Source organism: Microchirus variegatus, assembly GCF_963457635.1.
Source record: "Microchirus variegatus genome assembly, chromosome: 13".
NCBI lineage: Eukaryota > Metazoa > Chordata > Actinopteri > Pleuronectiformes > Soleidae > Microchirus > Microchirus variegatus.
Genome location: NC_139814.1, coordinates 20920354 through 21062115, shown reverse-complemented (window position 1 = coordinate 21062115; position 141762 = coordinate 20920354). Strand labels below are relative to the sequence as shown.

At 42.0% G+C, this 141762-nt stretch overlaps 16 protein-coding genes across 16 annotated transcripts in view; 3 read left to right on the top strand and 13 right to left on the bottom strand.

The window, feature by feature from the left end:
• lypla2 (lysophospholipase 2) overlaps window positions 1–4909 on the bottom strand; it is a 15428-nt gene extending 10519 nt beyond the window's left edge. The window contains exon 1 of the mRNA XM_083899321.1: window positions 4895–4909. The gene's annotated coding sequence lies outside the window, so the exon portion shown is untranslated. The remainder of the gene's footprint in view (window positions 1–4894) is intronic.
• A 772-nt stretch (window positions 4910–5681) lies between these two features.
• Window positions 5682–9466, bottom strand: pithd1 (PITH (C-terminal proteasome-interacting domain of thioredoxin-like) domain containing 1). Its single transcript, XM_083899877.1, has 6 exons — window positions 9202–9466; window positions 8149–8192; window positions 7847–7924; window positions 7655–7759; window positions 6916–7024; window positions 5682–6151 (listed from the first exon to the last, which is right to left on the bottom strand). The coding sequence occupies exons 1-6, from the start codon at window positions 9397–9399 to the stop codon at window positions 6050–6052; spliced, it is 636 nt and encodes a 211-aa protein (XP_083756003.1). The 5' UTR covers window positions 9400–9466; the 3' UTR covers window positions 5682–6049.
• Window positions 9467–10098: 632 nt separating this feature from the next.
• Window positions 10099–19669, bottom strand: eloa (elongin A). Its single transcript, XM_083900119.1, has 12 exons — window positions 19570–19669; window positions 17305–17361; window positions 16088–16200; window positions 15275–15900; window positions 14399–14757; window positions 13894–14005; window positions 13557–13709; window positions 13376–13473; window positions 13035–13215; window positions 12758–12890; window positions 12383–12537; window positions 10099–12291 (listed from the first exon to the last, which is right to left on the bottom strand). The coding sequence occupies exons 1-12, from the start codon at window positions 19639–19641 to the stop codon at window positions 12230–12232; spliced, it is 2121 nt and encodes a 706-aa protein (XP_083756245.1). The 5' UTR covers window positions 19642–19669; the 3' UTR covers window positions 10099–12229.
• Window positions 19670–20724: 1055 nt separating this feature from the next.
• klhl43 (kelch-like family member 43) lies at window positions 20725–31213 on the top strand. The gene is made up of 7 exons (XM_083899718.1): window positions 20725–20904; window positions 24760–25244; window positions 25791–25939; window positions 26034–26380; window positions 27301–27600; window positions 27717–27892; window positions 28335–31213. The coding sequence occupies exons 2-7, from the start codon at window positions 24931–24933 to the stop codon at window positions 29155–29157; spliced, it is 2109 nt and encodes a 702-aa protein (XP_083755844.1). The 5' UTR covers window positions 20725–20904; window positions 24760–24930; the 3' UTR covers window positions 29158–31213.
• Window positions 31214–32076: 863 nt separating this feature from the next.
• Window positions 32077–35166, bottom strand: rpl11 (ribosomal protein L11). Its single transcript, XM_083899878.1, has 6 exons — window positions 35102–35166; window positions 34349–34499; window positions 34015–34121; window positions 33401–33532; window positions 32809–32919; window positions 32077–32161 (listed from the first exon to the last, which is right to left on the bottom strand). The coding sequence occupies exons 1-6, from the start codon at window positions 35105–35107 to the stop codon at window positions 32132–32134; spliced, it is 537 nt and encodes a 178-aa protein (XP_083756004.1). The 5' UTR covers window positions 35108–35166; the 3' UTR covers window positions 32077–32131.
• A 761-nt stretch (window positions 35167–35927) lies between these two features.
• LOC310935635 (cyclic GMP-AMP synthase) lies at window positions 35928–39296 on the bottom strand (the record flags this gene model as incomplete). Its single annotated transcript, XM_083899568.1, has 9 exons — window positions 35928–35988; window positions 36260–36526; window positions 36985–37107; window positions 37191–37290; window positions 37657–37810; window positions 37944–38074; window positions 38289–38511; window positions 38585–38817; window positions 39176–39296. The coding sequence occupies 9 exons, from the start codon at window positions 39294–39296 to the stop codon at window positions 35928–35930; spliced, it is 1413 nt and encodes a 470-aa protein (XP_083755694.1).
• Window positions 39297–47220: 7924 nt separating this feature from the next.
• On the top strand, window positions 47221–52097 carry LOC310936103 (elongation factor 1-alpha-like; the record flags this gene model as incomplete). Its single annotated transcript, XM_083900142.1, has 7 exons — window positions 47221–47367; window positions 48016–48195; window positions 48283–48579; window positions 48656–48806; window positions 49646–49902; window positions 51083–51317; window positions 51973–52097. The coding sequence occupies exons 1-7, from the start codon at window positions 47224–47226 to the stop codon at window positions 52095–52097; spliced, it is 1389 nt and encodes a 462-aa protein (XP_083756268.1). The 5' UTR covers window positions 47221–47223.
• Window positions 52098–54491: 2394 nt separating this feature from the next.
• On the bottom strand, window positions 54492–59789 carry LOC310935779 (elongation factor 1-alpha-like). Its single transcript, XM_083899731.1, has 8 exons — window positions 59488–59789; window positions 57668–57823; window positions 56299–56478; window positions 55931–56227; window positions 55701–55851; window positions 55351–55607; window positions 55025–55259; window positions 54492–54918 (listed from the first exon to the last, which is right to left on the bottom strand). Exons 2-8 carry the CDS (start codon window positions 57809–57811, stop codon window positions 54794–54796), a joined length of 1389 nt encoding a protein of 462 aa, XP_083755857.1. The 5' UTR covers window positions 57812–57823; window positions 59488–59789; the 3' UTR covers window positions 54492–54793.
• Window positions 59790–62369: 2580 nt separating this feature from the next.
• Window positions 62370–70055, bottom strand: LOC310935778 (elongation factor 1-alpha). Its single transcript, XM_083899730.1, has 8 exons — window positions 69935–70055; window positions 68546–68706; window positions 65811–65990; window positions 65441–65737; window positions 65193–65343; window positions 64364–64620; window positions 63409–63643; window positions 62370–62735 (listed from the first exon to the last, which is right to left on the bottom strand). The coding sequence occupies exons 2-8, from the start codon at window positions 68687–68689 to the stop codon at window positions 62611–62613; spliced, it is 1389 nt and encodes a 462-aa protein (XP_083755856.1). The 5' UTR covers window positions 68690–68706; window positions 69935–70055; the 3' UTR covers window positions 62370–62610.
• A 190-nt stretch (window positions 70056–70245) lies between these two features.
• Window positions 70246–73900, bottom strand: LOC310935780 (elongation factor 1-alpha). The gene is made up of 8 exons (XM_083899732.1): window positions 73821–73900; window positions 72854–73008; window positions 72118–72297; window positions 71741–72037; window positions 71508–71658; window positions 71169–71425; window positions 70804–71038; window positions 70246–70697 (listed from the first exon to the last, which is right to left on the bottom strand). Exons 2-8 carry the CDS (start codon window positions 72995–72997, stop codon window positions 70576–70578), a joined length of 1386 nt encoding a protein of 461 aa, XP_083755858.1. The 5' UTR covers window positions 72998–73008; window positions 73821–73900; the 3' UTR covers window positions 70246–70575.
• An 8939-nt stretch (window positions 73901–82839) lies between these two features.
• Window positions 82840–87878, bottom strand: LOC310935634 (sialin; the record flags this gene model as incomplete). Its single annotated transcript, XM_083899567.1, has 10 exons — window positions 87768–87878; window positions 87056–87276; window positions 86728–86961; window positions 86465–86639; window positions 85871–85989; window positions 84803–84964; window positions 84240–84366; window positions 83824–83971; window positions 83489–83579; window positions 82840–83013 (listed from the first exon to the last, which is right to left on the bottom strand). The coding sequence occupies exons 1-10, from the start codon at window positions 87841–87843 to the stop codon at window positions 82840–82842; spliced, it is 1527 nt and encodes a 508-aa protein (XP_083755693.1). The 5' UTR covers window positions 87844–87878.
• A 3192-nt stretch (window positions 87879–91070) lies between these two features.
• mycbp (MYC binding protein) lies at window positions 91071–92860 on the top strand. Its single transcript, XM_083900277.1, has 5 exons — window positions 91071–91353; window positions 91626–91698; window positions 92196–92244; window positions 92447–92576; window positions 92663–92860. Exons 1-5 carry the CDS (start codon window positions 91339–91341, stop codon window positions 92693–92695), a joined length of 300 nt encoding a protein of 99 aa, XP_083756403.1. The 5' UTR covers window positions 91071–91338; the 3' UTR covers window positions 92696–92860.
• Window positions 92861–94200: 1340 nt separating this feature from the next.
• Window positions 94201–95721, bottom strand: LOC310935980 (gap junction alpha-9 protein-like; the record flags this gene model as incomplete). The annotated part of the gene is made up of 1 exon (XM_083899995.1): window positions 94201–95721. One exon carries the CDS (start codon window positions 95719–95721, stop codon window positions 94201–94203), a length of 1521 nt encoding a protein of 506 aa, XP_083756121.1.
• A 2181-nt stretch (window positions 95722–97902) lies between these two features.
• Window positions 97903–103212, bottom strand: LOC310935422 (uncharacterized protein; the record flags this gene model as incomplete). Its single annotated transcript, XM_083899319.1, has 6 exons — window positions 97903–99011; window positions 99693–99746; window positions 99845–100016; window positions 100336–100432; window positions 101359–101476; window positions 103148–103212. 6 exons carry the CDS (start codon window positions 103210–103212, stop codon window positions 98783–98785), a joined length of 735 nt encoding a protein of 244 aa, XP_083755445.1. The 3' UTR covers window positions 97903–98782.
• Window positions 103213–103741: 529 nt separating this feature from the next.
• On the bottom strand, window positions 103742–105030 carry LOC310935632 (fatty acid-binding protein, liver-like; the record flags this gene model as incomplete). Its single annotated transcript, XM_083899565.1, has 4 exons — window positions 103742–103792; window positions 103892–103981; window positions 104710–104882; window positions 104964–105030. The coding sequence occupies 4 exons, from the start codon at window positions 105028–105030 to the stop codon at window positions 103742–103744; spliced, it is 381 nt and encodes a 126-aa protein (XP_083755691.1).
• Window positions 105031–107399: 2369 nt separating this feature from the next.
• On the bottom strand, window positions 107400–117144 carry slc9a1b (solute carrier family 9 member A1b; the record flags this gene model as incomplete). Its single annotated transcript, XM_083900293.1, has 12 exons — window positions 117120–117144; window positions 111969–112429; window positions 111208–111458; window positions 110262–110479; window positions 109985–110181; window positions 109816–109905; window positions 109372–109442; window positions 109059–109232; window positions 108848–108959; window positions 108655–108753; window positions 108446–108518; window positions 107400–107680 (listed from the first exon to the last, which is right to left on the bottom strand). The coding sequence occupies exons 1-12, from the start codon at window positions 117127–117129 to the stop codon at window positions 107400–107402; spliced, it is 2037 nt and encodes a 678-aa protein (XP_083756419.1). The 5' UTR covers window positions 117130–117144.
• Window positions 117145–141762: the final 24618 nt, after the last annotated feature.

Here is a 141762-nt window from a genome sequence, read left to right as displayed (position 1 = left end):
TATGGCTTACACAATGTAAAGCAGAAGTGGATGACCCAAACAAGAGCATTGACCACGAAGAGGCTGAGCTTCAGGGACGAAAAGACACCCAACAGCTGACTCAGGTTACGGCTCAGAATGTCGAGCTTGCTACAAAGCTCCAGACAGCGATGGAAAGGGTTGAGTTTCTGACAAAAGAGAAAGTGTCTCTGACTTCCAAGCTGGAGAAGGAGCAGAACTGTAGACTACAGCTGAGGGATCAGCTAGAGAAGCAGAAGCTCGAACATCGCCATGTACTTGAGGCTGTGAAACAGTCCAGTGATGCGACGGAGGCTCTTCGTTTGGAACTGAAGACCCTGAAAGAAGCCAACCAACAGCTCACCACCAAACTCCATCAAGATCAAGAGGATGAAGAGGATCTGAGATGGCCCTCCCAGACCCTATCTGACAGACTCTTAACCAACATTAAGACAGAGATCAAAAAGAATGAGTGTCTGACAAAAGAGAAAGGGTCGCTCACCACCAAGCCTGAGACAGGAAATGAGTCTGATGCACTGCAGAAGTCCACTGCTAAGAAACTGGAGAGCCTACAAAAACTCAATTCTGAGCTCAACCACACCATTCAGGCTAAAAAGGACTTCAATTCAATTCTCAAGGGAGAAGCTTCCAGACTTTCCATCGCTCTGAAAACACAGCTGAAAATGAATGAGAACCTGTCAAAATTGAGACAGAAGGACATAGCTAAACTTCAAAGTGAACACAGCTGTAGACTGGAGCTGCAGAATCAGCTGGAGAGACAGAGACATGTCCATCAGCAGGCACTCGAGGCTGTGAAACAGTTCTCAAAAGATAAAGAGTTTCTGACAGCCGAGCTAAGGAAGGAGCAGACCTGGAGAGTGCAGCTCGGCGATCAGCTAGAGAGTCAGAAGCTCGGCAATCGTCAGGCCCTTGAGACTGTGAAACAGTACTCAAAAGATAAAGAGTTTCTCAGTTCTGAGCTGAAAAAGGAGGAGATGTGGAGGCTGCAGCTAAGTGAACAGCAGTGGAATCAGAAGCTCGCCCATCAGCAGGCACTTGAGGCTGTGAAACAGTCCAATTTAGCAACTCTCCACCAGATATTGGAAGCCCTGATCGCAGCCAAGGAGGAGCTTTCCAGCAAACTCCAGGTTGAGGACGAGCTCAGATGTTACTCCCGGGATCTTGTTGACTGGCTCTCAACTAACCTGGAGACAGAGACCAGAAGTAATGAGTCTCTGGCAAAGGAGAAAGCGTCTCTGACTGCCAAGCTTGAGAGGGAGCAGACCTGGAGACTGCAGCTACGAGATCAGCTGGAGGACCAGAAGCTAACCCATCAACAAGCACTTAAGGCAGTGAAACAGTTCCGTGATGTGAAAGAGGCTCTCTGCTGGGAATTGGAGACCCTAAGAGAAGCCAACCAGCAGCTTACCACTAAACTCCAGATTGAGGAGGAACTGAGATGGCGCTCCCAGTGTCTAACCGACAGACTCTTGACCAACCTGAAGGCAGAGATGAAAAAGAACGAGTCACTGACAAACGAGAAAAAGTCGCTGACCGCCGAGCTTGAGACAGAGCACACCTGGGGACTGCAACTGAGCCAACAGCTGGAGAAAGACAAGGACACTCATCTGAAGGAATCTGAGGCACTACAGAAGTCCACTGCCGAGAAACTGGAGAGCCTGCAAAAGCTCAACTCTGAGCTCAACCACAACATTCGGGCTAAGAAGGACTTCAATACAATCCTCAAGGGAGAAGCTTCCAGACTTTCTGTCGCACTGCAGACACAGATGAAGATGAATGAAAATGTGTCAAAGCTGAGAGACAAAGACATAGCTAAATCACTGAAGCTGCAAAATCAGCTGGAGAGACAGAAACATGTCCATCAGCAGACACTCAAAGTTGTGAAACAGTTCTCAAAAGATAAAGAGTTTCTGACTGTTGAGCTGAGGAAGGAGCAGACCTGGAGACTGCAGCTCAGTGATCAGCTGGAGAGTCAGAAGCTTGACCATCAACAAAAGGCCATTGAGGCTGTGAAACAGGCCAGTGATATGAAAGACGGTCTCTGTCAGGAATTGGTGGCCCTCAAAGAAGCCAACCAGAAGCTTGTCACCAAACTCCAGGTTGAGGAAGAACTCAGATGCAACTCCCAGGCTCTAACTGACAGAGTATTTAGAAGCTTGAAGAAATCAAAAAGAATGAATAGAAAGAGTAAAGCAGCGAAGAAGTCTACCACTGTGACAGACACTGTCAAACTGAAGAGGCTGGAAAAACTCAACTCTGATCTTAACTACAAACTGCAGGTGGAGAGGGACATCAGCACAGCCCTCAGTGAAGATGCTTTCAGACTCTTTATGGCCCTGGATACACATGGCAAAGGAGCAGAAGTGGTGACTGGAGGTCAGATAGGAGTTGATGAGCTTCAAAGTGGACAACTGGAAGCCCCAAGTTGATAGATGTCTTCTTATACAGGCCATAGTGAAAAAGAAGGGAGTCTGGCGTTCTTTGCAACCAAATGCAAATTTCCTTTCATTCTAGCAACACAAACAAAAATTGGCGCTCAAAGTGCTTCCCCTCTACATTATTAATTCAACAACGGTAAACCACCACCACTAGACCCTGACCAAAAGTTTTTGGTTGAACAATCAACCAAAAAATTAATAATCACTGAAACTTCTTTGTCTTACATGGGCTGGGCCATATTCAGCAGCGCAAGTGGAAAACAACCTTTGAGAAAACACTGAGTTAACGCTTGATAAACAGCGACACATTTCATGTATTGTGGTTTTATTGTAAGGTGTGTTTGTAGAAATGTATTAATATTGGTATCAAATCCATTTAACTTGTATTATAGCCAAATTTTAGGAATAACAGTATGCATAGGTGGACTTAATTATATTGTTCCCTAATTCAACCCTCATATTATACTGTAGTGAAATCAAATTCCACTGACCATGGTCATGTGGCTAATCCATCTATAATGAAATATAATTTTCCACTGCAGCTCTAATTCATACTGCCAGATGATTCTTTGAAATGTGATTATTTCTAGATCTTATTAGAATAGACGTTTCAATTTGCTGTTGCAATTCAATGACGCTCTAACTCAACCAAACCAAGTGGCACTCCACTGGATCAGATTACTGGCATGAAAGGCTGAAAAAAATCCAAAAGTGAATAGTCAGAGTTTATTTTAAGAGACACCAACAAAGAAGTAAAGCATTCAACTTAAAGCACATCACGAGTCTCCATCCTGCATGACTCCAATTACATTTAAGTCAAAACCACAGGCAACAGACACAGGGGTCACATCAGTGTAACTCTTATTTGTAGGACACAGCCTTGACTGCCACTCATTTGGAGATCTTAGCCAAAGCCTTATCCCCAGCCTTTACCATAACCAGTTAATGTATAACCCTAATCTGAGGTAGTGGATTATACTTCATGAGGAGCATCCGGTCAGCGCTTGTCTCAGGTTTCTGTAGCATGAAACGACTGCTTCAACTCACCCTGGAGGCAGTGCTACTCCATCGCAGAGTCCCTACACTTCAAATAGAGTAGACCTATATTTTCAGTCTGGATGAATAATTGGGCCATTTGATGCCATTTTTAAATATACTTATTATTATTATTGAACTGATTACACAAGTGTACCCCCACTTTTTTACAACAGAAATGTGATCAAAACACTTTGTATTTTACATCCATACATTTATTTGTTAATATGTTCCTTATGACATTATGAAATTAAAAAAAGCACTGATATTTTGCGTGGCAATATATCAATTGAGACACCAAATATCTATTGTTTTTAGCATATCATTTTAATGTTTTTGTGGATTAGGATAAAAAAAAAAAATCTGACATTTCTGTCCACTAGATGGTGCCAAGTGCACACTCTCACTCGAGCTGTTGCGTATATATCGCAATATCATGATAATATCGTATCGTGGTGTCTCTGGTGATTCCCACCCCTACTATCAGGCAGGTCTTGTACTCAAGAGTGTAATTTGTGTCTCAAAATAAAAGAGAAAACTATATATTTTGAAGCGTGTATTATAACAAGCAGTGATATATCTGCCTTACTGTAGTTTGAATGTCCACAATAAATGTTTTCCATCACAATTAGCATCTTCTCTGAATCGAACCGTAGCCACTGCTACTGCTACACGCTTAGCCACTAAATGCATGTGACTGGGTGGTCAGACATTAGCATAAACAAGCAGTTGAACAGGTGTTCCTAATAAAGTGGCCGGCGAGCGTATGCGGCAGTGAGTGACAAGCGTCCCCCACCCCCACTACACCAAACCCCGCTCTGCGCCTGCTGATGCTCGGCGAGTTGGCTCATCCCGGAGCATCCCGCGGCCGTCGCAAACGGATGCTGCCGGGTGTAAAAGCGAGTGAGCATCGGTGGGGAGCGGGTGTCGAGGAGGGGAGAAGGGAGACGGTGAATGGTTAGCTCTGTTTGGCGACCCTTCATCATCCTCTTCTTCATCCGCGGTAGTGGTGGCATTCAGCGCGACAAAACCTCCACTGACCCTAAACGATATGATTCCTAACCTCCGCAGTCAGGTTTAATCCCGATTTGAATTCACACGCGCGCGCGCACGAACACACACACAAATACAAATAACCGAGGATGATAGTTGTGGCTAAGCCTCTGCTAGCTAATGTCGCTCTCTCACTCACACACACACACAACTGGTATTGTCTGCCGGTGTCTCAGTTCACCTGGCTCCGGCGAATGTTACGATGCGAATGCGGAACTAAACCATGTCACGTTCTTTCGACGACACCATGCGCAACAAACGGCCCCAGTGCGTTTCAGGTCAGAGGCGAAATAAATCGGTGAAAATGAAGAACCACGGCCCCGCTAGCATGAACAAACCCACACACTCACCGCTTGCTGTCCCAGTTCACGACGGAGCGGAACTCCCGCTACTGGCCGCACACCAGCAGGGGGGCGTGGACACGGCGTCATACGTCACCGCAGAGCAGCACGAGAGCAACGCCCCGTTTCGATAGCAACATATTTCAAAATAAAAGTAAATACACGTATGTATTGAGGTGTGTATGTTTACTGTACTTTACTGTTTTATATTTCATGTATATTTGAGAAAAAGAATGGATTGTACAGCAGTGGTCAAAAGTAAATAGATGTAATTATTAAACTGTTTTGTTTACTACAAAACAGTTGAATAATTATAAAGTTAAATGCATTTATAATGGTGAAAAGTAAATTTATCTATTTACATTTTTGCTTTTTACTTAATCTCTACTTAACTAATAGTTAAACTGTTTTTATATAAAATACAAGAACATCTAATCGATGTACAGTAGTGAAAAGCAAATATATGCATAATGTACTTTTAATCAATTTTTGACTTAATTTCCGGTCTCCAGGAAGATGCCTCCGCAGAAATACTGGGGTAAGAGACATTTTTGGGATATGGCAAAATAATTAAGCAGCTTACAGAGGATATCCAGCAGATGTGAGTGGACAGCATGTTGGCATACAAAAGCAATATAGATATTCAAAATGTGTGTATCCAGAGAAGTTACTGATCACGGATGCTTTTTTGTCTGCATCTGAATGGGATCTCTTCCTTTCCTGAAGTTGATTATGAATCCAAAAAGAAATGAAAAGCTAACATGGTTTGGTTTAATTCACAGCCCTCAGTGTTTTATTGAAGAGTAGCCGTTACATTATTGAAGCGATGAATCAGCATAAATGGGTTTCAATGATTACAGGCTCTATCTGAGTGTCAAACATTAGCATGCATTTATTATTAATAAGCTTTTTGCTTCAATCTTTATTGTCACAGAAAACAGAGCAGAACATCTTGGCTCCTCATCTTCCAGTCACATGTGGAACTCTCTGGTCCCTCAGTGTCTTCAGTCTTTCGACGCTCACTCCCTTGTTTACTTGTCACCAACCTGCCAGTGTGCAGCATTGAACTCATCTTTGATGGTTTGACTTGTGTCAATCACAATCAACAGACATTTAAGCCCCTCCTACTCCTCCTCCTCTTCATCCTCCTCCTCAGCAAAGCTTTCAGGAAATGAAGTTGGACTCCGGGATGATGTTGTCTACTTTGTGATCGGCAGGGTTTGCCGCCGCCTCGTAGTTACAGATCGTTACTTCATGTCTATGAGCCTTGGAAGTGCAAAGAAAAGGACAGGGCGACTTGTGTTACATGCTTTGATGTGATGCTACTGCGTGAATACTCTGACTACGACAGTTTGTTTTACTTCTGTATATGATTTAGTGCTTTAAAGTTATGTCATTTTCAGCAAAGGTTAATCAAGTTAAAATATACTGGATTTATATTGATTTTATAGCTGTAGAATTGTCAAAAAATGAGTGAGTGTTTCCGCCTCTTTTTCCAAGATAACTTTCACTTTCGCGATCTGGCAGTTATTCAACCGTTTAGGAATATGGTCCGTGGAAGTCCTGAGGGCTACCGTAATGACAAGTATATGGGCGCAAAGCTATATTTCTCCGTTTTCTGGTATCCATCCATCCGTCTTCTACCACTTTATCCTCGACATAAACGCGGGGTCACAGATCGCCCAGGCCATAGTTTTTGAATTTTCTAAATCTCACAAACGGTCTATGGATTTATGGTTATGAGAATTACGCATGCCAAAACTTGTCTGCGATGACAGGATGGGGTCAAGGGAAATATAACCTACAAAGATGCGTCTGACACACTTCCCAATGCTGCATATGAACAACAGATGTGACCAATTCTTACAGACTGGTCCTTAAGAGGAGGCTACAATAACATCTACTAAAGACACAGCACAGAAATAAGAAGTGAGGTCTTAGCCAGTGACGTCCTGCTTTGTAGAAGAGCATGACAAATAATCATGACTGAAAGAATAGACACCATGTGGAGCGCTGAATGTCACACTAACCTCCGAGAATTCGCCCCTCAGACCGATGTAGTAGATCTTGGTGCTCTCTGCTCCAAAGTTTTTGGAGACGTGGATGGAGAGATGGTGGACGCTGGTAAAACGAGCAATCCTGGAAAAAGGAGTAAAAAAAACCAAAACAAGATGCTCTTTAATGCAACGTTGAGGACATCTGAGAAAAAGCAAAGAGAGTTCATGGGGAACCAGCCTGGAGCAGTGAAGGGAGTAAGAGGAGGAGGTGGTGAAAGCCTGAGAGGAGGAGGTTGACGTGAAACGATGGTAACATGAGTGAACAGAAAGAACGGAACGGAAAGAGAAACAGGTGATCGGCTTCACTTGTTTTGTCAACGCTTCGCTGAAAATGATGATGAGATGACATTTCATTATCATTAGTCATCATTTAGTGACATTCAAATGAATCACGACTAATACTTTTCATATTACACGTTACAAGTTTATCCTTCCCTTCCTGTAGCTCCACTCCGCCCCAGGGGGTTCTGTCCACTCTCCTATCCGAGCCAGGGCTACCCCTGTCTGGACACAAGTGTCCCTTACACCCCTTAGTCTCCCTGGAGTTCCAGGGCTTAAACCCCTGGCTTATGTAAATAGTTATTAGTGGTTACAGTTAAATAAGAATTAACAAAGCAGAACTGATGATGATTTGGGCAGAAAAAAAATCAACCTGGAGAGACTTTGCTGAAATAAAATACAATTTTAAAAGGATTTGTGTTCAGTGCCTTACTTTGTGGGATACTCCAGCTCAGCAGCGGGGTCTCTGTTGAGTCTGAAGGCTTGTTCAGGTTCTCTGCCGGTGTCATCGAATGACATCTGAGGGATGTTCTTGTACCTACAGTAAAAAAAAAACACACAAACATGTCAAAGTTATTATTATAAATGTACACAATTCATTAAATTTGAAACACCTGAAACTCACAGTCGAATCTCGGCTGGATGAGACTCGTCATCTTCTCCAGAGATTATGATGCCCTTCAGCTTCACGTTGCCTGTGAAACTGAAAGAGACGCAACAATACAGTGAATCCTGAGTAAAACAAAAAGCAAAACAGCATCATGTAAAGAGGAGAAACAACAGTGTGAAAACCAAAAATGAGAATAGTCAGCGTGGCATGAAATTACCAAACATAAAATCTGTTAATCTCAGCGTTATTGGAGCAGAGCTTTATTGCCAGCAGATTAAAAAAATACTTGTCAATGTCGGGAAACCTCCGGTACTTACGGGATGTTGAACAGCAACTCTTCATCTGCATCACTTTCAACATACTAGGAGAGGGAAAAAAATAATGTTTTTCTAAGTAATTATAGAGTGACTATAAAAAGATTAACAGGCACAATAATCCCTAAGACATTATCATACTGGTTTGACTTGTTTATGAGAGAAGCTGCTCCATAGACTGCATCGTCACCAGGGAGGAATCTTCCAACAGGAACCAAATTAAGACTATAATCTGAAAATAAGAAACTGAAATGCTCTGATTATTACCTTAACTTGGACAAACATAGTTTCACAATTCTGATTTTAGTCACTAAAACTATTGACAACTCATGTAAACATGATAAACAACATTTTTTCAGACTCTTGTCTTAACCAGGTTATGTTAAGGTTATTGGGGTCCATGTAGAGTATATTTACATGGACGCTAATCATCCTAAATAAACCTGATTAAGACAATGGTCTGAATTTAAAAAAAAAACCCTGCAATTTTGAGGTAATTCTGGGAATGAACAATAACCTGATGAAGACATTCTTATTTTGAAGCTATAAAAACATCACAATCAGAGATGACATCCTATTGAAGTCTTCATAACAGTGGACATAATGTGGACGGTAAAAATCAGAATATGGCCTAATTATTTACTTTTACTAATTTTGTTGTTCATTTTGTTCCAGGCTGCAACAATTATTGCATTTATCGAATATGAATCTATCACTAAATTAATAGTCAACTATTGATTACAGCTTCTTAAATGTGAATTCTGGTTTTGTTTCTCCAAATAACACATGCATTGTTAAAATATTAGTTTTAGATTGATAACATTTCCAGGTTTTACTTTTTACAGACCAAACAACATTCAATTAATCGAGAAAACAATCGACAGATAAATCGATTATGACAATAATCGTTAGTTGCAAACCTAGTTTTGTTTATTTTACTAAACCAAGCTCTTCACCGGGCTCACATCAGAGCAGCACCCGCGACACTTTCTCCATCCATGTTCGACTCAAGCGGGGACACCTGACCGGGGAGGAGAGGCCCTGAACCGCCGTTACCTTGTCCCGCTGCTTCCGCTGATCCCACGGTTTGAACACCAGCTTCCCGTCTCCGTCCCTGCTCTCGTTCAGACACTGCACCTTCTCCGTGTCGATCCTCCGGTACAGTCCGTACTCCACGCCCCTCTCCGCGGGCTCGTGTGTGCCCTCGCACCCGCAGCTGTGACCGTGGCCGTGGCCGTGACCGTGCCCGGACATCGTGGAGCTGAACAGCGACTGAAAACAACCAAACACGCCACTGCTCCAACAACGTGTTTTTATAGCGTGAAATGAGATCAGCAAGTTTCACTTGGTACAGAAAAGCGAACAGAAGTTACATCATTTTCCGGTTAAGCTTTTCAAAATAAAATACATTCTGTCGAAGAAAAACTAGTCTGAATTTAGTAACACTCGATTATTTATGCTATTTCTATTTACTTGTAATTAATACGCAATACATCTTGCAGATGTTCATGTTTCATGACTTAACTTCGGTGTTTATACATTCAACTGTCGATTGTTCAATCTTACACTACTGAGTTTTATACAATTTTAATAGTTATTCTAAACCTTTATTTAACATTATTTGTTAAAACATCAAAGCACATGCTTGATTTATTAAAAAATACTGAGCGTAAATAAAAATATTTTATTTTGAAAGTAAAGGCAGACTCACTGGAGACTTCCTCTGAGGCCTTGTGGTCGACAGCCACTTCACCTGCTTGATGAGCAAAAACACAAAGCACGTGACGAGCACTCTTGATTGGCTCGAATCTCCTACCACCAAATGTCAAAAGTGTCGCAAATGTTCTGGTTGGTTTAAATCCACTTTTTTGATTCCTTTGTTCAGGTGGTCCAAAAGAAGTAGACAGAGACAGTCCAAGGGCAAAATGTTAATTTTAATAAAAACGACCATAGAACATTTTTTAAAATCTAATAAAATTACAATTTTTAATCTACTTCCTTTCAGTCCCATGGTGTTGCAGGGTGTCAGGTCTCAGTGTTGAAAATAAATACATGTCATAGTCATTGTCGCAGACTGAAGCTGAAGACAGACTGCCCTCTTTCCTTATCGTCTTTTTTTACTTCACTTCAGTCCTCGCTCAAGCAAAATGTGTCACAGTGAAGCAGATACAAAGGGGGACGCACACGTTTAACAACAGGAGAACAGGGTCTGAAGCCACATAGGGTCAAAATAAGTCAACAATGCCTTTGTGTGTGTGGCTCACAGATGATATCATCTTATCCCTATTTAGTTTAAAAATGCACCGAAAACATGTTTAAATAATGCATGTGCTCGTTTAAAAAAGCAGTCTTTCAACAGCCCGTTGATATTTGAGCATGGAGCTAACGTTGACGTGCGCAATTCATGCAATTTAAGAGAAAACAAGATCGTGTACAGCGTTGACATTTTCCTATCGTAGTGTTTCATTTGGTCATAGAGAAGAACAGAAAAAAATATCTCTCATCTATAAACTCAAATATTATTCTCCACCCCCTCTCCTGCGAAGGTAAACCTTTCATCATTCATTCATTCTTTCTGTACATTGCTTGTTTCTATATGGATTCCAGTGGAACTGGGGCCAAACCCAGCTGAAATTGATGCAAGGCAAGATATGTCCAGGAGAGGTCGACAGTCCATCACATGGTTTCAATATTAGGGGACAACCATTCACGCTCACATTCACACCTACAGTCAATTTAGAGTCTCCAATTAACCCCCAGATGCCGATCTGTACGAGGACAGAATGGCCCCAGAAAGTTTAAAACCCAGAGACTTTCTCAGACATTGAATGTTTGACTCTGCTTTTTCAACGCCTTGTCGAGATTTAAACGAGAAGGACCACACCATTTTGTCTGTGCGAGAAACATGGAGCCATGTGCAGCATCGACTGAGCTTAATTTAGCACGCAGATTGAAAATATGGAGCAACAAACAGCACTGACTTAGCTTAGCTTAGTACAATGATTGGAAACATGGGGCAATGAGCAGCACTGACTTAGCTTAGCATAGCACGCTGACTGGAAATGTGAAGCAACAAGCAGCAACAATTTAACCTAGCTTAGCTCGTTGATTGGAAAAATAAAGCCACAAGCAGTATCGAGTTAGCTAAGGAAAGCACACATATAAGAAATGGATATAGCGCTGGCACCAATTCGCGCCTGAACACAATTAGCCTTCTTTCCCAAAGGAACCATTTTGGAGAAAAGTGGAAAAGATCAGGTGAAATTAAAAAAACGGACAGTGGCTGAGTTCCATTTAGCTTCACCGGGTTTATGCTGACTCACTGTCCTGACTACATGAAGTGAACAGAACCATTATTGTTAATGTCAGTAAAACCCGGGCAATTCTTCCAGTGTCACATCAAAATGGCCACTGAGAAAAAAAAGGCTAACATTTGATTGAAGAGTTGTGAGTTAATCCTGGTAATATGAATCACCAACTAATGCGGTGTAGCACATCTTTACCGGGAAGAGCTAGGCTAGTTGTTTGCCCCCAATTTTCAGTCCTTATGCTAAGATAAGCTAACTAGAAGCTGATAGTAGCTTAATTTCCAAAGCACAGACAAGAGACTGGTATAAATTCTTTCATCTAAATCTAGGCGAGAAAGTCAAGTGTAATTGCCAGAAATGTCCAACTGCTCTTTTAAAAACAAAACAAACAAAAAAAAGCAACAAACTTTTGTCTTAATGTCCTTTTGCATCCTGTAAAAAAAAGTTAATAATTTCCTTTGCAGACGTCAAAGCTTGAACATCATTCATAATTTAAATACTTATTCAAAGAGCCCCCTCAACAGACGCCAAATGCTTCAAATAATAATAAAAAAAAATAATAATAATTTTCCACCAATACTGTAAAGTTCCTGTGTGTTGTTTGGTGGGAGCAAGTGTGTGTGTGTGTGTGTGTGTGTGTGTGTGTGTGTGTGTGTGTGTGTGTGTGTGTGTGTGTGTGTGTGTGTGTGTAGGGATGAAGGAGTCTCCAGTTAAATGTTTCTAAACTTAAATTAAAAACAGATGGAATTCATAAAATACATTCAGTCTCTGTCTCACTATCGGCGGGAGAATCTGTTCTTGAATGCTTTGATAGTTTTGGCCATCATGGGGGCGATTCCTGAGGGAGGAGACAACAATATTAAATCAATCATTTGTTAGATATTCGTATTAGTAGCTCATGTCCATTAATGACACATTGCTTTCCTTACTTTTGACCTGTGGCTTTTCTCGAGTGACGTGTCCTCCTCCTCCTCCTCCTCCTCCTCCTGGTGCCGAGGAGCGGGACGAGCTGGGAGAAGGCTGATGTTGGGACAAAGACGAGTGACTGGACTCGCCAGAAAAGTCTGTAGTAACTGGTCTTATTCTGAAAGACACAAAGAAGGATACGTGTGGTGAACTTTTACATCCTGAACTAAATCAAGAACAACAGAAGAAATCTGAAGGACTTATATAAAGACCTATATGTCACCTTTACTTCATCTATGGCCATGTATCTTTTGTATATTAAAATTTGTTCTAATTCACGAGTCATTTTTTGAAGTCAAACCAGACCAACATGGTGAGATTGTACAGATTATACTGACTTGATGGGAGCTGCAGCTGCAGTGGAGGCGGCTGTGGACAAACCACTGGAAGTACCAAACTTCTCCTGTCGGCGCCGAACGTCACGAGGCGGCTTAGCATCGGAATTTACATATGCCAGCTTTACCTGCCGCCCTGCCAGAAGAAAGACATGAAACCCACACTAAAACATGGATATACAGAGACTTTAATAAAACATTTAAAAGAAAAAAAAAACACCATCCCATACACAGGTGTGAACCTAAAATGTCAGCGAATATGAGTGAAAACGTCTCCCACCTTTGGGTTTGTTAGCGTGTGCCGAGGAGATGTTCTGCGTCAGCATCTTCAGTCGCTCCTCGCGCTCGTCGTGCAGCCTCAGATACATTTCCCTCCACGACTCAAACTCCTGAGGTGACTCGCGCTTGAAGTCTCGCTGACAGTGACGCATCCAAAGCTCGTCAGAGTCTTCTGTGAAACACTGAATGAGGGGACGGCGGAGACATTTTAAAAAAAGTCAGTAATGGAAATAAAAAAAAGTGATCAACTCAAAGATGAAAAGTCATGGAAACTTGCTTTCTGCAGTCTCACCATTTTATCCATTTTTGTTTCACCTGTGTGTGTGCATGTGTGTGCGTTACCTGGTTGCTCAGCTCGATGCGGTACAGCTGCTCTGGCGTGCATCGCTCCAGAACCGGTTCCAGGATGTCAAACGGTACGCCTCCCACCTCAGCGATGGCTGCGAGAGCACAGAGACACGAAACCCGTCAGTCACCGTCTCTTATGCAGCTTTGCTGGGTGTTAATTTGAGGCTTAACTCACAGTCAATGTTGTTCTGCAGCACGCGGATGCACTGCTCGTACAGAGTCATCATCTTGGGCAGGTAGGCAGTCTTCGACCCGGAGTAGACAACCATTTTGGAGTTGAACCGTTTCCCCGTGAACCCGGCGTCCTCCTCGTCGTTGTGGACAGGAACTGAAGGTAAACGAGGTAGATTATTAATCGGCCTGACATTTGCCCATTTTTTATAATCAACATTGGCCAATTATTACAGATTGTGCATTTGTGTTGTCAGAAATGTGCATTATGTCACTAAAACATTTCAAACATTGCACTCTGTATCAAAACCCTTTAAAAAACACTATCTTGCGGGCGTTACCTTTACGTCTCTGCGGTGACAGCGGTGTGACGTCGATGGAGGGCAGCGGCCTGTAATTGGGTTGAATTGCTGGCAGAGGAATTTCAGGCAGAGAGGGAACAACTTCCACCACCTGCACCGAAACAAAAACACAAACATCAACTAAAAAGGTAACTGCTTTACCAATTAACTCTGACAAGAATAGCAGGCAAACTACATGGTGAGTTCAGCATTCAAGGAACAAACTTCAGTGGAATTATTTTCTTTAAGGAGAGTGAAAACAAATTAGTGTGAAGCAGAATACAAGGTTACTACATGACAGTGAACTACCTTGACTGCAGCATTTCAGCGACAGTTGCTAGGAAACATGATTGTACAAAATAACCAGGGATGAACAGAGCTGAAGGAGAAATGAACAGATTCTAACTTTCCAAAAAGAAACGGACTAATCTTAACTTTCGAGCTGCAATAATTCCCGAGGATGGGAACAAATACAAAATGAACTTTGCACGATCGCTGTTCTCACCCTCTTTCGTTTTTCCGGTGTCGTTGCAGCAGCCGATGAACCAGAGCTTGAATGTTTCCTCTTGTTGCTCTGAGCGCCGTTCGCTTTGCTCGCTTTAGAGGAGGAGGTGGAAGAGGAGGAGGAGGATGGGATCACAGAGGGTGGAGGGCTGCGTGAGTGATGGGAAGACACCGTGGAGGACGACGAGTGAGGCGGCCGACTGTGCGACGACGATGACGACGAAGAAGGCGGCGGTGGCTTCTTCTTCTTCTTCTTGGCAGATACCGGGGCGACGTATGTGAGGAAGGACTCGAAGGACATGGTTGGAGTCTCAAAGTACTCTTCATTCGGCGGAGAGTCCTTTGGTGCTCGTGAACGCACTGGGAAAACAGAGGTAAGAAGGTCAGGATCCTAGTTTGGGTCATCTCATACGTGTGCTCTCTACACTCAAGGCTCACTTTATTAGGTCGTTGCTGCATTCAAGTATGTAGACATGATTAGAACGACCAGCTGAAGTTCAAACTGAGCAACACCATGAGGAAGAAGGGTGATTTAAGCCACTTTGAACTTGATCACATATGACCAACACGGAAACTCAAGGAAAAACTCTGGAACATCCAGACAAGGCTGGGTCGACACCCACTCGCTGTTTATTAAACAAAGCTTTTTTTGCTGTGTTTTGAGATGGACAGATGTAGGAGTAGTGCACGAGTAGGAGAAGTAACAGGAAAATGTCCAAAGCGCCCTCTTGTGGACATTTGCATTCTCACATTTAGCCCCTTTGGACAACTTCAGGGACACATCTGCACATCAGTGCTCGTCTACACCAGTAATGGCAAAAACATTTAGGATGATGTTGAACCAAAATGAAAAACATGACAGCACATAAACACTCACCCTCATCTCCTCCTCTCTTCTTCTCTTCCCTCTTGCTCTCATGTGTGCTGGACTTCTTGCTGTGTTTCCCAGGCTTCTGTACCGGACTCTGCTGTCTCTCTCTCTCTGTACCACGTTTCTTCCCTTCACCACCACCTCCTCCTCCTCCTCGATCACTGCTTGTCTGAGCGTGACGTTGCTGTCGTTCCTCGTCTCTGTCTCTGTTCCGGTCACCATGGTGGTGGTTCTTGCTGGGTTCTCTGTGAGGTTTGGCTTGGCGGATTTCTTTGCGAGGAGGAGGAGGAGGACTCGGTTCAGGCTCAGGCTCAGGCTCAGGCTCAGGTTCAGGTTCAGGTTCAGGTTCAGGTTCAGGCTCAAGCTCAGGCTCAGGCTCAGGCTCAGGTTCAGGGCTCTCATACTCATCTGACACGTAGCCTCCTCGTATTGGAGGACTGTATTGCTCGTGTTGAGGAGGTGAGGGTGAGTAGTTGGTGTGGTAGCCCCTCTCTTCTTCCTCCTCTTCCATGTAGGAGGGCTCATCCTCCGGTGAGGGATCCCGGGTGCGCCTGTGGCCTTCTCCACTGCCCGCTACTGGACCTCGAGGGTGTGAGTGTGACCGAGACGTCTCTTTGTCGTGGCTGTTGGGTCTGAGGGAGAAAATGAGAAAATGCTTCAGTAAAATTATGCTCTTGACAAACTTCTCTCAATCAATACACATTAAAATACAGAGGACGATCTCTTTGGAACATCTAAGTCTGAGGACGTCTCTGATCAACAAAGGCTTTTGAGACGGATTGTTCTATTGTGGTCGTCTTTGTGCCTGTTTTTTCGTACCTGTCTGCAGCCTGGGGGACCAGTTTCTTCCATTTGGCTACAAGGTTTTTTGCCACCTCTCCAGCAACGTCATGTTTCCTGAAAGAGTTCACCGTCTTGCCCACACCCGTTTGCTGCAAGACAGAAAAAAGGTAAGCGACATTGACAGTAGAATCCAGGTGGACGGGTTGATATCACTGGTTGAGCAATATATGTTTTTATATTGGTCCATCTCTTGCATTTCTTATCCAAACAACTTCAAAGTCTGAAGCCTGTCACATGACTGTTGGACAGATATGTGATTAACAGGTGGACAGACAGACGATAAATAGTGTGACGTCATCATCTGTGATGTCACATTGTACATCAAATGATTTAGAACTATAGTTTGATCACACATCAAAGGCAACAGCATCGTCGTATTATCTTTTCAATTTCTCACATCTTGCTTGCTCTTCTATGGGGTTTATGCTGCGTTCCATTTTCCAAAGTCATCTTCAGGAATGCTCCCTGACCTTGGATTTTAAACTAGGAGCAACCTTACTTACTCCAAGTGCAGGATAACAATTTCCAGCCATAGACATGATACTACACGGTTTTGTGCGAACATTACTGCCGCCCTATTCTTTTTATTCAGCAGCCACTTCTCCTATGTTCATTTTGCTAGCCGAGTGTCAAGAGAAACCCTGAATAAAGGGATACTCATTTTCCATGGTTGGTACACAAACGTTCATCCCCAACGCCTTGAAGCACTCACGGAAACATGATTCATCACTCTAATGGATTGGTTTTGTTTGAATATGAACTGTTTGAAGGGCTTTCCATCTTTCCAGTGTATTTTGGCAGGGGGCATATTATACTCTATTGTCGCTTTTTTTTAAGCAACTTTTCTGGACAGATCAAAAGCAAGTGTGTAGAGCACGCGCAGATAAAAGCCAACCGCATGAGTACTCATTAAAGTAATGAGTACACAGACAAACACATGGCAAGATTTTTAGAAACGTTCACAACTGCATTTTCTATGTAAATGCACACAACTCTTATCGTTTCTCTGGCAGCTTCAGGCGAGTAATGTGATTATTAAAACATTTCTGTTCCTCCGTGATCATTTTAAGTCCTAGGAGTTTGCGTTGAATACAGAAAAGCTGTGAATTAAATGCCTTAATCGAGAGCAGCAGGAGCTAGCCCCTTCCTGTTCCTATACAACAAATATATATACAGTATGTACAAATATTTACCACGAGTATATCCACAGTCATGGGAAGCTCCCCAAGTCTTTTGAGCGTCTTGAGTAGCTGCAGGGGAAGACAAAACAAAAACATGTATAAGACTGGCATTAAGACTTTAAAAAAAACATGTAAATAACAATAATGCATAATAATGTTTATCATTAATTCTACTGCATATTTTACATATTTACATGTACAAACGTGATTAAATGAAGGATGAGTCTGGGCGTCTGCAATTAATGATTATTTTCATATGTCCACCAATCAACATTATTTAATTGAGATGATTTCTTTGTTATATGAAGCAAAAAAGAAATGAAAAAATTTGAAATATTCACATTTAAAAAGCTAACAAATGAATAGTTTGTTATAATCATTGAAAAACACAAACCGATTTATCTATTGTCAAAATAGTTGAAGATAAACCGATTAATCGTTGCAAGCCGAGCAAGTGTTAAGCGTTATTATTATTTTTATTGGTGTTAATAATGGTGGCTATAAGAGCAGAGCTGCTTTGTTTTTAAAGGAGCTCGCTGTTGAGGAAGTAAACAAAGGAAAAGATCGGACATCTTTCAAGGCTCTTATTAAAATCGTACTCGCAATTCCTCAACATTTTAACACATCGAGTCACAGTGTTATGGTCAAACCAACGGCTGTGACGCGTCAGTAAACATAAATCAATGTAGCGTTGGCGGCTGACTGTCTCTGGAAGTGCCACTACTTTCCGCACTGTTAGCTAAACGGCTAAAGGGCTACACCGAGCGCCGAGTTCCGCTATAAAATGAATGACGTTGTGTTTATAATGTTGTGATTTCCGGTATTTGCTATATATATATTATTGTTCGGTGTTGTTAATGCTTGACATGTGTTTGTGTTCGCCCACAGTCGGCAGCGTCTTAACAAACGCGTTATAACAAGTTAAAACCCCTTAACGATCATGACGTGCACACATGACGCATTCATGGCCCTCGGAAATGTCAAAAGACCCAAGTCATTCAAACTTATCTGTAAGATTAGCTGTACTTTTTTGTTTGTTTACTTATCATTCAGAGGAGAAAGTCACACATCAGCACAACAGAAACACAACGTACTGTAATATAATATAACATAAACAGTAAGAAACACTATTATCAAGATTGAGAGAGTATGCTTTAAAACTGTGATTGATTTATCAAAATATAGATAAAAAGGAATGGCTAGTTTACCTGCTCAAAACAATAAATGGCAGATAAAATAGTCAATTAATTATATTTTGCTCTTGTCACTATTTATATCGTGAACTAGGTCAGGTTAGTTTGCAGTCTTGAAATACTGGGTCCCCATGTAAAACAGGTTTGGGAAGCACTGATTTAATAATAGTGGTCAACAGATTTATTTTATGCGTGAAGCGGATGTTTAGACATCAATGCCATCGTGTTCTTTTCCCCACCATTTGATAACATATTACAGTTTAATAACAAATTATACACATACAACTATATTGACTTATATATTGACTTGAACACCACTTACAAGTCTGTCTCTCCATTTTGTGCCATACATTTGAGATAAAATAATATAAACACCTAATATTAAAGACCTGAAAAGTCAAGTGGAAAAAACTTTTCAAGTGCAGTAGCATTTACTAATATGAAAAGGCCCACCTCTCTCTACATCTTACAATAACAGTACACAATGTACAGTATAAACAAACCACAATGACAGTGTGTACATTTTCTACTGCAATATTAACCCAAACATAATGTGCTGTGTTACGGGTGAAAACTATATTTTGTGCATTTGCAAACAGCTTTGACACTATATTGAATAGTATTCGGCTGTTTATTTGTTATACGTGGTAGTGTGCTAAAGTAAAATATAACAAAAAAAAATTCTAACACACCAGTTGCAGCCACATTTACTATTTCACAATAAGACGGGGTGTTTTAGCTGTTTTCAGACGTTTTGTTGAGTATAAATTCATTCAATTGTTCTATATAATACTATCACCGTTACTTTATTGTTTAAAACTCCACTTCCGAAATCACGACCACAACATAGGTGAGTGATGCAAGGTGTGTCCGGGGGCAAAAAATAGCAGTTTTAAGTCAAAGATTGTGATAAGTCGGAGAGCAGCTGCAGGCCCGTAAACGCAACATTTAAAAACCGTTTAGACTTCGGGGGAACTGTCGCGGTCGCGGCTTGCCTTCGGCCTCCGCACACCGACTGCCGCGCTGGGAGAGACGGTCAGTGCTAAACACCGAAGCCGCCCGTTTCCACCTGTTCGGCCGTTACCTTCCGAGGCTCCGGGTTCTCGTGGAGCCGAGACTGAAGTCTGTCCACTGTTTCCAGCAGCTCCTCCGCCATGTTTACTGCTGGCACCCTGACGCCCGGAAACTACTTCATCCTGACTGGAACACAGGCAGAGAAGAGGAGGTTCCGCTCACGGACTATCCGGTGGGACACGTATGTTTTACCGCCGCTTAAAAATAAAAATTACACCTGGGGAAAAATTGAACTGATTTTCTCGTCCTCAAAAGGATCACGCGGGGTTGAATTTATAAACATTTAAACAGGATTTAGTTTTTCTCAAAGAGCCTGCTGCGAAAGACGGACGTGGACCTACGTCAGCTGATGACGCACACACGAACACCTGTTCGTCAGGACTGAAAGTGCTGATCCAACTGAAATTGGGCCCTTACGTTACGGTGAAAGTCTGGTGTAATGTAGTTCTATGTTTAGATACAGTTGTGTGTGTTTTAATAACTTTTATTATGATTTTCCCACAAGAACAACAAATTACAATCAAATCAAATCAAAATTGACAATCAAGTGGAAATCGTTTCTTTAAAAAAAATAATAATAAAATAAATTAAATTGTAAATTGAATATCTGTTGGTCAGACAAAAATTATTATGTGAATTATATTTTTATGTGTAATTATAAATAAATGATGTTTAAAACAAAAAAAAACATTTGGGCCATCACTGAAAACGTATGTCAACGGAATTGCAAATAACAAACAAACAAATTGCCCAAAATCGAGTGGAAAAAGCTTTCTTCTTTTAAAAATATAGTATATATGTTTTAATACTTTAACTGTTTGAATAATAATAAAAAAGTTGGCAACCATCCAGGTTGCAGGTGAGAGTTTCCCCTGAGTGAAAATGGGATTTAATGAGATTAACGTTCAAACAAAGAAAGAGCAACACTAGAACCTGAAACCTCAAGGCCCATAAAGACAGGGCGAGGTGGGCCTGGAGGCAGATGGAGCCGACCTCTTTGGGGATATTTTTGGAGGGGAGGGCAACGAGGGGGGTGACTGTATTTGGAAATGGAGGAGGATGCTGGAGGTGGGAAATGAGGACGGGGGAGTGTGACGTGAGTTCAGGGAGGCAGTGTTGGAGGTTTGGTGGGGGAGATACGTCACAGGTTTGGTTGGGACCCTGATTTTCCGTTCATGAATACACACTCGCACACATACACACACTCACACACCCACACACACAGCACTGGGACAGACAGAGGACAGAGGGACGACGCAGACGGGAACCTAAGAGAGAACTACAAAAAAAGGCAAGAACGGAGCTAAGGAAAGAACGACAAGCAGGAATCGGGCGGGAGAAAGAGGTAAATGTGTTAACATTTTATTTCAGAGCATTTTATGGAGGCAAGAAAAGAGATCATGAAAAACACTTTATATTTTAAAATCCACATTTGACATTGACAATAACAGCAGTGCACTGTGAACAGCACACACTGTAATTTAACATGAGCATCATCATTATAACTAACTCTGAGTCATATTTATTTCACTGTAAAACAATGTGAAGCAGTCACCAGCTGCTGTTGGGATATTATTGTACACACACACACACACACGCTTGTTGTGTGGCTCAGCACCTATAAATACCCTCATCAGATAAGCAAAGGAATTCAGTGACAGCCACTAAGTGATAGAAGTGTATTTGGCTTTTCTGTCATAAACACTGACCTTGTCGGGACCAGAAGTCCTCATGGAGACAAAAACCTGGTGCTAATGAGGCAGAACCTCATTTCAGAGGAACTGGTTAAGGTCAAGGCTAGGGATCAAAGGTGGTGGAGACCAAAAACGGAGCAATAAGAGCAAGAACATTGGGCTAACAATCACAAAATGTCTATCCAACACAGCTCAGTTCTGTTGCAAGGCCAAAAAGAGCAGGATAAATCGGAATCATTTGACACTGTGAGAAATACGACGCCTTCAGATGAGATTTTGTTTACCTTGTTTACGAGACTGGTCCAATCTGGACAGGTGGAAAGTGCCTGAAACCTCACAAGTGATGACATTACTTGAATTGAAGTATATATTTTCAGTGGATGCTAAGCTAAGTTTCCCAGGGGACTATTTTTTCCCTCTGTCCATTAACGTTATCCACACGCAAGCTAGCATAACATTGCTGTTGCCGAGGAACAGTGTTCTCACGACATGACAATTCAAACACCAAGCAAGTCGCAATCAAAATATATCGTGTTTACGACACGGTAAATTTGGAACGCGTTGAGGGAGTTGACAAGTAGCATTTGAGGCTACCAATACATTGGTCAGGGGGTTAGCTTATAGCTTAGCTTAGCCTATAGGTATGAATAGACAGTCGTACTAGACAAACATAAGGCAAAAATCAGATGCAGACACAAATTAAGTCCATAAAATACATTAAATTACACATTAAATGTCCATCCTAGGGGATGTAGTAAGGAATTAATAAATGTTTGTATCTGTTCCATTTACAGCATGGAAGCTGTTTCAAAATCATGCAATATTGTGTATAATGTCATTATATAATGTGTTATCTTGTCTCAGTCAACATATTGACTTTCACTGAGATAACAGAGACAATCCGTGCTGAAAGCCATTGTTATTACCATAATAACGTCTTTGAAAGGACAGTTACATAAACACGGTATCGTTGTCGCACATATTTGTGCTTTGCGAAGATCAAAACTTGTCAAAGCGGATTCATTCACACAGAAACAGAGGTCAAGTCTAAAAATAAAGCACCGGGGCCTCCAGTGCTTAGATTACCACTCCTTAACAGTTTGAATAAAGACCCACACACATCAACACACCCTGGCATCCGCAGATTAATCTGCAATACGTCGCGTTAGCTCCACGTTTTCTCTGCACAGACAGTTCCGTATTTTCACCTCGGATGTGAGGTGAAAAACAAACTGGGCTCTGCAGCCGGAGTGCGCGGAGAAGGTAAACACAGTAAACAGCAATCAGTCCAGACAGCCATATGAGTCTGAGGTGAAGGTGATGTGGATCTGCAGCACACACGTTATGATCACCCATCAGGGTCAAAATGCTGGCAGTGATTTAAACTCTAGTGCTATTTCTGTCCTGCTGGACCTTCTGTTTACTGAAGTGGGCTTAAGGGGCCGAGGTGTGTGAGGCCATACATTCAACGAAACCAAAGCAAGCCATTGGCACTAGGCCGAGTTTGCGAGACTCGAATCTTCTTCACATTCAATCTAAGGCGGTTCTGGGGGGGGGGGGGCACTCTCTTGGGTGTTACCTACCTTACAACACCCCTGGATTCCAGAGTAATCTACAACCTGTCAGGAGAATGTTAGACCAGTATACTGCAAAATAATCAGAATTGTCTTTGAGGAGGTGGTGGTGCACAACAATGAAAGGCGGGACCGATGCAACCTTGTTATTTTTAATGCATTTTAACTTGTAAACACACATATATTTTAAATTGAAATCATCTTATTTTCCTCTGCATAGTCTGTAAATATGCACTTAACCGTAACTGAACTAAACTATAATTTATACTGTTATTGTGCCAAAGGCACAAAGTAAATAAACAATGTGTGGTGGCCGGACTGACAATGAATCGTCACTGTTACCATTACACAACAGACGTTTTTCTTTAATTTCTTTTTTCCATCAAAGCTTTTTTTTCTTGCATTTTTAGATAGATGCAAGTATAAAACTGCAGTGACACTTAATATTACTGTAAGTGTTGGTTAAACAGTATAGAGGTGGATCAGCAAGCCTTGAGGCTGGTACGGTTCCTCCTTAAATCCACAGTTGTGAGCCTACACTTTTGTATCCTACATTATGCCAACGATTGACACGTTTTTGTGGATAACGGTCTGCGGTTTTTAGTTGCTCTACACTGACATATCAGCGCGTGTGTTTGTGCCGTTTCCAACTGTTTTGGAGGGGATTACACCATCCAGAGATGTAGCCTATGGCGTCAGTGTGCAATCGCCTCCTCTTCATATGACACCGGCAGCAGCTGCCGCTGTGTCCTGTACGAGCATGTCTCCTGTCTCCTGTCCATGTGTGGAGCTGCTTGGCCTGCGAGCCAATAGGTGCTATTTAAAAAGAGCCAAGTTCAGACGCTGACGACGAGAGGAGAGGAGGGCTGCACTGAGACACGTGTGGTGGAGTGCAGCAGCGAACATTAAATATAAGACATTTTATCATATTTAATGTAATAAGATCAGCAGCATTGTGAGCAGTGCTGAGTGTTAATTCATTCTGAAAAATGTATCTGTATTTCAGATATTAACCTTCAACGTTTGCTGTATACGTTTACATTTTTATCTGCTTGTTCGCCTTCTTTTTTGTCATTTTGTGTACCACTACTACTACTGCTTTAGTACAACATAAACAACGTAAAAAGATGAAACAGGCAAGTAGAAGAATACATTTTAAAAAATCCTCCGTTTGAAATAATTACATTAAAATAAAAATTAAACCAGTGTAAAAAAGGGTGGTATACAGAATTAAACTCTAAATTAATCTCATATAAGTTTGTTTTCAGAATGGACTGAAAGGTCGTCACTGATTCAGTTGACCTGATTTACTCTGGCAGGTCATACCAGAGTACTACTACTACTATTACTACTACTACTTAGGCACATTGGTATGGTCAAAAGAAAGTTGAAAATCACTGTAAATAAACTAAATCAGACAAAAACATATGCCATACACACCATCAATCACACTATTATAACAATAACAAGGTGGAGGACAAAGGAAAAGGTCACTGCAAGGTCATACAATACAGATTATTTTTATTTCCAGCTTTGGGAGTGTTAAATGTCTGCGTAAACTAACCAAAATAGAATGACCTGAATTATTTGCACCGAAAATGTTCTATTTCTTATGGAAAGAGTCAGTTTATAAAGGGAAATATCATTAAAGTGTGCGTTATTTCTAGGTACAGTTTGGTTTTGAGCGCAAATTTATTCTCCATTTGGACTCACATTGTGTGACAAATGAATGAGTCCAATTGAATCCCAGAGTTAACAACTAAAAGACAATGTCATCATTTTCTATCTGTATTGGAAGTTTAACTCATTAATGCCAACTTAAAATGTCTAAAGTTCCACCTTCACGCCAACTGACCTGAAGAAAACAGTTGTCTTATACTGTGTTTTAATCAAATCTGTGCATGCTTCTCTTTTTTTTGCTTCTTTTGGCAGGTGCTGTGTGCTGTGTGTACGTGAAACCACACAAACTTACCAACAAGCACAAAACTACAACACCAGAGACCTTCAACCATCTCTCTGTTAGAAGAAGCACAAGCAAAAGCATCGACTCAGTAAAACAAATTTTACTGCAGAAAAAAAAACATCCACTGAAGTAAAAAAAAGATGGCGCCCAAAAAGAAGATCAACCGCCAAAAGAAGCCTGGCATGGAAACCATCTCCCCGGTCACCATGGAGACCACGCCAACCCAGCTGAAGGTGGAGAGCCGGGGCGATGGCGTGGTGGTGGTGGAGAGCGGCGTGAGGAAGATCGAGCAGATGGCGGCGCTGGACATCGCTCAGCTCAACAGCCTGAACCTGCCGCTGCCGCTGCCCGTCATCAAGCCCGGAGAGAGAGGCCTGGGCCTGGGCAGCGAGCTGACGAGGCCGCTGCACGGCAACGCTCTGCTGGAGGAGCTGAGCAAGATGCGCCAGGAGAAGTGAGTCCAAGGCCAGCCAAAGCCTTTGTGGGGCCCTAAAGTTATGATTTTTTGGCCCTTTATCAGCTCTAATAATAATAATACAGGTGGCAGATTTATTGCCAATAAGATAATCCATCCATCATCTAGCGTTTTAGGGTCACAAATAGAGACAAACAACCATTCACTCACACTCTTACACCTACGGTAAATTTAGAGTGACCAATTCACCAACCAAGGCATGTTTTTGGACTGTGGGAGGAAGCCGGAGAACCCGGAGAAAACCCCCGCACACACAGGGAGAACATGCAAACTCCTTGCAGAAAGGCCCTTGTTCCGAAGTTGTTCCAAACGGGGCTAGAACCCAGGAACCCGGGTCTTCTTGCTGCAAAGGCAAGAAGTGCTAACCACTACACCAACTGTGGGCCCTCAATAAGATCATTTACTCTCTAAATAAGAAGGTCAAATATGGACTAATTTTGATCCAGTTCAATGTGACACAATTATTGTTGGATTTCAAATGATATCTTCTTTTTTTTCACATGGAACCTTTTCCACCTTCCCCAGGTTCCTGACTGACCTGGAGCTGGCCTGTAAGACCAAGGCCTTTGACGTCCACAAGCTGGTCATCTCCTCCATCAGTCAGTACTTCAGAGAGATTCTGGCCAAAGATCCAGGCATGAAGCGCCTGGAGCTGCCGTCCCTGTCACCTCTGGGTAAATCAGCCTTGATCCAACTCTTCAGTTACTCCGTCACGTCCATGTGTGAGAGTCTTAAGAGTCAAACGTGTGCATGTTTTGGCGTCTGCAGGCTTGGCCAACGTCATCACCTTCGCCTATCTGGGTCGCGTCCACATGTCCCTCTACACCATCAGCTGCACCGTCTCCGCTGCCGCCACCCTTCAGATCCCGCAGCTCCTGAAGATGTGCATGGACTTCCTGCTCGCTGAGCTCAACGTCCAGACGTGCGTCTACATCTGGAACATCGCCGCCGCCTACAGCCTGCCGCCCGTGTGCGACGCCGCCCGCCGCTTCGTCCTGGACAACTTTGTGCAGTTTGCCGACACGCCCCTGTTCATGCAGCTGACCCTGGAGCAGATCTCTGCCTTCCTGCAGGACGATATGCTGATGCTGCCTTCAGAGGTCACAGCCTTCCAGGTCAGGAGTTCAGACTTTACAGGTCAAAGGTTAAAAAAATTATCTAGGCTGAAATATGACAAACTTGAAGTTTTCGATTTTCTTATGAAGAAAGGCAACAATAAGAAGGAGGAGAACACTATCTCTGAACACACAACACAACAGAAACATTTGGATGCCACCCCTGACACTTTATCAGTCATCCAAACCGATCATAAATGCCAGTTCCTCGTCAACCCTCTGGACTTTCTTGCTATTTTCATCCAGACCTAAAAACAACCCCCTGAGACCAGCTGCTCAGATCCTAACACAGACCCAGACCCCTGCAGGTCAACTGTGAGGTGAAGGGAAAACTACCAAGTATAACTCGCACTATATGTGAGACGAGGGCTTGTTTATAAATACACAACTCCAACATGGAGAAAGAAACAGCTGAGGGACACGGAATAAGTGGTGACTGGTATTTATAAACTATCCATCAGAGACAGATTGAATTTAACGAGTTAATTTGGTCGCGTCAAGGTTTGTTTTTTTGGCAAAGCAACAGGGAAATACAGTGTACGTCGAGGAAATCTCACGCACACCAAAGTCCATAGAGAAAAACTAAGTTTTTAGCTTGTAGGGACAAAGAAGCGACTGGTCTATTGCTGCTTTGTTGGTACATTTTTATCACTGAGGTAAACATTAAGTAAGGTTTTTAAGCACTAAAGTCACTGTGCTGTGATGTAAAATCACTGATTTTCTCGATGGACTTTGGTGTGGGGAATGAGCGGTTTACGAAGTGGCACAAACTCCAGTTCTCAGTATCTAATGGTGAGATAAAATGGTGATACCATAGTCCTTTAACAGGAATAGAAGTGGATACAATCACCACAAACTCTTCACTAACTAACTGATCATCTGTCCCTTTGAATTATTAAAGTCTTTCTCTCTCTCTCCAGTTGGCCATGAGGTGGCTCGACTTCGACGTCTCTCGTCAGGCCCACGCCGCCGAGCTCCTGAGTCACGTTCGCTTCGAGACCATCCCGGCCAGCGAGCTGGTGAGCCAGATCCAGCCGGTGCCCCGTATGATGCTGGAGCCTCAGTGTCACCGCCTGCTGGTGGACGCCATGAACTACCACCTGCTGCCCTACCAGCAGAACACCCTGCAGTCCAGACGCACACAGGTCCGCGCCGGTCAGCAGACCCTGCTCACCATCGGAGGTCGTCCGGCGCTCACTGAGAGGGCCCTTAGTCGAGAGGTTGGTGCCTATATTTGGTTTGGGTGGAAGGACACATGAGCCTCACGGTTCTTCCTGCTAGAGGTTCCTTTGGGTCAAGAATATCCCTCGATGACCTTTGCCCCCCTGGTATTCAGGTGCTGTGGAGGGACTCTCGCGAGGGAGGAGCATCCTGGCGTCACCTCTCGCAGCTGCCGGCGAAGAGCTTTAACCAATGTGTGGCCGTGATGGACGGCTTCCTCTACGTGGCCGGAGGAGAGGATCAGAACGACGCACGCAACCAGGCCAAACACGCCGTCAGCACGCTCAGCAGGTTTGATACTGAAGGTCCAACACATACGGTTTAAAACAGCTCAGTGTGGAGAGGAACCAACTAAGTCTAACCCCAGGGTCCATCATCGAGACAATCGAGGCCTCAGGAATTTGGGCCTTCAGGTGTTTTGAATGGTGCTGTAGATGTTTGCTCTCACTGAAAACATAATTTTAGCCACTGAACAAAAGGCTCATCAAATAAAATGTACACCTGCTCAATATTATATTTTAAGAACTTGGGGGTGTGCCAATCTCAGCTGACATGTTGGCAGTAGGCCAGTCCATCTCAGGGCCACCATTCACTCCAACACTGAGGGTCAATTGAGTCAATTGCATGTTTTTCTCAACTGCCACAGAGCTTTGTGGAGCTCTTTGGCAGTTGCTTCTGTGGCTTTGAAATCCCTCTAAACTCAACTCTCCACTTTACCCCCCCCCCCCATCAGATACGACCCTCGCTTCAACACCTGGCTCCACCTGGCCAGCATGCGGCAGCGTCGCACCCACTTCTCCCTGGCTGCGAGCGGCGGCCGCTTGTTCGCCATCGGCGGCCGCAACGTGGAGGGCCTGCTGGCCACCACTGAGAGCTACCTGCCCTCGTCCAACACCTGGCAGATGCGTGCGCCCATGGAGGTGCCCCGCTGCTGCCACTCCAGTGCCACCCTGCCCTCCGGAGACATCCTGGTGACCGGTGGCTACATCAACTGCGCCTACTCCCGCTCGGTGGCGTGCTACAACGTAAGCACGGACACCTGGAGCGACAAGGCCTCGCTGGAGACTCCTCGTGGATGGCACTGCTCCGCAACCCTGGGAGAGAAGGTGTATGTGGTGGGAGGAAGCCAGCTGGGCCCTGGTGGAGAGAGGGTGGATGTGATCTCCGTGGAGGTCTTCTCTCCAGAGAGCGGGACGTGGAGCAGAGCTGCTCCTCTCCCGCTCGGCGTAAGCACCGCCGGCCTGTCACCGCTGGCCGACAAGCTCTACCTGCTGGGAGGCTGGAACGAGAGAGAGAAGCGCTACAAGGCGGCCGTGCAGAAGTACGACCCGGCCACCGACAGCTGGTCCGCGGCCGAGGACCTGCCAGAGCCGACGGTGGGAGTGTCCTGCTGCGCCTTGACCCTGCCGCCCCGCCACACACCGCGCCGGCAGCAGCACCGCAACACGCCGAGCCACGAAGAGCAGCAGCAGCAGCAGCAGCAGCAGCAGCAGCGGGCAGTGACGAACCGCAGCAGAGAGAGCAGCGTGACTCCATCACAGACCATCATAGCATAAAGACGCAGGAAACCAGGGAGAGACTAGAGGAGAGAGTGGTTTAACCTCAGGAGAGCTGGATCAGGGCTGCAACTCATGATTATTTCTGTCATGGATTCATCTGTTGAGTCAATTAGTTGGTGAATTGTTTTAAAAGAAATAAAATATCCACAGGGACGTCATAGATGTCTTAGATATTCAATTTAAATCAGTGTTTCCCAAACATTTGACCTCATTTACAATAACCTTAACCCTTGACTATTTCACTGCGATTACTGTAAGACCTGATAATAGTTTAATTAGGTTATCCGGACACTTTACAAGTAAAATGTTTGGTAAATGAATCACAAAGGTGACTTAATGCATGGAAATGCAAAACCTAATGTATTTGGAGATCCATGAAAGCAAAAAGAGTTTCTGTGACTATGAAGTGATGAACGAGTGAATCAAAGACAGGTGCAGATTATTATGGGTTGTTTTCCCGCTCTGATCAGGATCATGTCTGCTCTCTTTTTCTTCTGTTCATCGATACGTAAGAAACAATTATTTAAACCAATCATTCCGATCCGTCGTGCAGATGTGTGACAATAATAAATAAATGTGTAAATGTACAAAGGGGCAAATAAAATTCAGCAAAAGAAGTTTGCATTTTAGGGGCCAAAATAACGTCAGACAATAACGATGGACATTTTTAAGCCTTAAGACGTGAGAGGAAGGTCAAAGTGACGCAGTAAATGTGTTTTATACGGTTGCCAACATCGTGATTTCTAGAAGTATAACAGCAGCACGAAATACTCGTGCACGTACGTGTGAAGCGGTGCAGACAAAAAGAGAGAGCGTTCATGATCCGACATGATCTCAGGAGGTTTTTACAGTGAAGGAGGCGGAGGAAAGGGACGAAGGTGGAGGTGGAGAGGTGATGGATGGATGATAGATGGATAAGAACGACGACAGACGGGCGGATGGATGATGGATAAAAGGGAACTTGAGCGGGTTTGGGTTGAACAAACATGGAGACGACTGTGAATCCACCGGCTGATGGTGTACAAAGATGTAACTAGGCAAAGTGTGCGACTGTGAACTTCAGTGTGAATGTGTGAGACAGTGAATGCGAGTGAGTGAGTGTGTGTGTGTGTGAGCTGATTCTATGGAAGTAAACCTGTCACACCTGATGTTGAATTTTAAAAAGTTAGCTTAGCACCGATTTGTTTGCACTGGAATTCTACATTTGACTTTTTCACATTTATTTTCCAATATTTAAAAAAGATTCAAGGTTTAAAAATTGTACCAAAAAAAGTACCAGGTTTAAAACAAATGTGCCATCGGTGATTACACTTATAAAAACAAAAGCTTTCCACTCAAATTTGTGGCACAACCATTATCACGAGGTGGCAGCAGCAAGCAAGTGATTTACGAGGTTTCTTGAAGGCATCTTGAAGCCGTTCCTCTCAGATCAACACAATGTGGATCCCACAGAAGTAAATCAATTTGGGATTCAAAGGTTCTGGAACAAACCGTTTTAATCCAGAATCTATTGCTTTTCCTTTGTATCTGAATATTTAATCAGATTTTTTTTTTTTTAAATCTCACATGGGATCTGAATTAGACCTGCCATGCCAAAAATAACCTTGAATATTTAACATGGATCATAAAAAAACACAAAAAAGTAAAATTGAGATTCTAAACAATAAGAAACACCTTTCAAACTTCATTATCTGGTGAGACGGAATTACTTCCTTACTTTTCTACCAAACACCACAATAATAAAGTGCCCTCTTCAGACTTTAAATATTCCTCACAAGAGAAGCAGACAAACCTGTTTGTTTTATTTATTAAATGTGTACGTGTCAGACGTAGTTTAGCTCTATTTTGACAAAAATTTATGAAAAATATAAAAAATAAATAGCATTAGTTGTTTCTAAGTGTAATGGAGTGGAGGGAGAGAGGCGAGACAAGGAGGGCAAAGTTTAAACAACACAGGTGAGATTTAAAAGGAAATAACAAGCTCTCAAAATAAAAAAAAAGGCATAAAAATTAACAAAATATAAAAAAAAAATGAAGAAAAATCCAACAAAAACAACAGAAAAACATTAAGTCCCACCTGTGTTTTAAATCATTTGCCTCCACGGATTAATTTGATCAAAACTAAGACAAAAATGCCAAACAAACCAGTGAGACTCCAACAGGTCAAAATGTCAATGTTTTAAAGTAGCTGTCTATCACAGAGTCCTGATCGGCTGAATCCCTCTGTATTTGTGTGTGTGTTTGTGCTGGTGGTTTCTGTGGGGTTTCACTGAATAAAGAAAATCTGACTAAAAAACATGACAAGATTTCACAAATTTTTCATTGATCATTCTAGGACACAGACGGTGCTGCTGGGAAATGTAGTCCGACATTAGAGTACAAGAGAGTAGTAATGAAGATAACGAATCTAGTTTTTTTCCAAAAATACTACACATTTATACACATATCTAGACACTGGATGCGACTCAAATAAAAACATGGAGATAAAATAAAGAGGTTTTTTCTTCAAAGCTACATGGAGCCACGGCAGAAGCGCTGAAGAGCCATATGAGGATCTCAAGCTGCAGATAGCAGACCCCAACTCATAACATTAGTTTTCCCCTGCCAATCACTGGCAGTTTACTGCCATCTTGTGGCCAAACCCTGCTATACCAAACTAAGACTCCGCTACAAAATGTAATGGGCTAAAATGACAACTTTGTTTCAGCTCAGAGCATATACATTAGAGGTAAGGACCTTTGACACCAGCTCCTGAGATCAAAATCCATACCAATTGTGAACAAAAACTGGGGTTATGACAGGTTAAAATTAGGGATTCAGCACTTTAAACTTGATTGTATTTTCAGTGACGCATCTAAAATGTGGAAGTGACTATGCCTATGAAGCATTTGAAGACAGAACAACAGGAGACCAAAGTTATTTTTTTCCTTTTTTTATTACTTTGTTATAAACAAGAGCAAAAGGTGGTCCTTTACTTGCCGGGAAGAATGATGCCATCATACTGTGGAGAGAGGGGGAAACGAGGAGGTAGTTTAAGTGTTGTATTTTGTAAATTAAAAACATGTCAAATTTACAGGCTAAATTTCCAAAGATCCAAAAACCCCACATGAAATCAGAAGTGGATTTCTACAATTTAAAAATCAAACAAGTTTGAAATTACTTGCTTTTATCAGCACAATTAGACAAACCTATTAACTTGCTATAAATAACCAAATGTATAATGTCAATACATTTGTTTTGGGTTACTGACTAACAAACTTGATTACGAGTGACAGGTTTACCTGAGAAAAACGTCTAATGTCGTGTCTAAACATTTGCTTACTCTTCTTGTCATATGTATATTTTGCATATGATGGTACAGCATTTATTATACATTTTCATTAAACGGAGTCCTAGTGCTTTTACTGAAGTGGTTTGGGTCTTGAAAATACTCCCGACTTTGTGAAAGCTGATAGTTTGACTTTCTTCTTGATAAAAACATTGGCCTTATCCACACAGAAACGATGCGGAAAATGAGCATAACGCCTGTGCACTGCATATAAACTCCAAGCAAGAAGAAACGACGACAACTGCCACCCGCCGCCAGCTTTGCCCTTTGAAATTTTTAATTTCTTGCCCAGGAAGTGTTGAAACCAGGAGTGTACTCACTTTCTGCTGGAACCAGCGCATGGCCTCCTCTTTGCGGATGCGGTGTCTGAAACCGATGCGGCCTCTTTTCCGCTTCTTGTCGGCGATGCTGAAGCCGGGTCTGCCCAGAACCTGAACACAAATCAAGGAAGAGAGAAGCGTCAACATAAATGGCTCAGAAGTCATCAGTTAAGTCGGCTGTGTGTTTTTCTATCACCAGTTTCAGTGTAAAAAAAAGAAAAGTAACCCACTAGACATCTAATACTAATGATTGTGGGAAAACTTTGTCCCAACAAATGTAATCCAGGCACGTCACATCGGCTGAACCTAAACACATCCAGCATTAACCGCATTAGAGTAATAACAGACTTATTTTCTGTTAATAACTGAGAGAAGTTGAGAAAATTATGAACAGCAAAATAAATGTTACTCATTCAAGAAATGTCTGTATAAATCACTACTGATTCTGTCAAGTCTCATCATGCAACACCTGATAGTGAGCTTGCTGACAAAAACACCCCAAAAAAGACAAAGACGAAAAAAAACTCATTTATCAATCACTTAATGCCACAAACTCAGCAGCTTCAACCAGCATTTAATCTGATCCACTCACCACGTAAAAGTCCAGTCCGTAGATGCCGATGCTGGGATCGTACTTGATGCCCAGATCGATGTGTTCCTGGATGCCAAAGCCGAAGTTTCCGGTGTCGGAGAAGTTGTTCTTTCTCAATTCATACTCACGCACCTGTGGGCCACACAGCAAGGAACACGGGTCAAATGTGAAACAACGCCTTTCTGTAAAGCATGTCCATTTTATGTTGGCAGGTTTGACTTTCTTTTACCTCAGAAACTGGATGAATGAGTCAATAATTTTTTAAAAAAACAAATGAAATGTCTGAATCATTTACAGGGTAAATGAGACTGTATGTAAATTTGATGAAATAAACATCCTGAAAAATACTGATAGTATTGAGATAACTAATGTAATTGACTAACAGATTAATTGTTACAGCCCCACAGAACAAAAATAGGTTAGATTACATAGTGATGACACCGTTTACAAGTAAACTCTAAGACTGTCTTGTCTGTGAGTATGATTCAATATTAAAACATTTCTACAGAGCCATCAACTGAACCATAATGAATTAAGACTGATGAAACGATCCAGGTCAACTTTACTCTTAAATACATCATCAATTTAGAATACCTATAGCGTGACCTCCTTACCTTGAGTCCCTTCTCCAGGATCTCCTCTGCTTTGGCTCCACGGACGGTGCAATGGACAGCAATCTTTTCATTTCTGCGGATACCGAAGGACCTCACAGTGTAGCGGGCTGAGGACCAAACAAGTAGAGTCATTAACACAGCAGTGAATAAGCACATCAACCTGAGATATGACATACAGTACGGTACATTTACACCATCACATTCGTCCAGAACAGTTCAGCAGAGAAAGCTCGACAACCGTGTCTGTTTTATCATGTTGTCACATTGCTCTCCATACCCAAGCCTTGATGTCATTGGATTGTCAAACCATAAGCACATCATGAGCAGCACTTACCCTTGGAGAAAACGGGAGTCTGCCCTGTGAGCTGCTCCAGCACTTTGGCAGCACGGGTCAGTCTGTCTCCGCTCTCACCGACGCAGATGTTGAGACAGAGCTTGCGGATGCGGAGCTCTCGCATGGGGTTCTCCTTTTTCTCACCCTGGTCCTGGAGACAAAAACGCGACACATTAAAACACAATTGAGAGGGAAAAACACCTGCCTAACAAAGCGTCTTAACATCGGCTGCTAACGTTGACAGTAGCCACAGATAATCGTAAATACAGGTCTCTTTTGATCAAAGACACAGACTCAGATCGGCTCAGCTTGTCACATGCCGGCCGGACATGTCTGTACATACCCCCGTAGCCTCCGCTGTTAGCATTACCACAATCACTGCTAACGTATGTTACCAGGAATTAAGAACTACTTTAAAACGCAAACCTCACAATATTAAGACACACGTATTAACCGAGTGGCTGAAGTGTCACCGCAGCAAAGTAATTACATCGACACGGACTGAATTTAACAGAAAAGTACACGGAGCGGTGTTTACCAGCGGCTAGCTTGTTAGCATCACTCGGTCTTCAGCTTTTACACTTTTATGTAGCACTTGTAGAACCAAATACGCCTCTAATATAATATATCATAATGGTATGTCAACATGTGGCGGTATATCAGCGATTAAAAGGGCCCCGATGCGTCGATGATGGTGGATTTCTTCTGTTACTGAGTGTGTGACGGCCATGGTATGATGTGGAAGCTACTCACCGCCATATTGGATCACTAGAAGAGGACGTGACGTTTCCGGCGGCGAGCGTTTATAGTCGCGTGTTCGCCACAAATGGGGTCGGAGAAACACAGTGATGGAACGCGATGGTTCCAGTTACTGAAAGTGAACTTAAAACTGCAAAAAACAACAACTAACAAATCGTTTTATAGAGATCGTACAGTTGCTGGAACAGCAGCGTGAGTAGAAAAATGACGTGTTTCCCAAATGTCCAAATGTGTTTTCAATATCTTGTTTTGTCCACAAACCAGAAGTTTTCAGTTGTAACACATTTTGTTTATATGGGGCAAATAAGAAACTAAAATGTATACAAAAAACAATTAATCGATTACGATAATAGGCCATTAATTAGGATTAAAAAATGAGTCACGCTGTGTATAATCATAGTTTAAGTGAGTGAGGATGTAACAACAGAACAACTCCAGTTTCAAGTTTTATTGTGGCATATATTTACAATATAGTGAAATTCTTATGACACAGGAGAAAAGGGAGGTGCTAAGGTAGGTGCTAAGGTAGGTCAGTGGGGATACAACTGTCACAATCAGTTTCAAAACCAATTTGTGAAATTTCACTTTTTTTTTTTTTACAATAACAACAAAAAAACACTTTTATTGATTAGGAGAAACTATCACTGTACACTCAAATTCACAGAAACACTATAGTGCAATAGTCTGCAACATTTCAATAAACCCAAACCAAATACAAGAATGACATACATAAAATGAATTGATACACTATCTTTGTTCTACAGTTTGCATGACATTGATGATATTTGATATCATAGGATTATTTAAGGAACAGTTGGTTTTACAGAGGAGGACACAAGGAATGGGGGAAGATGGTGGCAGATGATCTGCTGTGGTGGCTCCTGAAGAGAAAAGCCAAAAGAAGACAAAGAAGAATTTCACCAATAAATTAGTATAAGTATTGTGTCAAGCTCAAAAACTCTTCTCTTTAACAAGGACAACTAATTGATGATGAACGTTATTACCAGGTTCTACATAATTTGTGTGCTTTGTGTCCTCATTTTCACACACAAAAGAAACACAACAACTACCAATGCTACAATAAAAACTAGCAGAAGATTATTCATGACTGGAAGGGGTGAGTTTGTTCGTTGATCCTCAGTCAACTCAGACGAGTCCTCAGAGTGAGAGGTTATAAGTTTCAGAGGTGCGACAGGAGCCGGAGGCTTCAGCAGAGGCAGGCCCTCCCTCCTCTGCTCCACCAGGGCTTTGACGAGGAAAGCCAGCGTCCGGCGTGAGAAGATGCCCGGGGCAAAGAGGTTACAACCGGGGACGAAGAAGTGAGGGAGAGAGCCTCTGTGAGCGTGGTCCTCCAGAGCCCCGAGCAGGTACAGGAAGCAGCCAGGCAGCTGCCCACTAGCCCACATCGAGTCACTGTACCTGACACACGAGAAGCAGGTGGAAGAAAAAAAAAAACTGTGAAGGATCAATAATATCGATCCCTTTTTATGTTGCTATTCAACAAAGAAATAAATAAAATCTGACTATAACTTGCATTTGTACAATTGATTTTTGTTATTTTTTTAAGTTTATCAATTTGGCCACACGGTTGGTGTGGTGGTTAGCGGTTCCAAAAACATAACAAATTGGACATATGTGTGACTATAAGAGTGGATGATTGTTGTCTCTATGTGGCTCCGTGATGGACTGGCGACCTGTCCAGGGTGTACCAACGCTGTGACCCTCATGTGGAGGTTAACGTGGTAGAAGATGGAAGGATGGATGGAAAACTAATCTAATTTTCTCAGAGTTCAAGGCCCAGTGTGAAAGAATTACTGAGAATTAGTGACATCTAATGGCAAGACTGCAGATGGCAACAAACGGAAGATTCACTGTACCTGACAGACAGAGTGTGGAGAAAAGCGGTCTTCCCGTGGTACGAGCAGAGGTCATCGAGCTCTTTGGGAAAACGCTGTTTCAGACCCTCAATTAGAGATTTGAGGAGCATCAAACATGGCTTCCTGCAAGAGAAGAGAAACAAAGAAAGACGATCAAACCGACATAAACAACGAGACGAGATGTAAACATCACGAGCAGTTCTCACCGGCAGCATTTGGTGGCGTGGCTCTCGCAGCAGGTTTTCGTGTTGCCATGATATGTGATCATTTTCTTCTCGATGTGAGAGAAAGAAATCCTCCAGCTTTCTGTTCAAGAAACACAAAACAAACCTAAGTGACATGAAGGCCAGGTGTGTTTAAAGGAACTTTAGGGTCTTGAGCACATGAGGGTGGCGGGGGACGCTGGTTCTAATCTCAGCTGACATAGGGTGAAAGGCAAGGTGCACCCTGGACAGAGTCACCACATAGAGACAAACAACCATTCACAATCACATCTACGGTCAATTTAGAGACTCCAATTTGCCTAATCCCCAATCATGCATGTTTGGACTGTGGAGGAAGCCGAAGAACCCAGAGAAAACACATACACATACGGGGAGAACATGCAAACTCCATACAGAAAGGCGCTTGTTCTGAGCGTGTCACAGGTTTTTTTTAAACCATTTTCCTCACCTTTGGCTTCATCGCTGATGTTTCGTCCTCTCATCCTCTTTGGGACAAAGTAACAGGGCTGACTTTTGAACTCAAGGCGAACTTTCTTCCCCAGCCAGTTGCTCACATCTGGACCATTACGGACCACAGCTGGCCAGCCCTGAGATGGGTGAACCTCCAAACAGGGAACAGAAGAAAAAAAACATATCACATGTCACATGAGGCTAGATGTTCACATAACGGGTTTTACAACACTGAGGATAAAGCAGTAGACAATGGGTGGATGTTTACGGTGCACTCCTCCATACCTCCAGAGCAGGAACCAAGTCCAAGGAGATGAGCTCCTCGTCGCCGCTCTCGCTTCTGAACAGAGACAAAGTCACGGCTGGTGAATTGGGACGCTTCCGGTTCACCACCCAGTGACAGAGTTCATCCGGCACTGGAAACAAAGACAAGTAAACACAGAGGGTTGCCAAAGGTGACTCCATTCTGGTTGCTAAAGAGCATTGGGAGATCCTTTGACAAAAATCAAATCATTGCAACAAAAACAGAATGCCAGTACAAATGATGTTTTAGTATCTTGAGCCCTTATCGATTTGATTTTCAGAGTAAAAGTTAACTAAGAAACCAGTTGACTGCGTTGGATCAGAAACCTTTGTAGGTCTTGAGGAACTGTCGGACCAGGCGATGCATCGCGCTCAGGATCTTGCTCGATGAGAGGGTTCGCTCATTGTCCAGCAGAAAGGCTTGAATGGGGTTGCGAGTTGAATGCAAGAGGTCAATCTGGTAAAAGAGGCCGCCGTCGAGCTCCTTCATGTTGAGGCGTGAAGGAGCCTGAAGCTTCAGCATCATGTCAAACTCATCAGGACTGTGGATCTGATGAAGTCGTACAGAGATCAAATAAAAACATGTAACATTCAGGATGTTAAAGAGGGACTCGTGACCTCACCTTGACTTTCTCAAAGTAGCTGCCAGTGTTGAGGAATTCAGCCGACTGGAAAAAGGGCTCTTTAGTGCAGCTCCTCAGGAATTTCAGCAGGTTTTCTCTGAAGTCGTTGACCACCTCTGCAGCCCAGTGGCGGTCTTTCTTTCGGATTTTGAGGTCTTTGGAGTTGAGTTTGATCCAGTTGGCCAGCTCCGGAGAGACTGGGACCGAATCGTTAACCAACATGGATCCCTCCTCTGCAAGGTGACAGACGTGAGGCTTTCAGCAGTGCTGTTGCTAAATACACTAGACTCCTCTGTTAAATATGAGATTTTAGACATTTTACTTTGCTAAATATTGGAGATTAATGGATGTTTTCAGGATTTTTAAGTCTTTTTAACTGATCTACAGTTCGGCATTGTTCGGCTCGATGTCGCACCCCTGACTCTTCCTGTGACGACGCTCTCTGACCAATCGGTGGCCGGCAGTCTGTCCACGTCACATTTTAGGAGTTTTTGTGCAGGAAAAACACCCATACTTCAAAAGAAACCCTCAACTATAACTTAAAGCAGCAAAAATCCTTCATGATAAAAGCATAAAATGATGTGGTTTCACCTGAGAGTTGTTTCTGAACTGTCTGTCTCTGGCGACAAGGACTCCTCACTTCGGCCGGACTAACTCCTCTGAGGTTCAACTCTCTGTCCACGATGCGCTCGTCCCGTCTCAGCCGGGACATGATTGGGATCCTGGACAGTGGAGACAAAGTCTGCAGCAGAACATAATTACAGACAGTTACAGACGCTAAGGGGTGAAGGGGGATTCGTTGGAGAAGAGATGCAGAACCATTTCTAAAGGTGTAAGTGTCACAGGACTTTAGTCAATTTCTATTTCTGAAAATGTCTGACACACATTTAGTAGGCGAACCAAACAATTTGATTACCCTCGATTAAACAGGTAGACAATGGACAGATGAATCAAAATCAATAATCATCAGTTGATAACCCTGATGCAGAGCAAATGTAGTAAAAGACACATCCTGCTGGCTGTATCTTTAACTGCACTGCAACTCAAATGAGATTTTTGTTTTGTCAAAACCGCCCCCACTAAATTAATTCTGAAGAAACAAATAAAAAGAGAGGACACAGCGACTTTGATGTCACTTCATTATTAGACTATTGTAGAGTAAACATACCTGGTCTGGATGCGCCTGCTGCCGTTTCCTCACCTGCAGTCTCTCTTTCCACTGTTGTTACTATCACTTTCAGTTCATATGAACAAGGAGGACTGTGAACGCCCACAGCCTCCTCTGACGATTCTTTCATTGCGTAAACACTTTAAAGGTTTCAAAATGTCCCTTTTGCATAATACAGTGATGAATAAAGATGGATGTGGTGGAAACTTGTTTCGCCAGTTTAATTGTGTCGGAGCTATTGTACGGTTAGAGGACACACCTGTACATTCTTTCTTACGTCATAGTTGCGTGATGCCGCCATCATCCATTTCTGCACATAACAGACTAGAATTTCTTATTTACATGTTCACTAACTCTTAGTTGATTACCTATTTTTTTACATGCAAATGACAAATTATTTTCCTGCTACACCCCCACCAAAAAAAAACATACTAATTAACAACCAAAAAAACACACAACAAGCCAATAAATCCACTTTTTATCCAATTAAACATACTGATATTTAAAGACCTAGTATCTAACAACGCAATTCATCAATCATACAAACATAAACATTGACACTTGAGCACCAGAGGTAATTTAAAATGAGGAACATTTGATATAATCTCAGGCCGTTTCTCACTATCCATACTTGTCTGTACTTCTCTGTACTTGTGTACGGTTCTCACACCCGGAAGTGTTCTCGCTATCCCAGAATGCATTTCGCCGGCACATATCGGCAGAGAAAACAAACACAAACATGAAATAAATGAGAAAATTTGTCAGTTTAGAATTGGAAACTGTGGTTTGTATTATGACGTACTTTGGAGAGTAAGCACTCCAGTCGTACTTACTTGAGTGTTGAGAAACAGCCTTAACGCGAGTGTGACGATTTGTAAAGAATAAAGCAACTGAACCCAACATAAGTGGAACTCCAGATGGAATTTATTTACAAAAACAAACAGAAGTCAATACAAAGGAAAGACACAACTGAGGGGACAGAAGGTGGCCGGCTTTTACAAAACAAAAACAACACAAAACACTAGAGAAGCTAGCAAGTGGATGCAGATGCAGAAACCAGAGTCTAAATGGCCGATGTAACCGAGGAGATGAGTCGCAGGTGAGTGGCTCAGAAGCTCCGCCCCCAGCACAGCCTCCTGAGGCATAAAGCAAGAACACACAACACAGGAACACAGGAAACCAAGAACTTTAACAAAATAAAAGACAGGAGGAACTGAGCCCATGACAGCGAGCTTCCTCTGGTGGTACTTGGGAGGAAAGTCAGAAATACAGTTCTGCTGTATAAAGCAGGGTGTGTGTGATCGAGAAGCACTGATGTAAGAGGAACATCATTATCATTTCACAAACCAAAGACACAAACAGCTATTAAAACTAATAAAACTTCACAATAATATTTTAAAGACTGCAGTTGACAAAATGGATGTCTGTTTAAAGTCAATAGTCATTCATTCATCTTTTGTTGTGGATATGTTGAGGTCTTAAAGAGCTTTATCTCCAGCCTACAGCCGTTTACTATTTTTAAAAAAAAATAATGCAGAAGCTTATTAATTTTATTTTATTTCTTGCAGTAGATTATTCACTTTCTGGCCACCAGAGGGCAGTAAAACTCGTTTTAAAAACGTTATCCACACCTCAAAACAATGATACAAAGAAGGAAACGTGTTCACACAAAAGACAATAAATGTTTGATATTTTTTTTTAGATTACATTGTAATAAATAAACAAATACAAACATTTGAATGAATTTTTTTTTTTATTACTTGCAGTAGATTATTCCTTTTCTGGCCACCAGAGAGCAGTAAAACTCGTTTTAAAAACGACACATAGCATTATTCACCTCTCAAAAAAATAATACAAAGAAGGAAACGTGTTAACACAAAAGACAAATGTTTGATTTTTATTTAGATTATGTGCAAAGAAATTACATTATAATAAATAAACAAATAAATACATATGAATTAATATTTTATTTTATTACTTGCAGTAGATTATTCCTTTTCTGGCCACCGGAGGGCAGTAAAACTCGTTTTAAAAACGGCACATAACGTTATTCACCTCTCAAATCAATGACACAAAGAAGGGAACATGTTAACACAAAAAAGACAAATGTTTTTTTGTTTTTGTTTTTTTTAGATTCTGTTCAAAGAAATTACATTATAATAAATAAACAAATAAATACATATGAATTAATATTTTCTTTTATTACTTGCAGTAGATTGTTCCTTTTCTAGCCACCGGAGGGCAGTAAAACTCGTTTTAAAAACGGCACAAACGTGTTAACACAAAAGACAAATTATAGATTTTTTTATTATGATTATGTACAAAGAAATTACACCATAATGAGATAAATGCATATATATGAATGAAGAGACAAATAAATGAATGGATGAATAGATAAATAAATAAATAGACAAAAAATATGATATGAATAAATACATAAATGAATTAATGAATTAATGTATGGATAACTATTTTTAATGCCACTGCACTTTAATGCCTTCACCTTCTCATTATCACTCAACAGTTTGAGGTAAAGAATGAAAAGAATGTTACCAAGCCTTTTTCAACATTTAATGTGCAGCTGAACTTCCTCCCTCACTGCAGTGAGTCAGTGAATGTATGTAGCCCTCAGTTAGCAGTTAGCCTTCAGTTAGCATGTAGCCTTCAGTTTGCATGTAGCCTTCAGTTAGCATCAGAACTCAGTTAGAAAGACAGTTAGTTTGTCCATCGTGGGCCACTGTAAACACGTGGTGGTCTATATATAAAGCCTTTAATAAAAATGTAATTTTATAGTAATGAAACAACAACAACAACAATACATAGTATCAGGTGAAAAACAAACAAACAAAGAGGATCACTTAGAATTTGATTTGCTACATTTTACACGACCGAATCTACTGACCAGACCGTCATCTGTGAGGTTTGCTCCAACTTCAAACCCCCATGCAAGTTCAGACAACTGTTGCCCTGTAATTATTCCAAAGTATACGGCGCGAAAAAATGTCAAGACTTCACTTGCCTCACCTGTTCCTCCTCTGTGCGCCTCCCAGATAAGGAACCAGTGTGCAAGTTCCTGCAGGTTCACACACACAGGAACCTTTAGCATTCTTCTGGACCACTGCTGTTGCCCCACGAAACACGAAAGGCCTCAACGCTGTCATCAAACGACGACACGCTGCAGTTTTTACACCTGAAATTCTGAAAGTTAAAAGCGGTTGTTTGAAAAATAAACCAGGTTAGTGACTAACCATATTAGTCAAACAAATGCTTCATAGACTCTGATACGCTGTATAGACAAAAGTATTTGGCTTGTTAAGTATTGTCTCCAGTGAAGGACGATGCTTTGCTTCCAACTCTGTGGCAACACTTTGAGGAAGACTCTTGTCTGTCCCAGTGCACAAAGCAAGGACTTTAAAGAAGACTATAAATACTACATATATATATATGTATATATATATACACACACATATGTAGGCATTGGCTGAGAGAGAGAGAGAAAAACTCCCCCTTTAACAGGAAGAAATCTCTGACAGAACTCGACTCAAAAGTATCTGCCTCTAACGCTTGAGGGTATAAGGAAAAATGGGGGAGAGAAAGGAAAAGATGGAGGTGAGGTAGAGACAGAGGAGACCATGCAGCAGGAGATATATATATATATATATATATATCACTAATTTACTCCTTTCATATGGGGGAACATTTCTGTGCACATGTCAGTAAATGAGTGTGAGGCTAGAACAGTGGCCTCCCACATATTTCACTCAAAACTAAACATCCTGAGGACACAGGCTGGATATTTGTCTGTCAATACCGTCGGCCCGTTACTAACGACACTTTCGCTGCTTCTCCTGGTCCAGGTTTGTGCGAGCGAGCAGGTTCAGGAGCAAGGAACCAGACACGGAACTCCACAAACCCCCCCCGACCAGCTTCCCTATAGGGGACAGTGAGATGTCCCCAGGCCAATAGAGAGAGATATGATCTCTTCAATGTGTCCCAGGACTCGCCCTCCACCACCCCCACTCCAGGGGCCTCCGCCCAGTTTGAAATGCCTGAAAACCACTTCAACTGGCTCCGCTTGCTGCAGAGGAACCAGGCTGACTTTAGTGATTGACAAACAAACAATCTCCAAACACGACAGAGAAGACGAGAGAGAGTGAAGGGGGCGACGTTTTGAGATTCGTAGATAGACGTTGTTTCCCATGGGGGCAAAACCATCGCCAATACAATTTAAAAAAACAACACCTATGTGTGTGTGTGTGTGGACAGGCCCTCAGGCTGAGTGCATGTTGAAACCAAACTAAAACACACTAAAACCTGACTGTAGCATGGAGGGGAATGAAAAGGCTTCAGGAAACCTTCCGGCAGCTAAACCAACCCGTTTGACCACCGTGACAGCCCGAGGAAGAGCAGGACGACAGTGCAGTGACAACAGGGGGCGTACGCTATAGAATTAAGTTGAAATCCTTTGCTGAAAGGATGCTGCCTCCACCACCACCACCACCACCTCTCGCTGTTTGCTCAACACTGCATCTCTAAGTATGACGGCTCATTCAGACGCAGTCTTGTTTTCATTGAGTCATTTCTGAGCCTGAAAAGAGACTCAGTAATGCTTCCAAAGCCTATGTGCTGCTGCTGCTGCTGCGAGGGAAAATACAATATATTAATGATGAAACCAGTAAATCGGCCTTAATTCCAGTTCAACCTGCTGGGTGATTGTGGTGATGGCACAGAAAGTGTTTCCAGTCTCCTACAAAAAAAATTAACAATCTGAATGAAGTCATTGTTGATATTCAATTATTTGAAACCGGTTTGATCCCAATGTGATATTAAAAACGTGTGTTTCTATAAGTGAGGAAAATGGAATGGTCTGTTTTTTTGTCATTTACAGACTCAATACATTTATTAATTGTGAACATTAATGTTCCACATCAAAACATATACTTTTATTTGTGAATTTCTCTGAAATATCAGTATATGGAGTATTGTGACACACACTTAGACCTGACCTGCCTATAGACGCTGAACGGCCCCCAGACAACCTGCAATAGTTTGGTATCCCATCAGCTAAACAGGGGGCTTGTGTTTTTGGGGAGGTACAACCAAATAAATCTTCAGTTCAACGTAAAAACTATACTGCAGGCGTTAAAACTGAGCCACACCCCCCACCCCCCCCGCCTCGTGTCGTTATGACACACTCGTCAAATCTCCACATGACGAGTAGTAAGAGCATGAGCGGACGAACCTGTTTGGACCACGTGGAACTCTGCTATCACACACTTCATCACAAAATGGCTGCCTCCACATGTGCGCGAGCGTGCGAGTCCATGACTTCTGTTCTAAAACCCGTGTTCGTCCACAATGATGGCCATCAAAAATAGAAAAAAAATTAAATATCCTTTAATGGTCACGCGTCGCTGTAATCTTGCAGAAGAAGAAGGAGATTCTTGATCGACACTTAACCCTTTAAGGTGCTTCTCAACCATTTGGTCGACCACACTTTAAGTCACTATATCTCATTGAAAAATACATCAAGCTGAACTCACTAACACTTAATGTGACTTGTGAATGTTGTACTCTAAACTAGGTTTATTATGAACAGACGTCTCAACCGTTTGGTAGAGGCCTGTATCTGAAATACTGTAGGGTCAGTTTTTCAAATGTCAAATGTCGCGACAACGACACGCTACGCGGCCATCGCTTACCAAGTAAAGCCACTGATTTTGACAAAGAAGACTGGAGTTTCTGAGTAAATTATATTCCGGATCTAATTCACCACTAAATAAAGCCAACATCTTATTGGCAAAAGTTACATTTGATATCCAGCGACCGCTTTATTAGGAACATGTGTGTGATCTGTGCAGACCCAGAGACACCACGTCTCCTGGTCTTATGGTCGATCCTGTTTGGAGGCTCCTCCTGAACAATGACGCGACTGTAACGCTCATACATGTGAACTGAAGGTGTGGGCTGTAAATAAAGTTGCTTTGAAAGACAATGACTTTTAACTGCAGTGTGTAAACAAGCCCCCCCCCATCCCCTCCAACTTATAACTCTCATGTGAACTCCTTCTTTGCTGCGTTTTTACATGTTCGTCACCTTTGAAAAGTGTGTGTGTGGAAAAAGTTCTCTAGATTCCTGCTCCCGCTTTGTCGTCAGTTAATATAATTATCCGGACACGCATAGGAGAACACCTTTTCAAGCGCAGGATGTAAAGACATGCTAAGGGACACAAGCATCCAGGGGGAGGGGCTTAGGAGAAGACCTCGCCCTCACATGACAGTGTTCAGAGATAAAAAGCAGTGAAGTGAAGATCCGCGGTGAACAGAGGAGCACACGTGTCCACTACCTCCATTCAACAGGTGAGTTAAGCCACTTTTTAAAAAAAAAAAAATGATTCAGCCACTGATTAGAATGAATGAACACAAATTAGACACTTTAAACTTTGGATGATATTGATTTAAATCAGCTGTCAAAAAAACTACAGGGCTTTAATCCATTAAAGCAGTTTTTTTTTTTGCTGTTGTTTAAAAGGTGAAATTTTAAATATTCTCAATACAGAACATAAATGATATCAATAAATGTATCTGCTGATTCATTGCTGCTGACTAAAACAATTAGATTGGTTTATGGGGGGGGGGGGGGGGGGGGGGGGACGGGGACGTGTCATGTAACCATGTGACAAAGAAGGAAGAAGGTTAAAAAATTTTCAAGTTTTTGTGGATTTTGTCAAATTAACAGTTTAAACAAACACCTTTTATGGTCTACCAGTTAGACCAGTTCTCTTTCTCCCCGTTTTCAGCTTTCTGTGCGTTCCTTTTTGCCAGTGATGCAATATAATGTGTTTTGTGCTATTATAAAACAGCATTCTTTTCGGTTTTTGCCATTTTACTGATGTGCCCATGTACGGCAAGAGTTGAGGACCTTGTTACTTGATTTTGGGGAAATGCTTCCTTTACCGGGCTTCTCTTTGCTGAGCCCATGAATTTTTTTTTTCCTTTTGGGGTGGGGGGTGGGGGCTAAAGGTGTGGCCAAGTGCTGGTTTTTGGTCTCAGGTGCAGCACTGAACACTGACATCTAGTGGCAGTGAATGTTACCTTCAACCTGGAAGAAGGTCCTCGTGTTTCTGACGCACGCACGTGCTTCAAATGAGTTATTACTGTAGTTACTTGGAAGTGTTCAGACTTAACTATTGCACATGCTAGTTCCTCTTTGCAACACAATATATATACATACATATATTATATAGATATTTATTTTTTATTATTTATAAAACATTGAGATAAATGGTCAGTTACCCATAGTTGATTATCAGCGGTCATTGATCTAAATACATGAGTCTCAAACTGTTTTCTCAGATGGCACTTGGTATAAAAAGTTGGAGAACCACTGCTTTAATACACCAGACAGACACCTTGAAGTAATTGAGATTTAAGTCAACATAACTTTTCTCTCCGTGTCGTAGTAAATCAAAATGGGAAAGGAGAAGATCCACATCAACATCGTGGTCATTGGCCATGTCGACTCCGGCAAATCCACCACCACCGGCCACCTCATCTACAAGTGCGGAGGAATCGACAAGAGAACCATCGAGAAGTATGAGAAGGAAGCCGCCGAGGTTCGTTCAGTTGACGTCAATGTCACAGTAGTTTATATAACACTTTATAAAATGGTTGCTCCCACAGTGGTTCGTAAGCATAATCACACGATCGATGATCATTCGAGACCCAGTTGCTTTGCATCGGTGCTGTACAGATCGAGGTAGATGAAATTCCCTGCCGCATCTGTGCCATGGCAACCCAGCTCAGAGTCCAACGAAGGCAGTGGCAATCATTTTCAATCGGGGGAAAAGTTAAATATATCCCACCAAAAAAGAAAAAAAAATGTCAGTAGAGCCCTAAATATAAAATGTGTGAACAAAATAAGTAATAAATGTTTTGTGTTTGGTTGTCACATAGTCAGGAAGGTATAATATATAATGTACAATGATTTTGTCATAATATTGGACTGAATAAGAATTGTGTTCTTTTTGGAGTAAATTGAATTTAGTTTTTATGGAATGGCAAGGAACAAACACTTTTTTCACTTAATTTTGGCGTCAGATCTTGCCAGCAGCAACTGGTGTGGCCCTGTTTGATTGGCAAAAGGACACTATTGTAGTACATGTAGAGCTTTAATAAGAACGTGGGATACCACAGGGAAGGAAAATCATCGCTCACTGATACCTGCGTTGCCTTCTCCATTTGTATTTTCTAAACCACAACAGATGGGCAAGGGCTCCTTCAAGTACGCCTGGGTGATGGACAAACTGAAGGCTGAGCGTGAGCGTGGTATCACCATTGACATCGCTCTGTGGAAGTTTGAGACCGTCAAGTTCAATGTGACCATCATTGATGCTCCTGGACACAGAGATTTCATCAAGAACATGATCACCGGAACATCTCAGGTGAAAACATGCGTTATATTATCCTTTTTAAACCGACTCTAGTTAATGCTCGACGTGCACACAGTTGACCATATTCCGTCCGTTCAGGCTGACTGTGGCGTGCTGATCGTTGCTGCCGGTGTTGGTGAGTTCGAGGCTGGTATCTCCAAGAACGGCCAGACCCGTGAGCACGCCCTGCTGGCCTACACCCTCGGTGTGAAGCAGCTCATTGTTGGAGTCAACAAGATGGACTCCACCGAGCCCCCTTACAGCGAAGCTCGGTTTACGGAGGTTAAAAAAGAAGTGATTAGCTTCCTCAAGAAGACTGGCTACAACCCTGCCGGTATTGCCTTTGTGCCCATCTCTGGGTTCCAAGGAGACAACATGATGGATCCGAGCGACAAGGTGAGGAAATATTCAACTTGTGTTGATCATACGAGTGTGAACATGGACTGATTTCTCTCTTTGAATGTGTCTGTAGATGAAGTGGTACAAGGGATGGGATATTGTGCGCAAGGACGGTAATGCCAGTGGATTCACGTTGTTCCAAGCTCTGGACTCCATCTTGCCACCTGAACGCCCCATCAAAAAGCCCCTACGTTTGCCCCTGCAGGACGTCTACAAAATTGGTGGTGAGCAAAGTTTTTTCCAGGGAGACAAAATCTGTGTTTCTACTGAGTGGAAATATTGGATACGATTCCAATAGTACCAAAATAACTGGGCCCAACTGTTCCATTGTTTGGCACCCTTCCCTTGGGTTAGCAGAGTAAAATGGTACGGTGGGCGACAGAAAAACATTGCTCCCTTGCGATCGGTGTAAATACTGTAAGGAAGACGAGGCAAACTCCCCGCAGTCTTTTCTCATACAAAACTTTGACCGCCATCTGCACAGCCCATAGCCCACCTACCAAGTCATGGTACTGCTCTCAGTTGAAACACCATGGGGCTTGACCCTGGGCTTTACCGCTCCAAACTAGACCGCACTGTATCAAATGGAACGGCACCATGATGAACACAGCGCGTGACAATCAAGGAAAAATCCAGAGTTGCACACTTTCCGAGGTCTATTTTCAGACAATAACGAGTTCATATTTTATAACTTGCACAGGGCAAATCATTGAGTCGAGACAAATCGCCATTTTTAAAACCACTGTAAGGCTCAAAACAACATTTCACTTTTGTGGCAGTGAGGAGAGAGTGTTCCTTCAGACAAACCAAAGTGTCCATTACTCTGCACGTGTACAGACAGATTCAATAGAAGACTGTTTATGTAGCTAGTACTTTACCCAAAGTTGTCTTCCTGTGACGCCATCTTCAACTTCACCTCAGGTTAGGGACCCAGATAGGAGGCTAAGGTTACTGAGGTTAAGGTTTGGATAAATATCAAGGTTATGCTTAGGCACACCTATCATTAATAAATCATAAATAATAGAGTACATACACAAACATTTTGCCTCCTGTTCCCTCTCAGGTATTGGAACGGTTCCTGTTGGTCGCGTTGAGACTGGTGTCCTGAAGCCCGGCACGATCGTCACGTTTGCTCCCCCCAATCTGACCACTGAGGTGAAGTCCGTGGAGATGCACCACGTGTCTCTGGCCGAGGCTCTCCCCGGTGACAACGTCGGCTTTAACGTCAAGAACATTTCCATCAAGGAAATCCGTCGAGGGAACGTGGCCGGCGACAGCAAGAACAACCCACCAATGGCTGCGGAGACCTTCACTGCTCAGGTGCGAGTCAGGAAGAGAAGGGAGGAAGAAATGTGCCAGTTACGGGTTTTGCATTAAAGGGGAAAGAGAAGTAAATAGTAATCGAATTAGAAATTTCCTAAAAGGTTCATTGGTGAAGTTGCAGCTGAATATGCCTCACTTCACCCTTCATTTTCAAATGAGTTGCCTTTAGGTAGCAAAAAACAAAAACCTCAAAAGATATTTAATTTGGCCAGTGTGGGCTATGTAAAACATTGGTGGTCCAAAATGGCTGCCTCTGTAAAGCTGACCCGGCTGGGCATGAAAAAAATTAAATGACAAAAAAATATATATATATTTTCATTTTCTTCCAGATAATTATGATAGAAATAATTTGACCTACATTTTACTCAGTCAGTTACTACTGTAAAGGCCACATTATACTTCTCCACCTTCTTCTACGTAGGTTACGCAGAGCCCTCTGCGTCGATAGCGAGCCTGTCGGAGAGCCCTCTGCGTCGTCTCCGACTGCACGAAATATTTTTTAAGTGTCCGTCAATCCGTCAAAGGACAAAGGAGACTGCAAGAGCTGTGATTGGTCCTCAGGACAGGCCGAGCTAAGCTGCTCTGTGCCGGCTCACAGTGCGCACAGAGCGTCCACAGAGGCGGAGCTCATCACCGCCGACAACGTCGCTGCCAAACTATAAATACGTCACATCTTAATACACACAGCACATGTTTAGACTCTAAATGGCCAATTTCTCGCCTCAACTTATCTTAAAACTGCGTTCCGTGACACAGAAAAGTGAGAAACGGCCACTGTTTCAACAACAACAGTCTTTCTCTGTCGGACGCCATTGCTCACTGTAGCCAAAAGCACAACAACGTTGCGCAGCGACGCCTACTGTTCGGGCGGGAAATTGCAGCACGTATCCGTCACCACGACGCAGAAGTATGAAGGCTCAGGGGTCTCAGAATAATGTGGCCTTTAATTGGGCTTTAGTGGAACTCTGAACCTAATCTGGCTTTGAATACTTTTTTCTTTTTTTTTTGACTTTTTTGCTCAGGTGTGTTTACATAGAAAAAAAAGAAATCTTTTTCATCAGATTATCTAAAGTTTGTGCTGAAACACAATCATGGGGGGAAAAAAAAGCAGCGTAAATGTTCTGTGTGCATTAATGAGGTTAATGTGCATTTCTCACCTTATTTTCTCCCTCCGCAGGTCATCGTGCTCAACCACCCCGGTTCAATCGCCAGTGGTTACAGCCCTGTGGTGGATTGCCACACTGCTCATATTGCCTGCAAATTCTCAGAACTTACGGAGAAGATTGACCGTCGTAGTGGAAAGAAGCTCGAGGACAACCCCAAATCTATCAAGTCTGGAGATGCAGCCATAGTCTTGATGAACCCTTCAAAACCCCTGTGTGTTGAATCGTTTTCAGAGTTCCCCCCACTTGGTAAGTAATAACATTTGCGACACATTTTATTTTTGTGTGTTTGGAGAAGGGCCCAGGCTTCCTGCATGTCCTCCAGAACACCCTCGAGCATAGGGCCTCTCAAATCCTGGTCCTGGGGATGTTTCCCTGCCCCACCACACCTGATAGTCAGATAATCAGCAAGCTCTACAGAAGCCTCATGACGACGTATTCATTTGAATCAGGTGTGTTGGAGCAAGGAAGCATCTAAAACAAGCAAGGCAGGGCTGGGCTCCCCAGGACCAGGATTCAGGAGAAACCCTGCTCTAGCACTGAGTTCTCAAACTTGCCCTCCAATCAAATTCCACTTAATATCGCAATATAATGACATATTTATTTATGTTATATCGGGTTAATTCTGTGAAATATCGTCACAAATACTGTTATTGTGATATCATTTTTGTCACATGACACATGAAGAGACAATGCTCTGGATCTGTTCAAATGACTGCAAACATTGTAGTTTAGCGCCTTCGCATTAACAGCATTTAACTCGTGAAACAAAGCTAGACTTTTATTTTTGAAAGGAAACGTGCCAGAGAGCTAAAGTGAGAACTGTTTTATATGCATGTTTGCATATAAAAATGGGTTCTTAATGAAGATTAAACCTTTTTATTTTGACTCCTCTTCCTCTCAGGTCGCTTTGCTGTGCGCGACATGAAGCAGACGGTGGCTGTCGGTGTCATCAAGGCCGTCAAGAAGAAGGATCCCACGTCTGGAAAAGTCACTAAGTCTGCAGTTAAAGCCGAGAAGAAGAAATGAGTTCTCCTTCCCGGAACATTTCCTTGGATTAACTGCTGTATAGGTTCAAATGAAAACATTCGAAAAAAAACAACAATAAAACATAGTAAAAATAAAGCCGTCTCTTTTCATCTGCAACATCTTTCATGAGCATTTTAGCTCCACTTCAGTGAATGTTTGATTTATGAAATCGCCTTCCTCTTCCTCACATATACTTCACACACTGGTATAGCGACATTAGCACGAGAGATAATTATTATTATTTAAATGTGCATTATGTAATAAATCTAAAGCAACTGGCCATAACATCCTCCTAATATGTCACAGAGACTCAGGAATAATGTTCATATAACAAACTGAACTCACCAACAACAACAGTACAGACAAAATATTTGCATTAAAAAAATATTTTGCAGACTGCAAATCATGTTTATGTTTTGAAATCATGTTTTGGCATGTGGCGCCACCTACCGCCGTCTACCACTCATTGCAGTCAGTAGAGTCTCAGCTGCCGAGCAACCACGGGTTGCCAGTTACGTCAGAAAACGAAACCTAAAAGACCTCGGTATTTTGAATTTGAATGTAGTAACCGTTTTTGACCACATTCTTACATATGGCACCTTTAATTTAATTTATTATTATTTTTTGTTTTCCATGAACTATGGTCAAAATTCCTCAGCTCCACTCCGACCACATACCCTGGTAAATACATTAGAGGAGTATATTTCTGATTTTCCACCAGAGGAAGTTCACGTACCACTGGTGGTACAAGGACCCACAGTTTGAGAACCATGGAAATAGAATTTTTGAATGCGGCCATTCCCAAGGTTAAGAGTGTCGGGGCCTGCTTTGAAATCTGAAAAGCCTCTGAGGTCCACACCAAACCTTGAACCACAAGACTAGGATTCACTAGTTATTTTTTTTTATTATAATAATAATATTAATTAATTCAACATGACTAGATTCACTCTCAAACCTCAATTTAGAAACCAGAGAACCTGGAGAAAACCAACATATGCAAATCTATGCAGAAAGACCGTTGCTTTGGGTCGGAAACTCCCGGGTCTTTTTGCTGCAAAAGCACCAACACTAATTGCTCTGTGCTTCATGCCGTGGCCCCTAGTCACAATCAATGAGTGACAACTATACACAAGATAATGGAAAAACTAAAGACTGATTTCTATGGATTTAAAGAGTGGTTGATGTATTTTGGCTAAAGTGAGTACGCTAGTCAACAACATATATTGTTGCTTTTGAATGTTTTGAAGCAGAAATGTCAGGTATTTGTTTACCTTTAACCATCCATCTATAATTGGCCCTTTGCACCATATACATAATTTCCTCAGACTGACCTGAGCTTAGAAGTTGCTCGCACCCTTGGGTGGGTCATGTTTTTATCAAAGGCTCTCAAGATAGTGCTTCCACATACACTGAGTGGACAAAGGTGGAAGTAGGAAGGCTCTTTTCTATTCCAACATGACTGTGTCCCAGTGCACAAAGCAAGGACTATAAAGACTTGTTTTGACTTTGAGTTTGGTGTGGGAGAACTTGAGGGGCCTGAACAGAGCTCTGACCAATAACCCCATCGAGCACCTTTGGAATGAACAGGAACAGAGATTGTGAGCCAGACCTTCTTGTCCAAGGTCAGTGCCTGACCTCATAAATTGTTGTTTGTGTAATGGTCAGGCGTCCCAATACTTTTGTCCATACAGTGTAGGAACATGGGCGTTAACATGGAGTAAACTCACCCCCAATTTAGTAAACATCCTGCAGGGACAGACGGAGGGGTTTGGCATCCAGAGCGTCCAGCAGGGTGGTTCCACTGGTATTACCATATTTGCGCTCAAGCTTCCATCCTTTGGACCAACTCATCTACAGAGAGATTTAAATAACGCATCAGTCCATGTTCACAATAATCGGATTAACACATACTGATAATGTCCTCACCTTGTCGGTGACCTCCAGCATGTTGTCTCCGTGCCAGCCAGAGATGGGCACAAAGGCAACAGTGGCTGGGTTGTAACCGATCTTCTTCATGTAGGTGCTCACTTCGTTGGTGATTTCCTCAAAACGCTTCTGGCTGTAAGGGGGCTCGGTGGAGTCCATCTTGTTGACTCCGACAACGAGCTGCTTCACACCGAGGGTGAAGGCCAGCAGGGCGTGCTCACGGGTCTGGCCATTTTGGGAGATTCCAGCCTCGAACTCACCAAGATCGGCAGCAGCGATCAGCACGGCGCAGTCGGCCTGAACCGAGAGAACATAGTCAACTGTGTGCCGGACTCAGACAGCATGGTCAAAAACAGCTGCAACACAGGAGAGAGGGGAGCTTGCCTATGACAGCGAAAACCTTCACTTTTAACTGCGGCAGAAAAGGATGAAAACGAGCCAATTTAAATTTTTCAAAGACATTTATTTTTATTAGTTACCAGCAGCTTTCTTTCCAATCGAATGTGGCATTAAGAACAATAGGTTTTAACCATTTCCAACTTGAACTTAACTGAGTACAGGCACCGACATGTGATTCAGGTAAGTGACAATGCCGCATTGTTCTTTTTCCTGCGAAAACTTTTGCGATGGGTTTTAATCAGCATAAGCCAGTCCTTAAGTAAAGAGCTATGCCTCAGAGAGGATGTTCTGGGGTGGGGGGAAGATGGACGAGGAGGAGTGGCCCGTTGGTGCCGGCACACATTTTGTTGCTGGATGTCCTGCACAACGATTCATTTCTTCGTCTGGGCCTTTACCGCAGCCTTGGTTGTCTTTCCAGCAGTATTTGTGCTTTTGCTCACTTCCTTGATGACACCGACAGCCACAGTCTGCCTCATGTCACGCACGGCGAAACGACCTGTAAACAGAAGATTTTTGTGGATGAGCACATTTTGCTTTACTCAGCTGAAATATGAATATGCATTTCTGAATCATGCACTGGATATTTTAGGCGCATAACATACCAAGGGGAGCGTAGTTGGAGAAGGTCTCCACAACCATGGGCTTCTGTGGAATCAGTTTGACAATGGCAGCATCTCCAGACTTGACAAACTTGGGGCTGTCCTCAAGCTTCTTGCCAGAACGACGGTCGATCTTCTCGATGAGCTCATCAAACTTGCAGGCGATGTGAGCAGTGTGGCAATCCAGAACGGGGGCGTAACCCGCGTTGATCTGGCCAGGGTGGTTCAGGATGATGACCTATGGACACAGCAAATATTATTCATCATTAAAAACATCCATTTAAACACCATGCAAATGTCCTTCCTGTATTCTGAGTGCATAGACTCACCTGGGCATTGAAACTGTCAGCAGACTTAGGTGGGTCGTTCTTGCTGTCACCGGCCACGTTCCCACGACGGATTTCCTTGACGGACACGTTCTTGATGTTGAAGCCAACGTTGTCACCAGGGACAGCCTCAGGCAGAGACTCGTGGTGCATCTCCACAGACTTCACCTCAGTGGTCAGGTTGGCGGGAGCGAAGGTGACGATCATGCCGGGCTTCATGATACCGGTCTCAACACGTCCGACGGGCACTGTTCCAATACCTTATAATTAAGAATAATTTTGGGATAATGTATTAATGTATTTTCAACTCCAACATTAACTACTGTGTTACAGAATGAAGTTATGTTCCTTACCGCCGATTTTGTAGACATCCTGCAGGGGCAGACGGAGGGGCTTGTCGGTGGGGCGGGCGGGGGGCAGGATGGCATCCAGAGCTTCCAGCAGGGTTACTCCATTGGCATTGCCCTCTTTGCGCTCAACCTTCCATCCTTTGAACCAACTCATCTACAGAGAGATTTAAATAAGGAATCAGTCCATGTTCACAATAATCGGATTAACACATTGATTATGATAATGTCCTCACATTGATGCTGGCCTCCAGCATGTTGTCTCCGTGCCAGCCAGAGATGGGCACAAAGGCAACAGCGGCTGGGTTGTAACCGATCTTCTTGATGTAAGTGCTCACTTCCTTGTTGATTTCCTCAAAACGCGCCTGGCTGTAAGGGGGCTCGGTGGAGTCCATCTTGTTGACTCCGACAATGAGCTGCTTCACACCGAGGGTGAAGGCCAGCAGGGCGTGCTCACGGGTCTGGCCGTTCTTGGAGATACCAGCCTCGAACTCACCAACACCGGCAGCAACGATCAGCACGGCGCAGTCGGCCTGAACGGACAGAACTTGGTCAAACGTGCCTTCAAATGCTGGTGAAAAGGCTAAATAATGAATGTATTTACCTGAGATGTTCCAGTGATCATGTTCTTGATGAAATCTCTGTGTCCAGGAGCATCAATGATGGTCACATAGTACTGTTTTGTCTCAAACTTCCACAGAGCGATGTCAATGGTGATACCACGCTCACGCTCGGCCTTCAGTTTGTCCAGCACCCAGGCGTACTTGAAGGAGCCCTTGCCCATCTGTTGTGATTTAGACAATACAAATGGAATAGGAAATGTATTATTAGCTTATTTCCTCTGACCTTTGTCCCCTTCCCATTCCCAGAGAAAGCTCTGTTTTTTGTGGTTGTCAAAGACACCAGCATGAGACATGGAGGCTCAAACGCACTGAAAATGGTGTTGCTGGCAGAGACACAAGGATACAACACATTGTTGCTATAGCTGAACACTTATTTTGAAATGGTGTTCAATAGTTTCATGAATACCCTTATTGCAGCGTCACGGCGTCATGATGGAATACGGAGATAATCATTTTAAGCTCACCTCGTCCCCTTTTATTTAACAGTTGATTTTTCCCAAACTGGACATTGATCATTTGAGTTACGAGGCCCCTGCTCTAAGCCCTTTGGTGCAGAAAGTGAGTAATTTACAAATCGACTCAAACAACCAACAGTTTCCTGTTGGAAAAGGTTGTTCAATATCATGAACTCTGGCTCCATCTTAATCTTGTTTCACTATACCAGTGTGTAAAATACATGTGAGGAAGAGGAGGGTGATGAGAGAGTGTTTACACTGCTGTATTTTAAAGGTTCCATATGTAAGAATGTGGCCAAAAACGGTTACTACATTCAAATACACAATACCGAGGTCTCTTAGGTTTCGTTTTCTGACGTAACTGGCAACCCGTGGTTGCTCGGCAGCTGAGACTCTACTGACTGCAATCATTGGTAGACGGCGGTAGGGGGCGCCACATGCCAAAACATGATTTCAAAACATAAACATGATTTACAGTCTGCAAAATATTTTGTCTGTACTGTTGTTGGTGAGTTCAGTTTGTTATACGAACATTATTCCTGAGTCTCTGTGACATATTAGGAGGATTTTATGGCCAGTTGATTTAGATTTATTACATAATGCACCTTTAATGTTGGAGATAATGTTACTTCAAGAGCTTAATATTTTCTCAGGTGGTACTTGGTATGAAAGGTTTGAGAACCACTGATGCAGACATAAGTCAAAATATATTTAATTGAGTGGCGAGAATTTGTTTCTTTGTTGTGACTCCCGTTATCAGCCATGTTTTGCACTTGAAGCGAGGCTAGTTCCTGGCACCAAGGGTGCACAAAGCACAATCACCTCATACAACCACACTGCAGGGAAAAAAGCCGGAACTATCCCTTTCAGCCATTTCATCATCATTTGAACGAACCTCAGCAGCTTCCTTCTCAAACTTCTCGATGGTTCTCTTGTCGATTCCTCCGCACTTGTAGATGAGGTGGCCGGTGGAGGTGGATTTGCCGGAGTCGACATGGCCAATGACCACGATGCTGATGTGGAGCTTTAACTTTCCCATTTTGATTTAGTGCTAACAAACGACATGGAAAGAAAAAAAGAATATGTAAGAAATATTGTCATAATAGTAATAATAAGACATTTGAATGTAGGAACTTTTTATTCTAAGGCAGCGAAAAACAATTTATTCATTTTTTTAAAAAATGTAAACCAATTTTATATGTACAAGCACTTTTTGGGGCAGTATCATATTTGTTGATTGCTGGCCTCTTCTTTTGTCCACTTGGGCTCCTGTAGAAACATGGCTTTGCAAAACGCTGACCTTTGTTAAAGCACGATCCTTGATTTTCTTTTTACCTTTTAAACCATTTCTACACATATACAAGCACTCTTTGGGACAGTAGCATATTCAATTTCTGCCAATAAACCATCTTAAATGTTACATACTGGACCTTTAAAGGGAGTTTAAAGTTCTCCAGGCAAAATTTGTGCAGGCGATGCCACAATGACCTTCATGGCATCAGGCGACAGTCACAAGAATAAATAAGAACATCAGTTGTAAACATTAGCATTTTGAAGTTTGCAAAGTGGAACTAACATAGTCGATAATTAGCAATTAAAGAGTTAATTAACTGTTCATGTATGAAATATTTCAGTTTGAACTCTGCCATGAGCAAACACCCAGATCTGTCCTATGTCCACTAGATGGCACCCTAGCACCAGCATCTGGGACAAACTCACACCTACCTCACTTTCAACAAAGTCAGAGATCATCTCTGACTCAGAGACATTTCAGTGTGGTACGTATAAAATCACAAACTTTTTCCCCTTTTATACCGATTATACACGCACACAAGCATTCTTTGGGGTAGAAGTATGTTAAACCATCTTAAATGTTACATACTGGACCTTTAAAGGGAGTTTAAAGTTCTCCAGGCTAAAATAGTGCAGGCGATCCCACGATGACCTTCATGGCATCAGGCGACAGTCACAAGAATAAATAATAGCTTCAGTTGTAAACATTAGCATTTTGAAGTTTGCAAGGTGGAACTAACATAGTTGATAATTAGCAGTTAAAGAGATAATTAACTGTTCATGTATGAACACTCATCAGCAAACACCCAGATCTGTCGTATGTCCACTAGATGGCGCCCCAGCACCAGCATCTGGGACAAACTCACACCTACCTCACTTTCAACAAAGTCAGAGCTCATCTCTGACTCAGAAACATGGCAGCGTAAAACACTGACCTTAGTTAGGCAAAATACTTTCAGTGTGGTACATATAAAAGGCTTATTCTGTATGAAAATCACAATCTGTTGCCCTTTTATACCAATCCTACACGTACACAAGCATTCTTTTTGGCGTAGAAGTATGTTAAACCATCTTAAATGTTACATACTGGACCTTTAAAGGGAGTTCTCCAAGGCTAAAATTGGGTCTAGGTGAAGTGTGAAAAAGTTAGTGAGTTATTGAAAAGCCAAAGTAATTGCTCATTATTTGTTTTCTTTATCTCTTACTGCAAATGCTCATCATGTGGCACCCTTTCCTTTTGTGTACCCGGACGATTTATGATCAATTCCAACATATTGGTAATGATTATGGACATTTAGGACAGTTGTGGAACTCATGCGATTATGCCGTGGTTTCTTTCTGATACTGGTGAATCTTTGGATTCTCAGTGAGATTTTGTTGCACAGATGCTCACAACAGGAACGTGCTTAGCCGCTAACTGACCTGGTGAGCTTAAACGCAGTAGTGGTCACAGAAGTTCAGAGGCCACAGAGGTGTCCATCCATCCATCCATCCATCATCTACCGCTTTATCCTCCACCAGAGGGTCGCAGGCGATAGGCGGGGTACACCCTGCACAGTTCGCCAGTCCATCGCAGGGCCACATATAGAGACAAACAACCATTCACTCACACTCTCACACCTACGGTCAATTTAGAGTGACCAATTCACCTAATCACATGTTTTTGAACTATGGGAGGAAGCCGAGAACATGCAAACTCCTTGCAGAAAGGCCATTGTTCCGAAGTTGTCCCAAACGGTGCTCGAACCCAGGAACTTCTTGCTGCAAAGCCAAGAGTGCTTATCACTACACCAACAGTGGGCCCTCACAGAGGTGTGTTGGCAACAAAGAGCTTAATACATTTAAAGGTGGAGTTCTGATTATCATAATAGAGCAGGGTTTTCTCAGTAGTCCTGGTCCTGGGGACCCACTGCCCTGCATGTTTGAGATGTTGTTAACATCTCCAACACACCTGAGTCAAATGGAAGCCTGTTAAGGAGCTGTTTATTTGAATCAGGTGTGTCGGAGGAGGGCGACATCTAAAACATGCAATCCAGGATCAGGATTGAGAAACACTGCAAGAGAAAGACTCCCCTAAGGCAGTGTTTACCAACCCTGGTCCTCGGGGGACACTGCCCTGCCATGTTTCAGATGTGTCCCTGCTCCAAAAACACCTGATTCAGATGAAACATTACATTTTTGAAAAAAATTGACAAAAGTTGAAATATACATTTTTTTGGAGAAACCCCCCCCCCCCCCCCCACACACATTTTTTTCTAAAATGTAATGTTTCAAATTTTGTCAAATGTTTTTAAAAAAAATCTTATATTTTGACTTTTGTCAATTTAAAAAAAAAAAAATCTTATATTTTGACTTTTATCTATTTTTTTTTTGATGGAATGTTTCAACATTTGTTTAAATTTAAAAAAAAAAAAAATTAATGTTTCAACTTTTGCAACATTTCATCTGAATCAGGTGTTTTTGGAGCAGGGCAACATCTAAAACATGGCAGGGCAGTGTTCCCTGAGGATCAGGGTTGGGAAACACTGCCCTAAGGGAGGGACTTGGACCCCAGGTTGGGAAACCATGGATTTAGGTTGATTGAAAGTTTTGGTGTCGAAAGTTTTTCTTGTGGAACTTGAGTCTACTTTATTGAAAACAAACAAAAATCCACAGTCAAACAGGGCAAAACAGTCACCAATTAGAATCGGACCTCCTGTTATGAAGCCTACCACTACCTGACATAAAATGAAAGCACTCTTTCCTTAAACCTTAATGTTTATGTTTTGTCATGTGGTAAAAAGAAGTAATATTACGGCAAAGTAAAATGTAATGAGTAACAGATTACTGGCCAACACTGTCCATAACATGGCAAACTCTCAGCAGGGGCGTTTCACGGTCTTTAAGGACCCCCAGGTAATAGGGACCTGGGGGTCCGACATACTTAAGTCCACGAGTCAAAGGTTTCGCTGTGTGTGAGTTCACACCTGTCACAAGAGGCGTGTCTCTCGTTTTCCACGCCTTCTGAAAGACGTCATTGGACAGAAAAAAGAAAAGAAAAAAGAGGCAGAGCTTAAAAACGAGAAGAGGTGCCAACTTTTTGGGACGTCTGCTCATGTTAACACGTTGCCTTGAGCTGTAGCTTAACTTTTGAGCTATTACAATAATGAACTTTTCTCTTTTTTTTCCATGGAGCTCATTTCATTCAAAGGCGTTAAAAAAAAAAAAAAAAAACGTTCAGAAGGATTTTTTTTTTCAAAATTTGTATTACTCCTGAATGTGTTATATTGTATTTAATTGAATAACATCCTTATTTATTATCTTGCTCACTTCAGAATGAGTACTTTTAATTGAAACTTGATGAAACCGGTCCAAGAACATGGGTGGGACTCCACGTGCTCTTACACAAAGACAGAAATGGACTCGCGTTTACGCCATTACTCCAGCACGTGCTCTTCACGAGGAAAATTGTGGTTTTTACCTTCTGTATTAAGGTTTAAAATATTAACTGTATAACCTTTAACTTCAGAAAACATATTTATATTTTGGCTGTTAATTGTAGTCGAACCAGGAACATGATATAATAAAGGTTTAAAGACACACTATTCAATTAATATTACTTCCTATTAGAAAGCAACACATCATGAACAATCCCTGTTGTGTGTCCAATCGCTTTAAGTGATTAATTATTTTAACTGATTGTAGAATCCAGCAGTTTAGTCAAACATCAGTTTTAAAGATATTAAAGTTGGTCACTTACTTGTCAGATGGAGGTGATGGATGCCTGTCCTCTTCTGTTCTCTCTACCTTGACTCATTGCTCTTTTATCTGTACAGGAATCATGTGAGGACAACTCCACCTCCTCCTCCTCCTCCTCCTCCTCCACCTCCTCCTCCTCCTGCCAACTGTCTGTCCCTGCATGATTTCACACACACACACTCCTTCTGTGAGGAAAAAATTAAGTCGACGAGTGGACGTTCAACAACTTTAACTGCACTCTCTGGATGTTATAGAGGTTGTTTGGAGGTCACATCGAGGAGGGAAAAGATGGAAAGATGTTAACAGATAAATAGTTGCGTTGATTCAAAGTGGCAGCTACGTGTCCCGGCAGGCTGAACTGAACGCCTCCCATGTGCTGACTTAACCAGCTGGTTGGTTAAGCATATGTCTTGCCAAGAGGACACACCTATGTGACAGAAATGTGAAACAACTCCAATGCCTCACCTTCTGTATCTGTGTGGACGTGTATTCATATCTTTGTGAGGACCAGTTTTGTTTAACAACCGCTGACGTGACAGAACACATAAGAAACATCTTAGTTTGGCAATGTTTAAGATTTTTATTATTTTGGTTTCAACTTAATCACGATCACAGTTTCCCCTAGAAGGCGCGTTACCTTCCTTTCCTGCGGAAACTTTTACGATGGGTTTTAATCAGCATAAGCCAGTCCTTGAGTAGAGAGCTCTGCCTCAGAGAAGACGACGCTGGGTGGCAAGGAAGACGAAGGGATGGGGTGGCCCGCTGCGGCTGAGACGGGACATTTTCATGGACATCCCGAATGACAATTCATTTCTTCTTATCTGCCTTCTGCGCAGACTTGGTGACCTTTCCGCCGGAAGCGACCTTCTTGTCCACGGATTTGATGACACCGACGGCCACAGTCTGCCTCATGTCACGCACAGCGAAGCGACCTGAGAGGCAAAGGTGGGTAAACGGGCGATAAACAAAATCAGTGTTATCATAAAACAAATGCTCTGAAACACAAAACTAAGGAAGTTTGGTATCTGCTTAATATTTGATTCACATGTTAAGTAAATGTGTCCCTCTGACCTTGGAGTTTTGATTAAACACCATTAAAAATTTACCCTAACTATGTCAACTTAAGTCTACATTGGCTTATGAACATGTTCACTGCCATAGACTAACATGAGACAGTGGGAAACTGATGTTTGTAGTCCACTCACTTTCCCACACCAAAGCCCATAGAGAAAATCAACACTTTTATTTCATAGGGACACAGGAGCTGCACAGGTCCCTGTTGCCTTGTTTGGTCATTTTGTGTCATTACTGTAAATGAGAATGAAGCATTTCACGTGCTGAAATCACAACATGACCTTTTGATCTCAACGATGAAGGCAGCAGTGGGTCGACTGCTCCCATGTGCTGTGGTGTTAAATTTCAGATTTTCTGTATGGACTTCGGTGAACACAAACGCCAGTTTCTAGCTGGAAAATTGGGTTTAACAGTCGCTCATATATTCTCAGGATACTGTGGATTCTGGTTGGCATAGATCTTATTTGGTGCTCCTCCTGGCAGCCCTGTTTCCCAACCCCTCACAATCCCGCTCCAAAGAGTCACACTCACCCAGTGGAGGATACTGGGAGAAGCTCTCAACACACATGGGTTTTCCAGGCACCATGGTGATGATGGCAGCGTCTCCAGACTTCAGAGCCTTGGGGTTGTCCTCTAGCTTCTTGCCGGAACGGCGGTCGATCTTCTCCTTCAGCTCGCTGAACTTGCAAGCGATGTGAGCGGTGTGGCAATCCAGAACGGGGGCGTAGCCCTGTGAGATCTGGCCGGGGTGGTTCAGGATGATGACCTGCGGAGGAGATGAACGTGGACATTGATAAACCGAGAAGTGAGAAGGTCAAACGGAATATGTTCATCTCAGAAAAATGTGTTTTGATCTGTAATTTGAAGGTGGAGAGAGAGTTAATTTCACGTAAGTTCCACTGGGTTGATGTGATCTATGGTGGGGGGCTCTGGTGATGATCTGGGCATCTTTAAACTTATAAAACCACCATTCTTTTCCTTACAATGTGTGCTCGGACAGAAGTGAGGAGAAAACTAATATCTTAAAAATGTGAGTGGGTGATCAAAATGTGTCACACAAACCGGCATCCGGTAAAACAAGATATATATATCACTGTACACGGGACAACCATGGGACAATGTAACTGTGCTAAGCCGCTTGTTTGATAAGGGCGTCTGTATTCAGGTCACTTTCAAAATGGCCACATACCGAGTTACTGAGGCGGATAAAATACTCTCAAATAATCCACTTCTCTGACAGGGAAGAGTTCTCTTTTTTCTTGTCACTGCACAGCTCATTATCACTCATCACATATATGGAGCGGAACATGTTGAACCGGTTTAACTCAGCCCATGTTGACGCTGTTGATGCTGCAGGTTTTTCTTCATCACACTGTATTACTGAACGTGACGTGTACACTGGATGATTCAACACAGAGGCTTCAAACCTGCTCTACATAATCTAGATCTACACCACAAGCACTCTCCTCCTCCTCCTGACTCGCACCTGAGCGCTGAAGTTGTCAGCAGCCATGGGCGGGTCGTTCTTGCTGTCGCCGGCCACGTTCCCACGACGGATCTCCTTGACGGAGACGTTCTTGATGTTGAAGCCGACGTTGTCGCCGGGGAGAGCCTCGGTCAGAGACTCGTGGTGCATCTCCACAGACTTCACCTCAGTGGTCAGGTTGGGGGGAGCGAAGGTGACGACCATGCCGGGCTTCATGATGCCGGTCTCAACACGTCCGACGGGCACTGTTCCGATACCTGAGAGGGAACAGGACAGGACGCCGGTGTGATCTCAGTTTACTTTTTTAACTTTCATGTGCACATGTGAATGAAGAAATATTATACACTGTGTGTGTAGTAGCAAATCAAAGGGACAGACATGCGCTGCATTTCAAATACATTGGAACTGGGAGTGACGTCGCTGCCGAGTTCAAGACTTTGGTAAACGCAAGCCATAAAATACAACAAAAGTGCGGTTAGCGGTAAAAGTAGCAGTGTTTATATGATGGTGGCAGTCCTGGAATCTCATGTCCAGGTTTGAGAGGTTGTTCCCAAGGTGGGGGGTTCAAGTGCAGGCCGCAGGACCAGGTCTTGAGAGTGTAGTGCCTATTATTTCTTCATCACTCTGCATACATCACCCAGATGATTGGTCTGATTGGCTGGAGGTCTATCCAAATGTGCACAGAGGCATTTCGATCTACGTCCGTTGGGACACGCCTCTTGAAAGTAGGAGGTGACTACTGTGGGAGGCGACTACACCCTTTCCAGACTCGTACTCACAGGACATAATGTGATATATATATATATATATATATACTGTATATACTTACCGCCAATCTTGTAGACGTCCTGAAGGGGCAGACGCAGGGGCTTGTCGGTGGGGCGGGAGGGGGGCAGGATGGAGTCCAGAGCCTCCAGCAGGGTGATACCAGTGGCACCGCCCTCTTTACGCTCGATCTTCCAGCTCTTGAACCAGCTCATCTAAAACACAGAATTGAGATTTCAGGTAAAGAGTGCTGGAATATCTTTTGGCTTATTATAATCATTATTTCCATCAGTTTTCCAAAGACGTCCTGACCTTCTCACTGGCCTCCAGCATGTTGTCTCCGTGCCAGCCAGAGATGGGCACAAAGGCAACAGTGGCCGGGTTGTAGCCGATCTTCTTGATGTAAGCGCTCACTTCCTTGGTGATTTCCTCAAAACGCTTCTGGCTGTAAGGGGGCTCGGTGGAGTCCATCTTGTTGACTCCGACAATGAGCTGCTTCACACCGAGGGTGTAGGCCAGCAGGGCGTGCTCACGGGTCTGGCCGTTCTTGGAGATACCAGCCTCGAACTCACCAACACCGGCAGCAACGATCAGCACGGCGCAGTCGGCCTGAACGGACAGAACTTGGTCAAACATGTGCCTTCAAAGGCTGGTGAAAAGGCTAAATAATGAATGTATTTACCTGAGATGTTCCAGTGATCATGTTCTTGATGAAATCTCTGTGTCCAGGAGCATCAATGATGGTCACATAGTACTTGGCGGTCTCAAACTTCCACAGAGCGATGTCAATGGTGATACCACGCTCACGCTCGGCCTTCAGTTTGTCCAGCACCCAGGCGTACTTGAAGGAGCCCTTGCCCATCTGTTGTGTTGTTTGGAAAATTCAATTATAAATGGAAATGTATGTATAATATATGTATGAATGAATGTATAATTCAGAAAGAGAATAAATCAGATATCTGGATCATAAAACATCTAATTGGAAAAAGAAAACAAGCCCCAATATTATTAATAATGATTATAATTATAATATAAATGGTTCATTATGAGGTAATGAAAAACAAAAATTCATACAAGCAGATGATTGTGAAATATTGCATCTTGAATCGAAGCCACATTTTACACACTGGATCTTTAAGATTATACAATCTGATACGATCCACAAACCCTGACAGTATGTGTGAGTGAGGGCGGCACATGTCTGACCAGGCTGCAGTGATTGTGTCAGCCGTGTTGACGCGTGTTAAACTAACAGAGGACAGAAATCAATGCAGTACAATATTGTTGGCGAAAAACTGCAAATCATTCATAAACACAAAAACACTGCTGAGCTATTTATAATCTTTCTTTTCATTTTTGAAAGAGTAATCTCTCAAAAATCGAATTGTGTCTGTAATAAATGCTCCTTTAATCATCCATTTGTATCTGGTTGTGTTGTTTTTGTTGCTCGCTGAATTTGTCCGGTGACCTTGAGTGTCATGAAATGCCACTAAAAATAATAGTATTATGATCATTTTCATTGTTAGGGCCCGAGCAGAGACGTGGCTGGACAGGCCCAGATAGACGCCAGCCCTCACCTTCCGTTTGATTTGTATGCTTGGTTACCACAGCAACCACTGCAGCTGCCAAAAACTATGTTTGCAGGAATGGCAACCGCCCCGCGTCTAATCTTCCTTTTAGTCTTTATTTCATCTTCTTTTTAAGACGATGATGAACCACAAAGCCGGTCTTTGTGCCGCGTGACGGCAACAGGAAGTACGCCTTCAGAAACAAGCATGGCCTCATTTACATGAAGTTTTAAGGGTGTGGTTTACATTCAAGATAATAAGTGCTGCCTTCAGCCCCAGTTATTATAATTATACACTTAAAGGTGAGTGGTTTGACAGTGTACAAATAGCAATATATTTTTATATATATGTTCACATGTTCTTAGGTTAGCTTTATTTATAACTCCAGTACAGTATTTCTTATTTATATTTTGTACCATTTTATCTTTTCTTTTAAAACAGCATTGTTACAAACTTAAATCTGAATCTGATTCTGACAATACAGGAACGTCTCTGACAGAATCTCTGTCAGTGGAGTTTAAATCATTTGTGTAAACTGACATTATACAGTGTAAATAGGGGGCTGCAACTAACAATTATTGTCTTTTGTCTGGACTCGTTTGGTTCATAAAAAGGTGAAAAATGTCGATCAGTGTTTTCCAAACCTGGGAATTATGATGTTCTCAGATGTCTTGATATGTCTACAAACTAATATTTTTTTCAGTTTTAACGATTTATTTGTGAAACGAAGCAATGAAAGCAGAAAATGTTCACATTTTAAAAGCTGAAAAATCATTAAACTTGATACCAAATAATCGAGTATCAAGATAGTTGACGACAGGGCCGGCCCAAGGCATAAGCGAACTAAGCTGCTGCTTAGGGCCCCGTGACCATTAGAGGGCCCCCAAGAGCAATTAACTAAAAAAAAAGAAAAAAAAAAAAAAAAAGTTTGGATTGCTGTAGTTTATTTAGAATTTTTCTCCCCATTTTTACCAAAGCGTTTTCACAGTTTTTACATAGTTGTCAGATGTGATTATTTCACTTTATATTTCATTAATAATCCATTGGTATTACCTTGTTCCGGGTGCCTCTGTTGATTTACATTATTATTTAAGTATTTGTTTGATATTTATTTGTTTATTTTATTTAATGCTGTGTTTTTAACATTTACAAGTCAAACCTTTGTATTACAGGAGTGCATTTTGAATCCCCCCCAAATATTTGTGTGCACATTTTCAGATTTTCATACCTAATATCTCAATATTTTATTTATAAACCGTTTGGTTTTATGTGTTGATTCTCTGTGTAGCCAGTAGTAGTAGGGGAGTTGCTGATTTTGCCAAATATTAATTGAAAGATTTTCAGTAAGTTTGCAAATCTGGTGTCTGCTTCCATGCAACAAAAGGTTCTCACATTTAGTTTTACAAGTGTATTCATATTCGTGACAGAGTAGAATAAGTAGAATACCTTTAGTATAGTAGGTGTGTGAATTATCAATAATTATTATTATTGGCAGTAAAAGAGGGCCCCAAAAAATTTGCTTAGGGCCCCATGGAGGCTGGGGCCGGCCCTGGTTGACGGTATGTGTTTTTATTTGCTGAAAGCTGTTTATTTAAAAAAAACAAAAACATTATTATCCTTTTCTCTGTATGTGTCAATGGATGGGACACGTTTGAACAGTAGGGGGCAGTATTTGACCGGCTGCTCTCAGTCAACAGACACCACCACACCCGTTTGCCCTCAATTATGAATGAATATAGTCCGTGGGAACAGTTGTGTTGTGACATGTCCAACATTGTGATCGTGTGTAATCGTAATAACAATAAGGCATTTTAAAAACGAAATGCGCGTATGTTCCCGGTGAACGAACCTCGGCGGCTTCCTTCTCAAACTTCTCGATGGTTCTCTTGTCGATTCCTCCGCACTTGTAGATGAGGTGGCCGGTGGTGGTGGATTTGCCGGAGTCGACATGGCCAATGACCACGATGTTGATGTGGATCTTCTCCTTTCCCATTTTGATTTAGTGCTTCTCTGCAGGACATGGTTAGAGAGAGAAAACAATCTGTGTTGACTCTAAAGATTAAATATGTGACGGTCAAAACACACAAATGTTTGTCTAATTAATCAGCAGCGTGCTGTGTGGATGGGAATTGACTTAAGGGTTTGTTTCTTTAACGAAACAGTGTTTTATTGGAACTGACGCAAGAGAAAAATGACGTAAATCAACCTTTTTTTTTCTTTCTTTTTTTACGCAGCGAACACAATGCCGCGTTCACGCCAAACAGTCACCGTCGTAATTACAAGCAGCACAATGGGAAACCTTCACTTTAGCTTCATTTCCCCCCCCCCCCCCGTTTTATATCAGATATAAGCACAAATCCGAATAAAAATGTGACTACTACAAGGACAGGTATATAAGCTATTCACATAATGGCTGTAAGGCAAAATAAAACTCACAATATTGACAAAGTCAAAACAGATTATCCTAAAATTTCGCTATAGATTAGAAAATAAGCTGCAGCACATACGACTTTAGCGACTTAACTCGGATATAAAGGCGGTTGTCATTATCATTGTTGTGCTGACATTGAGTAAACGCAGCATTCTAAAGACGTCTCCGTCCGCAGTCTGTTCTGCTGACGGTGCGTGAACGCAGCATTCACTTGTTCAACTCACAGCGTAGTTAAATTTCACCCGTTTTTACCCGATTTACGGGGGACATAATCAGCAAATGAACACGAAACACTCTTAAAAACCTGTCATTTTAAAAAGACTCGTCCACGACGTCTCAGAGCAGCGTGCATGAGTCATGCACCATGTGCTCGATACCGGCGACCCAGCCTCCATGTTGCGCCGTTAGCGCATAGCCGCCATGTTAGCTCTGCTCAGGGCGCGCACCCCGACATTTTACAGCAGGCACTTGGGTGGAATGGTGCGCGTTCACGAGGGTAGAATGGGCTACCATGACTGGCAGAAAAGGGAAAACTGACTTCACCGTTATATTCTTGAAGTGGAGCAGCATAAAAACAAAGCCGAATAGACGATCACATTCCAGACCTCAAAATGGATAACAATTAGACAAGGTAAGGTCGCACGTTTTTTAACCCTTTCAGTGCAAGCAGACTGATTTTAAATAGAGCCAAGCAGTATTGGTAAATACAGTCTAGTCATCTTCTGAAGGTCAAGAATGAATGGCATTTTCCTGAATACCACCTCACTTTAGAACATGCATTTAGCTGCAAATGTCAAAAACACCAACCTGTGTAAAAGCAAGACGTCCCCTGATTTGAAGCGGAGGGAAAAAAGGACAGAACGTGAGCCGTCCTTAGTTTTTATACTGAACTAGACGAGAGGGAGGGCTGTGCATGCCAGTGTTGCTGTCAGACTAAAAATTAAGGGGTGCTATTGGCTGGGGCTGCATAACTCCTATCAAGACGATTGGATGGCAAGTGCATCACCGGACTCCGATAGCATGGTCAAAAACAGCTGCAACACAGGAGAGAGGGGAGCTTGCCTATGACAGCGAAAACCTTCACTTAACTGCAGCAGAAAAGGATGAAAACGAGCCAATTTCAATTTTTTCAAAGACATTTATTTTTATTAGTTACCAGCAGCTTTCTTTCCAATCGAATGTGGCATTAAGAACAATAGGTTTTAACCTTTTTCAACTTAAACTTAACCGAGTACAGGCACCGTCATGTGATTCAGGTAAGTGACAATGCCGCATTGTTCTTTTTTCCTGCGAAAACTTTTGCGATGGGTTTTAATCAGCATAAGCCAGTCCTTAAGTAAAGAGCTATGCCTCAGAGAGGATGTTCTGGGGTGGGGGGAAGATGGACGAGGAGGAGTGGCCCGTTGGTGCCGGCACACATTTTGTTGCTGGATGTCCTGCACAACGATTCATTTCTTCTTCTGGGCCTTCTCCGCAGCCTTGGTTGTCTTTCCGGAAATATCCTTGGGTGTCACTGCCTTGATGACACCGACAGCCACAGTCTGCCTCATGTCACGCACGGCGAAACGACCTGTAAACAGAAGATTTTTGTGGATGAGCACATTTTGCTTTATTCAGCTGAAATATGAATATGCATTTCTGAATCATGCACTAGACATTTTAGGTGCATAACATACCAAGGGGAGCGTAGTTGGAGAAGGGCTCCACAACCATGGGCTTCTGTGGAATCAGTTTGACAATGGCAGCATCTCCAGACTTGACAAACTTGGGGCTGTCCTCAAGCTTCTTGCCAGAACGACGGTCGATCTTCTCGATGAGCTCATGGAACTTGCAGGCAATGTGAGCAGTGTGGCAATCCAGAACGGGGGCGTAACCCGCATTGATCTGGCCAGGGTGGTTCAGGATGATGACCTATGGACACAATAATATTATTCATCATTAATCCCTGTTGGGAAATTGTTTTTGTTCCAGATGCTCTGTGCAAAGTAAAACATCCATTTAAACACCATGTCCCTACTGTATTTTGAGTGCATAGACTCACCTGGGCATTGAAACTCTCAGCAGACTTAGGTGGGTCGTTCTTGCTGTCACCAGCCACATATCCACGACGGATTTCCTTGACGGACACGTTCTTGATGTTGAAGCCAACGTTGTCACCAGGGACAGCCTCAGGCAGAGACTCGTGGTGCATCTCCACAGACTTCACCTCAGTGGTCAGGTTGGGGGGAGCGAAGGTGACGACCATGCCAGGCTTCAGGAGACCGGTCTCAACACGTCCAACGGGCACTGTTCCAATACCTTATAACGAAGAATACTTTTAGTATAATGCATTCTTAACCCCATTAACTTCTGTTTTACAGAAGTTGGTTATGTTCCTTACCGCCGATTTTGTAGACATCCTGCAGGGGCAGGCGCAGGGGCTTGTCGGTGGGGCGGGAAGGAGCCAGGATGGCATCCAGAGCTTCCAGCAGGGTTACTCCATTGGCATTGCCCTCTTTGCGCTCAACCTTCCATCCCTTGTACCAACCCATCTACAGAAAAGTGTATGAGAAAAATAATTAGTTCTTGTTCACCAACAGTTCAACCAGCAAATCTTCAGCAGGACAACCTCACCTTCTCACTGGCCTCCAGCATGTTGTCTCCATGCCATCCAGAGATGGGCACAAAGGCAACAGTGGCTGGGTTGTAACCGATCTTCTTGATGTAAGCGCTCACTTCCTTGGTGATTTCCTCAAAACGCTTCTGGCTGTAAGGGGGCTCGGTGGAGTCCATCTTGTTGACTCCAACAATGAGCTGCTTCACACCGAGGGTGAAGGCCAGCAGGGCGTGCTCACGGGTCTGGCCGTTCTTGGAGATACCAGCCTCGAACTCACCAACACCGGCAGCAACGATCAGCACGGCGCAATCGGCCTGAACGGACAGAACTTGGTCAAACGTGTGCCTTCAAATGTTGGCGTTCAATTGAAAAGGCTAAACATCACTCGTTTTACCTGAGATGTTCCGGTGATCATGTTCTTGATGAAATCTCTGTGTCCAGGAGCATCAATGATGGTCACGCAGTACTTGTTGGTCTCAAACTTCCACAGAGCGATGTCAATGGTGATACCACGCTCACGCTCGGCCTTCAGTTTGTCCAGCACCCAGGCGTACTTGAAGGAGCCCTTGCCCATCTGTAAAGGAATTGACAAGTCAGTTAGACATTTTTATACAACATAAGGCACCATTAAAGCCTGTCATAAAATAAATTAAAATATGTCTGTCAAACATAAATTGAAGAATTCCACTTTTTTTTTTAAAATCTCAAAAATACAAACAAAATGTTCAATACAAGATTTAAAAAACATAAATTAAAAAAATATTTTAATGTCAATTACCATCTGATTGGGTTACCTTTAAGAAAAAAAATCATTGTGAAATTGAACCATTTAATTTTGTATAAATGTCTCCAAATTATTCTAAAACATACTATTTAGCAATCACAGTTTGGGGAAATGACATTAGTGGAAGTCAAATCCACACCCTGAGGCCTGAGATGAATGACGGCCATGACTGTTAAGCTCCACCCAACGTGCGCGTGCACGCTGCCACAACACCCTCGCGGCAGGGGAAGCTCAGCTAAAGAGTGGGCACGCTGATGCCGCCATCTTGGGATATCGTTTAGAACGCCAGTACGGGGGACAAATAAGTCACAGTAACTTCATTTAAAACACCAAATATGAAACTCACCTCGGCGGCTTCCTTCTCGAACTTCTCGATGGTTCTCTTATCGATTCCACCGCACTTGTAGATCAAGTGACCGGTGGAGGTGGACTTTCCGGAGTCGACATGGCCAATGACCACGATGTTGATGTGGAGCTTTTCCTTTCCCATTGTTGTAGTTTCTGTCACAAAAGAGACCCATCCATTAAACTCCACTCATTTAAACAATAAAATGAGAACCGGCGCTTCATATTTAACGGTTTTTATTATAGGGAGCGTGGGGCGTAGACATTAACAAGAACCATGTCGTGCCGGTTGGCCTATAACACAACTTATAACATAGTCGATTTTCAAAGTGTCGAGACGGGCTTCATATTTAAAAACAATTTCGAATTTTGTGTTTCGACATCACTTGTCAAAAGTAACGGTTCACACGAAGCAGCTAACGGGCGGCGTCGGCGGCGCCAGCTAGGCCTCACTCGGCCACAGGCCAGCCGGGACACGTGTTCCTCCGTGGGCCACGTCGTATAAAGTTACAAAGATCGCCAAATATCCAGTGGCTCCGCTGTCCAGACTTCCACCACCTGTCTCTGGAGGCTTCATTGAGGGGGAAATAGGAGAAAGGAATGCCGTCCTCCAGCATCCTCGGCTCTCCTTTCAACAGCCTCCCTTCTTTGTTCCCTTCCCCACTCCGCCAAATAAAACCTTTTTTCGTTCAAATAATGAACCACCACCGCATTAAAACGCTCGAAAACCACTCAAGTTAGCCAACATTTGACCATTTAAACACCCACGCGTGATAACTACTTCGACAAAAAAGGCTTAATCCACAGGTTTGTGTCAAGTTACATAACCGTCGAGACAAAGTTCTCCGCTAATTAACGGACCGTGGAAGGGGAAAAAAGCCCCACACACCGCGTATTCTTGTGGATATAAACCGGTCAAAGTTCGTCCACGCGTCGAGAACTCGCTGATGAATCAAAGCTGAACTTACCGGTGTTTCTGGGTTATTCACCAACGCTGCTGCCCCTAGCCAGGTAACAGAAAGAGGAAGTCTGCGGCTCAACAAGGGGGTTTTATACTGAATGGGAGGCGGCTTCAGGCCCCGTCGCCCTCCCTGATACCAAACCCCGCAAATCACACACATTCCTGCCAAAAAACGTCACCACGTCACCGGATGAACCGCCTGGAGCACGCGTGTTTCATCCGGCACATTATTCTCGTCACGTCTCAGTGACATGAGTGACTTTAGATAACACGACAATCATCATCATCATCGTCATCTTTGAGACAAACAGCGAGCACTAGTTCTACAGTCATTTAATCCCCTTCTTCTGTTGTAGTTTTTATTGATCAGCAGCAGATTGGAACACAATAGACTCTGTTTGAAAAACCTATTAACTCTATTTTTTTTTTTTTTTATAAATTCGAATTTATTGAGGACAAAAGTTCTCTGCACTCTATAAGAGAAACAGGGCCGGCCCAAGCCTTTATGGGGCCCTAAGCAGGATTTGATTTGATTTGATTATTGACTCTTATTGGTGCCAATGTAACTCTATTAATTGCTTTAATTATAGTTGTGTGTTATTTACACAAAAGCACTAAGTGAACTTGAATTAAACAAGTAAAACCAGTTTAATGACGTTGGACTTGCAAATGTGCACCAAATGAGCAAATCCAAAATAAAACTCAGCATTATTTAGATATTTAATTATATCTTAATATATCTAGAAGATCAAATGATTTTGTGGGATTTCTTTTTCTCCACACACTTTTTGGGCCCCCCTGGGGGCTGCTGGTGCCAATCCCAGCTGACATTGCCAACATATAGAGCCGCAACAGTGCTCCAGTTTTCTTTATCTCTATATTAATTCCAGGAATGTCTGTCTGTCTGTCTGTGTGTCTTTGATGTCAGGGCAAAAGGTGTAAGATACAATTCTTTTGATGATGAAAGTAGCATCACATCACCGCTCCATTGAGTCAAAGATGTTTGTCTGTCCGTCCATCTTTTGATCACAAGACTGGTTCAACAGGACACTCGACAGGCTTAGAAACTTGGCAGGCGTCTTACGGAGAGACCACCGGTGTGCGGTGGACGTATCGCTAGACAGTCCTGTGAATGGGACATTGCATAATCCTCTTTAGTGACTGGCTCAGTGATGCGGTTGACCTGAGCGCTTGAAGTCTTCTTCTTCTTCTTCTCCAGGCTGCACACTAAGAGGTGCAATGCTGCCCTCCGCAGTTTGAAGTTCCCAATCACATACTGAAGACCCGAAATTACAGTTTCGACTCAGATCGAAGTCGCCTGCCAAGTTTGAAGCCCGTCAAAGTATGTGGATTACCTGACAGACGGAAGTCTAAAACATCTTGACAAACTCACTTCAAATGTGCTGTTTTCGACACAAAATCCTACTTTAGAGGCACAAACTCACCAGTGAACCGACAACTTCTGTGTCCAAGTGAGATGAAATACGCTGTTTCGTCTACGTCGTCTTCTTTGAGTTCTTCCTCCTCTTGCGGCAGGCTGTACACACTGACAGGTCCAATCCTCCACTTTTTAAGTAATATTCTTCGAGTGACTTTGTTGCTCAAAGTCATCAAAGGACTCTTGCCTTTGATAGGGACGTGTTGCAGACAGACAGAACCCTGAAAAAAGCCATAGATTACTACTTTTAGAGTAACTTTAGAGTTTCTAATACATATTCATATACAGTTCCATGTACTTGTATTGTATTAACTGTGTTGTCCTTCATATTCTGTATTTAGTTTGTGCTATCCATCTAGGAAAACTCACAGCGGGCTAAAGCCTGAATAATACAACTTTCTGACACATTATTACCACGAAATATGCCACTACAGCACAACTGAGTTAACATTTCCATGGCGGCCATGCACAGCTATTTATATGCAGCTGCAAACAGAGTCTACATTGTAATCATGTTAAACGATCGAGGTTTATTTTTAATGCTTGGAGACACAGAGAATGGAACAAATTCTCAAACATAATTTATGTTTGTTTTTGGGACTGCAATTCCAATAAAAAAAATCAATTTTGGGCCCATTTATTGGGGAAATTAGAACTTGGTGTGTTAACAGTGTTAGGGGTTAGAGTTCTTGCCTTTTTTCCCCCCCAATCATTTACTTACAAAAGAAGCAGGAACACATGAGCACAAAGCTCATCACCCACTGAGACCCTGGCTCGTCAGCCTGACAAGATTATTTAAATCTGTCTGAGATTTACATTCAAACAGATGCCTGACCCTGAGAAGATGAACTCAAGCTGTTTTCAAGATTCCTTATCAGCCGGGCATTTACATTCACACCACATACGCCAGCAACCCCTACTCAGCAGGGGGAGGGAGGCTATCGTCTCTCATGCTCTTATTTACTCATTTTAAAAAAGTAGTTTCGGATTTTGCCCAAGCGTAGTTCCAGTGCTGGGTTACTGAAACTGTCCACTGCATCCAAATTGATAAGATATTAATAATTAGGCTGATAAAAATATAAAATAGAGAAATTATACAACTTGAAGGCATAAAACGGGACTTTTTTGTCATTAGGATGCTGCTTGGGAAGGTGAGGAGGTCAAATTCAGCCTCATCCTCCATCACTCTGGCACGTTGCCCAGTTTAGTCAACTGGCATCAGTGATAAACACAAGTTTACGCAGCTGCTCTTCTCAGGACAGTGTTTTAGCACTAGAAAAGGTGTCCTAAAGAGGTGACAAAATCAAGAACACATACACATGCAACAACTCGTCGGGTTTTTCCTTTTTGTGCAGGTAACGGCCGATTCAACTTGGCAGCTGCTGCTTCCACTCAGCACAGTGAAGGTGAAGGAGGGAGGAAGGGAGAGAGAGAGGGAGATATGAGACGTGGTGACAGGAGGGAGGCGATATAGAGGCCGGCAACGTGCCGAGGGGGTTACGACAAGTGAGGGAAATGACTAGAAAAAACGTTTGTGAGGGAAAAAAAACACACACAAAACATTGAGGTCATGACACTGAAAAAGTGCAGCAGCAGCAGCAGCGACTGTCGAGGTGTAAACTGAAGACGTCTCCTGCAGGAAACCTCAGATGTTTAAGTCCACATTCCTTTGTGGGCATAGAAAGTTATTAATAGGTCACAAACCTGTTTTGCTGCTTTTCAATGCCCACGGTCTAATGTACAACAGTTTAAACGTGTGTGAGGGTGATTGTAGAAGTGTACGTGAAGGAAACCACGAGTGTTCATCCGCTTTTAAATACTATCTATCTATCTATCTATCTATCTATCTATCTATCTATCTATCTATCTATCTATCTATCTATCTATCTATCTATCTATCTATCTATCTATCTATCTATCTATCTATCTATCTATCTATCTATGTAGTTCAAAGTTCTCACTGTGGGGTCCTGATCGACGAGAGACGACCTCAGGACACACAACAGCGCTGAACTCTGACAGGTCTGAGTGTTCATAAAGATGTAGCCTCCGGTGATTTCGTGACTAATCAGAGCAAAGTACAACCAGCAGCTGTGTCATTACTTCAGGCTGTAAAAGTGGAGCAGGGCCGGGGAGAGTGGGGAGGGGATGTGGGTGTGTGTGTGTGTGTGTTGAAGGAAACTGAGAATGTGATCCAACAGGCAGACTGGCAGTCAGAGCCTGGCAGCAAGACGTCAGTGATGACTCATCATGTGCGAGTGCGTGTGAGGTGGAGATCAGAACATTTATCTCAGACTGTCTCAGGAGAAGAACCTGCTTAAAACTAAACAGACGTCACATTTATTCAAATCACTGTCAAATGAGTTCACGCTATGTTGCACACACAACTGCAAACGCAAAGACGTGATCACTTTATTTACAGAAGAGGGACCTCGTGTGGTTTTCTGCTGCTGCAGGTCACCTTTTTCAAGGTCCAATGTGACCCCCGTTGGCTGATTCTTTTTGTTAAAATGAGAGATTTTATATAAGAAATCTTGCCGTCCACATCCATGTATTTATCTAAACTCATGGTTCTCAAACTGTGGTACATGTGCTACACTCTTAGAAATAAGTGTTCCAAATGTGTTCTTCTACAAGAGCTGATGTTCTACCTGGAACCATTTGGCTTCTTTGGAAAGGGTTTTTCAAGGGTTCTTGGTGGTGGAACCTTTATAAAAGGTTATACCTGAAAGCAAAAAGGGTTCTCATATGCGGACAAGCTGAAGAACCTTAAATTGTTTTACTTAGCACTTTTAAGAGTGTACCATTGGTACGCGAGCTTCCTCTGGTGGTACTTGGAGGAGAATCAGGAGTGTGTAGAAAATTAAATAAATAATAATTGGAGCATAAGTGAGGAAGAGGAGGATGGTGAGAGAATAAATCTGCCTCCGTAGCTGACTTTGCTCGGCCTAAATTAACACCACTGTATTTTAACGTTAATGTTGTTACTTCAAAGGCTGAATATTTTCTCGTGTGGTTCTTGGTGTAAAACGTTTGAGAACCACTGATGTAAACACTATGAATTTCAGTCGCCATGGGCTGCAGCACCAACCAGCTCCTACTGCCAGTTTTAAATATCACGATTTGGTGTCTGTGTGGGTGCAGGTGAAGGAAAAAAAAAAATCTCAGCAACAACCTGTGACTGAATGTGATCAATGGTAATGATGAGGAAAAAAAGGCCTCAGTCGTTGACATTCATATACATACAGGCACTTTAGCTCAATCTGAATTGCAATGTCAGCACAGTGTATGCAAACACACTCTAAAGCCCAAGGGAACAGTTCATGCAAATAAAGCACATTTACAACACACAGTACCCCCCCTGCCCTCCCACTGATCCACACATGGAAACTAAACTGTCCTCCTTTTGGTTTCCAGGCTAATCCTTCACACTCACTGGGTCGTCAATCACAGGAAAGACTACATCAAGTTTTTCACAGCCTGGAGGAAGAGAAGCTCCATGATTACACGTTTGGCTGCGACTCACCCTCTGCCTTTGTCTGTAGCCTCAGGTCGACCCACCAAGTGAAAGTCTCTTTTCTACAGGTGATGATGGATTTGTCCTTAAGGACTTCTCCTTATATAAACTGTTAAAATACCGTTACAATATACATTTTTCCACTAAAGGTTTGATTATATGTCTGTTAGAGCCAAGGTTTATGATTTCATTAATTTATTTGTTGTTTTATCTAATTACACATGGGGTTGAAATCGATGACTAAATTGAGTGTTGTTTTTTTTGTTTTCTGATTTTTCATTTTCAGTTTTTTGCTCCATATAACAAAGAAAGTACTTATGTGTGGATGTATGCACAAATATTTGTTGGTAGGTAGGTACGTAAACATATACGTGGATTGTCTGTATTTATATATTTATGTTGTAAAATAAAAACCTGGTTTCTTATCAACTACATGTCTTTAAATGTTCTGTATGTGGTCAAACAACATATAAGAGATTACGACAAAGTAAAGGTATTATGTGTAGTAATTTGTTTTTTCCCCACTTGTAATTGAGTATTCTTACACATACATTTATACTTTTACCGAATTAAAACTAAATTAAAAATTAAATACGGTTCAGTGGCATTTTAAAACGACAGGTCAACTTTGTTGATTTACTGCCTTCAAACTAAGTACAACTAAGTACTTTCAACTCATTAAATGTTAATTACGAAACGGCTTCTCCCAATATAATAAATATTACATTTTAACAGTCTTATACACGTTGTTCACGCGGATAAAAGTAATAATTTTCAAGCTAACCAAAAGCTACACGAGGGGGGGAACGGAAAAATGAGTGCAACACGGAGGATAAATGCCGCCGCACCACATCTGCTACGTCATAAAATCATCCGGTTCATTTGAGAATAAAAATCTGACGCAAACTTCAGCCTCGTCTATGAAACAGAGGGACAGGTCCACTCTGTGAGTCATCCAACACGGACCTGGAAAATGTGACACGCGTGCGTGTGCGTGTGTGTGTGTGTGTGGTGTGCGTGAATGACGAGAATCAAGAGGACGAAAAAGCACAAAAAAAGCGATACAACTATTATATATATAAAAAAATAATAATTAAAACAGTGTAAACTCACATTTAAGTCGTCACGTGGGAATAAGTATGTTTCTTAAGGCTTGATTTATAATTGATTCATGTTATATAACGTTATTTTTAAGTTAGTAAAAAAATAAACATACATTAAAAATTATTCAAACCCCAGAGCTCGATGCTCAAATTGGTCTTATTGCCCCACCTGGTGGTTGAAACCAGGAACTATTTCCTAAGCAATTTTCACCTAAGAATAAAGGAAGAATTCATGTATTTCTTTCTCAATACTATATACGAATGCATTTGTTCTTGGACTTAAAATTCCAGAATTCTGGCAGTTGAAAATAAAATAAATGGAACTGCTGTTAAATAAATAAAGGTTTCAGTGTAAACTGTACATGTGACAACATAAGTGCTTGAATTTAAATGTGTAAAACATAACATTCATGAATTAAGTTGTACAAAAACATCCTCCAACTCCAATCTTTGCATATTTATTCACAGTTTAAAAAAACAAATGTCTCATTCACACTTTTATATTTGATGTATTTATCATTTCAATTTACTTATTTGAGTAATATATATACTAATCAGCTGCGAAATAAACTCTGCAGCTGGTTCATGAAAACACTCAAACAGTAAGTGCAGTCAAACAAAACTCAATATTCACCCCCATAAACCTATAGAATATTCAGGATTATTCTGTAATTTGGTAGCAAATAATCCACTGCTGTAAACAATAACCACAATGATCAGAATCACTGATTTAAAAAAAGGAAAAAAGAAAAAATTACTTTAGCGACACATGAAAACACAAAGAGAACTCCTCTTTTAGTATCATCTCTGTAACAATAAGGAGGATCAGTGTATATTCAAACACATTAAACACATTTTTAGGCCAAATTCAATAGCAATGATAACAAAAATGACCCATTTAAATGAAGGAATTACACATTTTCCTTCCAAATTGCACTCAGTTATCAGTTAGGTAGGTATTAGGTACATCGAGCTACTATTTATAACATTACCTTCTTTTTAATTACTAATTACTAAATCAAAAACCTCTTTTGATAATTAGAGTTTAAGAATATTTTGATTTGAGCTTCTTAAATGGACTGTTGTATCAAATCTGAATTGTTAACTTGGCGTACCTAATAATCTGGAATGAGGAGCATGTAATGTTTTTTTTTTTTCCCCACTGAAAGACTATAACCACATACTGTATTTTATGACGTGATGAGATAAAAGTAACAGAATAAGAGCTGCAGAACTCCAGGGAATTCTCAAAATGGAATCGATTGTTTGGAACTTAAATACAGTTGGATTTGATGCAAATACAGTTGAATATCAATGCTATTCCTCAACCACAGACACATTATCACTATATTTATCATATATATAATCAACGATGATACATAAAAATGAAGATTAAGAATAAATGAAGACATTTTATAGAGGCTTTGTCGTGATTTTACTTCTCAAAACGAGCCCGAGTGTTGTATTGTTTTCAAAAATTAAACTAAAACTGTAAATCTGCGTGCGTGTGTGTGACACACTTTCACAGTTAAGTGAAGGTAAATAAATAAATTATGTTTCACACAGAGTCCTTTAAGGAGCTGAACATTGTAGAACAGTGTTGACAGTGAAAAAGTGCGTTGGTCATTTGAATGAGACAAAAAAAAAAAACACTTCTTTGAAACAAAAACATTAGCACCACATCAAATCTAAGGCTTTTAATGTATCTCGTCGTTGTGCCTTGGTCCCATTTCTATAAAACACTATTCCAAGAAAAGCTTGAAAATAGATCACGCTCAACGTTACCTGAACGTTATTTTGTAAAATCAAACATCAGAGTTTAAGGCATAGTTTCCTTTAAAGTTAGCACCTAAAAGGTGGAATGAATCGTTCACCGGTCGTTTGTGGCGGTGAGAGTCGAGCTCGAGATGTCGGTCCTTGAAACTCCTTGAAAGTTTGTGAAAATCTCCCTGAATAAACATGGGTTTGGTTTTTGAAGATGATTTTGTCTCTCGTCATCCTCCTCTTCCTCACATATACTTCACTACACTGGTGCAGTGACATCAGAGTAGACCCTGGTATGTACAGTAGAGCAGAGTTTCTGTTACCACAGTTTGGGAACCCAGGTTCTATCCAACCATTAAAAAGCCTTCTTGTAACAACATCTGCATATTAAAAATAAAACTAGTGTAGACTGTGTAGAAACTTGTTGATGTGCACTTTTTAAAGGGATATCATTTTTCTTTTGTTTTAAAAGGTGTGATTGTACGAGGTAGTGACTCATAATCAGCATTGACTTTTCTGAGACTGTGACGCTCAAGGTCGCAAGAAGATTTCTGCTGCTTTATCTCACTGTTTGACAACCGTTTTCCAATAGAAAATCTGTATTTTTTCATATCTTCACCACGAGACAGCCTTTTTATGGTTTAAAAAACTGCAGTTTGTAAACTGCTCACTCTCCCAACACCAAAGTCCATAAAGAAAATCAGGTGTTTTTTTCAAGCTTTTTTCCAGGGACACAAGAGCTGCTGGTTTTGGGAAGTTTGTGCCACTTTGGGCAAATATAAATGAAGGATTTCACACTCGGATGTGAAAAAATAACACATTTTGAATTTATTGTAGGAGGCAGCAGTGAATCACAGTGACTCCTGTGTGCTGTGACGTAAAATCACAGATTTTCTCTATGGGATTTGGTGAAGGGGAGTCGTAGTGAAACAAACTTTAGTTTCCAGCAGGACACATTGCAGATTAAAGCAGGTATAGATTAGGAATGGGCAAATCTGGTTTTCCATGTTTTGTCATTACCTTACACGTTCATAAATCTTCTCTGTGGAGATAAACCTCTCACATTCTTCAATGAGTATTAAAAATGCATTTAAATGTAACAGAGGTAGAACTACAAGTTTCTGCGTTTATGTTCGGTCTCTTTTAAAAACTCTTTCTGGTCTTTGTAAAATAGAGGTTCGTAGGATGTGTAGGAATTTTACGATCATGTAGAGATGGAGATAGACCTGCTCCTCCTCGACTCGGCCTCTGCTCTCTCCTCCTCGGTCATGGCCCACGGCTGAATCTCCCCGCTGCCAAATATGGTGTAGAAGAACGCTCCGCCCAGGTTGAGCCCGGCCGCCATCCAGAACACCGTCCTCCAGCCCGCCATGGTGTGCTGACAACACCAGGAGGAGAAGGAGAAAATAACTTAATTATTGTTTTATGCTGCATTTAAGCAGATCACATTAACGACTAATCCCTACATTAAAACTAACTGTGGCTAACAGTGCCACCATGAGGAAAAACCATGGTAATACACATGGACATTTTATCAGTATGGATGGAGAGGCAGGAAGTGATGACAATTATGACATAGAAAAACAAACTCAATCAGGACTGCGACGATTAACTGATTATTCATCGGTTACTAAATTAATCCAACCGACTATTTTGATAAAAAATTAAATCGTTGTGGATGTTTTCCAATGATTTTTTCAATGATTTTACAGCTTCTTAAATGTGAATAGTATTTGGTTTCTTTTTTTGTCAAAAAGAAGACGTTTTGATGGTTTTCTGCACACAGTTAATCGTAAAAATGATAATAATTGTTAGTTATTAGCCGATTTCGCTCATCAGGTGAATCCACCTACATCTTCTGTGAAGTATCCCGTCACGATGGGAGCCACGATGCCCGGGATTGTCCCGAATGAGTTGGTGATTCCCAGAAGGAATCCTGCGTACCTGCAGACCACAGACAACAACGTCTTATAATAGTCTATTACATATGTCATATGTACAGCTACAATCAAAATACTCCTGGTGATCAAATAACCTATTAAATGTCTTAGACTTCATTAAAATTAGACGATTTTTTAGTAAGTAAATTTAAAGACATCCCTTTGGGCTAAATGCACATTTTTGTCAACAAATGATTCATCTGAAACATGGTGATGACAAATAACCCAAATCAATGAGGAAATGTCACCGAGGAGCGATATCGAGCTGGTTGATGAAGACTCCGGGGGAGCTGATCCCACCGAGGGCCATGGACAGCGTGAGGAAGGTGACGGCGAGGAAGTGGCTGCAGCCGGCGTAACCCACCGCGGCCAAGAACGCAGACGTGAACAAGAGACCTGCCAGGAAATTAAATATTTGATTTAGTACACGTACATGTTTTGCTACTTCATTCTTTATTTTGGATATTAAAGGTGACTTTGTTTTATATGAAAAGTTTTTTGTGCCTTTTTCAATTTTATTTCATAGACCCCAATACTTTCAGCGACTCCAAACCAACGCCAATTGCTCTTCTTCTTCCCGATGACCGGGACACTCGAGCTCACAGGGGAATCAGACTGACATACAGCGCGATGAGAGAGGATTTTTGAAAGGACTTGCCTACACACGTGAAGAGCTTACGAACGACGGTGACGCTCCACACTCTCCTCTCGATGAGGCGGTCGGCGGCGACGCCCGACAGCAGCGACACCACCAGGCTACCGAGGTACGGCATCGCAGACAGGAAGCTGTTCTGAGGACACAGAAACAGAGAGAGACACAAACACACGTTACCTCAGAGGTTTCATGAATGAAGGCTTATGTCTATGTTCATTATGAATTGGTGTTAGTGTTTCTCGGAATTTTTCAGTTGCTTTGACGTGAATATTTCAGTGCTGTGCAGTAGGTTAACGCATGACACGTTTCCATGGCGACTGACCGGAAAAAGACGCACATGATGTCATGTTTACGTCACGCGTGTCTTTTTCCGGTCAGCCGCCATGGAAATGCGTTGTGCGTAAACATGCGTTAACATGCGTTACCGTCAAGATTTATCTGACATTTTAAATGATCATGAGTTGCAGTCTCATTGACTGTAGAGGATTTTCATTCAGCCATTTACTGATCTATTAAATTATCTACAAATATAAATCAAGTGATTAGTGCTTAAAAATTAGTCCACGTCTCACCGATTTGAGGTCAAAGTGCAGGATGTTGTCCATGTACGTGGGCAGAGAGGTGAGCAGCGTGTAGTAGGACCAGTTTGAACACATCTGGGTGACGATGATCGCCCACAGAGGGACGGACAGCAGCATCTGCAGCAGCGGCATCGACCAGCCGTGACCCGTGCCCTGATCAGATCACACCGCAAATATTTACAGAATAAACAGACAAACTATGATATTATTTACATGGGAAACATTTACTGGATTTTTGGTGAAAAACTGTGTTAAAATGTTGATATTTTAAACTGGGTAACACGGGAGCGCTGCACCCTCGTACTTCGGTCATGCACCCTCTTATCAAAATGCTGATTTAGTGTTCGTTGCCATTATTGCTCCACTTTACACTACCCACATAAACCCCACATAACATTTATGCCAGTAAACAACAGTCCTGTTTGCTAGAAGATGCACACAACGACTCCAACAACACCTACATCGTGATAAAGACGGCTTAAACGGGTTTGAATTCACATAAATGCCGCTTTTTTATTTGCCATTGAAACATACTCTCTCATCTTTAAGGTAAATACATGAAGAAACTATAATTTCCCCCTTAGTGAGCCTTAAAATGCACCCTTTTTGCCTTATATCTTCAAAAGCCCCCCATATTCTGAACCATCCCACTTTTTTAAAAACAGTTTTCTTTCTGGAGTGTGTTTGTAGCTTTGGAAAAAGGTTTCTCCAGCAGTGCAGAACAGCAGAGGGGAAGAGAAAGTTTAAAAAAAACAGTGAGGGAAACGGAAACAGGAAGTTAGAAAGAACCTTTGAACTCTTCTGGACCCGAGTCTCTGACTATAATGGAGTTACACAAACTAGTTCTGTGGTTTTAGCGACTTACTTGTGAATATTTAATGTTTTGTTTTGCTCACTGATGAATATAAACTGAATTTATTTGATGGACTGATGACAAAATAAGATTTTTTTTCAGGAAATGCCAACACTGTGTTCTTAACATATAATACATCTAGAAAATAAACTGGCGAGAGACGCCTGCTGCAGAAAACAAAACATCCGTTAATAATTAATGTGCACCTGATCTCCGATCGAGTTGATGATGTAATCTCGCTCCTCTTTGCTGATTCGAGGGTGGGTTCGAGGGTCATCGGACACCAAAATAAACCAAAACACAGCCCAGAGGCAACCGGCGCTTCCTGACGGGAGAAGAGAGGCACAGAGAGACTTTGCTAAAATACAATTATATGCTGATTATAATATTGTATGAATGAAAGAAATACAGTGAATATTATGCATTAAACATCATATATTGATTTAAAAATACATCTAGGTGTATGTTTGTCCACTTTTGTAACTTAATTGTTTCATTACACACGAAAAAAAACAACTTAATTTCACATTAAAAAGCAGGTGTTATCTTGGATGAAAGGTAGTAATAATAATAATAATAATAATGATAATAATAAATGCATCTTAAGATCATGCAATACAGATTTTACATTTCAAAATAAAACTTTCATTGGTCCAGAGAAACAACCTGTGTGTAGATATAGACTTAAAATATCCAGATATCACCCAGCCTTAACAAACACACCCTATATATATAAATATATATAAAAATGAGAAGTGAATGTCTGTGTGTGACAGTGTGTGAGTGTTTCCGTGGCTCACCACAGATGTAGAACACAGCGGGCCAGCCCAGTGCCTGGCAGATGAAGCCTGTGAGTGGCAGAGCCACGAAGGCCCCAAAGCTGGAACCGGAGCCCGACAGGGTCATGAGGCGAGAGCGCTCCAGAGGGGGCGCCCAGCGAGCCCACATCGCCGTCATGGCCGGGAACGTCACACCCTGAAACACAGCGAGGCAGACTCAGAAAAACTTGACCAAAATATGTAAAAGAGGACAGATTTTATGGACTAAGTTAAGGTGGTCGCACCTCGCCGAAGCCCTCCAACGCTCGCAGTGCGAACAGCCAGTAGGAGCCCATCTGAGCAGCCAGAGGGGTGAGGAGGGTGAGGACCGCTGTGCCCAGAACACCCAAACCCAGGAAGATGGTCCCTCCATAGTGACCGGCCAGGTAACCTCCCGGGATCTGCGTGAAGATGTAACCAAAGAAAAACGCCCCCAGCAGCCAACCCCGAGTCTCCGAGTCCCAGGGATACTGAGGGACCTGGAACCAGAGGAGGAAGAGAAGGTGAAGAGAGGATGACGGACATGGATATTCAATGAAAACAGAAAATAAATGTTTCCTTTTTCTTCTTTACCCCGTCAGGTTGTGCGAAGGAGTCACTCGTGTTCCCTCCCCCTGACGGCAGAGGACACGCATGCACCACGGAGCTGTTCTTGGCTGGCGTGGGATCGGTGCTGTTCACCATGGCGACCATGGCGACGCTGAGGTTGACCCGCAGACCGTAGACCACGGAGAAGCCGAAGAACATGATGACGGCGAGGTTGAGGCGAGCCGAGCAGCACTGAGCGGGAACAGCTTCAAAAATACAACCTCACGTTTAATGTTTTTGGAGATTTATGGAGCAATGGGATTCATTTGACTTATATTTCTATTACACATAGTTTTATTTACATCAACGGTTTTGCTCTGAATTTCCAACTGTTCATATGTGTGTTTATTAACATGCAGCATTAGTAACATCAGTCACATGACTAAAAATGTATGTAACAGCTCAATTATAATCAGTAATCTGACAAGTCACACAACGGTCACACTTCACACAAGTGCAGTGATAAGACCGTGTTCATTCAGGTATGTTAACAGTTAAAAAATAAAAATATGGTACGAGCCGGAGCTGTTAACAAAACAGGGAAAGCTAAAAAACAGTGAGTGAATCACATGTCTATGAAGCAGGGGAATCACAAGAGGAACGCTGTTTCAAAACAGGACGAGAACTGCTATCTTTGTTCTGTTTTTCTTCTTTCTGATAAGAAAAAATTACAATAAAAAAGAGAGAATCTCCACACCTGCATCGCTCTCGATGAGAGGTTCGCTGTCCTCATTGTCGATGGAGTTGATGGAGTGGCCATTAGGTGGCGCCATGGTGGTCAGCTGACCCGACGGAGGTTAAAAAGTTGGTGAGTGTGACGTCAGTGAGTCATGGTGTGGTCCAGAGGATCTGCACACAGATGAATTATTATATTATATATGTATTATTTAAAAAAAAAAAAAAAAAAAATTTCAAAATTTGCTGCATCATGTGTTAGAGGAACCAAAATTTGCTGCATCGTGTGTAAGAGGAAACAAAATTTGCTGCATCATGTGTAAGAGGAAATAAAATTTGCTGCATCATGTGTAAGAGGAAATAAAATTTGCTGCATCATGTGTAAGAGGAAACAAAATTTGCTGCATCATGTGTAAGAGGAAATAAAATTTGCTGCATCATGTGTAAGAGGAAATAAAATTTGCTGCATCATGTTTTAAAGACAACTTTAAATGTGCTGCATCGTGTGTTAAAGATAAATTGAAATTTACAAACATTGTGCGTTGAAAAGAGACAAATACTGCATCATGTGTTAAATAGGATTTCAAATTTAAAATAAAGTTTTTTTAGAGAAATAATGATCTCCTACTTGCTGTGTTAAGAGAAATCTAAATCTTACAATTCAACTTGAAAATATCCTGCTGCCTCGAGCGTCGAAGATAAAATAGGAAACAAGACAAAGTGGCTGACTGATAGAATTCTCCGTAATGTGGTTCTCGGTTATTGAACCCAGTGGCTGTTTGAGGGCAAGTGTGAACTGGATGATTTATCAGTGAGTCAATAATCAGCCACACCAGAAACAAAACAAGATTATCTTTCAATATTTACCTTCACACATCTTGTGTACATGTCAGACGTACAGATGTTTATCACTGTTTCACCATCGATTCTGACCTCGAGTCAACTTAAAGTGCCAATGTTACCATGTGACTCGTGTGCGGTGAGACGGTCATGAGATCCTCGGGGGAGAAAAAAAAGTCAAATTCACGTGTTGAACAATCACAGCGTTGTGTCTTTTTACTACAAATTTGAAATTTTTTGCTTTCCCACTTTGAGCAGTGAATGAAATGTTGTTTCTTCAGTAAACGTACGTGAAAGACAACAGAAATTAAGTTGTTTTTGTCAAACAAACTGACATAATTGGCTCCATCCCGTCTTAGAGAAATTAGTATCGATATCGCACTCAATATCACTTAAATATTGCGATAATATCATATTTTGTTGTCTGTGCACCCCAAACATATAAAATTTTATTTTTATTTATAATCAGAATGGGAATTGGCATCGGTCACTATCGGTATCGTCAGTATCGGTAATGTCCAATACTGGTCAAAATCACTAGATCAAATAATCGCATAGATAAAATGTAAAATCCAATACAATCCAAAAAAAAATCACACATGTATATATAGATACATATATACATACTTACTTAGATAGATAGATAGATAGATAGATAGATAGATAGATAGATAGATAGATAGATAGATAGATAGATAGATAGATAGATAGATAGATAGTGCATGTTTCACTATGCACACACGTGAAAATTAAAAAAAAAATGTAAATAAAAATCTGCAAAAGCATTTTTAGCTGAGTCATGTCTGGGCAGTTTATTTCTTCTGTTTGGGAGAAGTGCAGCATCATCACAAACGGCATATATTTGCTACTTCTGCTAAAATACAGGATATAAATGCTTCCTTAATCGTGGACTGTGTGTGTGTGTGTGTACGTCATCAGTTCTGTGTATATTTCCAGTACTTTCAGTGGTTGTGAATAAGAAATCTAATATTCAAAATAGAGCGTTCATTGTTGAATGTTAATTATTTTTTTGGTTAGGGCGGTTTTTAAAGGGCGACAATTCACATTCTCTGCTGTTCCTGTTCACATTAAGGCAATTCTTAAACCGTGTTCTTGTTCTCTGTCAGCCTCTTTAAAACACATCGCTGTTTACTGTTTACTTAACTTCAAACTTACCCATCCCTTTAATGCCAAACCAGTTTAGTGAGCTTGGTTCACTCAACTAGTGACAGCGAGTCTATGGACGTTTTGTTCAGGTAAAACTCACCTGCTCGAGGAGTTTGACTCAGAAAAAGCCGGTGAACGAAGTCGAGCTGAAAACAAAACGACGTGAAAGCGAGTCATGTCAGAGCCGGTGAAACAACGAACGAACGAGCTGTTGTTTTTCTTCTCTACCGCAAAAAACTCAGCGTTCTTTATGTTTTGCCAAAAACGCTGACGTTCACCAGACTGGAGCAGACACTGCTGCTAAAACCGCCTTCGCTTATGTTTTATAAATCAGCGCTGAGGATGTGACGAGGAGGAGGCTCCGCCCTCCCCGGTAGTGTTGGTCTTTAGTTGGGTTGCCAGGTTGGACTGTTAAAAACAAAACAAAAATGCAGTCAAGAAAACGTTGAAAACCAAACAAACAAAACAGTATTTTTGTTCACTTAGATTTTAATTTATTATACAGCAAATTAGCAGTATTTGGGAGTTGTAAAAAAACATTTTGCAAATGAGAAACAAATAATTTGTACAAAAAATGATATTATTAAAACATTATCTTCTGATTGCGTTGTAAAAAATGTGCACAGATAAAGGTTTTGTAGCTGTGTGAATGAATGTTAAACATACTTTTCTATTTTTTGACTGTTGTTTGCTAGCTTTTAAAAGGAAAATCACATCAAAGTCAATCCTTTTATTCCAAAACACCAAAAACAAGTAGGACTGCGATGATTAACTGATTAACCTAATTTCTTTTATAAGAGTTAAAACAGTTTCCTTTATTATTATCTTATTAAAAGTGATTTTTCTTGATTTTTTGTTACATATAACAAAGAAATCATTCAAATGATCAACTACCCGATAAAGGACTCGACGGATTAATCAATTGTGAAAATAATTGTTAATTACAGCTCCTAAAAGGCAACTGACTGACTTAAAGATGAGCTCTTATATCTTCAGCTCTGTGAATGTGGATAAAGGTGGCTCTTTTTTTGAGCTTGTAAAATAATTTTGTGTGCATGTTTTGTGGCAGCTGGAGAATAATATTTTATAAAATAAAATATTAAAAATCTATTAAAAAATTAATATATAAAAAAGATAAAAGATAAAATGAACTAAAAGAAAAAAATTATAAAAGGGTCAAAGGATAAAAGGGGCATGGACTATCAACCAAACAACCACCCAGTCTGTGGGAAGGCTGCTTGATGAATTTACCTTTAATTTGTCCAACCTGGCAAAACCTGTTCGCCAGTTGGCACGTGAACACAGCAGCTCACACACTTACACTAGAACTCCGTTCAAACGCAACTCGTTTAAACTCTTCTCTGTAGTTTTGTGGCTTGTGTTCAACAAATTGTGAGTTAATAAGGTTAAAAAAAGAAAAAATAGAAAGAATATAATAGCGAGTCCTTTACTTTTACTGTCACTGGCGTGTTGTTATGGTAACGACTCCGGCGCGTGTTGACACAAACAAACAGCTGCTGAAAGTCCGACTTAATTAACCCGACAGTTTTCACACCTACGGAAAACCCACAGCTGTCACTGCAATCATGGCCCATTACAGAGTAAGTACATGTGCAGCGGCGGAAGCTGTATTTATAAAGTTTAAACAAATACAAGTTTGTGGTTCGTCCTACTCAGCATGTGCTAACTGTGTAGCATCGTAGCTCTGTAGAAACTAGGCCGTGAACGCACCACAGGCTGAGTTCGTCTTTATTTTGTTGTCGTTTAGACGACTTCCGAAATAAAACTCTCTTAAGGAGTTCAACATGTCTTTGATTAAGTTGTGTTCTGCTGACGTCCGGTTGGAAATGATATATTTGTTGTGATTTTTCAGGCACCAGAAGCGAAGCGAGAGCAGTTCAGAAGATACTTGGAGAAATCGGGAGTTTTGGACACTTTAACAAGTGGTGAGTTCACGCTCACACGCGCGCACACGCACAACACTGCGAAGGTGAAAGTTCAGAGGCGTTTCTAGGAATTCTGGGGCTTCAGGGGGCCCAGAATTAACCCGGAACAACCACCACACCACCCTTACATTGGCCTTAAAAAGTCACATAGTCATGTCTTTTATTGGAGCAGTGTTATGTTAGAAAGTTTGACATATTATCACTTCTGTCATTTTACCCGTTATATGTCTAATTATATATTAAGTAATTTTTAAAAACACGTGATATTACCATATTTATTGATGTGACTGAACCCGATTTGAGACAGACGTTTCTGGATGTTCTTTTTTGTCCGACACCCTGTAGCAGAACCAAAACAAAACAAAAACACATCATGTGTCCTCTGAAAGCAGGCCTTCTCAGTAATGTTTTTCCATCATACTGAGGCAGTGCCCTGCTTCACCTTCACCTTTATCTCAGCTAAGCTGCTTCATCACCATCTCTACTCTCTTTTGCAGTTCTCGTGGCACTTTACGAGGAAACTGACAAACCCAACAATGCACTGGAGTATCCTTTTCTTGAGTCGTAGCAACATTTACTTCCCAGTCAGTTGTCATTAAGGGGAAACCTGGACTTTATAAGGTAACGTTAGCATTTGACCCAGGCCTAATGATGGGTGACGCAGTGAGGGGGGGGTGGGGTGGCTTCGTTAGTGACAACACTGACAGCAGCTTTTTAACTGAATGTTGACCTTGACTGACCTGCACAGCTTCATAAAACTTCACCTCGGTGCAGCTGGTCCAGAGCCAGCAGACGCCGACACTCTTCGCTCAGAGCTGGCTGAGTTTCAGCAGAAGTGCAGCCTGCTGATGGAGGAGAACAAAGAGCTGAGGAACAAGGTGTGCAGCTGCTCACACACACACTGAAATCTCCTCTCCTGCTCTGACCTCTGACCTCTAACCTTCATCTCTGTATCTTTCTCCAGCTGATGCAGTATGAGCCGTCGCCTGCGGAGTAAAGAAGTGGACTTTTGTCAAATACATTTGTGTAAATTAGAAAAAACGTGAAACCGTAGTCTTTTCTTTTGTTGAGTATGTAAATGTTTTTTGTTACACAGTCATGGTCGTACGGTGAACACAAAGTCTTGTTATGTTTTGTTCTGCAACAAGAATAATATACTTTTTTTCCAGCATTTGGTGTCTGGTGTCCTGTTTATGTCCTGTTTATCTGAAATACAGACAATAACAACACATAGATTGGTCTTTAACATTTTAATTGATATCAAATACATGTTCATGAATAATTTTAAAACCACAATCAATTGGTTTCTACAACATTTGTGATAATCACGATAAACCTTTTGGTCATATCATTCAGCCCTTGATGAAAGAAGTAAAACAAGAGATTATTTTTACTGTTTTCATGCAATGGTATTTTTCGTTCTAACAGTAGCTGCATTAATTCAATGATTTCAAAGTATCTGGTTGCGTAACAGCGTGTAACATTATAGATTTTTTTTTTTTTTTCCATTCACACATTGTTCCAGACGAACACCAAATCATTAAAGGTCCATGTGGAAACACATTGAGAGATAGAGTGCTGTGGTTTGAACCACCTTTTAAAAAGTTGTTTTGTTTCAGTAACATTTTTTAAAGCTTACATTTAAAGGTGCATTATGAAATAAATCTAAAGCAACTGGCCATAAAATCCCCCTCATATGTCACAGAGACTCAGGAATAATGTTCATATAACAAACTGAACTCACCAACAACAGTACAGCCAAATATATATTATATATAATATTTTGCAGACTGCAAATCATGTTTATGTTTTGAAATCATGTTTTGGCATGTGGCGCCACCTACCGCCGTCTACCAATCATTGCAGTCAGTAGAGTCTCAGCTGCCGAGCAACCACGGGTTGCCAGTTATGTCAGAAAAACGAAACCTAAAAGACCTCGGTATTTTGAATTTGAATGTAGTAACCGTTTTTCTCATGTCTCAAACTCAAACTAGGTGCTTCCTAAAAGTCAACGATCCTTCCTTTTGCAGAGACGGGATAAGACTGACGCATAAATGGCACTGGCTAGCATGTGCGTGTCATTAAAGCCATGCCGTGTGTGAGCCATTTATATTCATTAGCGCCAGCTAAAGTTGAAGATCCAAACAGGAACTACTAATATTCATCGAGCTTCTTCTTCCACTGTGTTGATTGTTTAACGCGCCTCCAATTAACTTCCGCCTCTCTGGATCTACGTTATTGTTGTTGATGTCGTTTGAGTTGCACTGGGAGTGACGCTGAAGACACTTTGAAATCCTATCTGAGTGGCCGAGACATCTGTAAAAATCCAATCAGAATTGCGTACTAAACCACCACCGTATGTGGTTTAAATCGGCTTTGGAAAAATCGGATTTCGTGTTTTTCAGCTGTTCAGACTGGCAAAATAATCAAGGATCTGGATGTGCTTAAAAATCCGATCTGGACTGCAGTCTAAACAAGGCCGTTGAGAAGCCCCTTGCGTGTTTATATCTGCAGGTCAGTGGGAGCTCGTCTGCTGCTGCTGGTCGTGCTCGCCGCCGAAACTCTGCGGTTCGGAGGAGAGGAGGCGACGGGGCTGTTGCTCTCGCGACTGTGCCGAGAAACAGAACTCAGTTCCCCCACCGAGTCCGGACTCTGAGACCTGCTTGGTCTCTTCATGTCCGACTTTGACAGCATCCTCGCTCTGGGCCCCGCGCAGCCGCCGCGGAGCTTCATGCTGCTGCTCACCCCGTGGTAGGAGTCACCACTGTCCGAACCGTTCCCCTCCACCACTGTGGAGCAGTGCCATGGCGGGCTGACCCTCCGCGACTTCCTCGCAACTGCTGTCAATGCAGCACAGGAAGAGGCGTCCGCGACAGGCAGGGTGGGATACTCGGAGTGTGCACACTCCTGGTTCTCATGACGGGGAGAGGATCGTTCTTGTGGTTCCTCCTGCTTGTCGACGGGAGGTGAACGAGTCTCGCTGCTGGTGTTGTTGGAGTTGCTGTTCTGCTCTGTGGGACTCGATAGCACCTCCTCCTTGCTGTCCTTGTGGTTGTCTGGTTTTGCACCAGCATCTCCTTGTATCGGTATGAAGGCAGAGGAGGCATTGAGCAGAGGGTAGTTAGGCCCGTTTCCCTGCTTCTCCAGCAGAAGTGTGTACCCACTCGGTGCTGTGGGGATTGTCGTCTTGCGTCCCACTGAGGTGCCCATGCAACCCTGATGGACAACAGAGTTCTTCTTGGACTTGTTCACATAATATTCATCAAGGTCGTCCTTCAGATGGGGGCAGTAGTCCAGGATGCCCTTCTTAAGCTTCTTGTAGCCCAAGTGCATGATCTCAAGAAGGCTGAGGAAGAGGGAGATGCAGGCAATGGCTTGCATGAACATCATGAAGAGGGATTTCTCTGTGGGTCTGGAGACAAAGCAGTCCACCACATTCGGACAGGGCTCCCGTTCACACTTGAAAAGAGGACTCAGGTGGTGTCCATAGAGGAGGTACTGGCCCATCATGAAGCTGACCTCCACCACCGATCGAGTCACAATGTGGGCCACGTAGGTGCACAGCAGAGAACCTCTCAGAGGAGCCTTGTTGAGCTTGCCCTGCTCCAGCTGCCTCATCTCCTTCTCGATCCTCCTCCTCACCTCCGACAGCTCCCCGTCCACTGCCTCCAGCTCTCTACGGAGCGCCACCTTCTTGCAGTGCCGCTCCTTCTCCAGCGCCCTCAGCTGGTAGATGGCGTGGCCCATGTACACCAGCGAGGGCGAGGAGACGAAGATCACCTGCAGCACCCAGTACCTGATGAGGGAGATGGGGAAGGCCTGGTCGTAGCAGACGTTCCTGCAGCCGGGCTGATCGGTGTTGCAGATGAAGTCCGACTGCTCGTCGTTCCACACGTCCTCCGCGGCGACGCCCAGCACCAACATCCTGAATATGAAGAGGATGGTGAGCCAGATCTTTCCCACCATGGTGGAGTGGATGTGCACCTCCTCCAAGATCCCACCAAGGAAGTTCCAGTCCCCCATTTTTTGTTTTTTGTTTTTACAGTAGTGCTGGAACGACAGCATAAAGGTAGTCGAGAATAAGCAGTTATAATAAGATTCAACAAAGCTAGTATTTATTATTAAGAACCTAAACTTAAAAATCCAGAAGCACTCATTGACTTTACACTGTATAATTTGCGTTTTAATTTTCATTTTAACAGAACCATGTCATTATGTGACACCAAACATTTGAGATTCATGGTGTTATATTTGATCAGCAACAACAAAGACAGAAGAGTCAATGGTTCATTTTCAAATAAGTCAACTCACCTTTCATTTTGGATATGAGATGCAACAGTAAAGGCATTTCTGCCGCTGGTGCCGTTCCAAGTCAGGCCCACAAAAACTTAAAAACAAAACAAAAAAAAGGGTTTGCCGTGGCAGAGATTTTCAGTCTCTGCTGAAAACCGGACAAACGCAAATAATCCCCCAGCCTCTGGTTGTTCATGACTTATAGCCAGAGACACAGGAAACACGTCGATACAGTGGAAACGCTGTGTTGCCTCGCAGCAGTTTGAACAGAGTGAGCGAGCAGAGCTGCATCAGTCATCGGAGGTGAAACGAACGCGTTCAATCATTTGTTGTCTATTTGTGGTTGAACCCATAGGACCCCACACTGGTTTGATGGTTTAAAAGTTTAAAGGTCCAGTGTATAACTTTTTTAGTCAGCTTATTTAATATCATTTGGCAGAGATTTAATATAAAATATCTATGCTTCATTTTGTGTACATATGTATAAATTCTTGTTTTTCCCGTTACCTCAGAACAAGCCTTTTTATATTTATAACAGCGGCCATTTTGGATCACCATGTTTCTACAGTAGCCCACAGTGGACATACCTATATACACAACATCTCTTCTTGAGTTTAGGCTACTTGAGTTCTGTTAAGTTTTACACACTGTAACTTTAATTGGTGGAACACATGACTCACATTTTGAGTTTATGTTCAGTTAAATTTGTCAACATACAGAAATATACACTTTAATATACAGCTAATTACTGAGGATGCTTGAGACTTACACAAAACATGTATTTTTTAATACAGCAATTTATCTTTGCAATGTTTTTATGTAAAAATGTCACCATCCAAATTTCATATGGGGCATCCATCTGATCGATGGGACACGTCCGATTTTATACATGGATGCACCTTAGTCTAATCTCAGTTATTCCTGGCAGCTACTGTTCCATTAAAAGGAAATCAATGGACGAGGCTGGTCGACTGAGAGCACGCTCGTCTGGTTGACATGCAAACTGTGGGTGTGCTGTACTGTAACACCAGGAACATCACTCTGTCTGTCCTTTAGACCCTTTCATGCAGATATTCTGAAGGTCCAAAATCCTCCTAAAACCACCACCTGCTGGAGCTAAAATCATTTTTATTGAGACTTCAGGCCACATTTGACTGAGAACATCAATATACTAATAACTACTAATGTAAACATTTTTTGGTCACAGTCTTGGAATTTCAGTCTAACAATGGGACATTTAGGGTGTTTTACTGGTGTCAAAGTCAAAACGTGCCAAATTTGACCCAGAGCGAGTACACATTTCAAATTTTGTAAGTTTTAGCAAAACGAAGGGATGTCATGAGGTGTCAAACTTGTCTCGTCCATCTAATGAGCCAAGATTGGGGGTAAAATTTTTGATTTCATTCAATTTTAGGTGACTTGGTGGTTGTTTCTAAACCATAACCTTGTCATAATGTGTCAGGTGTTTAAAAAAGGCCATAAATAATACAAATAATGCTGCAAATAGTACAAAACCTTTTTTGGCACCCTTTCAAAGAGGTGCTTACATTACATTTTTAGGCAACTTTCATAGTAGTCATGACATGTCATTTATTTTTAGTGCAATCTCACACCAGCTTCAATGATAAGGCTTGCCGTTTTAAAAATGCATTTTTTGAGTTTGTCCACTAAAAATAAATTCCAGGCTAACAGAATCTTATTTAAAGGTCTTTTGACCTTTTTTAAAGGGTCTAAATTGGATCCTATGCTATGTTCATAGAGCTTTGGTCAGTTCATGAAGTAAAGTCACACACTAACTTTCTTTTTTATATTGAATGTTTTTCATTTATTACTCAAAATAACAGTTTCTTTCTACTAATGATAGGATAAAACATGCTGCGAGAAGAACCATCCAGAGGGAGAAAAAAACAACAACAAAAAAAACGATTAACAGTCGGGTCAGCACCAACGACAAACTCCTCCTCTTCCTCCTCCAATTAGAACTGATTCTTTGCACAGAAATGTTCCAATATGAAGAACAGAAAGTGGGCGCAAACGTAAAGAAAACATCACAAAATTAGAGAAGGTTGACAAACATTTTCAACAGTTTCTGCCCGACATTTAACACTTAAAAAGGGTCATTGGAGTATTTTTGTGCATTTAGTGTCCTTCAATTTAAAAAAAAACAAACACCTTTTTCAGTTTGTTTTTCATTCCTTGCAGGCAGTTAGAGGTCAATTAAGATTAACTTGATAGGATTTGAGGTTTCAATTCATCACAGTGAATATCACATCCCGTCTGTGGCTGCCCGGGAAAGTTAAAAAACAAAAACTGAAGAAGCTGATCCATCTGTAAAAAGTAGATTAACTTGTTATAATAATGTGCTAAAAATACTGACTGATTTCACTGAAAGACTGGAGTTCTTCTAAAATACTTAATGAGCGTCTTTGTTTTTGTTGCAGAAAAAAGGGGACATAAGGTTTAGGAGACAATATGATCAGGAAGTGTATATAAAAAAACGACAACAGATTATTCCTGGCTATCACTGAACATAAAAACCTCCGACTGAGTCACGTTCCTATCAGGAAATGTTACCAAAATAAATCTTATAAAAACAAGCAAAAGGACCAGCATTGTTCTTAAAAATGGAGCCGCAAAAGACAACCTCTCTACAACGATTCAGTGGACGATACATTCAGGTCAAACAAACGTGAATTCTCTTGACAAATGACCGACTCTGGTCCATCTGACAGAAGGAAGGTTAGTGGGGAGGTGGTAGGCAGGGAGAGGGGGGGGGGGGGGCGGATACTTCCTAACGTCCGCCTGACTTGCGCCCGGCCCAGGACCGGGACCGAGAGCGCGAACGAGAACGTGATCTCGATGCCGACCGGGATCTGGAGCGGGACGGGGAACGTTTGCGTCGCACTTCCTCCTCGGGGTAATGGGAAGTGGAAGCTGGGTTGACGGGTTCCTGCGGCGACGCGGATCTGGAGTGCGATCGAGATCTGCCCCGGGACTCTTTCCGAGGTCTGTGTCTGCATCTGACGACAAACAACGAGACTGATGACTGCGGGAAAAGGCTGGACTGAGGACAACACCGGTGGCTTTTATAAAAGGCATTTTTGAATGTGTAAAAAAACGAAATATTCAGGGTTCCCCACACCTTGGTTGACATCAAATTCAAGGACTTTCCAGGACCAATTCCATCAAATTCAAGGACTGAATGCACCGACACAGCTTAAGATGGGAGGGCATCTTGTAAGAGCCGCTTCGTCCATGACGTTTGCTTTTATTGATTTGCAGCACGCTCTGCATCTGGACAAGTGATCATCCTTGTGATCTTGGTCAGAGTCAGTCTTATTTTCTTTGGCGAGGCAGAGATCTTGGAATTCTCATTTCCCAGACAACACGTCGTCAATTGCTCTCTCTTGTGTTACGTTACTCGCTTATTGTTCTGAATGGAATCTCAGAGACAGTGGACAGTGTCCACAACACCTCTAGTTATGACTCTACGTTTGTTCTCAATGCATGAAACGGCAGGTGGCGTCATAGCAAACAAGGGAAATATCAACTTAACTTCTTACTGCAAAGAATCCAAGCACTTTCAGTGACCCATGTCTAATTGGGGCGATTTTCACAAACCTTCAACGATCCGTGGGAACCCTGAATACAGGAAAAATCTAAATAAAACATCCACTATTCTAATAAGGCCGATTCTGTACCTTTCATCCTCACGACTCCTGCTCCTTCCTCTCGCATGCACACGACCACGCGACCTAAGGAAATAAAACACACATTTAAAAAAAAATACGTTTCAGTCAAAGGTCACTGATGAATGACATTGTATTTTAAGTGGGGGGCAGGGGAAACTCACTCTCGTGGACTCTCAGATCGCCTCCGACGCCGGTCGTACGACTGGCTGCGCGATCTGTATCGGTCGTGGCTGCGGCTGCGCGAGCGTCTGCGACGTCCGTCTCGGTCGTAGTCGTCGTATCGGGACGATCGGCTCGGAGAATGCCTCTCCTTGGTCTTCATCTGATTTGGTGCTGTTGTGAGAGAATTAGCGATCAGGAAAAAAAGCACGAAACTATCTATTTTTACAGTAAAAGTATCAGAAAAGTGTCACCAAACAGTAAATATTGTTCAACTGACAAAATCCTTAATCTTTCAGCTTCTTTAATGTGAAACCTTTCTCCTTTCTTTGCTCCATTTAATAGAAAATCTATGAAACTGAATACATGACATTTGAAAACATCATATTGAGGTTTGGGGAAAACAATTATAACAGTTTCTGACACTTGTTTAGGGCGATTGAGAAAATAATAATTCACAGATTAAAACAAATAAATCAAGTCAAACACTTACTCTTCCTGTCGCCCTGGGCGAACTGGATTTCAATCTGCCGACCACAAACCCACTTCCTGTCCAGGCTGTGAAGAGCGTCCTCTGCATCACGCACATCCTCAAATATGCTGCGTGGTTAAGGGTTTTGTTTGTTTCCTTTATTCTTTTCTTTTTACAGCCACACAAACAAAAATAAATGTTTTGCCCACAAACAAAGGAAGTGGGCAAACAGAAACATCTAAAATCAGTTCCAGTGTAATTTCAAGTCAATTTTCAAGTCCCTCACATCATCAAATGTAGCGCCTCATTAGTTACAGTGTATTTTACATTTATGGTAAGAGGGACAAACATTATTTCATTTGTGTGGCTTCATTCACAAATTAATTAAGTAACAAATTAATGTGTAAATAATATTAATGAATACAGTAAAACAACATATCATTGTGAGGGATCAACAAATCAAAACATATCAATAGCTGCTCAAATAGATTTCATTCAAATTAAATAAGTCATTGATATCGCAGGAAGAGCTGATTTTGGTGTAGTGTCAAATTCTGTGATTTGTCTTTGGGAGGATACAAAAATAATTCAGACTTGTTACCTTTGCTTGCTTTTGAACTTCATCTTGACCTTTACACTCTTTAATCGACTCCCACAGAGACTCGGGTGTCCTGCTTGACTTTTAAACCTCTTTTCTTTAGCCCATTCTTTGCCGCCATATCCAAGCTTTGTCTCCGTTCCCTTTTCCTCTTCATGCTTTACTTTCTCTTTTCAACCTTTTCCCTCCCTCTGATCATGAAGGCCTCTGTGTGACATGGCTTTACAGCTACTCTACACGGGTCTTTGTTACTCTGTGTGGCCGGTTCCACAACTGGATGCTTTTACATTTTCTGAAGCAATAACAGAGAAATATTTGTGTTAGATAAATCAGTTAAATGTGCAAGAAGAAAAAACAAAAGAAACAAAACATTACACAAGAAAACAACGTCTTCTCTGCTGAAAGAGAATGAAATAGTTAGAAAGAGACACAGTCACAGAGCTTACTGGGAAAGGATATTGAATGTATGCAAATCCTCTCGGTAGACGTGTATAGAAGTCAAGTGGGATGTAGACATCTACTATCGGCCCATAGCGGCCAAACTCACGCCGCAAATCCTCAGGCCTGAACACCGTAAATACAAGTATGACTCAACTGACCATCACTGGCAACTCTACCCACATCATCAACCACTAAACGGCAGCTGAGAGAGCAGCTGCAGCGTGAGCTAAAGGGACATTTCAGGCCAAAACACAACACCACACAGTCTGTTCTGTCTTCACAGAGCGCCATCCACCGAATCACGTGGCCGTCGTGTCGTTTCATTAAGCTTAAAGCTACAAACTGTCGCTAGATACAGTTGAATTAAATAAAAGAACCAATTCTGAATGATCCAATATTAACGGTGTACTGTGTAAATCATAACATTTAGTGAAATTGCAGTTGTATATCCCTCACCTGTTGGACAAGATGTTTCTCAATTGTGGACTACTATAAAACTGTTCCTGACATTAATAAAAAGGCACATTCTGGGGGTAAAATGAACAATAGCACAACCTTCAATTTCTGCCAAATGAGAATAAGTGTATTATAGAAATGTGTACTTCGGCAGTGATTGTGCATTGTGTTTTTGGTGAACTGTCCCTTTAGGGGATGCATACTTTATGTTAACAAGGAATTAGAAGAAAGATGAAAAAGAACACATGGAACAGTGATATAAAAGCAGGTTACAGCGGCATCAAATTCAACATTTCAGCAAATACTGTAGGATTTTATCACATCATGTCTGCAGGAGAAAATCTACAGTTAAGCACGAGCACCAACACAGTCAACAACAATATTAGCTTGAGGTAGTAAACAGTTATGACAAAAAAAACATCTTTTTGTACATAATTGAATATTTTGGAAGTTAAAACTACAGGACCATTGTTTTTTGCAAACATTTCACGATTACACTACTAGAACTTCACTTAATGATTAAACGATAAAGATCAACTAAACGTAAGCAATGAAGTACTTACAAATTTAGACACCAATAGAAAAGAGAAATGGCGTTTCTCTTAATAACCAATTACTACAACCATAAGAAAAGGTAAATACAAATGAATACAGGCAACTATAATTTCATTGTCAATTTCCCACAGAATTGATTGTAAAAACTAGAGAAATAACTACTTGATTATTAATCCTTTGCGAAAAGAATCTACTTTGATAATCGTTTAATCTGTGTGAGTGTTGTTTAAGAATTAACTTAAATCAGAATATGTTCTGGTTTCTTTGATCTATATAGACAAATAAATAATGAAAACTGATTTATTTTGATTTAGAACATCATCTTTTCCAGGTTGAGAAACACTCGTCCACATTTTTCGCAATTATCTGAGATTTTATGGACTGCTCGATAAGAAAACAATGGTCAGATTAACGGGTTATTTAAATGATCGTTAGTTGCAGTCCTAGTAAATACATGGGTAATTAATTAGCTCCGGCAGCTCGCTCCATTAGCTCATTTAAACCCGTTACGTGCAGCACGTTTGTCGCTGCAAACAAAGAAAAGTCTCCACTGTGGTGAAAATCTCACACGAAGAAGCTTCGTGATTACAAACGTTAATTTAGTTTCAACACACACGAGAAAATGTGATGTAAATGATATTAGAAAAAGGTGGTTTATATTGGCGTTAGCCGTGGGCTGTTTGGCTAACAGAGCTAGCCGCAATTCACAAAAGAGGCTTCGCAAATGGCGTCAGTGAGAGAACGAGCGGCGGCTGTATAAAGTTCGACGGGACGCGGACTCACCTGGAATCATCGGAGATGTTCCGCACAAACAAAGACGTGTTTGGAGGCCTCATGTATCTGGCCATAAACTGAAACACACACTCGGCAGCGGAAAACAAGCGTTGGCAACGTAAAGACCAACAGAGAGGTAAAAAAAAAATATAAGAGTGCCGCGCGTGCGCAGTTTAAGAGCGCCGTCCTCTCTTTCTCTTTTTTAAAATGGCGACTGTCAAACAGCGAGTTGGTGTCTTACCGCCCCCACCTGGTGAGGAGTAAATACTGTTTTCTAAATAAAGTCAAACTTGAACTGATTTACCAGCACTTTTGTTGACATTTATGTATTATTAATTATATATGAAGTCTATAAACGTGTTGCTTTTCATTTCAAAGACAACATATGTATTCTATTCTATCCTTTAGTCTTTCAGCCTTTGTTGGGGGGCTCTTAACAGGTCTGTATTTAAAAAAAAAAAAAAAAAAAAAGATTAAACATTTTAGTTTATTCAATCATCCAGCTTTATTCATAAAAGTTTTTGACTTATTTTTAGTTTCCGGATGGTCCCTCGCTTCGAGCCGAGAAGGTCTGAGGGCGATGTGTGAGCAGCCAAGCCCTGGTCAGACTCGTCTGCTCTTGCAGGTGAAAATCACAGAGCCTGCAGTGATGGTCTTGAACAGATTGAAGAGAGAGGAAGAAAAAGCAGAAGGAGGCAGATATTAACATGACGCAGCAGTGCACTTCTGTGTTGCCTTTTAAAAGTCACCGACCTCCAACATTTCGTCTCCTTGGATCTCTCGGACGGAGGAGAACTTTGCAGTCTCAGATACCAGCTTCCCATTCTCCTCTCTGACGGTGCACTGATGGTGACGAGACAAAACACTTACGTCAATTAAAGCCATGTACTATATTTATATATGTATATATATATATATATATATATAATTTCGTTGCCCATTGTGCAATGACAATAAAAAGGATTCTGATTCTCATTAAAGTCATTAAACTGAAGAGTGACACTGGTTTGATGTGCATAACCCAAATAAAATCAAGCTTAGGGTCCCATCAATGCTTGGGCCAGCACTGTTTACAATGTAGATGTATTCATTTACAGTATCCAGTTAAAATAAATACAAAATTAATCTGAAAGACTTTCTAGGGTCTGTACCTAACGATTACTTTCATTAATCGAGCAATCGTTGTTGATGTTCTCGGATGTCTCGTTTTGTCTACAAACCAAAAAGATTTTCTGTTATGTGGAGCAAAGAAAACAGAAAATATTCACAAAACTAATTCTTTCAAAAACACTATCAATTTAGTAATTAATAATGGAGTAATTAGAGTTAATTATATTTGTTCTCTCCATCCTCTCAAAGGTCCATCCGTCCATGTTCTTATGACACATTTCTGTCTGTCTCAATGACTCTCGCATGAATCTGATTTTCTTCCCCCTAACGAGCCACAGGGTGATTTATGCCTAAGTTGCTGACACTTTATTTTGAAATGTACAGTGCGACAAAATCAAAATCTGATGTCTGAATATAGCGACACTTAAATTACAAACACACCTTTCAAAGTTTCAAATTACCTTGAACTTCCTGCCGTCCACAGCCGTCATCTCCGTCTCCTGTCCAATGGTGAAGGAGTGGACCTGGGTGCATCCGGCCAACTTCACGGTGTGGGTGAAGTCTTTGCCTTTCTGCTCGATCACAATCACCGGTTTGACGCTTGTGCGCATTTTCACGACCATTTCAGGAGCACCTTAAAAGCATTTAAATATTTTTTTAAAAAGGCGTCTGCATGAAGTAAAAGCATCTGTTAAATATGAGGAAATATTCTTACCAACTGCTTTAAGGAAATCCTCCAGGTTTTCCTCAGAATAAACTTCCCAGGTGCCGTTGAAAGCCATAACCCTGCGATTGTGTTGCTTGCCTTAGGATGTTTGTTGGTTTTCTTGTCATAATCCCATCACCAACACGTGGTTGCCATGTTGGGGATTTCAAACTCCCTGTTATTTGGACTGACATTTCCAAAGAGACCAACAATACATGGAACGTTCTTCCTGTCACAGGCTGTGACGCAACGAGTACAACAGATCAATAGAAACAAACAAAATTTCGTTTTTTCGCACGGACAATGACAAACATTTTTATTTCAGACAGGAATTAAAGCTTTTCTTCATGTACATAAATATTTTTTTTTAACTTCAACTCTTTGTTTTGTCCCTCTCTTTTCCAAATATAAAATAGACTTCACTTTGCAAACAAGCACAACATTTTAAGGCCAACGTGCAGGCGGCGGCGGAAGCTCAGGCAGTTCAGTGCTGTGCACTCCACATATATGAAGAGTTGATTCAAGCATGCTCAGTTAACACAAACACACAAATGTTGTTTTTACACCGTGGGAATGTTGCTGAAGCTCTTAGCAGGACAAACACTTTAGAGCCACGTCACAAATTCATCACCGTGGATCACAATTAAGACACAAAAAAAGCTTGTTTCTTTCTTTCTGCAGTGGCTGCAGTCCCTGAGAAAAACACTCATGGCATCTGATAGACAAATGATTTGTACGGTTATTTTTTATACGTTCTTGAATACAGAGATTGGCGTTTCCTTCTTAAAGCTGCTGCCAGTGAAAATTGAAAGTTTAAAATGTACAAAACAGATATGAACGCAATAGTTATATGTGGTTATTTAAAGCCGACTGATCCAGGATGTTTTTTAATGGCATGCTTAAAGGCGCAATATGTAAGAATGTGGCCAAAAGCGGTTACTACACTCAAATTCAAAAGGTTTTTTATGTGTCGTTTTCGAAGGTCAGAACCTCGTAACCAGGAGATGACCTCGTCAAATCACTGATTTAATGTGAAACTAACAAGACAGACGTGAAAGTAACAGCAAATGCAGCAGTGTTTTAAATATCTACGCGACTGGCAGCCATCTTTGAATGCTATATCGAGGTTTGTGAGGTGGCTCTGACTTTTTTCAGAGTTGGAAATCCGACATTTCAAGGAAATTCGGACTTCCGACAACACCTGGAAAGCACCATTAACGTTGTCCCCGTCAGGTCTTACGGTAGTCTTAGGGCGCTAAAGGTAAATCAAGGAGATGCTTTTTCAGAATCGAAATCCCTCTCCAAACATGTTCATTAGAAATCAAATAAGGAGGAGGAATGCTAACGGAAGCAGAAGTTAGCCAAAACATTAGCCAAACGATGATGTCACCGACAGCAGATTTAAAAAAACAATCTCAAGATATTTTACTCTACTCTGACATTGTTTAACTGTAAGTACCAGCCCAGAATTTATTTATTTTTGAAGCAAATATTAGCATATTAATGATAGATTTTTCTTTTGCCTAAGATGCTACAACGGCACATTTTTACAGTTTCTTTGCAGACAGAGCTGTGCTAAATACTATTGTGTCCTAGTGCATGCTAACACGCTAATTCTGGGCTGGTGTAATGTTTACCGCCATGGCGCCTGTTTAGCATGTTAGCATGCTAACACTGTGCGTTACATTCAGCACAGAAGCTGAGGCTGATGGGAGTGTGGTTACTGAAGCAGGTGTTTGGACACACATCAGACAGAAAAAAAGAAAACAAACACAAAAAGTCACAAGAGAGGATCATTATAGTCAGTGTGTGATTCATCCTCTGGGGACCATGAAAGCTAACACCCAATTTCTAGGCAGTTTGTGCAGTATGTTCCACGTGCCATTGGAGGTGTTCTTTCTACGTGTGCTTTAATTAAATTTTTCAAATCAACATTTTTTTTAAAGTCCCGTAACTCCTGTATGTTTGAACCTAGCACTTCTAACTTCACCTGGAGGTTCTAGAAATGTTCAACTCTAATGACCCAGATATCTCCCACTGCGATCTAGCTAGCGACCTAATTTAATGGACATATATGTATTATAGGGATTATTCAGTCATGATCTATTTTTTGGCAGTCCTTATATACTGTGCTTTAAGGAGGTAAACTCCACCCAACTGGTGCTTCAAGTTTGTTTAAACAAGTGCTTTTTTTTCCCTTGCACGATATGACTCACATGTTAAGACAATAAGAAAATGTGGACACATTTCAGTCATATAAAAATGGCCTGTGGTTTCATGCTTTGGCAAAAAAGTCTGATAAAATCCAACGAATGAAAAAAAGACTAATAACAAAACATAAGTATTGATATGATCCCATATCACACACACAAAAAACATAAATATTAAGGCTTTGATATGTCTCCACTCACAGATGAAAACACTTTCAAGTGAGTATGAGCGTTATCAGGAGTGGAAGGAGCCGTCCCCCTCCTCGTCTTTGTTAGGACCAGGGTCACTAAGGCAGCGTGATAGTTTCACTTGCTCCTCCTCCTCCTGCTGCTCCTGGTTGTCCGGCGTTTTGGCCCTCAACTCTGCGTCTCCTTTAGCTCGCAGTGCGCTCCTCTGATTGTCCCTCTGAGACTCCTCACTTAAGAGGCTGACGGCGTCTGGAGAGCTGGGATGAGGACGAGACGTGCGACCTTTGGGACTGTCGCCGTCAGTGATGTAGGTGAAAACCTTGTGTTCTAGAAAACAGATACAGTCCAGTGATACGTTAGTGTTTGAGCAGCTGAAATATCACAAACACAAGCCTCTCTTTTTTTGTTTTCAAAACTGACCAGACGTAGAGAAGATTGCTTTCTAGAGTAAAAGGTCCATTGACACTTGACACAAAAATACTGTTACAAATCATGCATTAAAATCCTACTATAGGTATTTAAACATACATTTAGACTTATTTATATTTCAAACCTTCCGTAAACTTTTACATGTTTTTGTTAATATTGGTGAATTTTTCTCCCATTTGTGCCTAAAACATAAACGCCAAACCTGAGAGACAAATATCAGATTCTTTAGAAATGATAAACACACTGGTTTACAACTATACCCTGTATTTTATAATCTGATGATAAAATATGTAAATTATATTCTTGGAAATCTTCATTTGAAAAGACTTTAGTCAAATAGAATGATAGTGGAGCAAAAAAGGAAACACAAAATTTAAGATCAATCCAGAGAAGATATTCAACTATTTTCACTTATATTTATATTGATATATCAAAGTTACTTAAAAAGACCTCATTGGTGCTCTCTGGTGGTCAACTAGTGTAACAGCAGCAGTGCTTGTTGTCCAATAGAATTGATGACAGTGATTTACCATTTTATAATCCTGTTTTATCTTGTCTATCATGTCTTAATCTCGATTTACAATATATTCTCACCTTAAAGTGACCAAATAAAAAGGTCCCTTTAAAAGGGACTTTTCAGTGGCGTAAAAAAGTCTCACTGACCTGGTTCAAAGCAAACTTTTCTCACTGGCGACGTCTCCTGACGGTTTGCAGGAACTGTGAGGTAGTGACTCATCTGTGAACGACACGTGACACCGTGTGAGAAATCACTGCATTTCAAAGCTAAATGAATATATAAAGTCTATCAGTCTTGTCGTATATCTGTATTTTTAGAATAAAATGACATTTTTATGATGACAAAAAAACCTCACCCTCCTCTCCATCTCCACTCTCTGCTTCCTGAAGCGAACCTCGCTCAGATTGTCCTCAAAAGGGTCCATCAACAGGTCGTGTCTGCTGTAGGAGCGGAGCTGAGGAGACACAAACACATTAGAAAGATGGCGTCAGTAAATCCATCCATCTTCTAGCACCTAATATCTAATCAGCACTCCTTCCTTTTCCTACCCTCTGTCTGGTGTTCTGCAGGTTGGCTCGCAGGATCTTCCTGATCTCTTGCTCTCGGCTCTTGGAGATGCTTGGAATCGCTCGTCTGGTGGAGTCTTTCGGCTGGATGTTCCTGCACACACACACAAAACATGTTAATATGAATTATTGATTTCAATTAAAAAAGCTGGTGGACAGATGTTACGCTGTAGGACACCAAAACCACACTTACTGCACAGTGACAGACGACACCACGGTGGGCAGCTTGGCGGCACTGCCGCTCTCCACCAGCATCATGGCCTGCTTCATCTCCATCTTGTTGTAGAAGGAGATGAGCTGAGGCTCGGTGGAGCGTTCGCCCGCGATCAGCAACCTCTTCACGTAGGTTTTATTGAAGCGGTTCAGCCTGAGCACAGCAGAAAATATAAGTGTGACACAGTGGACAACGCTGTCTCTTGAGACAAAGTGTATGAATTAAACAACAAAGACAAACAAAGACGACGCCACACAAGGGAAACGTGGACATAGAAGACATGTTGACGTACTTGTCTTTCCAGTGATGGTGTCCGTAATGTCCGCAGATATCTTCGATTCCTGTGAGGAGATGATCCAGGAACTGGAGACAAATGCAGTCATTTTATATAACTGGGACAGCTTGTTACACAGCTTCTTTTCCACAGATCATCAGGCATGTGAATACACATATTCTCCCACCTTCCCACTGTGATCTAACACACACACGCACGCACTCACGCCTGTAGGCGCGCGAATGATGCTAAACGAGCTAATGCCCCTAAACGAGCTAATGCAACTAACAGAGCTAAGTGGTAAACGGTGCCTGGACTCTGGTGCCGTGGTGCGCAAACATGACGTCATGTGCGTCTATTTCCGGTCAGTCGTCATGGAAACGCGATATGCGTTAACATGCCCAGCACTAGATATGATATAATACTATAAGTTTGGATGTGAGAAGATTACAGTGATCTCACCTGAGTGTGAATCTCCTCATTAATCGATCCTTTGCTCTCCTTTTTCTTCTTCACGGCCAGAAGCTCCACCAGAGGCCTGATCGTCATTCCCTGAGGACACACATGTACACGATGGTTTACACAGCTATTCTTCTTCATTCACCAAACATATAATCAAATCCATTCTCACCTGAACAAAGACGGTGAAGAAGATGACGGTGATGATGGCGGTGAGGAACATGTTCTTCATCTCGCTGTTGGTCAGCAGGAACCCCAGTGAGAAGGCTATTGCACCTCGCAGGCCACCGTAGGCCACGATGAACTGGTCCTTTTTGGTCAACTTCACGATACGGAATTTATTGATGACGTACGTGAGACCAATGACTCCTGAAACACGCAGAGAGCAACGTGAGAAGAGGAGGAGGAGACGTTCCAAGTTCTCAGCGTTTGTGTTTCTCTGCACTGACCCAGGACTCTGGACACCAAGCAGATGATGACGGTGAAAATAACAAAGGTCCAGTTCCAGGCGTGAGGACCGGCCACCGTGGAAACGCCGAGGAAGATGAAGATGAGCGTCTCGCTCACGCTGCTCCACATCTTCAGGAAGTACTTGATGGTGGTGTAGGACTTGTGGGAGATGTTTGCCTCCACGTACGGCCGCATCATCACGCCGCACGAAATCAACCTGGTTCGAGAGAGAGAGTGAGGTCAATCTCGGTCTGCAGCTAAGAGTTGCATTCATTTGTCAGTTAATCAGTGGTTTGTTTGTTTTACGAAAAGTCAGCGAACATGTGACATGTTTAATTTGCTTGTTTTTGCCGTGTTCCATTTACATCACAAGTCGAAACTAGGAGTGATGGCACCCTGTTCCATCTGTGAATCAAATAAAATGGTAAAAGTGGCACTGTTTGTTTGGTAGCAGCCATCTTGTAATCCTACTTCGGGGGGTACGCAAAGTTTCCGACAACAAATGGAACGCAAAAGTGGTCCGACCAATGTTTTTTTTAAAAATTAAATTACATGAAATTTATGATATAAATAAAAACAGTAAAAATTTGCCAATCCTTAAAAACTGTGTTTAACTGTGTAAAACCTCATATTTCGTACTTCATTTCGTATATTTCATACTTTGTTTATTTGTTCAGCTTTTTTCTTTACAGGATTGTTATGAGTTTAATCAGAATCAGTGATTTTATCTAAAAAAAAAGACAAGCATTTAAGTTTAAACCGTAAGTCTGACGTCTTCCCGTCTGTAATTCATCATGGCTCAGGTTCAATAACAGACTGTTGGAACATTTTGGCTTCAAGCATCTGTTTCTCATTGCCAGGTCAGGCCATATCAGTCGCACACACAGCGCTATGTCATCAGTAAGTACAGAGACCGAGGAGATCGACTCCCGACAGTCTACTCACGACATGATCCCCGACAAGTGGAAGACCTCTGCGGAGAGATAGGCCATGTAGCTGTAGAGGAAAACAAACAGGGGCTCGATGACGCGAGTGTGGGAGGTGAAGCGGGAGGTGAAGGCACCCAGGATGCCGTAGAAGAACCCGACCAGGATGCCTCCCAGAGAGACCACCAAGAAACAGACCACGCCGAGCAGGGCGTCGCCGATGGTGACAGTTCCCGCGTGGGAAAACTCCTCGAACAAGTGATACAGCACCTACACACAGAGAGTCTGAGTGAGTTATTTCATCATTGTACAGCTCTTTCTTGTTGTAAACTGCTCGCTCTCCTTCACCCAAGTCCATTGAGAAAATCTGCGTTTTTATATAGCACACAGGAGCTGCTGGTCTACTGATACCACATTTGGCATGTTTGTGTTACTAAGGATAATCTGAATGATGGATTTCAAACACCGAAGTCACAAAATAATAAAAAAAAATAGCTGATGAGTCAGCAGTGAATCAACAATTTCTTTGTGCCTACCATGATGTAAAACCGCTGGTTTTCTCTATGGAATTTGGTGTGGGAATTGAGTCGTTTAAAATCTCAACAGATTCTCGTAATGTATGCGAGTCTCATGCTGATTCTCTTCACAGACCATGTGTCAGTCGTACAACCACACTTCTGTCCTTTATATGTACAGACACAGAAATCAGAACAATAACAGAAATAACGTGGAGGAATACTGGCTTAAAAGTTGAAATAGAAGCAAAATTCTATCACTCACCACGGTGACGGCGTCGTTGAGGAGCGACTCACCGAACACCAGGATGTGCAGCAGCTCGTTGATGTGGATCTCCTCGAACACGGCGAGCACGGCCACGGGGTCCACGGCCGAGATGATGGAGCCGAACAGCAGGCAGGAGAGCAGGTCCACTCTGCCCAGCTCAGCGCCTTCGATCTGACACACGGCGTACATCATCCCGCCCACGAAGAAGGCGTTCCACAGCGTGCCCACCACCGCGAACACCAGGATGGTGCCCATGTTGTCCATGAAGTGCCGTATGGGCAGGAAGTAGCCGGCATCGAGGATGATGGGAGGCAGCAGGTAGAGGAAGAAGAGCTTGGCGTCGAGGACTGGTGCCTGTTCGCCGATGGCTTTGATGATGCCGCCCACCAGCAGACCGACCACGATTAGCAGACAGCTCTCCGGAACGACGTTCGACACTCTGGGAATGATGTGGAAACCTGCATGGAGAGAAAATTTTACGTTAAATTGAATGATTGTCTTCATTTCTCATTCAGTCGTCAAGGATTTGTTTTCGAAACAGTTTGATAAAGTACTACTCAACATGCAAATTAAAGCTATTATATCAAGTTTATCACTATATATGACAAAGAAAAGTGTAAAAACTTTACATTTAGGAAACTGAAACCATCAAAGGATAAATAACTAAAACAAGTGATGCAATAACAACTGATGCCAACTCGTGGTTAGAGGCTTAAATCCAAGACGAAACAGAAAACACAATAATTTGCGTGTTCATACAGTAACATGCTATTTTATTATAGCATTGATATTTTCCTACAACCTTTTTAATCGTACTTAAGATATTGAAAAGTTGAATGTCATTTTCAGACTCCAAAATCAGTTCTTTTAAACATTGTACATGAAAATGTCTTTCTGAAAACTAGTATTAGGACATTACTTTTGGCCTGAACTTGCTTTATACTTCTAAACGTGTATAAATACATCAGGACAGCACAGTCACTGCAGTATAACTCTGAGAAGAATCCACGTTCAATAAAACATCCTCTCTGTGCATTAGAGAGGCAGATTGAGACAATAAATTAGAAGAGAAAAAAACAGCTCAGTCATTTGTGATCCACGACAACATCCTCATGAAATATTCAACATGAAAACGCAAATGGGAAAATTATCGACTCCTCATACAAATAACTTTCGGGCATGTCGGGCAGAATAAAGAGACAGAAATCACTTTTAATGATTGATCTTTCAGTCCTTACACTCGTAATTATGGCTACAACTAACAATTATATTATTCATAATTGAAAATCGATTAATATGTCAATTCCTACCTTAATTAATCAAATACTTGTTTGGTCCAGAAAATGTCAGAAAATCGGTGTTTACCAAATGTGGAAATAATGATGCTCTTAGATGTCTCGTTTTGTCCACAAACCAAAATGATTCCGTTTTAATTATTTATTTGTTATTTGGAGCAAAGAAACCAGGAAATATTCACATCTAAAAAGCTGTGAAAAATAAAATAAAATAACCCTTGCATTAAAATAGTAGATGATGAATTTAGCAATTGATTAATGATCAGTTAATCAATGAATTGGTGCAGCTCTAAACATAATCGTAGCTTTATAGTCTCTATTTTAGCGTATTTATTGTTTACATTTCATACATCGATTTGCGTTGTCCTTAGTGCTTCCAAAAATGATTACCAAACAATTATTATTAACACTTAAACTTCAGTAAATGATCTAAACTATGGCCTCATCATGAGGACTCTCAGTCAGATGACTGGCTGCTACTGTAAACGGCTGTTTTCCACAGTGTGTTGTTGCTGCAGTTGTTTGTGTGCTGTCGCCCTCTCCTCCACTCTGACTCTGCACACTAAGATCTTTGTTATCGAGCAGCGCACGTGAACAGGAAGTTGGACCGTCCCTTGGAGACGTACAGCTGGACCAAGTGATAACAAGGGGGAAGGCCTCACTGAACTCTGCTCGTTCAGCCACAGACCGAGCACACGAGAGGGAATTTTCTTTCCCACCGATATATATATATATTTACATATATATATACGCCCAGTGTTCAGACAATCAAGCCTATTGTTATGTTTCAGGACGCAGCGTCATTTCTGAAACCTATAAAATTAAATTGTGTCCGTTAAGCGAGTAATTGTTTGGTCTATAAAATGTCGGAAAATGTTGATCAGTGTTGACCAAACCTGGAAATAATGACACTCTTATATGTCACAAAAACCCATAAGTATTCAGTTTGAATGATTTCTTTGTTATATAGAGCAAAAACAACAGAAAACATTCACATTTAAGACGCTGAAAAAAGCTGGAAATACACTCCAATAGTTGACGGTTCATTTAGTATCGAGTAATTGTTTCAGCCTTATAAAATATGAAATAGTTTACTATATTATAGTAAACTATTTCATTCTCATTCTTACATATTATGTCAGAATGAGAACTTCAAGATATGATCTGTGGCACAGAACACAAAACAATAAAAACAAAAACTTTAAAGGTGCATTATGTAATAGGCAACTGGCCATAAAATCCTGCTAATATGTCACAGAGACTCAGGAATAATATTAATATAACAAACTGAACTCACCAACAACAACAGTACAGCCAAAATATTTGCATTAAAAAAATATTTTGCAGACTGCAAATCATGTTTATTTTTTGAAATCATGTTTTGGCATGTGGCGCCACCTACCGCCGTCTACCAATCATTGCATTCAGTAGGGTCTCAGCTGCCGAGCAACCATAGGTTGCCAGTTACGTCATAAAACCTAAAAGACCTTGGTATTTTGAATTTGAATGTAGTAATCCGATTTTGACCTCATTCTTACATATGGCACCTTTAAATTACAGCCTTTAATAATATGCTAAGTTCATTGATTCAAAATGCTAGGCCATTAATGTACAATTATACACTTATACAGCATCATTATGTTGTATAGCATATTCAATTTCTGCTAATAAACCTCTGAGACTCATTAAGTGTGTGGGAGAAATGACACTGAAGTGAGAGCAAACATTCAGAAACAGCCTCAGCGTGGCTGCATCAAAGATGAAGGTCACCGGCACAAGATCACTTATTATAAATCTCAGTTTTATCACTTTAATTCGCCGACACAGCTGCTCTCAGTTTCCTTGTCCAGGCTGAAGATAGATAATCCCACAACAGCTGCTGTTCTCGACTACAGACAAAATGTTCACAGGCCTGTTCTAAAAAAAAATCCATGTGAAAGTGGACCGAACACAGAACATCCTCTGGGATAGCAGCAAGCCGTCTTCTTTAAAGGGCACTTACAGGAGACGGCTGTTAGTAACTGTATATCAACTCTTAGAAGTAACTAACTGGTTTCTTTAATGGCAGCTACTAAACTTAACACAATAACAATAAATAAAAATACAGTGTAGAATAAGCTCCAGGGCCCGCGCACCTGCCGTGAATATCATGGTGTGACATTTCCACCCTAAAAATGAAGATTTAGTATGAGCAGAAAAAAACAGCCTGTTTACATTTTAATACCTAAAAATGTCAAAATATAATTTTACATTCATTATTGATTTGATCTATACACGTCTTATTCTACAGACTGTGTAGAAAACTGAGAATAATGATGTAAAAATTACCATTTCCTCTGATATCGCGAATCACTTTGCAATTGCAATTCCTGTCAAAATCGATTAATTGGTTTGAAGCTTTTTTCATGATTAAAACAAGATTTCTGATTGTTTCAGCTTCTTAAATGTGAATATTTTTTAGTCTTTGCTCCACATAACAAAGAAATCATTAAAACTGAATCATTTTGGTTTGTGGACAAAACAAGACATTCAAGAACATCGTCATTTCCAGGTTTGACGAACACTGATCAATGTTTTTTATAACATTTTCTGACATTTTATGGACAAACCGATTCATCGATTAATCGAGAAAACAATCGACAGATTAATCAATTACGAAAATAATCGTTAGTTGCAGCTCTACTTCAATGTTAGCGGTTGAACCCATTTGAACCGTTGACCGGTCTACGGTTAACCATTTTAACGTTTGTTCTACGTGCCAACCCTCACATATGGTCATGAGCTTTGCGAATACAGGCGGCTGAAATGAGTTTCCTCCACACAGGGTAGCTGGGCTCAGCCTTTAGAGATGGGGGTGAGGAGCTCTGGGAGGAGTGAGGAGTAGAACTGCTGCTCCTCCACGTCGAGAGGAGCCAGCTGAGGTGGTTCGGGCATCTGGTTAGGATTCCTCCTGGACACACTTTTCAGGCTAGCTTTACATGACCACGATCTGAACATAAACCGCAGAAGTGGCGTTCCCACTTTTTATTTCACGTTTAGACAAGCGTCTTTGGGTGGAAATCTGCATGCACGCGGTGACGCAAAAGTGTGTGAAATTTGATGTCGTATGCATGCCAGGTGGCTAGGTGGCACTGTGAAGCACTGCCATACAACAACACCAGGAGCGCAGGAGCGTTGAAACTTCCTTCTACTTCTCTCTAGTAGCGCGAAGTAGCAGCTAAGGCAACTTGAATGTACGATGTTGTAGTATGTTGTTTGGCTGTACTGCACATGGAGCTGACGTCAAAGCGTACGGGAGGATAGCCGGCGTGAGCAGCCCAGAGCACACTTTTGCGTTTTCAACCCTCTAGACGGGAACGCGATGGTGGAGCGTTTTTAAGATTTCCACTGTGGAGGGTGGGTTCCTTTTTTTTGCGTTTTTAAGCCCCCAAAACGCAGTCGCCGTCTAAATGAAAGGCGCACTGATAAAATATTTGTCCACCTGCCAGGGAACCCCCTTGGACCCCCAGAGGAGCTGGCAGAAGTGGCTAGGAAGAGGGTTGACTGGGCTTCCATGCTAAGGTCAACCCGAACCCAGATCCGAATAAGTGGAAGACAACAGAACAGAACGGACCAACCAGAAAACACCATGTTTTCCGTGTTTTGCTAACTTCCTGGCAACCAACCAACCGCAGTTTCACAAACTTACATATAGCACCTTTAATTTAAGAGCAGTCAGCAGCTCACTCATGTCAAACTGATTGACATTCAGCAGTAAATCCCTCATTTGAGTTCGTGTGTGTGTGTGTGTGTGTGTGTGTGTGTGTGTGTGTGTGTGTGTGTGTGTGTGTGTGTGTGTGTGTGTCACACTCACCCAGCTTCATGAGCAGGGCCAGCAGGATCCACAGCGAGATCTCGAAGGGCGTCCGGACGTGTTCGTAGTTGAAGGACAGGACGGGGAAAACCTTCTTGCTGGAGTTACTTTGGTGATGGGTAACGGAGGAGTCCGCTGCTGCTGCCGCCGCCGCCGCCGCCTCCTCCTCCTCCGCCACCTGTGACACCCGGGACGTGTCTCCCCACGTCCCGTTGTTATCTCCCGCGACGACGCCACGACTCGCGGAGGAGACGGAGACGAACGCGGTGAACAGAAGGAGACACGTTAAGAACGCGGAGCTGCTCCCCCGCACGAACTGCGGCGACACAGCCATTTTCAGACTCCAACTCCCGCTCTGCACTAGAGCCGATGAAGATGATGAGGAGGAGGATGAGGAGGAGCTGCGTGTTGCGCCACCGAGAAGAGATCCGCACTTTTACGTTCGAACTCCACAGGCATCTCCAACGGATGTCAGCGGTTTAATGGCGTAAAAAAACGAATTAAAAAAGCTGTCATGAGCGCTGGGTGATTTTAAAACCATACCACGTTTATAATTCACAGTCAAACCTAATGTTTTACTGTTTTTCCGCTTCACTTTTTGTTGTTTTTCTTCTCAAAACAGAGCGAAGTTAACACGAACATCAGCATCAGTCACACAGAAATCTCCACTCTGTCGCTTTCTCTCATTTAACAGCTCAGCTCATCCACAGCAGCGTCTGCGGCTCAGCGACACCTGCTGGAGCGGAGGAGCACAGCGACCAGCAGGCACATATTCATGTCCCAAACTTTAAAGGTGCCATATGTAAGAATGTGGCCAAAAACAGTTACTACTTTCAAATTCAAAATACAGAGGTCTTTTAGGTTTTTTGACGTAACTGACAACCTGTGGTTGCTCGGCAGCTGAGACTCTACTGACTGCAATGATTGGTAGATGGCGGTAGGTGGTGCCACATGCCAAAACATGATTTCAAAGCATAAACACGTTTGCAAAATATTTTTTTAATGCAAATATTTTGTCTGTAGTGTTGTTGTTGGTGAGTTCAGTTTGTTATATGAACATTATTCCTGAGTCTCTGTGACATATTAGGAGGATTTTATGGCCAGTTGCTTTAGAATTATTACATATTGCACCTTTAAGACTTTTCCCCCACTATTGCAGCTGTTTGAAAAAAACAAACATTTAGCACCTTTAGTGCAAAAATGTAACATCCCTAAAAGTAAAAATAAATATTTAAAAAACCCCAAAAAAAACACATTTAAATACATTGATTAACCTGATCATAACAAAAATCATAATCCTTTAAAAATTATTGTTGAAACACATTTTTTTTTACACACACAAAATACTACTCATGCAGTGTTTTTTCCATGATGATGAGATTAAGTTTGCAATGATATCACTGCTTGCATGGGATATGTAATAATTAGCATATATAATTAGTATTTTATATTATCACATAATGTCAAATCTTGCTGCTATTGTTTGTAATAAATCTCTCTGTACGTATGAATTTCTCACAGTTTTAAACTATGAACTGTTCCACTTTCACATGTCAGACTAAACAAAGGCTTCACTGCTCACTCAGGCGCTTCCATCTCGTCTGTCAAACCCCGGCAGTGAATAATCCGTAAAACCAACAACTGAGACTGTTTCTCACAGAGTTAAATCCCATCCTGTTGCTGCTGTCTGGTCCAAAGAGACTGAACTATCCGGAACCAGAATCCTATTTTTTCTCTACTATTATTTGAATTTGTAAATAAACACTGAAAATGGCCACATTATTATTCATTTTGTGTTTTGTTGTGTTATTTGTAGCCAACTGATGAATGAATCCACCCTCTTTTGCCTCCGTTTTTGGTCTCCACCACATGTAGTGACTGTCTGTCTGCTGTTTGGTGCTGAATATGAACAGTTAGTCTGCTGTTTGGTGCTGAATATGAACAGTTTAGTGCAGTTTTTAAAGCATTTTTGAATAAAAATTGCTGGAAAAGTGCTGATGGAAGCAGTGAGACTGAGCCAAATGTTAAAATTGCATGTCGTAAAAGCTGAAAACAACAAAATTCTCTTATGTTAATCTTTGAATAATATATAATCAACATGTGCGTTTAGGAAGTTATGGAACAAAAATCTTTAAGCACTGAAAACTGGAGTCTCTCAGAGGAGTAAAAACAATTTAAACACATAAAACTAGACAGAAGAGAGCAGAGAGAACAGTCCTCGGTCAAAGACCACGTTGACTTTCATCTCATTCACAGTGAAACCCCTTCCTGTGCGAGTTTGATTCACATGAATCGCTCTGTACAGTTTGTGCAGTCACCCAACAGCGTCACTTTTCCTCAGATTTTCCACTTGGTGGGTGAAACTTGAGGAAAAAAATCCACACACACACACAGCAAAAACATTATTTTAATCTTTTAATAAACATGGTAAAAATAATAAATAAAAGTTTTTAGTGAAGTGGGAAATGGGGTGAGTGAGTTTACAGTATTTCTACAATTCCAACATGGAATTCTAAGATGGCCGCCACTCTAGCCTACATACAATGCTACTTTTGCCGCTAATATCAACTCTTATTGTCTCTGTTTCACAGAAAATCAGTCGTACACATAGGACTGTTTAATTTTTAACCGTAGATATGCTGCTACGCTATTGTGTGCGCAAAATACCAGGAAGAGCATTGACATTGACTGGTATTGCTAACAACAGCTAGCCCGGGATACTACTTTTACTGCTAATATCAACTCTTATTGTCTCGGTTTCACAGAAAATCAGTCATACACATAGGACTGTTTAATTTTTAACCGTAGACATGCTGCTACGCTATTGTGTGTGCAAAATACTAGGAAGAGCATTGACATTGACTGGTATCGCTAACAACAGCTAGCTCGGGATACTACTTTTGCTGCTAATATCAACTCTATTATATTTGTCTCGTCAGGTTTCTGGTAAATAAAAAATGAAATACTTTCCTGTGAATTTCTAAAAATATATACAACTTTAAAGACATTTTTTAGTGTTGACATCATTTTAGAAACCTCCATTTTTGTTCTATCAGGTTATTTTTTTGAATAATTGTTTTTTTAATCTGGTGTTTAGTGTTGTTCTGTGGGGTAAAATAAAAATGAAACTATAGTTTTCTATTTGTATTTGTGTATAAATATGTTCTCAATTAATCTTCCTGCTGGACAACGACCCACTTTCTTCTTGCCTCACTTTTTTCCCCCAGATTTCCCTTCTGTTGACATCACAAACACAAAAACACCGTCAAACTCCTCCATCTTAAACCTTCTCTGACTTTCACAAACAAACAAACATTCTGTCGATCAAACAGACAGACAGACGTATGGTGGGGGTTTGTTGTCGATCTCAGGCGTTTTGATTCAGCTGAACCCGCTCTGACATCTGTCTGGCGCTGTACAGACACACTCCCGTCCCGACTGTCGCCATCACCATGGCGATGGGATCGATGAAGTTTCCCTGCGGCTGCATACGGACCTCACCCGACACCTGCCGCTAAGGACGGAGGACGGAAACACACATTAACCACCATGTTTGAGGTTTTTTTCCTTTTATCCTGATAAGATGGAGTAATTTTCCATACAACCACTAGGTGGCATTAAGTTTAGAAAGTATGCTCCAAGCTGCAGCTTTAAGGGAAGAGGCTCTTGTCACATGGTCATACAGTTTCTGAACCAATTCTCATCAGAACTGTTTTTGTAATACAAAAAAAATAAAAAAATAACGCAATATGCACATTATTTAAGATTTAATAAGATAAGATAATCCTTTATTTACCAGAGGAAATCTGCAGTGTTACAGCAGCCAAAAATGGGTAGAAAATAAAGTAAATAGAAACTATAATATGCTCCCAGAAAGTCAATAAAAATTAAAATATATGAAGTGCAGAATTTAAAGTGATGTTAACTCTTCACACCTTTAAATAAAGATGTGATAACTCGACCGTGTTCATCACATTTTGTTGTACATGCGACTCACGGTGTGAGGTGGAGTCTGAACATGTTATTATGTAACCTGCTGCTCCACCAGGCAGCTGTGTGTTTTATTTCAGTCTGAAGAAGTTATCTTCTGTTATTTTTATCTTCTAAGGATTAATTTAATTTCCCTTTCCCTGGAACGTTCAACACAATTATCTAAAACTGAAGGAATGGACAAAGTTTTCAAATTTGAAACTTTGAGGCCTGATTTAACATTCCAGTATATTGATTTAGCTGAAAATGAGCCTATTGTGTGATTTTAATGTCGTATATTTTTATGCTGTACATTTGAATAGTTGTAATCCGGTTGAAACGTATCTTCCCTTTGCCTACAGATCAGAAATGTGAATTTAATAATCTTCATAATTTTAATAAAGACATGAAAACTCGACAGTGTTCATCACATTTCCGTTTGCCTTTGTTGTACGAGCGACTCCAGTTATATAAAAGTTATTATATAACGTGCTGAGACGAGCTCCACCAGGCAGCGCCATGAAATATTAATCATTTATGTGTTTTTTGCTGCACTCAGTCCGTTTAAAGTATTAATTACATTCTCCTTTGACTGGAACAATCTACAAAATTATCCAAAACTGAAGGATTGGACAGTTTCAAATAGTTGTTTTTATTATAACTTTATATTATTTTGTTTAATTTACAGATAATATGGTTTTATATTGTATACTTTATGTATATAGTACTGGCCAGGAAATGCCTGCAAAAGAGATGTATGTGAAGAGGGTAAATTAAGCTGAAATAGGTCAAATTCAATAAAATATACTAAAGTGAATTTCTGCTTCGAGAGGAAGTGAGAAGTAAAAATCTGAGACGAACCTGGAGGAGACGGAAGTATCCTGGTGTCAGTCTCCCCAGTCTGATGATCATTTCTGCTGGAGATTCAACGACGAGTCGGGGACAACCTTCCTGCAGGAGAGAAAATCAAAACTATATCATACAATATCAGAACTTCAATTCTGACACTATTAATTGTGAAGACTAATTATCCAGTGGGAAATATGTCCAAGGTTAGTCTTAAAAATATCTTAGCTTAATATTATAGCTTTTTTTGGATGGTGACCCACAATATGTCAAACTATTGTGACCCAAATTACAACATAAAGAGCAAGCTGGTGCATAATAATTTTTTGTACGATCTAATAATATTATTTTGTGTGTGTATGTGAGAGCAATTTGTGTCTTTATTTTGCAGCCAAAACTTTAGAATTTGCAACAACTTTTTTTTAATCACTTTTTCATAATGTTCAATCATTTATTTATGGTTTAAGTTGCAAAATAAAGACACAAACGTCTCTCCCTATTTGTATAAAACAAAATGTTTCAATAAAACACAAAAGAAAATAGAATAAAACCATCATAAAAATGAAGAAACAACAAGTTAAAAACTTAGAGACTGTGAGCAACAAAAAGATGAAAGCTCAATTGCCAAGCGCAGAGTGGACGTGGGGGAGATTCAAATTTCATTTTATGTTCAATGTTTACACATAAATATTAAGAAAAAAAGCTGGATAAATCTGTCATCTGTGTGTCCCGACCCACATGTGACTTAATAAACACTGTCTGTGTAAATTCTCATTCATTCAAGTCATAATTAGCCACAAAATTGACTTAAAAACACTGAAAATGTACACACACGCTACATAACTTTGCCGTAAATGTCACGTTTAAACACTAACATGGTGCTGCTAAATTCTTCAAAGTGGATATAGTAAAGCTATACTTAGTTGTTCCAGAAAAATATAACAGAGTTTTAAGTAAAGTAAATCATAGTTTGTCTCACAGTTTGAAGGCGACGCTGTTGCTGCTGCTCTTTCCTCAGCTTCATCAGCAGACTGACACCATGTGAACACACAGCACACTGTCACACTGAGCGAGTGTGTGTGTGTGTGTCTGCTCTTTTGTCACACACACACACATATGAAAAGCCTCGGCCTGTCAGAGATGATTTGATCACCCAGCCAGTAAAAATAGAGAGAGAGAGCAGGCGAGGTGGCTCAGTGCAGCATGTTGCACGCTTGAAGGAACATTTGTGTTAATGCACTGCAGCGACTTATGTAACTCAAAAAAAAACTAAACAACAAAAAAACTTGACACAATAAACCTTTTTGGGGTCACAGCTGTTAGATCTGTCACCTTTGACCTCTACTGGACTTGATCAGACTGGTTTAATAACATCGAAAGTCGTTTTAAATCATAATGTTGTTGTTATTTTCTTGTTACATAAGGCCTCTGTTTCCCATGATGCAGCACTGAGCGTTCACATTGCTTCACTGGTTTTAAACACGACAACAGAGCGGAGGATCGAACCATTTTAATTATAGTTTGTAAACAACAACAGCAGCAGTGTTTATATATATCTTCCATCGAGTCTTAAACTCTTAATTTAATATAAATGTACAGTTCTGTGCATTAAACGTGCTTAAAATAAAACATAAACGACATAAAAACGTGTGTGTTCTTGTGTTTATTTCTTCTTTAGGGACTTTTTCTGACCTGATGGAGACCAAAACCTGGTCCTCATTAGACAGAACCCTCAATTCTGAGGAACTGGCTAAGATCTGAGTTGTGGTTATGGTTAAGGTTAAGGATAAGGGTTTTGTAAGGCTGTTTAAAATGAATGGACCTCAATGAGGACAGCTGTGTTCATATCCTTGTGAGGTCCAAAGAAGAAGTAAAAACCTATCTTTGTGAGGACAGGGTTAAGAATTGGTTTTATGGTTAGGTTAAGGGTTAGAGTTAGGCACTTAATTGTGATGGTTAAGGTACGGTAAAGTAAGGGGCTGGCGAATGCATTTGTCTATGAGGTGTCCTCACTAAGTAATAAATACAGTGTGTGTGTTTGTGTTTTGATTGTGCTCATCAAGCGACTTCACGTTGACGTCTGCTGCCGTTTCAATTCGATATCTGCAAACACAAAGCGTTTATATCGTTAATGAATTCTTCATTTTACACTAGAAATGTAAACAATGATTCATCAAACATGCATGGACAGTGTCGGGTTATGGACACAAAATCATTGAACTTCTTCCATGGGCCATGAACTACATCCTAATAAACATTTAGCGTAAATCAGGTTTTTTTATTTTTATTATTCACCTGCTCCTTTCATTGAAGTTCTGGCCACAGTCACGTTCACTCCTTCAGGTCCGTGACCTTCAGTTCTCTCCACTGCGATGACTCGACCCACGAAATTCTGCAGCAAAAACACACACAACAGTTCATCATCACTCATCATAATCATCATCATCATCATCATCAGTAAAGTTCAGTGTCTCCTCCAAAGTGTGAGTGTGGCCCCCTGGGGTCCTTGGAGATATTGCAGGTAGGCTTTAAATTGAGATAAAATATGGGTTATAAATAAAATATGGTGTCTGGTTTTGTTTTTTTGGATTAGTGTAGATTTCCGTGTTGATGCAAATTGCTTCAAAATTGTGTATTGTGTCTTTAACACATCCTAGAAATGAAATAAATCAATCTCCCATTTTTTTTTTTTGTGTGTGACACTCCCAGGCTTGAATACTCCCCCCTATACTAATTTGCATATATGGGATGAAAAATAATTAACTTTTTGTATTTTTTTTTATTAAAAAAGTCCCCCAAACTGGATATTTTAGGGATTGAAATTCAGATAATGTATTACTATATATGTTATGTATGATACGGAGAGTGCAGTTTATACTATTTGCCAGTAGAGGTCAGTAGATGTCTGTTGATATACAGTATTTTTCTCCTCAGAAACATATTAAACCCCTTTGCCTTAAGATGGTTGTTGATCGTAAAATCCTCACCTCTTCAGGAATAAGATCAACGTCTTCTAGTTTGGATGATTCCATGGATTTCTTCCTCTGTGCTTTTATTTCCTGCAAAAAAAAGAAAAGAACCAGAGGTTTAGGTTAAGTTTAAAATATGATGATGTCAAATGTGGATGAAGATAAAAGAACCGACCTTCAGGACTTCGTAGTTTGAAGTTTTGGAAACATAATTGTCCCATGACTTTGCCTTGAGTTCCCTGTGTTTACAGTGAGACTTTATCTGTGAAACAACAACAACAACCTATTTATTCTGCACATATAAAGTCACAGTCTTTCTTATCTAATGTACGTCCACTATAGAACCTTTAAAGACATTACAAAGCAGAAATGTTACTACATCTTCAGAGTGTGAGCACCTCAGTGTACATGAGCGCCTCCTCGCTGACGTTCTCCTTCTCGTGCTGCTCCAGGATGCTCTCCTGTTCTACCATCGCCTTCTTCGCCGTGTCCTCCGCGGTCACGACGATGTCGCCCAGATTCTCCACATCTGGACTGACCGGCCTCACTTCGTCCAGAACCAACTCCCTGCTGATCTCCTCCCACACCTCGCTGACCTGCAGCACCATCACAGTCATAGGGTTAACGTTATTTTAGCTACTGCTACGTACAGTATTTATATTGTGTTAAAATTTAGGTCCCGACCTTGAAGTCCAGATATCTCCTGACGATGCTTAAAATCACATAATCTTTTGTAGACAATCCAGGAAGGTCCTGGAAACCTGAGGATACACAAGTGAAAACAAGTCCTTGTGAGACTGAAGATGGTTTTCTGCTCTCTTCAGCTTCTTAAATGTGATTAATTTTCTGTTTTTTTTGCTCCATATAAGACTGAGACTCTTCATTCTCTGCGTTACCTATTTTGCAGAAGATGGAGTAAATCTTGGCGCGCAGGTTCTCAGATACCTCCATCACTGCTGCACTGGGAGCATCAGCAGGAAACGAGAGCTGCGTGTCCGCCTGCTGGTACTGACCCAGGATGGGCTTTAGGGGATCTGAGAGACAAAAACATATGCGATGCATTCTTGTTCAGAGGGAAAAGAAGGAGTTTTGGTCTCTAAACTGTTTCTGAATGTGCTGACCTTCGATCCCTCCCCCATTGTTTCTGGTCACTCCCAGTTCCTGCTCCTCCTGCTTCCACAGGTGCAGCAGGAGTCTGGGCGCCGTGTGACCCACGCTGTCTCTCCAGCTCCTGACGTGGGGCGCCGTGTTCGGGTTGTCGCACAGCTCCAGCAGGGTGGCGATGATGATGCTGTGCACGCATCTGGGGCTCGACTGAGAGAGAAAGAGAATTTTTGGTTCCCAGGACATGGGAATGCTTCCTTTTGTTTGCAGGAACGTTCCCTGAAGGTTCCCTCCTAGGTTCTCCTGTGGTTGACACGGAAAGTTTTCCTAACTTCCCCTAACGTTAGTTTTTAGTTGCACATTTGGTTTCCAGAACATTTCCAGAATGTTACTTTGTGACAACCTTTATACAACCTTTAGAGAACATTCTCTAAAGGTTTCCAGAACTTTCCCACAATGTTCCCAGAATGTTACTCTATCACATTCTTCAAACAACCTTTAGAGAACGTTCTCTAAGGGTTTCCCAGAACGTTCCCGTAACCACTTTTCTCACAACCTTCATACAACCTTTAGAGAACGTTCCTGTAGCCGTAAAAATTGCCGGCAGATAAAAAATAAATACACAAGATGAAAACTAAGCACATGTTCGTTACAATTTGTGTTGAAAATGTTTTTTTCAATTCGAGTTTTCAATATTTCATTAGTTTTTGTTCCCTATAATAACCTTGGTTCACACTCTAGTTTATCTGCTGGAAATCGTTTACTTACGATGAGCAGGTGAAGCAGAAGAGCCACTCCGTCTTTAGCCAAAAAGAAATCTTCCGTTGTGTAGCAGCCCACAACACAGGACCTGACGGGATCAAGACAAAAGCAGTTGTTTTTCCTACATTTATGGAATTGAATGGCTGAAAAGGCACTGGAGGTTGGTACTGGTGTGTTTGTATTCTAAAGTCAAAGTGTGCAGAGATGTAGCCGCACTGACCACACACAGTCGACCGTAGAGAGGACCAGCTTGTTGTGTCCCAGGCCGCTGTAGAACTTGCTGCAGCCTTTCCTCAGGAAGTGAAGAGTCATCTCAACTCCGTCTGAACCAAAGAGCTCCTGAGGCACAACATCGCAAACGTTTTAATAATTTTAATAATTAAAAACACTGTAACTGTGTGTTATAAAGTCAAACGTTTACCTTTCTGTGCATGTCGTTCTCACACAGCACGGACAGGATGAGCTGAATGTCTGACTTTATCTCCAGTGTGACAAAGTCATCCTCATCAGGACTCCCTTCCATCTGCATCAAAATCCCTACGACAGATATAAGTGTATTATAATGATGTGAACACATGACTTTCTGCTAATGATATCCATAACTGAACGCACCCAGGAGCTGACTGATGATTCCCTGGTCGCAGAGATCCTGGTTGACGGACTCTTCACCGGCAAACGTCACAGCTCTGAGAAGTCTGATGCAGTGACGCATCTGAGGTTTCTTGTTGCCTCTGCGTCCAGAGTTGTGGCCCTGACCAAACAAAGGATCTGAAATACAAGTTTTTTTTAAAATAATTTGTTGACTTTCTGACTGTGGACTGAGTGTTTGGCCCTTTTTATGACAAATAACAGTATGTCACTTTTGGTGATAGTTGTTATTTTCTGCCTCTGCTTGGTCTTTCGGATCTGTCAAGCAATACTATCAGATCTGACTGAGGGAGCATTTGCTTGTATACAGCAATACAAGCTCTTATTTTGAAGCCCCGAGACTTGTGATTTAATCTGTGTCAGAAGTTCACCTGCAACCAGGCTCCTATATAAGATGATATCTGCTGTCAATCACATTGTTGTCCAGTCACATGTGCCATGCTTTAACATTGATTTTCCTCTAAGCGGGAATATGACATCATGTTCTATTGAAGAGGGCCTTGATTTAAAGAGGGATTTAAATCAAAACATCAGTGGTTACTGACTGTAGCAAGTAGATTGACACAAGTAGCCGATCCCGATGAATTTTTGCTGGACTTTTCCTCACCTTGCTTCACGCACCAGTCGAGCAGGAGCAGCAGGTGTGTGTTTCCCTGGCACGACAGGTAGTCGTCCAGGATGAGTGGCGCGATGGTGGCGAGGGTGGCCAGCGCCTGCAGCTGCAGCTCCTCCTGCTGGACGGGGGACCAGTGGCGGGAAGCCGAGCGCCGCTCTGTTCTAGCGGCGGGCGGCTTCACGAGCACCAGCAGAGCCCGCATCACCTGAGCCTCTCTGTAGAGCTATGAGGGGAGAGAATGGACTGGGTTACGGCTGATAAATCGGTGCATTCTCACTGTAGACTGTGACTGACCTGTAAGGCGGCGATATCCCTCGACATTAAAACCAACAGGTTCAACATCAACTTCTTCATTTTCAAGTCCTCGTTGTTGTAGCTGAGCTTGAGGTTGCGAACCAGAGGATTGTGACTCTTCACTGTAACATGAAACAAAGAAAAGTTGGCGTTGTGATCAATGCTACTGTCCCACGTGGCAAATAAAACCAACAATTTGTGGATTTAAGGGACAAGAGTCGACTCACGCTCCGGATATGTGATGAAAACCATGAGCTCTATGAGAAATAAACTCTCCTGAAAATTAAAAAAAACCCATCAGGTCAGAGTGTGGCAGCACATTTACAGTATTCTCTCTGTTTGTACTCACGAGGAGCTGAGAGTTTGGGTTTTCAGCGATGAGAGTTGTGATCACGAGCAGATCGTTTCTGAGTTGGAGGTCGGGCGGGAGGGAACTGTTCATCAGCTTGTGGAAAAAGGCGTCTTTTAGAGATCTAGGGCACAAAAATGAACAGATGAAATATCTGACTTGAGAGGACAAGTGTCTTTAAACACGTCGAACCTCAGAACTGGGAGTTTTACCACATCCCATTTGAGAATTAGGACAAACACCGCGGCACCTACATGACACACTCCATGCGGCTGAGCTGAGCAGTGACCTCGGCCTTGCTGCCACTCTCCAGCAGGTTCCAGAGGATTTCTGACGAGTGGAAAAGCACCTGACCTGACGGGTCGGGCTCGTTCATGCGAAGACATATGGCCTCTGCGCCCTGCACATTCAGTATCAAGGCACAATTCAGATCTGTGGATGTAAAAATAAAGAAAGACGACGTGATTAATGACACCGACCTCCTGACATTCACACAAGGACTCCTTAAATCACTGTTTTGATTGTTTTGCCTTTTGTTATTTGGTAATGAGAGGATTTGTGCTCTTGAGGTCTGGCTACTTCATCTAATGAAGGATTATTGAGTTTGACATGTCTGACAGATCTGTTCCTCCTCCTCTTTCTCAGAAGGTCCATAATAATAATAATAATAATAATAAAAACATAAATAAACAGTGACTGACCAGAGGAGCCCGAGAGGAGCTGAAGTGTCTTCAAGAGCTGCACGTTGACGGCCGGCTGGTCCTCCAGCAGAGTGATGGAGAGAATGAGGGTCTGCGTCAGGTCGCTGTGCTCCAGCAGCTGCAGCCTGTAGCCGGGAGACGTTGGCTGAAGACCTGCAGCAACAGAGAGGGAAAGATTTACGAAGGTACAGTATATGAAACTGGAATTACTGGATATGACATGAAAACAGTGACAAAGAAACATACAAAAGAATGACCGACTAAAAACAAAAGGAAACGGAATTCACTAATATTCACACATTATTCAACACTATCGAGAACAAAAATAAGAACACCAATAATTAACAGTGATAGAAAATGAAGAAATATAGTGAGAATGACAACTTAAGATGTAAAATACGTGAAGATATTTGAGTGAATAGATTTGTTTTTAAATCTAAACTGAAAACCCACTTCTTCTCCTATAACATTTACGAGGGTCATTGAATGCACCTTGAACGTTTCTCATGAAGAATTCGCTTCTGACAAAAATTTATAGTCCGTCACATAGGTTTGGTTCGAGCAGGGAAGCGTTTTTCTTCCCTCATAAAGACCAGGGGACACATATTCTTTTAAAAAATACTGCTTAAAATCTCTAATTTACATACATGAGCTGTGATTTTCATCAGATTATAGATGTTTGTCTAACAGTTAAATGGAGACTTATTGTTCATTATTTAACCAAAGTATTCAAAAGAAATAGAAGAAAAGGAAAAATAGAGAGTGGTAAAAAGATGGGAGAAGAAAAAAATCACAAGCATGCCACCACAGAAGCCATGAGAGAGCCTCACTTAGTGAAAGCATAGAAAATCTGTAAGGGGGTAAAGTCCGAGGCTTTGGCTTGGTGGCGCGGTCCATACCGTGGCGCGGCTGTCCAGCTACACTGCTGAAGAATGACCTCACAGTTTCAAGAAGCTGCAGTCTGACGTCAGCCTCGGAGACCCTCATGAGACAACCTGTCCACAGAGACACGTCAGTCACAGTCAGGGAGCAACGTCCTCCAGAGCTCGTGGAGTCAAAATCTGACATATTTTATTGTTATTATGCTAGCCCAAGAATGCTAACGACCGCAACAGACAGAAATTTGGTTTAAGTTTGGTGGTTTTTAAGTTTCAAATTCATTTTCATTACATATTTGTGCTTTTGTAAGCTAATAACTGAAAGCTAATAAGTGAAAGACGTACCCAGGTGGGAGATGAACGCGATGACGTCCTGAGCATAGGTCAGCTCGTCCGACGCTCTCTCTTTCAGGAAGGGAAGCCTGAGGTGAAGCACAGCGTCATTTATTTGTTTGTTTTTTAAACATTCACATGATCTCATTGGAGACAAATAGAGTTAAGGTCGAAACATGTGTGACATCTTTCTTACCTACAAATTCTAAGTGCTTGACATACAATGGGCACGTACTCCGGGTGATCCGGCACTTTCTCGGCGCAGATGTCGAGTACTCTGGCTATGCCCGTTAGCTCCCTCAGCAGCTTCAAATTAGCTCAGTTAAGGGGTTTTAACAGTGTTGTGACAAAGTACAAATACTGTGCTTAAGTACAAAACTCACATATCTGTACTTTACTTTACTCCACGACATTTCCTATCTTTGTTACTCGTTACTACCAAATAAAATCAGAAGAAGAAAAGTTGGTAATGTTTTGTAGATATCTGCTTTACACTACAGTTTTACCATTCACCCAATCACACATCTTTGTGTCTTGCTCAAGGACACATACAGACTAGTAGAGTCAGGAATTTAACCCACAACCTTCAAGTTGAAAGACAACTCGACCTACCACTGAGCTACCATTGCTCAATCCTATGTCCTCATATTTTATATCAGAAAATTACTTTTGATTCTTAAGTACAGTAAATGTCACATACTTGACTATAACTTCTACCAAAGTCATTTTCTGGTAAGATACCAAGATAAGAAGGTACTTTATAAAAAGACTGGGTTTAAACATTTTGGCAGAGAGTTTCCTCAAGCACAGAGGTAAAGAACAAGAAGTGATGGAGGGGAAAAAAGAGTCATGATGACAGCTGAGGTCATTTCTGAACAGGGAAAATGCTGACAAGACTCAGTGACGCAGCTATAAACGAGAGCCTTGGGAACAATGTGTGGCTCCGTGTTCGGGCAGCATGAGCGCAATTCATGGCAGCACCGGGGAGCATTAATGAGGAACATTTGACAATCTGCTGCAGTGTGTCACACCTGAGATACAGGATATTATAAGACAGGGTCCCACTGTAGAGAGAAGTCTGCGTAATCAAATCAACGTCACATCGGTGAAAGGATACAAAGCCGATCTGGTTTCTCTTCAGCAGTTTCATCAGGACAAAAATGTGCCTCTCCTTCAAGTTTGCCTTTAGGCAAAACAGAATGATTGGTAAGATTTCACAGACATATTTATAATAACAATTAATGGCCTTACTTTCCTTGCATGGCAACAATATGCCCCTCAAAAGTTTTAGCTTACCGTCAGAGGATCTTCAAGAAGATGAAGCACCTTGGTGACATCAAGACTTTTACTCTGGACCTGTTGAGAAAAGAGAGATTACACTGTCTGTCAAAGCATCACAGTGCTCATAGTGAAACTTCAATTCAAACCATGTAATGGAATCCTTACTTTAATCTTTATAGTATATTTTGTCACCTGGCATTTCTATAGTAAATGTTGTATTTTTTATAACATTTAGTCTAGATCATTTCCAGTCCCTTGGTCCATTATGATAAAATTAAGCCCATAGGACATACATTATTGCGTCTAATCTAATACTTTGCATTATTATAACTCCATTCATAGTTATCTGCTCCATGGTGACAGAATTGTTTTTAAATTCACTGCAATCCTGGTCTCATTTTTGCTGAGTAAAAACTATTTTACTTGAAGAAATATTAATAACACACATGTAAAAATCTGATTTTGACACATTTGACATAATTCCTTGTCTGATTCAAACATTATTGCATAACATATTATATTTCTTATTGTAAAAACCTTTAACGCCTGATTGTAAATGTTAAGACTTTTTCCTTTAGGACAGCTGTAATGTTTTTGTTTTCTTATTTTGTTCTCCTATTTAATTCCTACATGTTTTGTAAAGACATTGACCTCATCTTCCTCCTCCTCCTCCTCCTGAACCTCCTCCTCCTCCTCCTTCTCTGCTGCTGGTTCTAAATTCGGAATATCCATTTTCCAACTTTGAACAAAGGATGGAGAAATTATAAAATCTTGGTCTTCTTATTCATTGGTGTTTTACAGCAGAGGGCATCGGTAATCTCTGGATTAAATCATCCATGAGCTTCTCCCTCTCAAATAAAGATAAAAGGATAAAAGGTAAAACTTGCACGTATGTGTTGAACTTGTATAATTTGGCCTAAAATAAAATTAAAACACATTTGCTTTTGCATCATTTTTTTCTTTTTTTTAATGGAATTTTGTGAAAGCAACTCCACATTCCCCTTGTATAATAATAATAATAATAATAATAATAATAATAATAATAATAATACCATTACCATATAATACCATATATATGTGACGGGTGACTTTTCTCTGTTAATGCAGCTCCACGCTACCGCGGCTTCATACATGACAGACGACAGTCAGGTGGATTATAAGGGGTTTATTCTCCTGCAACACAGCAGGCAACACAGCATCGGCATGGGTTAGAGTCAGTCTCGGTCGGGACAATCAGAGTCATAGCAAGATCCTCTCTCCTCTGTGCTCAGCTCAGCAAACAAAAAAATAACCAATTCTGGTTATATAAAACAGAAACAAAAATAAATAAATATATATTACAGTGATCGTATAGTGTATTTTGGTCTATAAAACATACATTAAACCCCCACATAATCCATTATATGACTTTAAACTGAAGAACACATTCAACATTCAATATGAGACAAATAACACAAATCAGATGTGGCATACACACTAAATACAAGGCGAGTAAATGAATGTGCCATTTAGCTGGGCATGTGAAGAAGAACAGTTCACACAGGTATAATTTTCAATAAAACCCTCTTGAAAATAACACCAAAATATATATAATACATTACCTGCAACACAGCAGGCAACACAGCATCGGCATGGGTTAGAGTCAGTCTCGGTCGGGACAATCAGAGTCTGAACACGTAAAATGAAAACAACATTCAAGCTAGCTTAGCTTCACTAACTAAGTTTCCAAACTATGTGTTTTGGGTTACAAATTACAGAAATGCTCAACCCAGTTGGCATAAAACATAACTAAAGTCGTACACAGTAAAGTGTAAAGTATGAAACACTCCAGAAAATCAATAATTGTCTCGGACCGTGCGAGAGCACGTCTTACCATAGCAAGATCCTCTCTCCTCTGTGTTGTTCCCACGCCCCCCGCTATGTCAGTAGGTGGCGGTGTTGCGACTGTTTTGCCATAATTTAATATGGACACATCTACTCCGTTACATACACCCCCCTTAAATTATGCAAAATAGGGGCGACACTAAGAGAAAAAAATAAACAAACAAAAATACAGGCATACCAATAATGGATTCAGAGCAGATATGAGAAAAAAAAAATTTGTGCATCTTGAGCAGTGATGTACATAAAAAAATGCCAATGTCAGAAATTCTTCATTAAGAAGTGTGCAAGCACAGGGTGGTACCAAAACCTGTACATATCACAGACAAACAGAGATGCCGTATACATCTCATAACCTTGTACATGTCTATGCTCTATGAGTGTAGGGAATTACACACATTTCAAACCACAATGAATCCATGAAATGAAAGAAAATAAATTCAAGTGACTACTTGTCACAGAAACCACAATGGTTGATCTACACACAGATTGACATGCGCACATCAGCTGCAACGTCACCGAAAGAAGACCCCAAAAGAGGGTCAGTATCCTTCACTAATCTCTGGCCCAACATCTCACAAATAAGCCTATTTGGATGCTTAATGGTTCTCCCACACCTTGAGAAAAGTGAAGGGGCCTGTGTACTGTGTGTTACTGGATGTGTGCACACTACATCTTCTAACTCAACCTCATCTGGACTGAGGGAGTCACTTAAAGCAGTAGGTACATCAGTAGGTAAGTGTCCTGTGTCGTGCACTGAGTCTGATGATGAGTTATATGCATGATTGGTGGGAGGCATCAGATGCTCAACATCAGCAGCGGCACATTCCGTCGGCTCCTCCAAAAGGCCTGTATCCATGGCAAGCACAATTGAGGTGTTGCTGGGGTCACTATCATCTGAAACACTCTCCATCCCTTTTTCAACTAGGGCCGGAGACTGCATGAGCCAATCTATAGTGCGCAATTGAGCAACCTCCTGATTATCCACGACAGAACTCCGGCCACTTCCACATGGCACAGCCGAACATGACTCACCAGAAACTACTTGGGAGCCAACTGGCTCAGGGAATGACAGGAAGTCCACAGGCAGCAGCATGTTTCTGTGCACAACCTTCTCCTTTCCTGTAACAGCATCCTGGATCCTATACACGTTTATTCCAGGCCTCACAGACACCACATCAAAAGGGGTCGAATTCCACCGATCTGAAACCTTCTTCTTGCCTTTCTCACCCCGATTGGCCAGCAGCACTCTGTCACCCACAGTCAGTGGCAACCCTTTGACTTTACAATCGTAGATTTTAGCGTGATGGTCTTGCTCGTCACTGGCATGCCGCCGAGCAATCTGAGCGGCCTCAGAAAGATCCCTTCTCAGATGGTTCACAAACTCATGGTGGCTGACAACACTGTCATTCTCCAGGACATGATGGAACATGATGTCGATGGGTAAGCGTGGAATCCGCCCAAACATCAGGTAGAATGGCGCAAAGCCGGTGGTCTCGTGCACTGTGCAGTTATAACAGAAGGTCAACGTCTGGAGCCTCTGCGGCCACTTACACTTGTACTTTGGAGAAAGAGTTCTTATCATGCCACCAAGAGTCCTGTTGAACCTCTCTGTGATACCATTACCCATGGGGTGGTATGGAGTTGTGTGGGACTTATGCACACCTGCCATCTCAAGAAGATCCCTGATGAGCCTGCTCTCAAAATTAGCCCCCTGATCAGAGTGGATTCGTTTGGGGAACCCATAGATGCAGAAGAATTTGTCCCATAAGCAGCGGGCGACTTGCTTCGCAGATTGGTTCCTACAGGGAAAAGCTAGTGCTAGCTTTGAGAAATGGTCCGTCACCACAAGAACATCAGTGGTCTTCTTGTCACCTGACTCTGCTGTCCAAAAATCTATGCAGACTAGCTCCATAGGAGCTGAGGTGCGGATGCTCTCAAGAGGAGCCCTAGCAGCCGGTTCAGGAGTTTTCCCTAGGATGCACCTCTGGCAGTGCTTCACATGTGCCATCACATCTTTATCCATGCCTGTCCAGAAGAATCTCTCACTGGCCAGAGAAAGGGTTCTCGAACGACCCTGGTGGCCGGCTGCATCATGAACACCCTGCAGGACTTGATGTTTAAGAGCCTCAGGTATGACAACCTGAAAAATCTTCTTGTCCATGTGGCGGTCCCTCTTCACTCTGTAGAGAATCCCATTACGCAACTTCAACCTCTTCCAGTGCTTCAAAAGCCGGAGAACACAACTTGATTCAGCTGCCCTTTCATGTGCATTGGGCTTCCTATGTCGCTGAACATAGAAGAGCACACTGTTAATGGTAGCATCCTGTTGCTGCATGTTGTGCAACTGACTGCGTGGAATGACAATGGATGAGTCGTCCTCAGGCAGCTGCAGCAAGGATGGACTTGCGCCGGGCAGGCGAGAGACACCACCAGTGCGATGGGCATCCAAGATGGCTGACACCTCTTCAGCACCGATGGTGCCACCAGGCAGCAGGCAGGCATCCCGCACAGGACTAAGATCCCCATCTGCTGAGTCACCAGCCGTCTGAACAGCCTGGCAGTTGGTGGTTAGTCGGAAGGCGTCCTGCACTGTCCCAGTGACAACTCCATTGACTCGATCCAACAAAGACAGGTAGGGTTCCTTTAACAGCCGATGACCTATGCTGGACTGGACGAAGGGTTCGCGGCTCAGGGCATCGGCGACGGTGTTCTTGGTCCCTGGAACATACTTCAGGTCAAAGTCATATGCTGCTAGCTTCGCCACCCACCTTTGTTCACAGGCATCCAGTCTTGGCTTCGTTAGGATGTAGGTCAAAGGGTTGTTATCAGACCATGCAGTGAAATGTCTTCCTTTGAGCCAATGGGAGAACTTGTCACATATGGCCCACTTTAAGGCAAGGAACTCGAGTCTGTGAGCTGGGTAGTTCAACTGGGATTTAGACAGTGTTCTGCTAGCGAAGGCGACCGGTCTGGCAACTTTCTCATCAGGTTGAAGCTGAGAAAGTATAGCTCCAATGCCATCAAACGAGGCGTCCACGGCAAGAATGAACGGCTTCTCGAAATCAGGATGAGCCAGGGTCACACTGTGAGATAGATCATTTTTCAGAGTGTCAAAAGCATTCTGGCACTCGGACGTCCAGTCATCTGCCGAGAGCTTCACTTGACTAGAGAGCTTTTTCTTAGGCATCCTCTTGCGCCGGGATTTTCCTCCAGCCTTTTGTTCTGAGAGTAGCTTGAAAAGGGGCCTGGCTTTAGTGGAACAATCTTCGATAAAATGCTGATAGTACAGCACCATCCCCAGGAACGACCGAAGCTTCTTCTGTGAAGGCGTGACACCGTCGCTGTCCATCAGATCAGACACATGTACTTGGGTAATGGCTTCAACCTTTCCAGGGTCTGTCTGCACGCCCGACCCAGAGATGACATGCCCCAGAAACTTCACGGTTCTTCGCAAGAAGTGGCACTTTTTCGGTGCCAGCTTGAGGTTATGATTCTTCAAGCGAGAGAACACCATCTCCAAGCGCTCAAGTGCTATCTGTTCAGTCGGCCCGAAGACCATGAGGTCATCCAAGTAGCACAAGAGGCTGGTGAAATTCTCATCTCCAAAAATAGAGAGCATCATACGCATGAACGTAGCCGGGCTGTTTGACAGACCCTGAGGCATCCGGTTGTATTCATGCAGGCCAAACGGGGATGAGAAGGCAGTATACTTCTTATGGTCCTCATGGAGAGGCACATTATAAAAACCGGAGGTGAGGTCCATTGTGGAAAAGAAGACATTTCCCCCGAGCGCAGCGAGAGCATCGGCCTGGTGAGGCAGCGGGTGCGCATCCTTCACCGTCCTAGCATTGAGCCATCTGAAGTCTGTACAGAGGCGCAGATCACCGTTTTTCTTCCACACAAGGACGAGGGGTGATGCGTACTCGCTGGATGACTTGCGAATAATGCCTCTTTCTTCCATCTCATTGAGAGCTGTTCTCAACTTCTCATAGTGGCTCGGTGGTACTCTGCGATAGGGTAACCGGAACGGCCTCTCATCCACTAGATGTATCTTGTGCACAAAATCAGATGCCTCACCACAGTCCATCTTGTGTCGTGAGAAGATTGACTCATGTCTCTCAATGATCTGGAGAAGCCTGTCTCTCCAGAGGTCAGAGACGGCGCATGAATCCAAGTCCAGATCAGACAGACCAAGCCTGTCCAACGCACGTCTGACATCCTCCTTGGACCTTGGTGTCACAGCATCTGCAGTAGATTGAGAGTGAACTTGGATGTGGTCAGGATGAGAGAGATCCTCAGCTGCAACACAGGGAAACACATCTGCCAGCTTTATATTCCTTCTCAGCATGATGGGCTCATTGGTGGGATTAATAACTCTCATGGGCAGACATCCATCGCCCCACATCGGCGTAACAATCCTACCAACCAAAACATTTCTGGGTCTGCATCTTGCTTGGGTTGGTTCAACGACCACTGTGCTGCCAACTGACATTGGTGCAGAAGCAGGAAGCTTGCCCCACACCAGATGTTCACTTTGTGGTTGTAGAGTCACACATCGCTGCAACTTCAGTGTGCCAACCTTGTCAGGCACTGTGACGCCTCTCCACCTCTCTGTGTTGGAAAGAAGAGAGAAGAAGTGGTGACAGTCTTCATCAGTGGCACTACTGGGCTCAGACATGAGTCGCCAATAGCTGTCAGTCTTTCTCATTAAGTGAAGAATTTTCTTTATGGCGTTGCTGCCCAATATCAGATCATCAGTCTGTCCAGGCACCACAAACATAGGAATAATCATTTCGCAATCATACACTTCAACTTCCACATCATATACAGCTGAAGGCGTGACTTGATGACCTGCACATCCAATAATAACAACATCATCTGCAGAGTACCGTCTCATATCTGGATCATGCTGCAGGAGGCGCTTCATGGCTGGTTCACTCAGCGTGCATCCTGTAGAGCCACTGTCGATCATTGCCTTCAATGAAACACCTGCTGCAGTGACAGTGGTGTAGAACAAGCTGTCTGACTTTTGTATTCTGTGCGTGCCTTGAAACATGACAGTTTTACTTGGGGGTATGCTGGAACAGACTGATTCAAAGACTGACTCAAAATCCTCAACATCACCTATGGGAGGAACACCAATAGGATCTGCACCGTCCTCCCCTGGGCACAGATCCACTAGTTTTCCACCTGCGCAGATGGATTGGACGGCGTCTGCACAGGACAGCTGCGTCTGGAATGATCAGGTGAGAAACATCTAAAGCAGAGTTTCTTGTCTCGACAATGGGTGAGTGCAGAATGTGTTGAGTTGCCACAGACAGCACACGGCAGGTTATTCAGACCCTCAATTCTAGATGGTTTCGATCTAGTCTGTCTGGAGGTATTAGTTTGGGTTGGAGCAGACCTCTCCAGCAGAACTTTCTCCAGCATGGTAATGACACGTTCAAGAGCAGCCAAGTCTGATGTGGGGGGATTACTGGGTCTGGGAGAGTCTCTAAAGTCAGATGGAGGTGCTGCAGTGTGAAGCACCTCGACTTTATTCACATATACATTCTCACCGGGTCTCCTACTCACAGTGGCAGCAGCTGCACCTCTCAAACCTCTCTCGGTGTGGTACTCATCCAGCACATCCTGGACCTCTACTGCAGTCCATTTATCAATGGTTTTTGACCTGAAAGTCATGGCGAGCTCCTTGGAAGGACAGTTCTTGATGAACATGCGCGTCACTTCAAGACTGGGGCAGTGTAGCTCTTTGCCTTGGTCTTTGAGGCGGTCAGCAGCGACATCTGCAGCTTGGTTGAGCCTCAGCCAGTAGTCGTACGCATCCTCATTACCTCTCGGCAGTGTAGTGTAAAAGTCTGCTAGGGGGAGAGGTGAATAGGGGACAGCAGTAAAATGTTTACGAAGGAGAGTATAAATGGCATCTGGGTTCAGAGTCACATCAACACCACTGTTCCTCAAACCAAACTTCACAACATCCTTAGCTCGACCTCTGAGGTGAATGAGTATTTCCTCAGCCTGCTGCTCTGGTCTGATGTTCGCTCTCTTCATGTAATTCTTCATCAGATCTTCCCATCCGTGCACATCCACAGCGTCCGTGTTATCACCTTTGAAGGTCGGAGGCTCTTTCACCTTCCTCTGAGGCACCAGTTGGACTTGTGACAGGTCCATGTTGTGTGCAGACATGTTGGTGGGTGCATTGTGCACAACTGGGGTGTTAGGTATTGGTGTACTATGAGCTGGGCCAAGGTGTGCGACTATACTATCAGCCACCTGCTGGCCAACAAGTTTAATTATGTCACTCATCTGACTGACGACATCATGTGCAGGTTGAACAGGGGTTTGTATGGGAGTAGCAGAAACCTGTGTGTTTGGTGTGTGTTCAGTGTGATGGCTCTGAGAAGGAACCCTGTCTCTATTGACTGCAGAGGCCCCAGCTAGAACCTGTCTATCTCCCACCACATGAACATCACCCCCTCGAACAGGACTGTCAAACTGCAACACCATACCTCTACCTCTCCCTCTACCAACACTCTGAATAAAGGGAGTACTAACATTCCCTTGTATGTAGCTCATTGTTCAATTACACTTGACAAAATCACTTTAAACAAGATTGAAACAGAAAAGCATATAATAACACAAGGAGACTGGCTGAGGAACAAAGTGCACCAGTTACAGCATATCCTGACTGAAACACTGTCCACCTGAGAGCACAAGGTAGAAGCCGTCCATAAGGTGGTCCCGGGCCGGGGTGAAGACGAAACTCCAGATCAACGGGTCACGGCACCAATGTGACGGGTGACTTTTCTCTGTTAATGCAGCTCCACGCTACCGCGGCTTCATACATGACAGACGACAGTCAGGTGGATTATAAGGGGTTTATTCTCCTGCAACACAGCAGGCAACACAGCATCGGCATGGGTTAGAGTCAGTCTCGGTCGGGACAATCAGAGTCATAGCAAGATCCTCTCTCCTCTGTGCTCAGCTCAGCAAACAAAAAAATAACCAATTCTGGTTATATAAAACAGAAACAAAAATAAATAAATATATATTACAGTGATCGTATAGTGTATTTTGGTCTATAAAACATACATTAAACCCCCACATAATCCATTATATGACTTTAAACTGAAGAACACATTCAACATTCAATATGAGACAAATAACACAAATCAGATGTGGCATACACACTAAATACAAGGCGAGTAAATGAATGTGCCATTTAGCTGGGCATGTGAAGAAGAACAGTTCACACAGGTATAATTTTCAATAAAACCCTCTTGAAAATAACACCAAAATATATATAATACATTACCTGCAACACAGCAGGCAACACAGCATCGGCATGGGTTAGAGTCAGTCTCGGTCGGGACAATCAGAGTCTGAACACGTAAAATGAAAACAACATTCAAGCTAGCTTAGCTTCACTAACTAAGTTTCCAAACTATGTGTTTTGGGTTACAAATTACAGAAATGCTCAACCCAGTTGGCATAAAACATAACTAAAGTCGTACACAGTAAAGTGTAAAGTATGAAACACTCCAGAAAATCAATAATTGTCTCGGACCGTGCGAGAGCACGTCTTACCATAGCAAGATCCTCTCTCCTCTGTGTTGTTCCCACGCCCCCCGCTATGTCAGTAGGTGGCGGTGTTGCGACTGTTTTGCCATAATTTAATATGGACACATCTACTCCGTTACATATATATACCATAATATGAAGGCACAAACTCCTCACTGTAACATTGTGTAGAGACAGATAAAGTGTTTTACCTGTGGGACGTGTTGACTCTTCTCTGGTGCTCTTGGTCCAACAACATAAAAGTCCGGTTTCTTTCTCTGTACAACTGCGGCTGAGTCCATTTGCAAACAAAAATCAGAGAACTTTGTTTGACTTAGCATTTCACTTAGGCATCTTCCTCTCTCCGTTTTCTCCTCGCGCGTTAATAAACGTTTGAAACCGGCCCCAGTTCACTTCCCTACCTCCAAATAATGACAATAAAATTACTT

Bases quoted from the DNA above. Each gene is read 5' to 3' on its own strand.
- LOC310935780 (XM_083899732.1), bottom strand. From the start codon at position 72,997: ATGGGAAAGGAAAAGCTCCACATCAACATCGTGGTCATTGGCCATGTC. The intron at 72,298-72,853 runs GTGAGTTTCATA...ATTCCTTTACAG, and splicing joins TCGAGAAGGAAGCCGCCGAG to ATGGGCAAGGGCTCCTTCAA. The intron at 72,038-72,117 runs GTAAAACGAGTG...CTGTCCGTTCAG, and splicing joins TGATCACCGGAACATCTCAG to GCCGATTGCGCCGTGCTGAT.
- LOC310935779 (XM_083899731.1), bottom strand. From the start codon at position 57,811: ATGGGAAAGTTAAAGCTCCACATCAGCATCGTGGTCATTGGCCATGTC. The intron at 55,608-55,700 runs GTAAGGAACATA...CTTAATTATAAG, and splicing joins GGATGTCTACAAAATCGGCG to GTATTGGAACAGTGCCCGTC. The intron at 54,919-55,024 runs GTATGTTATGCG...TTCTGTTTACAG, and splicing joins CTCCAACTACGCTCCCCTTG to GTCGTTTCGCCGTGCGTGAC.
- rpl11 (XM_083899878.1), bottom strand. The intron at 32,920-33,400 runs GTGAGTGGATCA...ATTTGTGTTCAG, and splicing joins ACGGACTGGACTTTTACGTG to GTTCTGGGCAGACCCGGCTT. The intron at 32,162-32,808 runs GTGAGTACACTC...CTCTCTCCACAG, and splicing joins TGCGCTGGTTCCAGCAGAAA to TATGATGGCATCATTCTTCC.
- eloa (XM_083900119.1), bottom strand. From the start codon at position 19,641: ATGGCGGAGGAGCTGCTGGAAACAGTGGACAGACTTCAGTCTCGGCTC. The intron at 14,006-14,398 runs GTGAGAACAGCG...GTTTCGGTGCAG, and splicing joins CACCGGAAAAACGAAAGAGG to GTGGTGGAAGTTGTTCCCTC. The intron at 13,216-13,375 runs GTAACGCACACA...CCCCTCATTCAG, and splicing joins GCATCGAGCTGAGCAACCAG to TGTTTCACAGAAGACTCTGA.
- mycbp (XM_083900277.1), top strand. The intron at 92,245-92,446 runs GTATCCTTTTCT...TGACCTGCACAG, and splicing joins AAACCCAACAATGCACTGGA to CTTCATAAAACTTCACCTCG. The intron at 92,577-92,662 runs GTGTGCAGCTGC...ATCTTTCTCCAG, and splicing joins ACAAAGAGCTGAGGAACAAG to CTGATGCAGTATGAGCCGTC.
- LOC310935778 (XM_083899730.1), bottom strand. From the start codon at position 68,689: ATGGGAAAGGAGAAGATCCACATCAACATCGTGGTCATTGGCCATGTC. The intron at 64,621-65,192 runs GTAAGTATATAC...GTTCCCTCTCAG, and splicing joins GGACGTCTACAAGATTGGCG to GTATCGGAACAGTGCCCGTC. The intron at 63,644-64,363 runs GTGCGAGTCAGG...TCTCCTCCGCAG, and splicing joins CTGACAACTTCAGCGCTCAG to GTCATCATCCTGAACCACCC.
- pithd1 (XM_083899877.1), bottom strand. From the start codon at position 9,399: ATGTCCGGGCACGGTCACGGCCACGGCCACGGTCACAGCTGCGGGTGC. The intron at 8,193-9,201 runs GTAACGGCGGTT...TCCCTCTCCTAG, and splicing joins AGCGGAAGCAGCGGGACAAG to TATGTTGAAAGTGATGCAGA. The intron at 7,760-7,846 runs GTGAGTTTCAGG...TTTTTACTGTAG, and splicing joins CATCCAGCCGAGATTCGACT to GTACAAGAACATCCCTCAGA.
- klhl43 (XM_083899718.1), top strand. From the start codon at position 24,931: ATGGCGCCCAAAAAGAAGATCAACCGCCAAAAGAAGCCTGGCATGGAA. The intron at 27,601-27,716 runs GTTGGTGCCTAT...CCTGGTATTCAG, and splicing joins AGAGGGCCCTTAGTCGAGAG to GTGCTGTGGAGGGACTCTCG. The intron at 27,893-28,334 runs GTTTGATACTGA...CCCCCCCATCAG, and splicing joins GCCGTCAGCACGCTCAGCAG to ATACGACCCTCGCTTCAACA.